General features: G+C 45.7%; 2 protein-coding genes across 9 annotated transcripts; one reads left to right on the forward strand and one right to left on the reverse strand.

Annotated features, from left to right (window-relative positions):
• The first annotated feature begins 19,780 nt into the window (after positions 1-19,780).
• On the forward strand, positions 19,781-31,326 carry GLRX (glutaredoxin). Of its 2 annotated transcripts, none has more exons than XM_083158447.1 (3): positions 19,781-20,117; positions 27,269-27,400; positions 31,212-31,326. In XM_083158447.1, exons 1-2 carry the CDS (start codon positions 19,911-19,913, stop codon positions 27,377-27,379), a joined length of 318 nt encoding a protein of 105 aa, XP_083014573.1. In that variant the 5' UTR covers positions 19,781-19,910; the 3' UTR covers positions 27,380-27,400; positions 31,212-31,326. The 2 variants fall into 2 exon arrangements, with proteins under 2 accessions (XP_083014573.1, XP_083014572.1); XM_083158446.1 differs by having other exon boundaries at positions 19,782-20,117; positions 27,269-27,389; positions 31,213-31,326.
• A 6,088-nt stretch (positions 31,327-37,414) lies between these two features.
• RHOBTB3 (Rho related BTB domain containing 3) lies at positions 37,415-119,888 on the reverse strand. Of its 7 annotated transcripts, XR_014449689.1 has the most exons (13): positions 119,673-119,887; positions 117,248-117,443; positions 105,243-105,435; positions 96,352-96,506; positions 81,245-81,347; positions 76,988-77,335; positions 75,223-75,332; positions 66,686-66,803; positions 52,725-52,898; positions 49,167-49,333; positions 41,950-45,643; positions 40,332-40,428; positions 39,153-39,170 (listed from the first exon to the last, which is right to left on the reverse strand). XR_014449689.1 is itself a non-coding variant. In XM_083151759.1 (12 exons), coding segments are annotated over exons 1-12 (1,779 nt in total). In that variant the 5' UTR covers positions 119,675-119,881; the 3' UTR covers positions 37,415-39,054. The 7 variants fall into 7 exon arrangements, 1 of the variants encoding a protein (XP_083007885.1); XM_083151759.1 differs by lacking the exon at positions 41,950-45,643 and having other exon boundaries at positions 37,415-39,170; positions 119,673-119,881; XR_014449701.1 differs by lacking the exon at positions 117,248-117,443 and having other exon boundaries at positions 39,152-39,170; positions 119,673-119,888.
• Between the last annotated feature and the right edge of the window lie 24,291 nt (positions 119,889-144,179).

Consider the following 144,179-nt stretch of genomic DNA (forward strand, 5'->3'; position numbering starts at 1 on the left):
ATTTTGGGGAATATACCCCTAATTCCTATGCCAGTATATTCAACTCTATAAAGGGAATATATCCTTAACCATATACTACGGTGTGTAATACCATCTGGGGAAGATACCCCTAAACTTCATGTCGATACTATTTTGGGGAAGATACCCCTAACGTTTGGGCCAGTACACTTGAATCCATACCAGTGTGTGTAACACCATTTTGGGGAAGACACCCCTAATTTTTTGTCAGTATACCTAACCCTACATGGGAAACATATCCCTAATTGTATACTATTTTGTGCAATAACATTTGGGGAAGATACCCCTAACTGTGTACCAGTATACTCAATACTATATGGGGAATATACCCCTAATTATATGAATAGTACACCAGTATACACACCGTAGGACTCCCATAGGGAATCTGACCCTAAAATTTGCATAGGAGCACACTACCTGGAAAATACCTCCAGCCGTATAGATTTTGGGTCAATACATGCAACATCTCCTGGGAAGATATCCCTAATGACACTGAACACATTGATTCTATGCTAGTGTATATAATACCCTTTGGGGAATATACCCCTAAAATACGCAAATATTGAGGAGTGTACAAACTAACTGGTACATTAGTACAATCTGAGAGACCTCCTGTCACGTAAAGAGTCAGTGTACTTGTGAACCAACACACATCTTTGTATATGGGAAATCTATCCCTAAATTACACTAAACTTACGTAGAGACCTCCTATGGGTTAAATATTAGGTTGATACATCTCAGAATATTTAACCCATCAGATTCAGGGGAAAAAAACCCTATAAAGCAATAATAAACAAACACTTGTGGTAATTCTTTATTTTGATACAGATTTATAAATATAAGGACCTCAGTGGGAATACACCCCAATTAATATCAAAGTACAAGCACCAACATTCGTATCTACCTACACTTTTAAAATCCTTAATCACATTTTTTCTCTCTTAATCACTGTTTGTCGATCAATGTAAAAAATCTTTTAACCTCTTATTTCGCTAACATATGGGGGTTTCCTTATCCACCATAGATCCTAATAAAGATAAAAAGGAACCTCCACTTTTTTATGATATTTGAAAAGGAATAAAACCAATTATATTTCCTACATTTGTTTAGTAAGGAGTGCATCCGTACAAACTCTTTCCCTTTCCCTTTTTTTGACTTTGTATGCCAATGTTTGGGATAGCACCCCCACTGTTGTGAACCGACATACAGTGGTAGATTGCCCGCCGAATAAAGGGCACTAAGTTTACAGTTTTTGTGTGCAGAACCCGCCCAAACCTCTATCCACCTCCAAATAGGGGGCAAGGACAGCCCCAATCTTTTGCACAGTTTTGGCACACATTTTTCACATTTATAGATTTAACTTTAACACAGATATATATTTTTTTCACCCATCACTTATTCCCCTGTAGAAATAAATTTATGTTATTATTGTCATACATATAGAAAATCTTTTTTCAATACCTAAGATTATACAGTCCACAGCCACTAATTAGCAAATAATTAGTACTGATATATATATATATATTTTCTTTATATATGTAATTTTCTACATTCTAAATCCTACATCTGCATAGCCCTAGTAGGAAGTATATGGAGTTGTAAAGCAATAAAATCAGATTAAAGGAGATATAAAAATTGTAAAGAAAAGAAATTGTACAATGAATCTGTATATAGGCGCAAAGGAAATGTTACAAATAGTTTAAATTTAATCTGAGAAGGTCAATAACAGAAGAGATTCAAGAGGATGCAAAAATTAAGGCAATTTAAAGTGTAGAGAATGGAAACCCGGCACCAGGCAACACTCCTGGCATATATAAACAGCAAAGCCACAAATAAATAGAGAGAGAAATGCAGCAAGTTAGTTATAACTATTCAACATATGAAAGGTACCGAATAGCGAGACTATTATTTCATAAATAAAGCTATACAAGCAAGAAATATAATCACCCAGGCGCAGTGGCGTAAGTTCGCCCCAGTTTCCCGGAGGCAAGATAAATATAAGTGCCCCCCCCCACACACACACACACACAGCCCCTTATATAAATACACGTATGCATGTGTGCAAGTATGTATGTTATGTTTCAAATAAAGAGAGTGTGATGTCTATGGGCCTACTATATATATATATATATATATATATATATATATATATATATATATATATGTATATTGCGATATTGAAGGCTTTCAATGAACTGATTTAAATTTGCAGGGGAGGAGAGGTGCCCCCTTGGGAGCAGGAGCCCGGCGGCAGATGACTCCATTGCCTCCCAGAGTTACGCCTCTGCCCAGGCGTGCGGGACTATTAGTATGGTAGATAAATAGCCCCGAATCACGTGACCGCAATGCTCAGCAGAAGACAGCGTCTATAGTTGCTAAGTAACAGTGACTCAAATCGTATATATTAATGCACGTAGGATATCCTTGACAGAAGCTGCTATTATGATTGGAGACGGAGACGCAGGTCATCTGACCAAGCACGTAACGGAGTGTTTCCATGGTAACCATGGAAACACTCGCTTACGTGACATACGGCAGACGCTGATAGACAGACTGCCGGTGTCTGCATAGAGTGAAGGAGGCGTGCAGGGGGATTGCCCAATAGAAACAGCAGCGCTGTTTCCCCAGCGAAAGCTACGAGGTACAAAGAGATGTTGTTTGACATGTAGCAGACACTGGTGAACAAGCACAGGCGAAACGCGCGTCCAGGCAGGAGCGGCTGACAGGCGGGGAGGCTGCCATTTGTGGCATAAGATGCAGAGCGCTGTATAGATAAGTAACCTGGATTGATATCTGACTGATATTGTTCTGAGTGGATTTATGTTTCTCTTCCCTTGTGCATTTGCACTTAAAGTCGTACATACAGGGAATTTTGATTGGATTATTTACAAGTGTGCAGCAATTAGAAGGATTATATGTTAAAAAGGAGATGTATAATATGTATTTACATAGATGAATATATTTGCATATAAATGACCCTCTCCACATTAGGGGACTCTCATTGAATCCAGTGACTGCTTAATCCCCTGCGCTGGTTTTGACCAACAGGGGTGACACGGGACACTGGAAATCAACAGCAGATCTCCACTTTTTCTTCCTTCTAAGCTGTTCTCAACATTCTGGCCTCTACTTTGATCAAGCCCCTCATTCGGTCCGTTCACTGTCCTTGAGACACACGGCTGAAAAGCAGGAACGATCAGAGACCAGAGAGAACACACTGTATCTATCTCCACTCGATATTAAAATATATATCCAGGGTGCTCAGATTTGTTGCGCGCATATATATGTATAATTGTATATCTTTGTAACATTAGCCACAACCGCCTGGTACCACAGTGATATACACTGCGGTTACCTACAGTGACAGCCCACACAACACTTGTAATACTTTCGCCATAAATGTATGGTCCCAGATGACATACATATCTTTTTCGTATAGAAATTAAGATTACAGACCTAATTAGGGTCTCTTTTTTATGAATTTTCCCTATTTATTCCCTCTTTTCTTGTCACATACCCATTAAAAATTAACATCAGCCAGGCTATCAATGTATCTCATGGGAGAATATCCCCACATTGAGATTATATCTGACCGAGGCTGATACATACACACCTTTACTTCTTATTTATTTCTAACCTCATTCTAATTTATCTTCAATTATATAATCTTTTAGAAACTGTGACATAGTTCTTTCTGCCCTGTCATACAATAATCGTTAAAGCAATACTTGCTTTCTCTCTTCTCTTCTTTTTTCCCTTTCCCTTTTCTCTTGAGACTTTACTAATAATTGTACTAGTTTTGGAGGTTCTTGCAGTGAGTTCAATATTTTAACGTATATCAATAAAAATGTATATATTTTATATCAAGTTGTGCCCCAACAAAGAGAGTCATCTTTTTCTCCTTTTGTATAACTCTGCTACACTTCACAGATATATTTTATTTATGTGATGCCCTGGGGTGGTTTTGCTGGACTGGTTTGGGGGTGCCCTGCACCCCATGCATGAACCCCATAGTGCTAGGGATCTGTTCTAAAGAGGTGACCGTAACGTTGGTGGGCAGGTACATATCTTTGGCCAAATGTATGCTAACATCCCCATAAATGAATTATAAAAGGAATACATGTTAGCAGTAATGATTGCATAGTGCACCTGCAAACCCCCTATGTCCTGCATATAGCTAAAAATCTCAGCAGGGTAGCACCTCTCATTACAGGGTGTGCAGTCTAGGGCCCCCTCTTCCCATATGTTGAGACATAAATGCAATTTTTTCCCCAAAAAGATGTTATACTTACTTTATACTAGGGAGGAGCGGGTTCAGACCTCCTATGCTGTTTGCTGGCAAACATCTCTGCTGCGCTAAAAATTATTTGCACAAGGGCCTCCAAATTGCCTCTTTTTCCTGCCATTATATTATAAATGGACTGTCTGACATACATACAGAAATTACTGTTTGACATGCCTACTTGGATGCTGTCACCATTGAAAGAATGGTGGAGGATTTTTTCAGTGAGAGCATTCAAGTAGGCATGTCCGACAGTCATATCTGTATGCATGGCAGACAGTCCATTTAGCGCAGCAGGGATGCTTGCCAGCGATCAGCATAGGAGGTTACTTCCCAAAATGTGGAAACATGATGTTCATCAAAATGAATGGAAAATTCCACAAAGAAGACCTATGCCAGCAATTACCACCACAAAGTACAGAGGGGACGAGTTAATTGTCTGCTTTAAGATGAGGATCTACACACTGATGGGCTGAGGAATCATAGGATGATGATGATGACAACGACATCTTGCCTCTGTAGAGCCAGTTTGTGCAGGGAGAGATTAATTGCCTCTTTTTTTGTTAGGACCCTAACAAACCAATCATTTCAGCCACAAGACTTAGCAGCACCCCTTGACTGAGATGACAGACAGGGCAGAACCCCAGGATTTGTACAGCAAAAAGGAGAGCATCCAGGACAGCGCCCCTGCCCCTTTAGTATTGCTCCCAGATAACTGACTGCATCTTCAGTTCACAAAGTTGTCTCACATTAGGCCTTACTGTATTTCAGTCTGTCTGTCTGTCTTTAGTTTATCACCACTGTACAGCACCCCAGGACCCCTGTAATTTATGTAAGCACAGGGCAGCATCACTGGACATATATACAGTAAGGCGACTGGACTTATATACGGCAGCAGATGGGGGGGGGGGGTTTGCTGGAAATTAGTCCTGGGCCTCAAAACTCCTGATGGCAGCCCTGTTTCACAAACACAGCCTGTTCCCTACCACATTTACACATGCACACATTCCCACTAGAGTTTGTTTGGAGCCATCTAACATGCCAGAATATTTTTGCTCAGGGAGAATGTACTCCACACAGTTAGGGCCATGGTGGGAATCAAACCCGTGACCTCAGTGCTGTGATGCAGTAATGCTGACCATTCCACTGTCTGTACTGCGTGTCTTATTAATAACCAGGATTACTCGTTACTAGACCACACCCCCAAAATGCATTGATTTGCTGGCCCACAAGGAAGGGTGCATGGCATGATTATGCAAAGTCACTGCGTTTAGCCCTGCCCCTCCACAAGACTTTGCAATTCTCCATATGATTTCCTCATCCTGCCCGCTTCCTAGTGAAGGGAGTGAGATTGCAGGAGATCTGGCCACTCTTCCATAGTTGTGGAGAACTGTAAGAAAAATCGTGAGCCTCCTGTAGGAGAGTAGGCAAGTGTGACACTAGTCTCAGAACCATCATCTGTATATTCCCTCTGCTGTGAATTTGCAGCATGAGCAATTATCGGCCTTCTCCACGCGGCCATCGAAGTGCTGTGTAAGTTCAAACCTACTCAGTGCTGCGAACAGAGGGGAAAAAGCATTCCATAGTAAGTGATTCCAATTGGTTTTCCCCCTCATGCAAGGGGACGCTTTAGTGATTCTGGGCCTGGGCTTATATCGTTGTTGAGTGCATCACAAATGATAAAGATAAGACATTTGGATGCCAACAACACCCACAAAATAAACATTACAATCATGTTTCGTAGAATGTTTGACCAAAGGGAATTTGCAACTGTTTACTTTATTTCTGAGAACAATGTACTTGTGGTCTCAGCTCATCTCTGGAGTAATGCTAACCATTAAATAAAATCAAAGAGCTTTATTGTCAGTAACAAAAATGAGTTGTTAAACGAAATTCCATGTACCACACTGAAAATACTGAAAATACTAAAAAGGAATATTGCTGATACAAGACAGGACAATGATTGCTATTCAAAATATGAATTGATGACGGAAAAAAAACTATCATTCAGTCGCTTGGTACGAGACATTAAGGAGGAAACTATGCCGTTTTAAAAAAAACTGGAGATTTCTTACCAAATCTCCAGTTTTTTTAAAGCGGCAATCATTTGCACTGCAAAACCAGTTTGATTTTTTAAATGATTGCTGCTTTAAAAAAAAAATTCTTACCAAATCTCTCACTTTCTGAATCTCCCATCCTATTAAATTTCACCCTAATTCTGTAAACCTCTTTTTTGAACTTCACATAAAGCCCCCAGTGTGAGTGACCTGGGTAACTCATAATGTTGCAGGCTTTTTTCAACACCCTATTCTCATAAAGGTCATGCACACTAAATAGCCAAACCCCTATCATTTTGCTTGCAGACCTAAAAAGATGTTCCAACCTCCCACAGGTGCAATTCCCAAACCATGCTACTTTCATTTGACCTGAAACACCCCAGCTTTACAACCTGCATCCTGTTTGTCAGGAAGTCTGAGATCCAATTGCAGATGTGCCCATTTAGACCTAAAAAGAAGGTACAATGGAATTTAAAGCAGAACTAAAATCCACAAATGAAATCCTCACGTACAAATTTCTTAACTCTAAATGGGTCAGTGCTGAGTGTAAAACAGGCTCGATAATCAAAACAGGGTCGATAATCGTTTAACAGGTTGGTACATTTTACTTGGTTTTGGGATAATAGGTGAACTTTTAAAGCACCTAGGGACCATGCAGTTTACAAGGGATAAATTAAACAGCAATGTATATTTCTTGAATAAATACCCTGCATCAGGGCCTGCCACAACATGTATATATGTTTAAGGTGTGGCTTAATTATAAAATAAAATGTTATGTTTCTTGTGCTTGAACCATTCTTTTGTTCACTGACTTGTGCATACCTCCCGACTTTTTCAATTTAAGAATAGGGACACTATTCTGACAGTTGGGGGGGACTCCCAACTGCACCCCCCACAGCGGGACACTGCCGGCCGCGGGAGGGACGCGGGAACATCCCAAAAACCGAGACATTCCCGAGTTTAGTTGGACAGTTGGGTGGTATGACTTGTATGTCTAGGGCTGGTGTCCTGCTGCTGGACCCACCTTTGTTCATGGACAGATATATGCAGCTATAAGTTAACCAATAATTCCAGAAGCTGTCCTGATCCTGTGAAAACAATAAAGCACCAAACCAATATTGCCACCGCTGTGTTTCATGGTTGGGCTGTTGTTCTTGTGTTCGTCTACAGGTGGCATTTAGCAAACTTTAATTGTACAAACTTTAATTTTTGTAAAATAGTGGCTTTCTCCATTGCTATCCTCTCATGTGCATTATACCTGCACAGTGGTTGACCTGTGCCTTCTGATATAATTAAGTGCAATATAGGCATGCACACCCTTTGTTATCACCAAAGCCATTCCCAGTTACTTACATAGTGCCAGCATGTTTTATTGAACTTTACAATTGGGAACAAACCCGTAATGAGACTGGGTAATAACAGACAGTTATATTGGAAGCAGGGTCGCCATCAGGGGGGTGCTGCGGGTACAGCTGTCCTAGGACCGGCCTCTGAGGGAGGTAAGGGCCTGTCGTTGGCCAATTAAAATGTGGCACCAGCTGGTGAGCAAATGAGAGCTCGCTTACCAGCAGCCGCTATGACTGGCAAACGGAACACGAGCTTTGAATGACTCACCAGCCGTTGCCGCATTTTAATTGACCGCTGATGTCCTGAGGTGATGAAGCCTGCACTCTGGGAGCATGGCTTCGTTCAGCGCACTGAGCGCAGGCAGCACAACGGAAAGGGGGGTGGGGGAGCAAGAGCCGGGCAGTAAGTGAAGTGTGTTGGGGTGGGGGCAGACTAGTAATCAGTCCCGGGCCCCAAAATTTCTAGTGCTGGCCTTGCTGGTTGCAGGGCCCTGCTAGAAAGTTTACAATCTATACGAGTATATGATTTTTGCTCTTTAGCTGCCAGTCCTGACTTCAGAGGTGATCAACTGGTCTCCTATCTGTCAGCAGTCACCTACCACAACCAGCCCATAGGTGCCTACATCTGGAAGGTTGTCACTGCAGGGGGCATGGCCGGACTACTGATCACTAGACTACATTCACCACAATGCAGCAATTCGCTGGCCCACAGGTAGCATGCATGGCATGATTATGCAAAGACACTGCATTTAGCCCTGGCCTTCCAAACTACATTGCAATTCTCCATATGATCTCCTCATTCTGCCCGCTTCCTAGTGAAGGGAGTGGGATGCAGGAGATCTGGCCACTCTTCCACAGTTGTGGAGGACTGCCCGAAAAATAGTGAGCCTCCTGTAGGAGAGTAGGCAAGTGTGACACTAGTCTCAGAACCATCGTCTGTATATTCCCTGTGTGTGACACCCGAGGGTTTTACATTTACATAATAAGAGTTTTTTACATAATGAGAGTTTTTTTTTCTCTATACAACTGAAAATTAGCAAATAGTCCATAAAAAAGAGAAGAAGAACAAGAAAAAGAAGAACAAGGTGGTGGGTCGGTGGTGAACAAGAAGAAAAGAAAGTGTGTTGTCTTTATAAGTGAAATTTCAGGATTCTATACCTTTCTGTATATGATTAAAGCAATTGAGTGATGTTGTCAACTTCTTATTGGTAATTTCTCCAAAACCTCTTTTTGTTTGAGACGTGATATGTCCTTAAAAATATATATATAAGGATTTTATTTAAGGATTAATTCTAAATCAATTACAATAGTGGTGTTTATCTAGTGATACATACCTATTTATTTAATACATGCGTTTTCTGTTGTGCAATTAATAAAAATTGGCAATGTGATGCCTGTGGGGAAAATGTTATATTTTATTCTCTATTATCCCTTAATATCTTTATCATATTACATCTTAATACATTTTTCAGTGAATTACATACCTCAAATATTGGAAGGTAAAATGTTCCAGTTGGCCTCCTCTCTTACAGAATTAATAATTATACCTAAATTAAAAAATATACATGATATGGCACTCCATTGTCCTGAAGACTTAAAATAAAATAACCATATAATATAAAACCAAAAATTTTATTTCATAAAAAAAAAAAAAATATTCTATTTTTTTTTATATATATATATATATATATATATATATATATATATATATATATATATATATATATATATTTTATATTACATACCTATAAGGTGGACAGAAGGTAATTCATCCGGGAAATGCTAAAAACTATATAAATTAAAATATATAGCAATTAGTTTAAAACCTATCACATTTTCCAATTTCTTATTAAATTAATTAATAGTGGACCTTACCTCCAATAGTGCTTCTGGTCTCTCCAGAGAAGACCAGCAGAATGAAGGCTACCTGGGCCTGTTCTATATTTATAGGGGATGAGGAGTGACATCACTTCCTCCTTATTTTTATTGGCTTCTCCCTATAGTATGTTTTTATCAACATTTATAGTGCTATCCTCATTGATTTTATACTTACTACTGATGTCTTACATGTGTTTATATTAATACATTAAGTAGGATTGTGAAATGAGGTTTATTATTGTTTTTTATGGAAAAAAAGGGTTCTACCCATGATCTACTGGGTTTACCCATAATGCATCCCGATGGCTTAATTATATATATTGGAAGTTTTGCGCTGTTAAATTAGGCTGTTCATATTTAAAAGTAGTGTGTTTTAAATCATTGGTGGTAGTGGAGTTGCTGGCCACCTTCTGATTGTGGCCAGCACGTTTAGATCTTAAGTTTACCGGACACGCCGTCTCTTCAGCGTGTCCGGGACTATCTGTATCCAGTTTCCGGCTTGCGTTCCACGCTAGCCGGAAGTGCGTTCCAAACGGGCGCCATTTTGGATCTCGCATCTTATCTGATGTTATCCTATATATATATATATATACTGGGAGAAAGGCCGGCACTCCTCTTTGTGGATGAAAAATACCTGCCCGGGTGCCTTCCAGGATGCGATGGGCAATCCAGAGTATAAAACAGGTACATGCGGCGGCACTCAAAGGGACTTCAAATAATAAGAGTCAGAGCACTGTGGGGTTCAAGTCCAACGTTTCGGTCGGTTAGACCTTTATCAAGAACTTAATGCATACACAAATACAAGTGTCCAAGACACCACATATATACTGCCCAAGTGATTGAAGTTGACTTACCCCCTGTCCACCTGCACGGCTCGCACGCCCGTTCTCGCGCAGGCCAGATGATGTCAGACCTAACCCGTGCATCACGTCCATGTGCAGCGGCTTCAGCCGCGGGTGTAACCCCGCCCACTGGCGGGCGAGTCCAGCAGCTGATTGCTTGGCTCGCGCCAGCCTCCCTAGTGTGCGTCTGTCCTTTGCGACGGTACTTTGGCAGCGTCTGTGCCATTGCTATGGAGACTGGAGTCCCGGGTTTGGACACAAATTTGTTCTCAAAATGGGCAAAATCATGTGCACTGCAGGTGAAGCAGAGTTAAATAGAGTTAAATGTGCAGAGAGTTAAATGTGTGTCAGTTATTTTGTTTCTGTGCAGGGTAAATACTGGCTGCATTATTTTTACACTGCAATTTAAATTTCAGTTTCAACACACCCCACCCAAATGTAACTCTCTCTGCACATGTTACATCTGCCCCTTTTGCAGTGCACATGGTTTTGCCTATTTTGAGAACAAATTTGTACTGCGATCAGATCTGAATAAGGGCCAGGGAGTAATGATGGCATAACCTGGTAAAATCTGTAACAGCAGTAATATAGGGAAGCTTCCCCAAATAAAAAGGTACTGTGAAGGTACTTGTATCAGAGCAATACCTGTTCTTTCAGCAGATTAAAATCAGTTAAAAAAAAAAAAAGTTGTATTCCTTGAAAAAAACACGATCAATGTATAATGGTCAATGGTTTTAAATTGCTAAGGAAATGAAAGCTTAGAGACTGCCTTCATTAACCCTTACTGATTTAGGCAACTACCACCCCTGCACACACACCTTCCCCCCAACAATTATATATAGAGTGAGATGAATTTTAAAATATTTGAATCTGTGCCTTCATTTTTTAGTTTATGTAAAATGTTGTGTTTATTTGCAGCTACGGGTGGGGTACCACATGAAGTGTTAATCCAGCTCTGGCCCATAGGATTTAGATATTTAACATTGTTGCAATTACCAAAATCCTTAATTCCATCTCTAATTCTGTGGACTTATTTATTTTTCTGTTTCTATATGGAGTTTTGTTTATATGAATATACTGTAGCTCAATAGAATCCTCTTTTCCAAAGGTCTTTAAAATACTGCGTGGTCTTTTTTCTGTTTTGCTTTCTGGTAGAAGTAGATTTGACAAACATATTTGGCTTAAGCCCTGTACACATCACTGACACGTATAGGACGCACCAGTGATGTGTGCTGAGTGATATGTGCTGACCAGTGGTCTCTGGGGGGGAACACTGGTGATCTGACTAGATTTTGACTGCATGCAGTCAAAATCTAGCCAGGCGTTAGCTATGTGTCAGACTGTGCATCGCCGTCGCTATGGGGTGTACACACAGTGTTATGTGTGTGCGTAATTTCTAAGCAATTGGGACTTTACCAAAAACAAAAATGTTTATTTATTTGCCTTGATGTTTTTTCCCAGAAATGTAATGGGGCCTACACACATAGCGATTTTTAGCCATTTTCTAAGCTTAGAAAACGACCCTTCATCGCTGTATGTGTAGGATCAAGTATGAGCAGAAACCATAAATCTAGTTATTGCCAGTGTTCTCTCACAGGAGAACACCGGAGCTGACAGCTCGCTCAGCACACAACGCTACACATCCATACCTCCCAACTGTCCCGTTTCCCGCGGGAATGTCACGGTTTTTGGGGACGTTCCCACGGCCCGCCTGGGGCCAGCAGTGTCCCGCGGCGACGAGGGCAGTTGGGAGTCCCCACTGCCACCCAATTGTCAGCGGGGAATAGAAACTGTGCGCATGAGCACTGCGTCTATCCTCTGCAGGCGGAGGGGCAGCAGTGTCAAAACAGGGGCGTGGCCTCGCACGAGTGATTCCATTTGAAGGCCACACCCTCAAAATTTCAGGCATGCTAATCTACCAATGAAAGTTGGGAGGTATGCACATCGCTGTGTGTGTGCGTGCTGAGCAGCACTGCTGTGCTTACTCGCTATGTGTGTAGGCCCCATAAGGGTTCTCGTCTGGAATATGGCTGTACAGAAAATATTATGCCTTTTATGAATCAAATCTGAACACATCTGACATGATTTCAATATTATTTTGCTATGCTAACATTTCCTCAAGTTTCTAATGTGTTCTCACCCGAAGTTTAGAATGCAACAAGAATGGGTGAGGTGTGATTCGTTTACAACATCTCCCATAGCGACAATTCAGATATCAACATTGTGAACATGTGAATGTTCTGAGGATGTTGACATTGTACCTGATATGAATGGCATTCTCACACATGGTTACTGTAGATCCTTTAACCACATACCAGAATAGCAAGAGAAACTAATACCCCTTTCACGCAGCAGCTCTTAACCCAGTGGCAAACGCAGGATTTTCAGAAGGGGGTTTGCCGGGTCAGTTAAAGTAGTATAGATAAACCAAATGTATATAAATAATAATAATATAATACACACACACACACACACACACACATACACACATACATACATATATACATAACAGCAGTGTAGACCCCTGGGCATAGCAATGTACTGGGGCCCCTACCGATCCTCCAGCGGTAGGGGTGGGGGAAGCTTTGATGTCCCGTGGGTGGTAGGGGGTATTATATCAACCGCTCAGCATGTAGGGCCTGGATCAGTAATTTCCACTAATTACCCCTTTACTGCACAGATAGTGGGAGATGAGGTGGGAGAAGGGGGCATTGGGCTGAATGAAGGGGCCCTGATACATAACTTCCAGGGTGGTAGAGGATGTTTAATATGCAGAGGAGGGGTGTATAGTGGAGTGGGCTTATTATTCATACTTTTCTGGTGGGAGGACAGCTTGCTTGACTGCAGATATCTCCAGTTCCCAGAAATAGATTTCTTAGATTTTAAAGGAATTAAAAACTAGAGAATCCCACCTACCAAATGGTATTGGGGACTAGGGGATCAGAGTTTAGGTGGCAGAGCAATCCGCCAACGAGTATATAAAACTACATACCAGGTGTGTGGAGCTGGAGCAGTAACCAGCTGCTGGAAGGCTGATATCTCTGGTTCTGGAAACAGTAGAGACAAACTACTAGTGTCCATCAAAGAGGGAGAGTCCCAGCTTTTGGAATATACCCTCAGAAAAACTCTACGTTAGACAGAACCTGAAATATCTGACTGGGAAGAGCAATTAACAGGCTTGGATGGGGACCACTGCTTTGTAGTCAGATATCTCCGGTTCCCAAGGGACGATTTTTAAAATTCTTGTACCCATTGAAAGAGGAGACCCTCAGCTTTCAGCCTAGGGCCCTTAGACTCCTGGGGGGGTTTCTTGGTACTCAGAAACCCCCCCTGCGTGCGCTACTGTAACCGGTATATTGCCAATTTTTTAGCCTTTTAAAACGGTTAGAGCTGCAGTGTGAAAGCGCCAGTCTGCATTTACCGGTTACAAATAACCGGTATTTGCAAACGGGTAAAAAGCAGAGTCCTACACGGTTCAGAGCCATTTTTATGCAGTGTGAATGGCTCTGAACAGTATATAGGACTCAGACAGTAGCTACAAGAGCGCAGTGCATATGTAATGAGCGCAGTGCATATGTAATGAGTCGATCATTACATATGCGCATATGTAATGGAGACTCATTAATTTGCACTGCGTTCATTACATATGCACATATGTAATGAGCGGCTCATTACATATGCACTGTGTTCTCATAGCTACTGTCTGTTCTGCTTTTACACTGCAAGTGCAAACCTGCTTGAGACCCAGTATTTATGTGCGTTGTGAAAGGGGTTTAAAACGTAATATACCATTTTAAATACCGTTTAAAAATACCCGGCCTCAAACGTTTAGGCAATATGAAAGCAGCATCAGATGTATTTCTACATGAGTGATTGTATTCAGGGAAGTGGGGGGTGATTGGGGTGCGCTACCTAGTATAGAAACTGTACCTCCCAATAAAACATTACAATTTCAAAACAGAATACACATTTCTGAAATAGTGTTCTTGTATTTGAGGATGTTCCCAATGAATAAGCTCAGTCCATCTCTGGGTAAATAGTTCTTTTATTGGTGAAAAAACCTGACGCGTTTCGTCTCTAAGACTTCATCAGGGGTAAGAACCAATAGGTGAGTGGATTTTGTGTGGCTGGTCCTATTTGAAGTTTCTGCTGATCACAGCTGATGCAAACAAAATAACACCAAGTCCTTCTTGATGGGGCTCAATTAAATGGAAATTTCTGAGTTGAGAGTCTAGTGTAGGTTCTTATCAAGAACAATATCAGGACGCTCTCTCTGCAGTATCCTCCTCGCTCTGCATTCATTTTGAATTTTCATTTAATTGAGCCCCATCAAGAAGGACTTGGTGTTATTTTATTTGCATCAGCTGTGATCAGCAGAAACTTCAAATAGGACCAGCCACACAAAATCCACTCACCCATTGGTTCTTACCCCTGATGAAGTCTTAGAGACGAAACGCGTCGGGTTTCTTCACCAATAAAAGAACTATTTACCCAGAGATGGACTGAGCTTATTCATTGGGAACATCCTCAAATACAAGAACACTATTTCAGAAATGTGTATTCTGTTTTGAAATTGTAATGTTTTATTGGGAGGTACAGTTTCTATACTAGGTAGCGCACCCCAATCACCCCCCACTTCCCTGATTACTACACCGTTCCTCACTAACAGGAGGAATTTTGGTGGTGCTGCACACACAATCCAGCGCAACTCAGAGTCAAAAACCCTTTCTTCTATGAGTGATTGTATATTAACATTATTATTGTGTTTTATTTAGGGATGGCCATCGACCATCGATGATTCAAAATTATCGATGGTTCATGGCCAATGTTGAATACTTTTGCCATCTATGGGGGAGAACCAGATGGTTTTCCTCCATTGATGGAACAGCAAAAACGATGTTTTGCGGGTTTTTTTCCATCAAAGTGCCGGGACCCGCGAATCCCCGCCCCCCGTGTTTTGATTGGGCCAAAGGCCAATCAATCAAACACAATGGATGATCATCGATATGTAAAAATATTGATGGTCATCCATTGCATAGGTAAGCACTATCGATGGCCAGTTGCAGAATTGCCATCGATGGCAAGCATCAATGGCAATGGCAACGATGGCCATCCCTAGTTTTATTTATATATTTTTTAATTTAGCCAGGACCGCAGACAAGTAGATCTGTGGGTCCCAGCAGCAGTGCAGTGCATCGATAGCCCCGCAGACCCCCGGGCCCTTCCTGCGATCAGGGCTATTGATACACCACTGAGCTAATTAGTTCACTTGAGGTGACCTGCAAAACATGCACTGTGTGGGGTCATTAGGACCAACATTGAGAACCTGTGTACTAAAGTATATTACTCCCAGCACCACAGATGTGTTAAATACACTATAGTGTTACTAGTTCACATTATGCTACTCCAAAACCCCAGTGCACATACTGTATGCCACAGTGTCCTCCATATTGGTGATGTGTGGGCAGTGGGGCGCCCTCACAACAAGCATCAATAATGTATACATCCAACAATCTCCAAATGTCTACCTCTCACTGCACATCCATCTTTCAGTAATCACCTCACAGAGCCCCCACTTCATTAATCACTTCACACCATCCTACATTTAATACACACCTGACAACACTGCTCAGTACCAGCAAATAAGTTTATTGGACGCCTCCTTGTCTAGGGCGGGTGCTGGATGACGCTCTGACAGGGGGGATCCTGAAAGTCAGTATCCCGACTGCCGGTGCTCCGACAGGGGGGGATCCCGACTCACAGGAATTATACTCCCTTGTGGGGTCCCACGACCCCCATAGAGGGAGAATGGAACCTGTGGCGCGTGTAGCGAACCACCAAGCCCGCAAGGGGCTTCTTTGCACTCGCCCCCCTGTCGGATCACCGGCAGTCGGGATTCCGACGTTGGATACTGACCATCGGGATCCCCCTGTCAGAGCGACATACCACACCCATCTAGGGCTCCTTATTACCTTTCATTGCTCCCAGCCTCCTTCCTACAATAGGCCCTCTCAGGCTCCGCCATTCCTGAGAATGTCACAAAGAGAAGTTCTGTAGGCTGTCGGGAAGTGTAGTTTAAAATGTATACACTATTCTGCAATTTACAGACCGAGCGTCACAGAGCTAGACTACAAGCCCCTGCAGCTCCTGTGGTAATAAGCAATGCGCATTAGGCAACGCGGACAGTGTAATGGTTAGCATTACTGCCTCACAGCACTGAGTTCATGGGTTCCATTCCCACCATGGCCCTAACTGTGCGGACTTTGTATATTCTCCCCGTGCTTGCGTGGGTTTCCTCCGGGTACTCCGGTTTATTCCCACATTCCAAAAATATACTGGTAGGCTAATTGGCTTCCAACAAAATTAACCCTAGAATGTCTGTGTGCGTGTGTACATGTGGTAGGGAATATAGATTGTAAGCTCCACTGGGGCAGGGACTGATGTGAATGTTCAAATATTCTCTGTAAAGCGCTGCGGAATATGTGTGCGCTATATAAGAAACTGTTAATAAATAAATAATAATGCGCATCCAAGTAGTAATAGCTATGCTGTGCTAGAATGCAGGAAGTGAAAAATTGGAAGAAGACCTTTTAGCGCACCACTGGGTGTCGCTTTAAAAAATTATTTTTATTCCATAACATCAAAAAACATTAAAAAACATTAGACAGGCAAAAAGTTAAAAGGTGAATGATAGCACAATCCTCCTTACCCAGATGGCGAGGTGGAGCCAGGGATGGTATAACAGGGTGTTTCTGTAAAACAGAGGACTCACCCTGTAGGCTCCACAGGCTTCTGGGTTAGGATCAGTCCTCCTTGGTAAGTGGCAATCCTGGGCCAACGCGTTTCGAGCCATGATAAAGAGTCTCCAGGACTCGAAACGCTTTGGCCCATTGATGTTGTTGAAAAAATTGCTTGTTAAAAAAAAGCTTAAGAGCCTCTCAGGGGCCCTGAAGTTTAAGCGTTGGGTTTATAATTCTGGCGTTCAGGATCCGGACTGTTAGCATCCAGATAGCAGAATCCCAATGATCAGAATGCTAATGGATCCTGGTTGGTACTCTAACCCCACAACCAACCCTGACCCACCCCTACCACAGCTTATACCTAACCCCCTTCCCCCACATTCTACCCTAACCCTCCCTTAGTGCTTAACCCTTTGAGTGCCAGCATGTCTGTGAGAGATGGGCAAAATGCTCACATTTGTTATATAAATTTTCATTTCTGCATCACCGCCGGTCACCGCCGTCCTTCGGCCTGGTTTTACCAGCCGAGTGAACCACTTGCCACAGTCTCCTACTGTGGCAAGTGGTTCGCCCGCCCTTGTGAAAATCACTGGGCCGGGTGATAGTCACTCAGTGTGTATGCACTGAACAATTTATCAGGCAGCGATTTTCACATCATCGTTCGGCATACACACTGGGCAGAAATGCATAGTGTGTATGCACCTTTAATGTTACTCTGAATGGTTTTACATCTTAAAGAATACTTTTCCATTCTGCTTCATATAAAGAAAGCTGCAGTTTATTCTGTTAGAAGAGATAAGAGTGAAAGCAGTGCCCTGACAAACTCATTGTACCACATTTACAACATGCTAAATGACTCTATTGCCTTGTGCATTGATTAGGTACAATATATGCACACAGGCATGATCTATCGGAGTTCATATGGTTTCACAGCAGATGGCTATAAAAGCGGAAAGTGGGCATGCACCTACTAGTGCACCAATTGGTGGAGTAGGGCAAAATCATGGCCATTAGCATTGTATATCATGTGCACCTTACTAAAAAGATCCAGGAGCCAATGCATTATTTAATAGGGATTTTATCTTAATAAATAACAAGAAATACCCCTTTTACACCCAAATCCTGGATCCGACCCAGCATTTGGAACATGGATCCAAGCAAGGTCGGATCCGGGATTTGCACTTTTTACACTGCGGTGCCTACCTGCAGTCTAAATGAAGACGGCGTTTGGACATGACATCATCTCCAAGCACCGGGACTGGAGATCACCCCGCTGGTACCACCGTTCATCGTGCTTGGGGTAAGCTGCTGGACTGCCCCCGTGTATTTGTAGTTCTAAAGGCCCCCATACATTACTCCTGATTTCCCCGGCAGCTCCCGGGAGGGGTTACACACAATTAGGCACTTGATGTGCCAAGTTTTGCATATGATAAATCGCATGCGGGAGACAATGGTGAGCCAGGCAGGGGGGAGCAGGTAGCTGCAAGAAGAAAAAAAAGCCCATACAAATGAATGGGCAGCCAGTGATTGGTTGAGAGCTCTCAGCCAATCAGCAATTGGCTGAGAGAGGTCTCAGCCAATCACTGGCTGCCCATTCATTTGTATTGTTTTATAGTGTATAGTGTATGGGGGCCTTAAAACAGCAAGAGGGCCTAATGGGTACATTTTTGGGAGATTATGTGGGGGTAAATGTACTAAAGTGTGAGTTTTTGCCCATAATGGGATCGTTTGGTCGGCAGTCATTAGGTCGACACCGTTAGGTCGACATACAGGAAGGTCGACAGGGGTCTAGGTTGACAAGCGTCTATGTCGACATAGGTTAGGTCGACTGTTAAAAGGTCGACATGGGTTTTTACCTGAATTTCGACACAGTCGATATGGACACAATTTTAAGTGTACCGCTATGCTCAGCACACTGTTTTATTCTCCCACCACGCCCTAGTGGATGGTAGGGCATGTAATACCGCCCTACCATGTTTTGGCATATGTTGGCTCAAAAAACAGTCAAAAATCCCATGTCGACCTTTTGACTGTTGACCTAACCCATGTCGACCTAATGCATGTGTCGACCTAGACCCCTGTCGATTTAACCCATGTCGACTTTCCTGTATGTTGACCTAACGGTGTCGACCTAATGACTGTCGACCATCTTATGGTCGACCATATCCCTGCTGCCCATAGTAACCAATGACAGTCTAGCGATTATCCTCTAACACATGTCTTCAACCTGTGGCCCTCCAGATGTTGTAGAACTACATGTCCCAGCATGCCCTGACAATTTTGGCATGCTCTCATAGGAAAAAATTTGGCAATGCATGTTGGAACATGTGGTTTCACAACATCTGGAGGGCCACAGGTTGAAGACCCATGCAAGGTGCTAGATAAATAAGTACAATCTGGTTGCTATGGGAAACATCTCTCACTTCTAAAAACTCACACATTAGTACATTTACCCCACAGAACGCCCATAGCCTTAAATAGTGCATACAGTGAGTGACTCAGCTGTATTACATACAGTATGATGAGGCAGCATGTGAGCTGTATCCTTCCTGCCGGGCCGGCTAGTAACATGTTTGCCTGGCTGGAAGGGACAGTGTTAAGCTGAAAGGCTATCCCATACGCCCTCAGCCCTCGCCCCTCCTCCACGACTCTCAGTTACACAACTCAGCCAGGTCTCCCCCTCATATAAGTCTGGCTTCTATTTTCCTGTGCATTAGAACAAAGGACAGATCCCTGTGCTAGCAGCAATGGCTGAGACGTTCGTGCAGAGCAAGCTGTCAGCTTCCAAAGTCACCGTATTTGAGAAGATCTCCTGCCCATACTGTGTCCGGGCAAAGCAGCTTCTGCAAAAATACAAGATTAAGCCGGGACATCTGGAGTTCATCAATATCGCCACCCTGAATATAGTGGACAGCGTTCAGGATTACCTCTTACAGATCACTGGGGAGCGGACGGTGAGTGCCAGTCACTGCTGCAATAATCCTGCAGCTGCTGCTTACTGTAAATGACTCACTGCTGGGCTGTCACACACACTGTAACAACCCAGCAGCATGGGCTAACCGGGTGATAGGTTGGCATTGACAAAAGTAAAAGGTCGACATGCCATTGTTCGGCACATGTTAATGTCCACCAGAGATTTTAATGATTTTTTTTTTTTAACTATTGTTGGACTTTTTTTCTTGTGTTATGATCAATGTTGAATACATTTTGGGACGGTAAGCCTGAAGCTGCAAGTGTATGGGCTACAGTAATTGGGGATCCATGTCAACAGCTGTCGACATTGTGAAAAAAACTGTCTACCAAATGAGCCACACCCCAGCACGGGACTTTCCTGTCAATAGCTGCTGACATCCACCAAGCAATAAGAAAGTGGTTCAGCTATAGAGCAATGGCTTACAAGCCCTTAACTTCCATTTCCTGTAAACAAATAAGGAAATACCAGAGCAACCCATGATATGCATTATTTAGTATACATCTGTGCAGTGTTCCCGCTAGGCTGTTTTAGCTGGGCGATGCGCCCTGCCCGATTTTTAAAGGGCAAAATGCGCCCTGCCTCTCTGGCAGCGCCCCGCTAAAACATCCTGCCTTCCTCCCTGCAGGTGAGACCGGGGAAGCTCGGCGCCGCTGTAGATAGCGATGCCCGGCAGTGCAAAGCCCCCTTTGAAGCGGCGCCCTGCCCGCCGAAGTTCCTAGAAGGAACACTAGATGTGTCATAGCTGCCTACCCTCGTGCATTCTGCAGGAGACTCCCTGAAATAGCAGCATCTCCCTCATTAGTCTAGTAATCTCCCTCATGTCACCTAGCCCACATTACACTGTTACATTTTTGGGGAAAAAAAGGATTGAGAGATAGATACATTTACATTGAATCATCAGCACCATTTCCCAGCACTTTAGCAAGTATATTAGTTCTTACTGACTGCTTTGGGGCTCATCTACATGTGGATATTTCATGTGTGGACATTTTAAAAGATTCCTCTCAGATGTAGCAGTACACACCCACGCTTCTAGGTGCCACGTTCTCAATCTCTCTATTCACAATATCTCCATATATGGAATTAGAGACGCCCTTTGGGTGGAGCATGACACACCCCCTCAATAGGGCGCCGTGCAAAATTCTACTACCAACTGTAATTTCCCTGAAACTAGTTTTCAAAAGTAGGCAAGTATGCCTTGCCATCTCCACTGATAAAGTTTATGCGGTAATTGTTTCCTAGCACGGCACCCATCGCATCGCATACCATAAGGCATATGATGGTATGCGATGCGATGTCAGCCGATGTTATACAATTTTAAATCGTATACCATCGCATTGTATGGCATATACAATGGTATACGATTTAAAATTGTATAAGCACCCTAATGGGTGTTTTCAATGTTAAATGGGCCCCCTATAAGATTATTAATTGTATAAGCACCGTTAGGGGTGCTTACAATGTTAAAAGCACCCCCACGCCACCCCCACTATCAACGCCAACCCGAAGCGTGGTGAGCGCAGCGAGTCCACAAGGGGCGGTGGTACGCGTCCTCCGACCGTTGCATACCCCCACCAACCACGTCGGCATGGAGCTGATTTCAGATAGTGTGGCGAGCCTCCGAGCTCGAAGTGTGGCGAGTGGACGCGGAATACATGTAAAGTAATATGCGTCCTCTCGCCACACTTCGGGCTCGGTGGCTCGCTGCGCTCGCCTAACTATATAAAATCAACTCCACGCCTACATGGATAGTGGGGGTATGAAAAGGTCGGAGGATGCGTACCGCCGCCCCTCGCGGGCTCGCCACGCTTCGGGTTGGCGTTGATAATGGGGGTGCATTTAACATTGTAAGCACCCATAAGGGTGCTTATACAATTAAAAATCATATAGGGTGCTTGCATCGCATGCGGCTATATGGCATGCAATGCGATACAATGCCATACGACTGAAAATCGGGGGCGCCGTGCTAGGGAACAAGTATTGTTTATGCACACACTTGGTCAGCACAGCTGCAGCTCCCAGTTCCCTTAGTGAGCCCTGTAGAAAGTATTGTCCCTGATCCTCTATCTATATTTTTTCTCTCTCTATGCCAGCGGCAGCCAATCTTCATACATGTCCACCCGGTCTGTCCATCCTCTTTGTACCAGCATCACTTCCCTAGTTCTTTGGCTTCCTATCCGCTGCACCAAGATTTCTACCTATACCCTGTGTATGCCAGCCTTTCTCCCCAGCTTCTGTCTGCTCTATGCCCTTTCCCATCCTCTGCACCTCCATTTCTGCCCACCCTCTGCCAGTTACTTTTCCCTTCTGCTGTGCCAGCCTCTCTGTCTACATCCGCTGTTTGCACCAGCCTGTGTTCCCTTCCTATGAGGGAGGGAGTGGGGACCTGCTGGGACCCGCTGACTCACCACAAAGGACAGCTCTTAACGCAAGAGCTGTCCTTTGCCGTAATTATCGCATATGCGATAATTATGCAGGTGATAGGGGGGGCGGAGCTGGGCTGCGGATGTTAGAACATCCCACCCTATATCTGCCCCCCCCCCCCCCACACACACACACACACTTGCTTCTGCATTTGCTCAATGACCCATTTTTGTCAGTGTGCCCCTCACATATGTACTCCTCCCCTAACTTCTTCCATCACTTATCTTTCTCTTTTGCTGATGAATTCAGTGGAGTCATGGTGGTGGCCAATCTGTGCTTGCTGGGTGATGGGTGCTGCACTAGGAGAGGGGTACTGAGTCAGAGGCACAACTAGCACTGGTGCAACCGTTGCATTGCATTGGGCCGGCCGCAATTAAAATGGTGGGATTTTCTGGTAGGGGCACCAACAAAAATCTTGCCTAGGGCATCCAAATAGTTAGGGGCGGCTCTGCTTCTTACACCCTCTGGAGACTTCTTTCTCTTCTGCCAATACCAATATTGTACCCCAGGTTGGAAACTACTGGTCTAGGAGACAGCTTTAGGAGACACTGGTTTAGGAGACCGCTTTATGTTTACACTGCAATGTAGATTTCTGTTTGAACACAGCCCACCCAAATCTAACTCTCTCTCTGCCCGTTACATGTGCCATACACCCGTGTATTACCCAGGAAAAACCCTGCAAAAAACCTGTGTGTAATTCCCAGGGCATAACACCTGGGAATTTCACAAAGACCCTTTCACACTGAGACAGGACACAGGAAATTACTGCTTGCCCTGGCAAAAACCCAGGTTTTTGCAGCAATACAGAACACTACAGAATTGTTCAGCAGCGATAAATGGATACGACATTGCCATTAGTTATTGGTAACTAAGCACCCATGATGTTCAGCATCCACAATCTGCAATATTCACAAAAAATAGATACATAAGGTAGGGTGAGGACATGGGGGATTTTGACCATTGGGATGTACCCAACCTGATAGATACAGCAATAATGTCATGGGTTCAATTCCCAACATGGCCCTAACTTTGTGGCGTTTGTATATTCTACAGATGCTTGCATGGCTTTTCACTGGGTAAAATGGTTTCCTCTCACAATAATAAAATAGAGGTAGATTAATCAGCTATTGATACAAATGAACCCTAGTGTGTAAGTGTGTGCGTGTCCATGTGGTTAGGGCAGAATAGATGGGCCAAATGGTTATCCTCTTCCACCAAATTCTGTTTCTAATACCCCTTTTACACCAAAAATCCCGAATCTGACCCGGCATTTGGAAGAAGGATTCAAGCTGGGTCAGATCCGGGATTTACTCCATTTACACTGTGGTGCCCACCCTGAGTGTAGATGGAGGCGGCGCTTGAAAATAACATCATCTCCAAGCGCCGGGACCTTGGTGATTCCCGCCGGATACAACGATCGCTGTGCTGGGGGCAGCCCAGCACCAAGGTAAGCTGCTGGGCTATCCCCAGTCCCCGTGCACTCCCACAGCCGTCGTCCAGGAGGTGAATGGATGCCACACACAGGCATCTATTCGCAGAGTATAGCAGACAGCAGCGCAGGCACTTTGGGTGGAGCATGACACACCCCCTCAACAGGGTGCTGTGCAAAATTCTACTACCAACTGTAATCTCCATGAAACTAGTTTTCAAAAGTAGGCAAGTATGATATGTGTCCCTGCCCCCCCATGCTATACACCTAGCTTTATATAACTCCATAAGCCCTGCTAGAGATTTTTTCATTGACCTTATTTACATCACTCTAATAGTCGTTTTCTGCGGACATGGGGCGGGGTGTAAGGCTCATTTTTGTAGGCAGAACTGGGACATGTCACTTCTGATTGCTTCATCATGGCCACACCCCCAAGGCACAATACAGATTTAACAGGTATTGTACAGCGAGGGATGGGGCCACTAGCACAGTTCAACCTGAATAGCGTCATCTGGTCCCGTCGGACTACCCACTTGTATTCCAGGTTGGCGGTTGAAGGGGGGGGGGGGGTTGTGGGGAACTTGCCCACCTTTCCGCAGTTAGCACTGACCGTACTTGCCTGCTGATAGTGTGGTCTGTAGCCCTCAGAATGGTGGTAGCCCTGGGAACCAATATGATGCCGCCCAGTATTGGTACATTGGGCAGCATTGCAGCTGCCAGTGAGGCAGTGAGATTCCTGCTGTGGTCCCTCCTAGATACATACAGGGGATACTTAATATTTGCAGCTAACCCCCGGAAAATGTATCTATTTCCTAACATTGTATATAGGTGCCTAGCAACTACTTCTCTTTATCGACCTGCTTCCTGGTTGACTCCTGATTTGAACATCACAGCTGCTAAAGGCCCCCATCGCTTATATATTTAACCAGATCTGTCACTCATCCCCTGTGTGTATAATGCTGGGCGGAGTTACAAGAGTGATTGACAGCGTTATACACACAAAGTCTAGCCAGATTCTGCCTTAGGATCCCGCCCCCCCCCCTAGGGAAAAGACCAGCGTTATACACTCCGCCACCCCCTTGGAATACACCGCACCCCGCCCAGTCAGGGCTACAGCACACGCCCCTATACACCACAGCCAGCCATCCTCACCAGCACGCTGCCTGCCCCTGACTGGAACAGTTGTAGGTAAGTGATGGGTCTGCCCGCCCGACCAACCCCCCCCCCCCCCCCCCATCACCCCACCGCTAGATCAGCAGGTCTGCCCGCAAATGCCTATGTGCTTCTATCGCCGCCCGCTACCCAGTGTCCGCACCCCCCTCCAGCCGGAGACCCCATTACAGGTATCGCGGGGGGCCTCCGTCACCGCGATGCCAGCCGCATATATTAGTACATATGCGCTTGCATCGGGAAGGGCGGCAATGTATTTTAATACATCCCGCCCATAGACTTTAAGCACATCATTCACCAAATAACAAACATACGTCACACTCAAATATATTTCTACTTTTAATGGGGCGTAGCCCCTTACAACGATGTGAAGAGCACCCGGAGGGCGCGATGAATCACCTAGTACACTATATGCTATTTGGACATAATTTTCACCCCATTCGGATGAATCGGGCCGTGAAATTGGCCCAAATTGCACATGTAGACATCCTGTCCAACCCGATGCGCGGTCCTTTGCACATCAGATCGGAGTTGGGAGGTCTCAGCCAATCAGTGGCTGCCCATTCATTGTATGGGCTTTTTTTTTTTTGCGCCCACTAGCACTGCCCGGCAGTGGCTTCCCCTGCCCAGCTCTCTGGTTCCCTGCTCCGCCCGGGTCTCTGGTTGCAGGCATCCCCCACCCTGGTCCTCTCGCTGGTGTCCGCTGCCCCCTGCTCTCTCCGTCTGCAGTTCCCCCAGGAGTTACATGTGATAAATCAAATTTATCACATGCAAAACTTTGACCCCCCCCTCCCAGGGAGCTGCTGGGACAATCAGGTTAGACTTGTTCTAAGTTGTAATGTATGGGGCCTTAAGTCTGTGAGCTGGCTAGCTGTATTCTCTTGCACGGGTGTGCCCTAGGTGATCAGCGTTCACTGTTGATTTAGATGGGGATGAATGGGTTTAAATGTCTGTTATATCATGTACATTGTTTCTCGTATTGTCCCAGACAAAGGGATTAATCTCACATTGTAAAGGCCCCCATACACTAGGGCGACTTGTCCTTAGGACAAGTCGCCCCCGACTTCCCCCTGAGCTTCCCCGGCTGCTCCCCGGGGGAGCTTGATTAGATTGGCACTTGATGTGCCATTTTTTACATGTGATAAATCGTCTCGATTTATCACATGTAAAAAACCCGGGGGGAAAGGGGGGGGGGGAGGGCTGCTGGTGGGAGCAGGGGGGGCTGGGGACGCTGCGGGGGACACAGGCGGCATAGAGCCGGGCAGAGGGAGCCGGGAGCTGTCAGTGCTAGAAAAAAAAGCCTATACAATGAATGGGCAGCCTGTGATTGGCTGAGCGCTCTCTCAGCCAATTGCTGACTGGCTGAGAGAGCGCTCAGCCAATCGCAGGCCGCCCATTCTTTGTATGGGCTTTTTTTTTTTATTCAGTACTGACAGCTCCCGGCTCCCCCTGCCCGGCTCTATGCCGCCTGTGTCCCCAGCCCCCCCTGCTCCCTCCACCGCCGCGCCGCCCCACTAGGTCCCAAGTCGGGTGGTCGGACGTGTAGCAGGTCCGACCACCCGATGCGCACGGGACCGCGCATCGGATCTGAGGGGACATCAAAACTAACCGATTTTGGTCCGATTTCGGCCAGATCCGACTGATCTGGCCGAAATCTGACCAAAATCGGCTAGTGTATGGGGGCCTTAACAGTGACACCGGGAGAGTAACGCCTCACCCGGCAGAGTAGCAGTTTTTTTTGTTTGTTTGATCTCACCTGCTGCTCTCTGGGCATTGGCTATCATTTTATTTGGGAGCAGCCCTGAAGGTGGCCATGCACGGTGCGTTTTTTGTGTGCTGCACATACATTTTGAACTAGATGATGTGATCTAGTCCATAACGCATACAATTATTGTACCGTGTATATGGGCACTTTTAATCTATACATAACTATAAAAGTAACTAACTGATAGGAAGACAAGACTGGAAAGTAGCAAATAACTTGTGGTGTGTCCTATGCAGTGTAATAAATATAACATGTGCAGGCAATATCCCTGTGATGCTACACTTGCATGTGACATGGACAAAGACATAATGTAATATATAAACCTTACATTTTTACTATCCAGGTACCTCGGATATTTATCGGACAGAAATGTATTGGTGGCTGTTCTGACCTTGTACCTCTGGATAACAGTGGGGAGCTGGAAAACATGCTGGTTGCAATTGGAGCCTCGTAGAAGCAAACTGGTAATTCTACTGTTAAGACTACTGTAATCCACTCTCACGGGCACTGGAAATGTTTTACAGCTGCTAATTATGACATAAGTGACTGCTGAAATGCATCTAAAAATGTAATTCTAGTTTCTTCACAAAGTGATTTTACTGTGCTTAATTCTAATAAAATAATAGAAACTTTGAGTATTAATTCTGAGGTACTTGTTTCCTAGCACGGCCACAATCTTGTCCATCGTGTACCTTAAAGTTAAGGTACACGATGGACGCGATGGACCCGATTTTCCTTTGAAATCAGGTCCATTTTGCCGGCAAAGGCAAAATCGGGACCATCGCGTCGGTCTCGTGCATTAACATGGCCCGCGATGGACGCGATTTTGCCATAGGCTTCAATGTTAAAATATTTTTAACATGGAAATCGGGAGCATCGCGTCGGTCTTGTGCCATTATAATGGCACAAGATGAGATGGACTTGATTAAGTCCATTTTACATAGCAAACAATGTGAAATGGGCCAATATGACCCATTTCACATTGTATATGGCCCCCTCATCGTTAAAAAGTTAAGCAACCCCATTGTGAGCGTCACCCCACGATTGACGCCAACCCGAAGCGTGGTGAGCGCAGCGCGCCCGCGAGGGGCGGCGGTGCGCGTCCTCCGACCTTTTCATACCCCTACTATCCACGTCGGCGTGGAGTTGAGAATATAAAGTGTGGCGAGCCACCGAGCCCGAAGCGTGGTGAGCCCCACAAGGACGCGTATACCTATGAAGTTATACGCATCCCCTCGCGGGGCTCGCTGCGCTCGCCACACTTTATATTCTCAACTCCACACCGACGTGGATAGTGGGGGTATGAGAAGGTCGGAGGACGCGTACCGCCGCCCCTCGCGGGCTCACTGCGCTCGCCACGCTTCGGGTTGGCGTCAATCGTGGGGTGCCGTTGAGGGGGTAAAATTTGGGGTCTGGGGACTACTTTACATTGAATCCAATGTAAAATAGGGTCCCAGGGGCCCTATTCACATTTGATTCAATGTTAAAATCGGGTCCATCGCGTCGGTCTCGTGCATTAACATGGCCCGCGATGGACGCGATTTTGCCATAGGCTTCAATGTTAAAATATTTTTAACATGGAAATCGGGAGCATCGCGTCGGTCTTGTGCCATTATAATGGCACAAGATGAGATGGACTTGATTAAGTCCATTTTACATAGCAAACAATGTGAAATGGGCCAATATGACCCATTTCACATTGTATATGGCCCCCTCATCGTTAAAAAGTTAAGCAACCCCATTGTGAGCGTCACCCCACGATTGACGCCAACCCGAAGCGTGGTGAGCGCAGCGCGCCCGCGAGGGGCGGCGGTGCGCGTTCTCCGACCTTTTCATACCCCTACTATCCACGTCGGCGTGGAGTTGAGAATATAAAGTGTGGCGAGCCACCGAGCCCGAAGCGTGGTGAGCCCCACAAGGACGCGTATACCTATGAAGTTATACGCATCCCCTCGCGGGGCTCGCTGCGCTCGCCACACTTTATATTCTCAACTCCACACCGACGTGGATAGTGGGGGTATGAGAAGGTCGGAGGACGCGTACCGCCGCCCCTCGCGGGCTCACTGCGCTCGCCACGCTTCGGGTTGGCGTCAATCGTGGGGTGCCGTTGAGGGGGTAAAATTTGGGGTCTGGGGACTACTTTACATTGAATCCAATGTAAAATAGGGTCCCAGGGGCCCTATTCACATTTGATTCAATGTTAAAATCGGGTCCATCGCGTCGGTCGCATCGCATGCGATTTGGTCGCATGCGATGCGACCGACGCGATTTTTCCGACACAATCACCCGATACAAATCGGTGTGACCATGCTAGGAAACAAGTACCAATTCTGACAAGCAAGATACACTTACAAGAATATTTATTAAAGCTTGGAGAGAGAGAGAAAGTGGAGAGAGATACAGTATTAACCAAACTGCTTCTAATCCCCCTTTTACACTTAAAACCCCAGCTTCAACCTGGCTCGGACCCGGCACACAGAGCACCGGTTCAAGCTTTGGCTACCCCTCTCATACATGGGTGACAGCCTGGAGTATTTCCAGGTCATCGTCCTTCACACCAGACCCGAGTCTTCCAGCATTCAGTGGGCACTAGGATATTATCTCCTCTCCAAGCGCTACTGCCCTTGGCCAATTATTTTCTTTTAGGCATTACCTGTGTCATCAAGACCCGGGTTCTGTCTAAGCCAGATCAACTACCTTGGTTGCAAGTCCCAGGAAAAACCCTGCTAGTAAGAATGGTCATGGACCTGAGACTACTTGGGTAGACCCTTGCAGACATAACCTACACTTGGGTCAATGCGAATTCATGAGTGGTTTTTAGGCTTATCTCTAAATGGGGTATAATTGGCATGTTACAGGCTGTTTGAAAAATGACAGTTTAGCTGGCCATACATCTACAGATTTATTGTCCGATCTAGCTGATTATAACAAAAACCTGGTAATGGATGGCCGTTACCATTTGTTTCGAAATGCTGGAAAATGCAAAAAAAAACTGTCATTCAGATATTATCGGGTCTTTGTTCCAACCAGGCAGATCTGTCAATAAAACCCCTTTTAAGGTGCGTACACACAGGGGCAATTTTGTGCAAAATCGCAGGAAATATGGTCGCTGAGCGACCATATTGCCCGCAATGGGAGTGTGCACCGGCGATATATCGCCGGGTGCGCGCTCCCGTTTTTGCCCCTGTGGTGATCGCTGGTCGCAGGAACATGCTCCTGCGACCAGCTGATTACCACTGCCGGGCTCCCCCCGGGCAGTAGAAACTGAGCAATATATTGCTCAGCCATATATTGCTCAGCAATATATGGCTGAGAAATATATCCCCCCCGTGTGTACACAGCATTACACTAGAAAAGCCGTGGCAGGTGACAGCGGGAGGCGGGGCTGGGGCAGCACTGGGAGATGAGAGCATCTATCTCCCCAGTGGCGCCTTTTAAATTGCAATGAACGGGATTACCAGTTGCCCCTGGAACCGGGAGCGTTCGGGTCTAACCCAGGTCGATGCGCTTTCCCGCGCAAGATCCCAGTTTATTTTTGCTAGTGGAAAAGGGATATAAATCTGTAGATGTATGGCCAGCTTTACAGTAGATAATTGTCTGGTAGTTATCTATCCACTTTATCACTGTCCAAGCCCTGGTAAATCTCCCCCTAAGGGCTATTTCACACGCTCCGGCTCCTGCCGGACGGTGAAACCCTGCACAGCCAAATGCTGTGCCGCACACAGTAGTTAATAATGGACATGATTGGGTCCATTCACACGGGACAGCCACGGCCCAGCCGCCCGGTTGCAGCCGGATCCCACCACTGGAAGGGATGGCTGCCAGGCTGTGGCAATCCCTGTAAACTGCTGTGTGCTGCACAGCTTCCTGGCCGTGTGGGGTTTTAGGCTGCGTCTACATATCACGTTTTGACAGGCCCCTTTTTAAAGGGACTTGTTTGTCAGGAAGGGAAATGCACATTTAAATCTATGGCTACATCTACACTTTGCGTTTTAGCAGTAGATGCAGTCGAACAGGAGCGGTTTAGGGTGCTTACTGAAGAGTATACAGTGTATACACAAGAAGCTGCATCCTGCTAAACAGGAACATGCTAAACCGCTATGTGTAGACACAGCCTTAAGGGGTTACTCAATTATCTGATATACATGATCATTGTTACCTAACAAAACTGAGGGTATATATATATATATATATATATATATATATATATATATATATATATATATATATATATTGTAGAATAAATCAGAATGAAAAACTAATTCACAATCTATTTTCCCTTTTCAGGGATTTATGCAATATTCCAGAGCTGATTCCGTTTATCATCTATCAGGAGGTCTCCATTCAGAATATTTCTAGGAGTTTTATACTGAGGACAATAAAACTGTCACCTTCTGTTTATTTGTAAAGTGTTTTTCTCTGCTGTGTGAATGTGACGAGTATCAATATAATTAAAGTCTCAAACAGCACAAAAATCCCCTTTAGTACTGTACAGTTTAAGCCATACATAGAGAATTATAACCGAGTAAGGCTAATCTACTTGCTTACCATAAAACTATTATAGAACAATAGTATACAATCAAACAAGTTAAACTAGTATGTATGACAGAAAGGTCGCATGACTGTTCTATGAATAGAACACATTATATAACCAGAACACAACTTACAACTTTATTCAAATAACTATAGAATCACATAACACTGCAATATCGTCCCCGTGCTGACCCTATATAAGAAAGTGCTATACAATGACAGAGAGTGGACAGGCCAAGATAGGAGAATTGCTGGTAGGGAAGGACTTTGGGTACAAGAAGCCAATAACATTAATAGTACATTAATAAAGACTCAGTTGTTTGGGTCAAATAATATGGGTAAAATTTAATAGGATGAGAGATTCAGAAAGTGAGAGATTTGGGAAGAAATCTCCAGTTTTTTTAAAGCGGCAATCGTTTACACTGCAAAATCAAACTGGGGGTTAATACGATCCAAACTCTTTAAAGGCATCCCAGTAGTGTTCAATATGCTGATTCTGGCATACTGAATGCCTTCAGAAGACTGGCACTGGAACATCTAAACCAGGGGTGGCCAAACCGGTCCTCGAGATCTACCAACGGTCCACGTTTTCCAGGTTACCTAGCTGGTGCACAGCAGTATTCATTACTAATTGTCACATTTTAAAACATGCTGCATTCATTCCTACTATAGATTCACAGGTTGCCTGGAAAACATGCACCGTTGGTAGATCTTGAGGACCGGTTTGGCCACCCCTGATCTAAACCATCAGGGTGCCGATGCTGGAATACTGACAGCCGGCATCCCAAACGGAGTATGCAGGGCTGGCTAGCATGCAGCTGGGAAAGAGGGTTACTGCTGCAAGGAAGGGTTGCAGGGGGAGGGTAAGTATACTTACCTGACCCCTATCGGAATTCCTTCCTTCGGGATGCCAGCATCGGTAAACTGACTGTGTGTATCCCCCTGGAAGGTGGAATAGAATAAAGCAAAATTCTTTTAGTCTTGCACAAGTGTTGCCCATTGTGGGCATCGAGAATCTCGATGTATGAAAATATTGGCTCCACTTTCCCATGAATCCAGGTGGAGAACGTGGAGAGGTAACGTCTGGGAGCAACAGTTGCCCCAGGATAGGCATTTAAGGCCGTGATGTAAAGGAGTTGCTCCATCCCACGTGGTGGTTCTTGCATTTTCCCTAATTTACTTTACTGGGATAGTTTTGTCTTAAGTCGCCGTCATGGCTGCAAACAGCCTATTACTTTAGGATTTTTGAAAAGAAAAATGAACTGGTCTACTGACACTGCTACTTCTTGGGCATTAATGCCACTTGTAACAACTGGACTGCTACAGTATGGAGCCAGTTTCATTCATCCTGACAGCTCTCTATATCTTACCGACGGTGCGCCATTCGCCGAGACGGAGCGAGCAGGCATCTCACACGCACACGGATCCCATCTCAGAACAACGGTGCACCGTGATGGTAAGATATGACGCACTGTTGGGATGAATAAAACTGGCTCCATCTGTACTTCTGGAAATTGGACAATATAGTGTGACATAATTCATTCAATTTATGTCTCGTATGTATTAGGACACCTAGGGCTAAATTTACTAAAGCTTCCAAAAATTAAAAAAGTGGTGATGTTGCCCATAGCAACCACTGAGATTCTGTCTATAATTTTCTAGGATGCAATTTAGAAAAGATTGACAAAATCTGATTGGTTGTTATGGACAGCATCACCTATGTTTTATATTTAGAAGCTTTAGTAAATTTACCCCCATAGAATCATCATTTTTACAGCAATTTTCTTGGAGATTCAATTGTTTTACAGAGAGATTCCCTTTAACCCTGGTAAATCACTAGATTGGCTTGATAAAATAAGCGATGGACCTTGGGGCCTAATTCAGACCTGCTCGCTAGGCTGCGGATGTACAGGTCAGAATCGCCCCTCCAAACATGTACACAATGAGATCCCTTAGCATGTGAACAAAAAGGTTTCCACTTTAGTGCACCACCAGAAGACGCAAGGACGAGGGGGGGGGGGGGGATACACGTTGGCTTGGTAAGCTGCATACATTAGCAGCTTACCGAGCGATTAGATGTCTGCCAATTCATGCCCCCTTCACCCGTGCAAGCATTTGCATTTAAATGGATGTGTACGCTCACATATCCATTTGCATGCGAGTGTACGGGTAAAAAATCATTGGACGGTCGGTGACCATCTAATGCGTGTACCACCAGTTTGCAAATAGAATAGACTGACTTGTATTTGTGAGCGCCTGGATGCAGACAGGGCGGCCGGATGACGTCCTGTGAAGCCGGCTTCAGAGCATTACGAGTTGCAGGCATCAGCAAGTTATCTGCAATGTAGCCATTCGATTTAAGACCGAAATAATACAAAAGGCAAACTAATATAAGTCTCTGCCTTTTAAAATGAATGCAGCTTTTACACTAGGGGGGTTATTCTGGTTGACTCGCAACCTTACATATGCGTGTCCACTCGGGGGAAGTAGGTCAGTGTTGTCAGCTGCCCACCCCCTGCCTGTCCGTCATGCCCTCATTACCATGAGAACGCCCATGGAACGCTGGGCGTTCCCATATGGTAATGAGGCTTTCCAGGGTCCCACGCCCTTTGCCCCCTGCCCGCTATGTACAGTGCGTGAACCTGGCGAACAGAATGTTGGCTGTGGGTGCACGCACCCTGCGTATGCGCACAGTCCGACCATCTTGCGGGTGCCTTCAACTTGCAGATTATACTGCAGATCACGTTTTTCACCTGGGGTAAATCAGCGCAAAAAAGGTTCTTCTGGTTGTCTTCAGTAATAATCTCACAATATTATGTGACAACACAACTGCGGTTTTGCACAATACTGTTCTAATGAATGATATTGATGCCAATTATATAATGCCATGTTTCTTGTGAGCCCTTATAACACTTTGTCATCTTCTATTTATAAACGGAGACAATTGTTAACACATGTGAAAGTGACATTTGACCGCGCTTTCAATACTGGGTCTGTTGTCGATTGCCAGGTTTACCAACTAGAACAACGACAGGAAGTTTTTCTGATTATTAGAATAAGCAGAAGGAATGTCTCTTGCTGACGGACACGCGCGGCCAGTGCATAGGAAACAGGAAACACAAGTATGCAGTATAGCTTGTTTTATTATAACATACATCCAATTAACATGCAATCTAAGAAGATACTTAATTAGTCAAAATAAGATGTAAGGCAATAGTTATTTACTGTAGATGTCTAAATTAGACAACTTATAGTTTGCTGTAAATCTAAATAACCCAAAAAGATCACTGCTGCCAGTCGCCATCAGATGTAATTGGGGATCATGTCTGCTAATTGTGTACTAGCAAATGTGGGTCACACATTATGGCCAGTGTCAACAAAATATGCACAGAATACAGCAGAATAGTTGGTTGCATTGCACCTGTAAAGTCAGTGTTCATACAGATGTGTCTATACACCTTGCACACGAAACAACCCTTGTAGTCACTCAGTGTCACAAACCATAATTTGTGCAAATTTTTCCTTCGGAATGGGTCTTATTCACATGGCTATGCATATAAGACGCACAAGTAGACTTTGCTGGCTAACATGATATGCAGCATGCCTATATACTGTGTGACTGTATCTGCATACAAAATATTATGCTACAGTGTTTTCCTGGAAAACTCTTACCCCTTTTACACCCTGGTTATTGCCGCTCCACTCCGGGCCAGAGCTTGATGTAAAAAAAAATAACCCATGTCCTGTTCCCCGGGTATCCGACCCGGCAACTGTTCAGGGTGGGACACGGGGCTTCCCCGGAGGCAGTGTAAATGGGTAACCCGGGTCGTATGGCCTGGCCACACATTTCCACCAATAAGGGAGCCCATACCTCCATACTGCAGCATCCTGCATTCGGTCCAGAGGGTGGGCAGGGGCCGTGTACAGCCTCTGCTGCTATCTGTGGTACTGTGCCTGTGTGCGGCATCCATTCACCTCTTGGACGGAGGCTGGGGGCAGCCCAGCAGCTTTCCTGGGTGCTGGGCTTGCCCCCAGTGTGTCGGTCAGTGACGCGTGGGTCCCAGCTGGCGAGTTTCCCAGCGCTTGGAGATGATGTCATCTCCAAGTGCCGGCTCAGAACCCGACTTCCCCAGTGTTGCCAACCTGGGTGTAAAAGGTGGTCGCATCTGGCTCCAAAAACCTGGGAGCGACCCGTCAGTTCTGGTGTAAAAGTTGTATGAGTAACATAGAGTTTTGCTTGCAGATAAAGCCACAGGTACACGCAGAATATAGCAGGCATGTCCAAACTGTGGCCCTCCAGCTGTTGTGAAACTACACATCCCAGCATGCCTTGCCATAGTTTTAGCATTCCCTAATAGCAAAACTGTGGCAAGGCATGATGGGACTTGTAGTTTCACAACAGCTGGAGGGCCGTAGTTTGGACATGCCTGGAATATAGGCATTAAAACCCATTTCACTACAAAGTGCTTGCTACTCTATGGGCAATTTCTAGGAAAAGACTAGCATTGCATATCATATGCACAGCCACAGTCATAAACATAATATAGGCATGCTGCATACCATTTTAACCACCAAGGTCTGCTTATGCATCTTAATCATAGCAATGTGAATAAGATACCTTTAAAAAAAATAAAGATGCCAGACGTCAGCAGTGTTGTACAGGAACTGACATGGAAAAGCATATTGAGGGAGGGGTCCCTCAGTCTATCAATCTCCCTCATTTCACCTCGCACACATTACGCTGTTACATCATAGTTACCTCCCTGACTGAGCAGCAATCTCCCTCTCTCCCTCATTAGTCTGGCAATCTCCCTCATTTCTCCTAGCCCACATTACACTGTTATATTTTGGGGGGGAAAGAAAATGAGAGATATATACATTTACATTGAATCATCAGCACCATTTCCCAGCACTTTACCAAGTATCTCTTACTAAGGGCGAGATGTATCAAATGGAAAATGCGGTAAAACCCCGGTTTTACCGCATTTTCCAATGTATCAAAAATGATACTGCATTGAAGGGTATTGCCACCTTTGGGTGGCGATACCCTATAGAAGCCTATGGGCTTCTTTTCGCTGCCGACGCAATCCCGCCGCCTCGCCGACCCCCCCCCCTCTGGCTTACCTTCCTGAAGGGTCATCCTGGACCCCAGAAGGTAAACCCCTCCTCCCCCTAGTGAAGCAGCCGGACATCCTTCCGGCTGCAGGGGGGAGGAGGAGGCACCGGGGAAAGCCTGCTTAGCTGTCCCCGGCGTGAGGGGAGAGCCAGGCAGCAGGGAGTTGACTGAGACCCCCCACACACCAGAGTACAGGTATCGCGGGGGGGCTCCGTCACCGCACCGCGATGCCAGCCGCATATGTTAGTACATATGCGCTGGCATCGCGGCGGGAGGGGCGCGAAGGGCGGCGATGTATTTTAATACATCTCGCCCTAACTGCTTTAGGTCTCATCTACATTTGTATATGTCATTTTAAATTACACACTCACGCTTCTAGGTGCCACATTCACAATCTCTTTTCACAATCTCTCCACATAGGGAACTAGACACGCCCTTTAAGTGGAGCATGACACGCCCCCTCAATGGGGCGCTGTGCAAAATTCTATTACCAACTATAATCTCCCTGAAACTAGTTTTCAAAAGTAGGCAAGTATGGTTTAAGAAACTTTAGTAAATCTGTAAGTATGTTTATACAAAAAGAGACCCATAACATGCATAGGGCCAGATGCACTAAGCTTCAAAAGTGATAAAATGGAGAGTGATAAGCAGCCAGCCAATCAGCTCCTACCTGCCATGTCACAGACTGTCTTTTTAAAATGTCAGGCAGGAGCTGATTGGCTGTCTGTTTATCACTCTCCATTTTATCACTTTTGTAGCTTAGTGCATCTGGCCCATATAGAGAGATCAGGTTTTGGAGTCATTTAATTCTTAAATGATACAATTCACAAAGTGGCAGTATATCTCTGAGTATCTGGTTTTATTTGATAACTGGTCTATTATCTAAAGTAAATACTATTTATAGAGGTTCATTAGGAAAAACAGGAGGAATCTCAAAATACCTTTATTACTATACATTTGTACATCATATGCTATGTGCAAAATTGTTCAGTTTTCAAGATCATTTTTCTTCATACAATCCATGTGAAGGTGCATCTCCCTTCAGCTCTGTATAAAGTGCTGTTTTACTTCAGTAAAATCCGACGTGCATTTCATTGACCTTATCTGCGTGCACATTCATTCTAGCTTTTGAAGTCAATAACGCGTTAGTTTTTTAACTAGTGTGCTGCCCTTTAATGACTGGCTTTCGTTGGCTTCTTTGGGGTCCCGTTCTGGATTCAAACTTAGTATTACGGACCCCCTGAGATACGAGGTCACGTAGATGCTGGTTGGTGCACTAATATACCAAGAACCTCCATATTGTTCAATATTAGGCAGAAGAGCTGATTATAATTATTGTGGAGTGTGCATTTTTCTTTCTTTGTAAAACTACAGGTCCCAGCATGATAACACTTCTTGTGTAATTAGGATGTGCAGGCCAAGATCACTAAGGCTGGGGCCACGAACAAGCAGCCAAGCGAGTCCCGTTAAGCAGAACCCACTTGGCAGGAAGTTGTCTGCACAAAGACTCCTATGTGTTAGCCCACACATAAGTGGTGGGGAATTTGTCACTAGGTGCGTGAGGCACTGTCACTACAGTATTTGTCAATGTCACAGAAATAGGATTTTGAGCAGCTCCTACCCCATATTAAGCAGGAACACACCTAATTAACATGGTTAGATGAGCCATACTTCAGCTTGGTCTGAGGGGTTTCAATGTGAACCTAAATATTCCCATTATGGTGTTGACCTGTACTTTTTGGGACATTTCACAAGTGTCAGAATATCTCAGAAAATATTCAAAGTTGCTCATCACATTCTGATGCATTTTCGTGAAATTCCATTCCACATTTCAAGTCAGAGGATTCAACCAATAAATTAAATGTGATAAAAATAATGTATAATATAGTAAGTTTTTATTAACTACCTTAACCCATTTATACATAACATATGTGTTGCTTAATGCAATAAGCATAATACTAATGTTCCTGATGATAATGCAATTAAAACACAACCACCCCAGTGTACGTCAGCAGGTGCTGTACTCAGCCCCCCAGTCCAGAAGTAGCAACACTGCTCACTAGGAAATAGAGCAGCAGCTCAGCTGCCAATCCTAAACACTTGCCTACCCTCCTGGACTGTCCAGAAGACTCACAAATGTATGGCAATGACTGCAGGGAACACTCCCAGATTCATCCCATTTCCCATGTGAAGTGGGCGGGGCTTCAAAGGTTACTGTGTCCCGGTCCCTACGTCATTATGTCATGATGGGCGCAATATACATCACCTGTTCCCTGCACACCTCCCTTTGGGATCTCCAGGAGGACAGGTCTCAAAAATCAGCTAGTAAGCAATCTTCAGAATATGATATTACAAACGTCATGTAAATCTGCTAATAATGTTAATTTATCAGTTTGGCAAATATAGCAAAGGAATTTTGATAACTTCGCATTATTATTAAATATGGGATCCAACATAAGTCAGTCTGTTCCATGCCCTGGTCACATGACAGTACAGCTGTATTTCGGAGAGTGGATATATCGTCTATAGTCCATAAGCTGATTCAAGTAAACATTGGAAGGCCACTTGTGACTCTCAATAAAATCCAGTTCTTCAGCTAAGATCATAAACAAATGTAGAGAGACAGAGACAATTAGTCATGTTTACACAGAAGATTCAAAGTACATATAGAAGTAGGATAAGATGGAAAACACACAACAAAATGGATGAAATTCAAACATTGCCTGCTAACAATGGGCTTTTATCAGGATAACAAATAGGTTGCAAAATATATATAAATAGGCCCTAAGAAATCTAAATGGGTGTACACACGGGCTGTAGCAGGGAATTTTGACCAAGCAATTTTTGCATAGTCAAAATCTCCCAGTCACTGTTGGAGATAAGCCGGCGGCCATCCCCAGCAGCAGCCCTTGCGTGCACCGGAAAAGACACTGCAGCATCTAGCAAGAATATTCTTGCCTGTAGTGTTTATTTGGCCGGACAAGCAATAGGTTATCATCATGCGAGGGGACGTGGCTCACTAATACTTTGTCCATATTGACAGACATTAAAAAACTGTGAAAAACTCACATCAACCATGTCATGTGTCGACCAAGACACTGTTAACCTAATAATCTACACCCAGTGTTTACATATTGTGACCCTTCAGGCTTAAGAACAAGAGTTGGGCAGTAATAAGATGCACGATGCTAAAGCAATGGTTTCTCAAGGTATCAGTGAAACAATGTTGTTTTTCAAAATTGTCAGTGTGTCCTTGGCTATTGCTGATCTGACAATAATGTGACCTCAAAAGGAGATCTCCATTAGTTCCAAACTTGTTTATTAGTTTGCCTGTTAGGCCGATCTACACTGACAATACATTTATTAACCCAATAGGAAAACAACGGGATTCTCAAACTCGGCCTTCAGGACCCCACACAGTTCACGTTTTCCAGGTCAACCTGGCAGGTGCACAGGTGCATTCATTACTCACTGACAGGTTTTAAAAGATCCACAGGTGGAGATAATTATTTCACTTCTGATTCTTTGAGGAGACCTGCAAAACATGCACTGTGTGGGGTCCTGAGGACCGAGTTTGAGAACCTGTGCTGTAGACAGCTTGGGCAGATGTGTGAAAGGCTAAATTGCAGATCATGCATATTTAAGTGAGGATAACATGTGCCTACGCCGTCATTATCCAGCTCAACTTCCTGAGAACGTATTAAATAATATGGTTGTAGAGCCTGTGATCTTTACATTGTTGCTGTAAAAAGCTTACCTGAAAGGTCTTGGAACTCTGGCTTGTGACTGAAAATCAGATAGTGAGTAGCAATAAAGTGAAGCAGCCAAGTGTAAAGACATTCAGAGTTATGAAACTGTCAAGTGGAACAGAAAAATATATTAGAATTTTTGGTACTCTTTACCTAGAACGGCGCCCGCGATTGGCATCGCGGCCGTCGGGGGTAAAAAATCGCGGGCACATAAAAAACGGGTGCGACGCGATGCCCGCGATTTTCCCATAGGGATCAATGTTAAAACTGTGATTGGACGCGATTTTACTGTTAAATGCCTCAATTCCCGCAATTTGGCCAAAGGAAACAATGTTATATGGGCCACAGAGCCCTAATAGTGCCCTTGAACTGTGAAATGGCCCCCACAATTGTTAACGCCACCCCACGATCAACGTCAACCCGAAGCGTGGAGAGTGCAGCGAGCCCGCGAGGGGCGGCGGTACGCGTCCTCTGACCTTTTCATACCCCCACTATCCACGTCGGCGTGGAGTTGAGAATAGAATAGTGTAGCGTCGCCATGGACACCTGGGAAGCCCGCGAGGGGACGCGTATAACTGTGAAGGTATCCGCGTCCCCTCACCACGCTTCGGGCTCGGTGGCTCGCTGCGCTCGCCACACTATTCTATTCTCAACTCCACGCCGACGTGGATAGTGGGGGTATGAAAAGGTCGGAGGACGCGTACCGCCGCCCCTCGCGGGCTCGCTACGCTCGCCACGCTTCGGGTTGACGTTGATCGTGGGGTGGCGTTAACAATTGTGGGGGCCATTTCAGACTTGACGGTGACTATTTGGGCTCTGTGGCCCATTTAACATTGTTTCCTATGTAAAAATCGCGGGCATTGAGGCATTGAACACTAAAATCGCGTCCAATCTCACTTTTAACATTGATCCCTATGGGAAATCGCGGGCATCGCGGGCATCGCATCGCACCCGTTTTTTAGTGCATTCGATGGTCGCGATGGGCGCCGTTCTAGGTAAAGAGTACCGAATTTTTATATATATATTATATATATATACACACACAATTCACATACTAGGAGACCACATTTGATATTTGTTTCAGATAAACATTTTAAAGAAGGCATTTAGAATAGATAAAAACAGCAAGTTTCAGTAATAAAAAACAGACTCCATGTTGCCACTCCTCCAGGGAAACCTCATTTCCTGTACCAAGATGGCTGTCAAGGCTATGGGGGTTTTTCTTTTTTTTTTCCAAAATATTTTTATTGAATCTCATAAAATAGAACATTGATACATCACATCCTAATTCGGATGATATTGGCATAGTAACATCAATAGAGATTCAAAACATTTTCTAACATTTTCTATGTTTATAACAGTTCACTATACCTACATGAGACAAAGAGTGGACTCCCGAGTTCCTAGGATGTTGGGAATTTTTAAACAAATGGTATTGGGAGAGACTCTCCATTTATCAGCCTATTTTTATCATTTAATTAGTATAGTGGAAATATCCTAAGTTATATATAATAACAAACTAACAACAACTAAATTAACTGTAAGTAGTATCAGAAAAAAAGTATATAAATGTGTATTCTGGTCCTACCCCAACATGGCAGACATCCAGAAAAAAAAAAAATGAACCTTAGTGCCTGCCCAGCAGCTGTCCCGGACCGCCGACCCATCCATGGAGAGATCCTCTTAGCGTAAAAGTCAGGAGAAGAAAAGTCAAGGAGTAAAAATAGGGAGTTATAATAAACAAGGTATAGAGTAGGGATATGTGGTAGGGAGGAGGGAGATGGAAGAACAGAAGGGAAGAGAAGGAATATATTTCTAAATTAGTGTAAAGGAGCTTTAATCATCAAACTATGGTAATTGGTGGGGTGTTCTGCAGTTGCTGAAGAGAGTACCAGGATGTATTTTGGAAACATCCCTGTATGGCTTGTTTGGTGCGGGAAGGAAGTGTATGAATGAATTTATTCCAACAGGCAAATAGTTTAGGGGTGAGGAGTTCTTTGTGAAGTGAAGTTTCCAGCCAGTCCATCGTGAACAATAAAAGAAGACGTGAAGTTGCCATGTCAACCGTTGGGGCCTCAGTATGTATCCATTGCTGTAGAATTGCCTTTTGTCCTACCGCTGAGAGGAGTACCAATAATTTTTTGTCATTTTTTGGTATATTAGGTTGGTCCGCTATGTGTCCAAATAGTGCCCAGGAATCAGTGCAGCTAAATGATATTTTAAGTGTAGTCGTGGCGTAATTATGTAGCGCGTGCCAAAAAGTTTGTATGTGGGGGCATTGCCAAAGGCAGTGATGTATATCTGCCTCCGGTGTGTGGCATTTAGAGCAGTCTGATCTGTCGGTTGTACCCATCAGGTAGCACCGCTTAGGTGAGTAGTAGGCTCTGTGGAAAATTTTGTATAACATTTCCTGGTAGGAACTGGCCGTAACAAGTTTTAAATTGATAAGGAAAGTGTCTAATATTGCCTCCGAGTCTAGAGAGGAGGACTGGGAGGCCCATTTTGTGAGTGCCTGTATATCTGTATCTGTGTCCAGCTCTGGGCGTATGCGCCCATATATGTTGGAGATTGAGTGTGTTTGAGTGCGTATCACCGAATCTAGTGGGTTCGTGATATCCCGGGGTTGGAGTTTGTTTAGGATAGATCTGAGGTAGTGAACGGCTTGAGTGTAGGAAAAGACATTGTTAGGTAAGAGCTTAAAGCGTTGCGTCGCTTCTTCAAATGTAAGTGGAGTGTGAGATGTATTAAGCAAATGTCGTAAACATGAGATGCCTTGGGATCGCCAGGCTATGAAAGGTGATCTGGCTTCTCCCTTCTGGAACTCCAAGTTACCAACCAACGGAAGGGATAGGGAGTAAAAATGTTTTAAGCCTAGGGATTTTCTCGCACGTCGCCATGCTTGAACTGTGGAGGCCAATAGGGGGTTATCGTATTGGGGGCTGGTTAGCTGTGATGGGCGTGCATGTAGGAGGAAGCCTAGTGAGAGAGGGGCACTAAGTTGTGAGTCTAAGGCCACGTCAGTGTAAATAGCTGTGTCATTGATCCAGTCCACTGCAAAGCGGAGGATGCATGCCAAGTTGTAGTACTTTATGTTAGGCAGATTAAGGCCTCCTCTCTGAGTTGTCTGCATCAATTTATACAGACTAATTCGGGGTCTTTTTGCATTCCAAATAAATTTGGTTAGCATGGAGTGGAGTGAGGTTATATCTGAATCAGATATTAGAATTGGCGTCATCTGCATCACATAGAGTAGTTTTGGGAAGCTGGCCATTTTGAATAGGTTGCATCTGCCTAATAGATTCAGTGGTAAATTTTGCCATAGATTGAGTTCTGTTTGGATTTTTTGGATGACCGGGGTAATATTATACGTATATAGTTTGTGGGGGTGGGGAGGAAGAGCTATGCCTAGGTATGTGATGTACGTTGTGGCCCATTTGAATGGAAACGGGGCAGTCCAGTCCGTTCTCACTTGGCCATATATGGCCAGTGCTTCTGATTTGGCGAAGTTTATAGAAAAGCCAGCAAACGAGGAAAAGCGTGTTATGGCTTCTATAAGATAAGGGACAGAGTGTTTGGGGTTAGACAGGAAAAGGAGAATGTCATCTGCGAATGCGACAACTTTTAGTTCTCTGTTGCCAATTGTTATTCCTGCAAGGTCTGGGGAGGAAATGATGTGTCTTATGAGTGGTTCGAGTGCTAAGTTAAAAAGGAGGGGCGATAGGGGACATCCCTGTCTAGTGCCCCGTTCAAGTAGGAAGGGCGGGGATGCTATGCCATTTACCATCACGTGGGCCGTAGGGAGGGTGTACATCGCCTGAATCAGCCCCCTGAAGGATCTCCCAAAGAGTTGTTTTGATAGTACGGTCTGCAAGTGTGACCATGAGATTTTATCAAAAGCCTTTTCGGCATCTAGATTAATAAGTATATTGGATTGGAGGTTGTGAAGTCGGGTGTGTGTTATTGCCGCTATGGCGGCGCGAACTCCCATCACCGATTGTCTGCCCTTTACAAAACCCAACTGGGCTGGCGAGATCAGGCGAGGTAGGCATTTCTGCAGGCGGTTAGCCATTAATTTGGTTAAAATTTTAAAGTCCTGGTTTAGCAGGGAAATTGGACGGTATGAGCCCATCGCAGTGGGGTCTTTACCTGGTTTCAATAATACTATTATTCTGGCTTCGTTGAATCTAAGAGGCATCTCTCCGGTTGTGATTATATGGTTGTATAGTAGTGTAAGGGTAGGTGCTATGTCTCCTTTTAATAATTTATAATATTCTGCCCCGTATCCATCTGGGCCCGGACTTTTGCCATTGGGTAGAGCTTTGATGGTGTCCAGCACCTCCTCCTCTGTGACTGGGTCGTCTAACAGGTCCCTTTCCTCTTGGGTCAGTGTGGGTAGTTCTGTTCCCGCCAGGAATGTCTCGCTAGTCTGTGTGTCTGATGGTTCCTGAGTGTATAAGGATTCGTAGAATTTAGAGAATTCACTGCTTATTTGGTTGGGGTCAGTGATAAGGATATCGGAGTTGTGTATACTCTTAACCCATGTGCGGGATTGGGGGCCTTTCATTAGATTGGACAGTAGTTTTCCAGATTTATTACCGAATCTGTGTAGCTTATTACGGTAGTAGTTATGCGAGGATTGGGCTTGTTCTGTGAGGAAAGTGTCATAGATTTGTTTTGCGGCCAGATATTCCTCTCTATGGGTCGGGGTGTCTTGTCTTTTATATGTGTTATATGCCAAGGTCAATGCAGTGCTGAGGGTATGAAGTTGGGCTGTGAATTTTTTGCGTTTGGAGTTGACGTATGACATGATGTGTCCTCTTAGTACTGTCTTTGCTGCAGTCCAGTAGATGTGATGGTTATCAGCCTGGGCTGTATTGTCAATGACAAAGTTGGACCATGCCTGTTTAAGATGTAGAAGAAAGTCTTCTGAATGAAACAGGTGTGCAGGGAATCGCCAGCTTTTTGTGAAAGTTTGGGGCCTGTTTAATTGTAAGGTTAATAATATAGGTGCATGGTCAGAAATTATTATATCATGTATGGCCGTATGTGTCACCCTGGGAAGCAAATGATCTGAGAGAAAGAGGTAATCTATCCTGGAGTGTGTTGAATGTGGGTGTGAGTAAAAAGTGAAGTCTTGTTGTAAGGGGTGAAATATACGCCAGGGGTCACTGACGCCGAGTTGGGAACATAGAGGAGATAGAAGAGTAGAAAAGGTTTGGGACCTGGCCACACTCACCCCGGATCTGTCCATGGATGGGTCCACGACCGTGTTGAGGTCTCCACCTAAAATAAGGTTAGTATAACCCCATGACAACAGCTTCTGTAATAGAATGGCAAAGAAAGATGCATCAGGGTTAGTTGGTGCATATACATTAAGCAGTGTATACTGGGTATCATCGAGAGATAGGTCTAAAAGAATAAATCGGCCCTCTGGATCTATAAATTTCCTAGTGATGGAATATCGGAGGTTCCTATTAAGTAGAATTGCCACCCCCCTAGTCTTGTTGGTGAAGGATGCCGATATGCATTCCCCCAGCCATGGGGCTTTGAGAGAGGGATGGGAGCCCTCCACCCAGTGAGTTTCTTGCAAAAAAACTATATGGGGTTTCAAACGGGTGAGGTGGGACATAATCTTTTTACGTTTAATGGGATGGTTAAGGCCCTCGACATTCCAAGAAATTATATTAAAAGTAAGAAGTGTGGATTCTTCTCCCGGTGGGTTTAAAGAGGGAATTTGGCTGGTCATATCAGCCAATTCCTGCTGGGCGGATCATATTAAAATCGAATAGTAGCTGAAAAAGGGGCCCCTCTCTGTCCCAGCGAGCAGAGGGGGGTGATCCCATGGTGAGACGGGGCTCGTTAAAAGGACGGGCAGGCACATAACATAACAACAAACAAATTTGTAATAATAATAGAAAGGTCATTATTCTAAGCCTAACAGATGCTTAGCGGTTAAATTATTACATTTTCTCAGCAGAGAAGCAGTAGGAGCACATCCTACAGCAGAGGGCTGTAACAGTAAAAGAAAATAGAAGTATACTTATCAGCGAGCCTTTATGTGGTCAGGGATGCCAGTTCTCCCAGTCAAGTCTCAGGAATTGAGAAATGAGCCCTGGCTTTAGCAGGGTCCTCGAAGAAGAGGGTCTGGCCATCCCCAAACACACGGAGGCGGGCCGGGTACAATAATGAAAATTTTATTTTAGAGTCGATAAGGTATTTGCATATCGGTGCAAAGTCTCTGCGCTTGGAGGCCACCAGATTAGAGAAATCTTGAAAGATGAGGAGGCGTTCACCCATATATGTGATACTGTCCGTTTTTCGGTAGTGTTCTAGGATTTTGACTTTATCGGCATAATTAAGGATGCGCATTATGACTGGTCTTGGTCTGCCGTTGGGGTTAGGTCTGTCTGGGCCGATCCTGTGGGCCCTTTCAATTGCTATAGGCGTTCCTTTGAGGTCTAGTGCCAGTTGTTCTGGGATCCATGAAGCGAGTAGGTCCATAAGCTCATGACCCTTGACCGACTCCGGTATGCCCACCACCCTCAAGTTGTTACGTCGATTTCTGTTCTCCAGGTCGTCCAATTTCTCAGACAAGGTAAGTATCTCCTTGGAGTGTGCAGCCAATGTGGTCTGGGCCGTCTGAAGGTCGTCTTCAAGGGAGGAGATTCTTTGTTCAGCCGTGTCTAGGCGTTGAGAGTGTTGAGTAAGTTGGGCCAAGGTGGAGTCAATGGATGTCTTAAGGCCTGCCAACTTTTCATCTAGCATTGGGCCTATAACGGCTGCAATATCGGCAGCTTTCATTTTGGAGGACCTGGGTGTATTTGTGGCTTTCCTTTTGTTTTGAGAGGTTAGACGGGTAACAGAGCGATCAGAGTCTGATGAGTAGCCACACTGGGTGTCAGAAGGTGGGATACGGGAGGAGCCTGCAGAGGACATTGAGTGAGGCACTAAGAATTTTTCCATGCACCTCTCCTAGCAGGAGTGAGTGGTAGGTGTCAACCAGTGCAGGGATGTCTGTAAGGTCTGCTGCAGGTGTGCTTGAGGCCAGAAAAGGAGAAAGGAACAAGTCACATTTCACTGAGAAAACATTATGTATAGAGAGGTGTAGCTAGTATCCGCCTTAGCATCTGAGGCTGATTGTATTATAGTCACATGTCCAAGCGGTCAGTGAGAAAAAACAGTATAGACATAAGCAGCATCATCAGCCACGTTGGACCAGTCTGGCAGATATGGTATTCAGATTATTCCATTGCGTACACGGCTCTTCTCCCAGGATGGGGAGAGAGATAAAGTTGATATGAAGCCGTATACAGTGGGGGGGTGGTGGCGGCCACACTATATTGAGGTGTTTGGCAGAACTGTGTCACACCTCTGTATCTAGAGGGCAGCTCTGGCAGAGAATCGTATATAGATAGTACAGGTCTCAGTCCAGCAGGGGGGGGCAGCAGTACAGGTGGTGTGGGTGCCCTGATTTTAAATGTCTCTAAGATTGCCGGTCAGTTGGGCATTCGTCCACCCCTCTGTGTATAGGGTCTGTGGAGTGAGACCTGAAGTCCTTTTATGGGTGTGGGGTTAGGGATTGTGGGCTTTATGGGGAGCAGGAGCCTGTGTGTAGCCTGGATAGGGCTTAGGCTGCGGAGGTTGCCTTTTCTAAGATGGCCGCCAATGGGGATTCCCAGTGCTTTCACCCCTGTCAGGCTTCCAGCACAGGGGGGTTTGAGGTGTGGGCGGGTGGTGCCTTAGGCTATATTGGCCGCTGGCAGTTATCCTGGCTGTTGTGGAGTGAGCCTTGGCGGCAGTGTCCCCCGTCGGGCAGCGTGTCTGTAATGGCGTCCGGCCGCCTACACGCGATTCCAGAGACTCTGCTGAGCGCTCCGGTGTGTCAGCGTGTGGGGCCCCCGCCTGGCTTACCGGAGCTTCGGGCGTGGGGTTGTTGTATGTCTCCGCTGACGCTGCTCCCGGCGGTGCTGCCTGCCTCTTCTCACGTCCCTTTGATTCCGACGCCTCGGACGGCGTCGCGTCCTGAAACTCGAGGTCCCCGGCTTCAGGTCTCGGTTAGGCCGCAACCTGCGGGAGCACTTAGAAGTGCTCCCCGGCTCTGCGGCTCGGCTTCTTCCGTGCCTGGGATGTTATGGAAGAGGAAGAGGTGGGATAGGGAGCGGGTGTGTGGGATTAGGAGGGTATTTTCCCTGGTTTTGGGCGCTGGGGCTGAGGAGCTGATGCTGGATGCGTCTTGTCCGTTCAGCCGCCAGGCCACGCCCCCCGGCTATGGGGGTTTTTCAATGTCTGCCACCAGGAGATTATCATGGGAACGCCCAGCGTTTTCATGGGAATGCCCACAAAACGCTGAGTGTTCCCATGGAATGCACCCCCTGCACTCCGCCCACACTGCTAGGTGCGCGCGGGACGGCGAACATGTAGTTTGCCGAGCCCCCTCACACCCTGCGTCTGCGCAAAACATTGCTCCCCCAATGAAGTACAACAATCTACTGTAGCTTTTTATATACAAAGCATTGGGCTCTAGAACCCAGTAGCTTTAATCATGTTTATGCCCAAGATTTAAAAATTGTCCTTTGAAATTTCTGGCATGTTTTCAGGCATGTAAGAATTGTGATTGCAAAGTTCTCGATACATTCCTTGGATTTTATAATAGTGTGTTGACAAGGCTTCGTGGCCCACAAACCCCTTAATTAATTAAACCCTCCCTCACCTTTGAACTCCTGTAGTAATGAGTAGTTTTGATACATATGAGTTATATAAGACTATTCCCACTCATTCTCAGCACTACTATAGTTAAGCATTAAAGAATTTAGCAGGATTGTAGAGAAGAAATAAACCATTACCTTGGCCTTCTTAAGTAGACTGACCACACTGAGACTTGTTGATGACAGTTCTCTACTTGGCATGCTCTGCAGTTGAGTGGTGATATAACGCTCACAAACACGTTTCAGTCGGGACACTTGGTACATCTCAGAGCAAATGAGAAGTGACATGGCTTGCAGAATGCTAGCTGGTTGAGTAAATATTGAAAATTAATAGTATAGCAATTTGATTTGAAATGCATTTACCAGTGGCGGATTCAGAGGGGAGGCTGCAGCCCAGTTCAAAATTCAAATAGGGGAGCCACACCAACTGCTATTCTAAACTGTGGCGCCCCTATTTGAATCTTTAACTGTGCTGCAGACACCCCCCCCTTCTGGATCCGCCACTGCTCAAAACCACAATTGTCAAAGCACTGCGAATGTGTACCAATCGGACAGGGCATATGTGAGGAGAATTAGTGACAGTAAATGTACTCTGTAATTCGGCGCTGCAGAACCTGTAATCATGGTCCTCTCTCAATCTGACTAACATGAAGCTGGTGTTTGGGGGTGTAAACCTGCAGTTTTCTCAGTGTGTATGAAAATAGGCAAGTGAGGTCAGTGTTGAACACTTCCAGCCTGTCTCAGTCGCAGATTAGTGGAAGTCTCAGACTTACTCACCATTGCACACAAAGTGAAATCCTTTCGATGGTCTGTGAATTGCGTATGGATTTGCGAGTAGATGCAGATTAGCAATCCATTCGCAGTTCTCTCGTCATTTTGCAAAGGACGGTTACTTTTTCTGTCTGGGCAGCAGCTTTCTCCTCGCAGTCCACTGCGAATTCTCACATAAACGATCAACTCTGAACCTATTTATACATATCTAAATCTGTAGCATTTATATATATAAGTTATTGGGCAGTGACGGACCCTTATTCTGGATGTCAGGATTTCAGACTCCTAGGTAATAGAAAGTTCTGTAGATTTATAGTAGGAATAAAGACCATGACGCCACCACAATATAAGCTGAAGGGGGATCATGGGTGTCAGGAAAGGATGGTTAGGAACTTAAGCAAGACGATAAAAGGGGTGCTGCACGAGAAGAGAAAAAAAGAGGATGCTGTGGAAGGCCTGATGAATTAGATGGTGGAATTACAGTGGAGTGTTTTGTGGACGTTACAGTGATATACAGTATATATAAGCTAGATTTAAAGTAGGTTCATACTGTATAAGTCTAATAACCAGTTTCCCCATATCTGTCTAATACAATGTCCAGGAAGTTTGGACAGGGAGGTGGCGAGAGACCTTAACCTCTAGGTATCACTCATACACTTAATCAAGAGTACCACTGGCATTGCACTGATGCACCAGGGCTGCACATACACTTTTTCTTACAGGGATAAGAGGGCAACTCAGCAGGTGACATCTGTACTGCCGGTACCATGATGCATTGCTACAACAACATGGTAGGTTCCATACCTCCAGTGGCGTAACTAGCTTTTGGGCGCCCCCCCCGCCGTTAAAGGGAGGGCGCCCACCCACGCACCCCGCCGCACCAACCCCCGCCGGCCCCGCCGCACCAACCCCCGCCCGCCCCGCCGCACCAACCCCCGCCTCGCTGCCCATGCAAACCCCCCCGCAGTCTTACCTACGCTCGAGTCAGTAGTACGCGCTGGTCCCGGCTCCCTTCTTCTGTTATGAGGACCACCACAAAATGTCCGCCCCCAGTGCAGACACACTAACTTGAAAAAAAAAAAGCCCATACAGATGACTAGCAAGCCATTGATTGGCTGAGACCTCTCTCAGCCAATCAGCGATTGGCTGAGAGAGGTCTCAGCCAATCAATGGCTTGCTAGTCATTCTGTATGGGCTTTTTTTTTTTTCAAGTTATCTGTGTTCCTCCCGGCTCCCGCCACTGCCCGGCAGCCAGCGTCATCCTCCCTGCCCGGCACGCTGCTCCCGCTGTCACCCTCCTCCTGCCCGGCTCCCGATGCAGCCTCCCCCTGCTCGGCTCTCTATTAGCCGGCATCCCCCGCCCGCTGATGACCCCCTCCCGCACGGCTCCCTCCTCCTGCAGCTCCCCGGGGACCGCATATGATAAATCCATGCGATTTATCATATGCAAACCTTGGCACATCAAGTGCCTAATCGTGTGTCCCCCTCCCGGGGAGCTGCAGGGTGAAATCAGGTCCGACTTGTCCTTAGGATACAAATACAGAATAATGACCCAAATCCAATCACTGTTTACTATAAACTGCAAAGTACAAACAAAAGCAGTTTGTGCATTTTGACCACCTATATCAGTGGTTCCCAACCCTGATCCTCAAGTTCCCATAACAGTGCATGTTTTGCAGGTCTCCACACAGAATCACAAGTGATATAATAAGCTCCACCTGTGGATCTTTTAAAATGTGCCTGAATAATCTGTGCACCTGCTGGGTGACCTGAAAAACGTGCACTGTTGGGGGTACTTGAGGACCAGGGTTGGGAACCACTGACCTATACGCAGAGCTATTTTTCAGCAGGCTCCAGCAGGAACTGAGGCCCTTATTCTAGTTCACTCTTTCTGACAAAATATTTCTTAGATGGACAAAACCATACCCTCCAACATGACCCATTCCATTAGGTACAAAATGCTCTGTTTCTGGACTTCCCTCTTAATTGATAATTGCAGTCACCTGTGTTGAACTACTTCAGCGATGATAACGGTGTTCCAGCAAAGGTGAAGGAAATCCTAAATTAAGGAAGTCCAGAAGCAGAGCATTTTGTACCTAATGGAATGGGTAATGTTGGAGGGTATGCAAAACCATGTGTAAAACCCCACCCAAATCTAATTATCTCTGCACAAGTAACACCTGCCTCACCTGCAGTGCACATGGTTTTGTCCATCTAAGAAATATTTTGTCAGAAAGAGTGAACTAGAATAAGGGCCTCAGTTCCTGCTGGAGCCTGCTGAAAAATAGCCCTGTCTATGCGTATGCCTCCCAAAATCGCATGTGTGCCGCATGGCCGTGGGGGAGCCCAAAAGGGGCGTGATCTTTGCAATAGGGGGATTGGCTTCTCAGGAATGACACTCCTGTGAGCCAGGCCTCTCGTCTTCATCCCCATGATTTGCTGGCATGACCCCAGCCCCTCTGTCTCCCATTCACCCCCCACCACCACCACCACGGGACACTGCTACAGACATGCTCTACTGTCACCCTTCCCATTCTCCTGCCCTGGAATCACCATTGTTATGCAGAGCAGAAAAGGAATACTGTACATCTCTCAGTTGAACCAGGACAAACAACTCCTGACTGGGAAAAAGAGGAAGAGGTCTCAAATCGCAGCTGTCCCACATAAAGCTGCTGACTTGTGAATGATCTGTTTTGGGGCAATAGATCAACTACCCAGCACCATAAAACTGGGTCACCCACTCTGAGTCACAATAATACATCTTTATGGGTATGATGATAGACAGAATGTTGCCTAATCCCTGAAGGTTTTAAAGCAGGGAGCTATATAAACAACTCTATACTACTTGGCAAGGGATAGAAGGTTTGTTTCTATTACAGTCATACCTTCCTGACACACTGGAACGGAGACAAAAATATGTCTTACCAGGGTAGAAGGAATCTTTGTAGATATACTCCAGAAAAGCAAGGAACGTGTCCCTGGATATGTCATACACCGGAATAAGTACACAATTGGCTTCCATGTAACTTCCGCTAAACATGGCAGCCATTACGTCACAGCGGGCCACCAGCACAGCACGATGCGCAGGTACTTTAGTATCTGCAGTCACAAAGAAACAAATTCCACAGTTGTGTTAGGTGATACATATCTGATACTTAACCTTACATTATACAACCATGTCTCCCATACAATACTGTAGGACTGTGAAATGATCATCAAGGACAAACATTCTATGGGTGTTTTATGTTATCTAATCTGATTATTCAACAGAAAAGTTCAGACTTTGGGCCTGACTTACAAAAGGGAAGAACAGATTCATTACAAATGTTGTAGAATCACTTTATCAAAAATGATAGTGAAAATGACAAAAGTGATTGTACAAATTGTAACGACTAAAGCTGCCACCAGGTAGAACTGCAAAATGTCCAAATACAGGGTGAAGGTCATCAGTCCTTAGAACATTAGCTTCCAGTAATGAAATAAGATCATCCCTCAAATCTCTGCAGTAAACATGATGTAAGCAATGGCAGATGTTAGTTGGAACCTACACAACAGATATCAGCCAGGGTTTTAATATTCAAGCCCCTGGGGAGAATCATATGCCTTTAGACGCAGTGGAACAATTTCCCTAATAGATCTCCTCTATGGGTGTTTTGCCCTTTCCACAAATGAGGGAAGCTTGGAATTTACCCCCCTCGGAAATCTGGAAATATCTACCGTTTAAACATTTTCTTTCCAAACAACCATACCGTGATGCTGCCCACAGAACCCCCACATCCTACGAGGCTCTATGTCAGGCTGAGTCCCCTCCCCAACATTTCCTTTCTACGGGATATAAACTTCTCATAGAAGACACGTTCTCCACACTACCTCGATTTACAGCAGACTGGGAGAGAGACCTTGGCGTTGAGTTGGACCCTGAGGACTGGGAGAAAATCTTCCAAGTCACATTGTCATGCTCTACGAGCTATTCAGTAATAGAGACTCAATACAAGGTTCTAACTAGATGGTATAGATGCCCCTCAATGTTGGCTAAGATGAACGCAGCATTAGGCACCCCGTTCCACATATGGTGGGATTGCGCAGCTCTACGCCCATTTTGGAACTCTGTGATCACATTAACTAAAGAAATAATGGGCCAAGGCGTCAGCTCTGACCCCGCATTCTGGCTCCTCAACAAGAAAGACGGCTCTATTTCTTCATACAAACAATCGCTACTGAAACATTTAAACAGCGCTGCTAAAGCCGTTATCCCAGTACACTGGAGATCTACTCCCCCCCCCCCCCCCGACCATAGCTGAATGGTTCGCAAGATTAGAGTTTTAAATGACCATGGACGATTTGACTTTATCGGGTCCCTCTAACTTTAAAGTGTTTACTGCTATGTGGACGCCATGGCTCCTTTTTAAAGACTCCCCTTCTTATTCAAGTCTTACTAAAACATAAATACAAGCTGTCAGGTTTGATTTCATCGTTCTAACATATGCCCGGGTAATAGCCCCCCCCCCCCCCTTCCCCCTTTCCCTTTTAACCCTCTATCTTTTTCTTCCCACTTTCCTTAAGCGATTTAATAGGTTTGTCTTTATTCGCTGATTTAGTTCTGTTCATTGCGAATGAAAAGTGAATTATATTAAATATGATGTTTGTCTACCAGCATATATCTACGCAGGCCTTCCATCCACATGTTCCGTTAATTCAAAATGCGTGTCAATGTTCATACATGTTTGACTCCTATATATATGTAATTCGTAGCACATTACCTTTAATAAAAACTTTAATGGGAAAAAAAAAATTCAGTGAATTAGAACCCGCGGTTCTGCTAGAAGGAGGTAGAGGTCCACTCATGAAAGTTTGTTTGACAGACACATCTTCATTTATAAGACAAAATACATACTGTGACAAGGAATCACATACACAGGATAGAATGAAGTCTTGATCTTTATTTTGTAGCAGGTTAACAGCATACCAGGTAAACAGTATAGGCAAGCATGGTTACAGCGTTGCAGCATACATGTGTCAGAGCAAAGTTAAAACTCCTCACAATTTTCCTGTAGGCCCACACCCCGGCCTATCACCTGGGCAGCTATTCCACCATCAGGAACAATGACCCTCTGCCCTGGAAACATTTTTTATTAGGAAGCCACAGGTGCCGCTTAATCAGCCCAACTTTGATCACATGAGTTTTTCTTGCTACTGCAGCTCTAAAATTTGGTTGGATCTTCAACATTACTTTCATGAGAACAGATGCTGTCCCTGTCACACCCCTCCCCCTTACTAAACCAGTGTGCCTGCAGAGACTTTAATAAGATATATAAGATAGGTATGACGCCCAGTCAGAGCTAAAGATGACAATGTTGTCTAAATCTGCAGCTGCATATTCCCTGTGGGGTTGCACCAACTTTTTCATAGCTCTCTGGAAGGTTGCTGGGGCACCATGTAAAACAAATAGCAACGCTTTATACTGATATAAGCCCTCTGGGGTAGAGAAGGCTGTTTTTGCCTTAGTAGCTGCTGTCAAAGGAATCTGCCAATATCCTTTTGTCAAATCAACAGTGGTAAGATACTGACTCTTGGCAATTTTCTACCAACTCATCAACCCGGGGCATAGGGTAAGAATCAAAGCGAGAAACTTGATTTAATTTACAGAAGTCATTGCAGACTCTTAAAGCACCCGAAGGCTTAGGTACTAAAACAGTGGGATTATTCCACTAGCTGGTTGATTCCTCTATGAACCCTAGGCGTAGCATCTCTTCCACCTCTTGCTTGCTATACAGCCTTTGTTTAATGACCACCCCAAGTTGAGTCACAACATTGGGGGTTATTCTAGTCCTTTCTGACAAAATCCTTCTTAGATGGACAAAACCATGTGCACTGCGGGTGGGGCAGATGTAACTTGTGCAGAGAGAATTAGATTTGGGTGGGGTTTTTCTTCAAAGTGAGATCTATATTGAAGTGTAAAATCATGCAGTCAGTATTTTCCCTGCACAGAAACAAAATAACTCACCCAAATCTAATTCTCTCTGCACATGTTACATCTGCCCCCCTGCAGTGCACATGGTTTTGTCCATCTAAGAAGGATTTTGTCAGAAAGAATGAACTAGAATAAACCCCATTATCTTGGATGATTTGTGTCTTTCCCAGAATGACAGAAAACACATCTAAGCTCGGTGTCACCAAATACACCACTTCCTATTTCTGTCCAGGACTAAATGTGACTTAGGGCCTTATTCTAGTTCACTCTTTCTGACAAAATCCTTCTTAGATGGACAAAACCATGTGCACTGCAGGGGGGCAGATGTTACTTGTGCAGAGAGAATTAGATTTGGGTGAGTTATTTTGTTTCTGTGCAGGGTAAATACTGGCTTCTTTATTTTTACACTGCAATATAGATCTCACTTTGAAGTAAAACCCCACCTAAATCTAATTCTCTCTGCACAAGTAACATCTTCCCCCCTGCAGTGCACATGGTTTTGTCCATCTAAGAAGGATTTTGGCAGAGAGAGTGAACTAGAATAAGGCCCTTACTCCTGGACAGAATGTACCTGGCACTCTGGAATCTTTTTTGCTACTAAAGAGGGCTGACTGGCACTTCCCTTCCAAGGTTTTAACAGGTTTATATGGTAAATTTGTACATCCTCCTTCTACCCTCCTGTCAAAGCTTGTAATTGGCCAGTCTCAGCGCCTCTATGATCTCATAAGGGCCTCATCATTGAGCATACATCTTACGTTCTGTAGTGGACACAAGCATTATAACCTTTTCTCACGGTTAAAGGACCTGTTGACTGGAGTGGTGCAATCTGCCTTAGATGGCTGTACAATTGGGACACAAACTGAATGATATTAGGGTCCTGACAAGGGGCCTTATTCTGATCGGTGCGGATATTCCCGCATGTGGACGGACCGCCGATGTTGATCGTCTGCGCATGTGCAGAGGTCACTCTGCGCATGTGCAGGCGATTTCGCTGCACGGATTCTTTATACGCCGCACAGGGGGCGTAGAGGGGCGTGAGGGGCTACTTAGCCTCATTACCCTATGCATACGCCCCGCGTTTCATGGGCGTTCCCATGCAAACGCGGGGCGTATGCATGGTAATGAGGCCGTGACGCGTGGGTACGGGGCGGGCATCTGACATCGCCGGATGTCAGCTGCCCGCCCCCATACATGATTTCACACGGACAAGTGTCCATGTGGTCTTGTGTTGCGGGACCTGGTGGAGCGTGCGGCCCTGCATTCGATGTTCGGCGACCATCGAATGCAGGGGCTGCTCCCAAGACGGAGGAGGCGTATCCCCGTCCAATTTCATGCGGATCGCCACATATCCGCGTACGGACGGCAGGTGGCGATCCGTATGGAAGGCGGGGATTCGCCTGCACGGTTGCGGCCGCATATTCTGATCGGGCCGCACCGATCAGAATAAGGCCCAAGGTTTTTGTTCCCACCCTTCTTTTAATAAAGCCTGTCCTGCATTTATATACCAACACCTGAAACATTGCAGTACTCCTGCCTGATGCACTAACAATAATGAAGCCAGAAGTGTCCCACCCGCGACTGCACGCTAAACCTGGAAGGTAGCATTGCAGTGTGCCGGAACCAGCGCTGACTGCAACAGCCTGCGGTGTGCAGACTTGCCAGCCAAGACCTGCACTGACAGCCAGCTCTCCCCAGCCACAGTCCACTATACCACCAACGAGCTCTAACACCAGACAATAACCCTCATTGCGACCCCAGCTTGATTCTTGCCGTCAGCGGTTCGCTGTACCACCAACAAACTTTAGAAGGACCCCGCCTTCATTCCCAGGTACCTGGAAAAAAATGCCACTACACCATAAACAAAAAAATATGCAACTTAGAGCACTCTAAGCACTGGGTGGATAAGTGCAGAAAACATCACCGGTAAGTTATTTGCTCCATGTGACCCCAAATCTGGAGATGTACAGTATGGCCAGCTTTACCTTTCAAGAATAACCCAACTGAGAGTATCAGACAGTTTGACTTTATATTGACTTGACACCACATTTATTGGAGCAAGTCAACTGCAATTACCTGGAAGGGACCATAGTTTCCAGATTAGGAACCTATGGGAAAAGGGTATTCCTAAAAGATCACCTTAGACCTCATGGATGTCCCCCCAGAGTAACACTGTGTTGACCCTCCTGTTGAGATAAAGATCCAGTAAAGTAACTGGATCTAATTAATATTGCCACCAGTATTATCAGTCTAGAAAATAAACATCCATTAATTTTATTCAATCTCTCTCCTCCCAATTTGTCAAATCTCACACAAGTATTGATCACTACTATACAGTTTGACCTTAAGGGTGAAATTTAATAGGATGAGAGATTCAGAAATTGAGAGATTTGGTAAGAAATCTCCAGTTTTTTTAAAGCGGCAATCATTTACACTTCCAAATCAAACTGGTTTTGCAGTGTAAATGATTGCTGCTTTAAAAAAAACGGTACTCTTTACTTAGAAGGGCGCCCACGATTTTGATCGTGGGCATCGTTAGTAAAAAATCTCGGGCATCTCGGGCATTGAATGCACTAAAAAATCGGGTGCGATCAACCGACGAGATGCTCGAGATTTCCCATAGGGAACAATGTTAAATGTCTCAATTGACCCAATTTTCCTGTTCAATGCCTCAATTGACCCGATTTTTCCATAGGAAATAATGTTAAATGGGCCACAGAGGCCAAATAGGCACCCTGAAGTGTATAATGGCCACCCGAATTGTTAACGCCACCCCACGATCAACGTCAACCCGATGCGTGGCGAGCGCAGCGAGCCCGCGAGGGGCGGCGGTACGCGTCCTACGACCTTTTCATATCCCCACTATCCACGTCGGCGTGGAGTTGAGAATAGAAAGTGTGGCGAGCGCAGCGAGCCACCGAGCCCGAAGCGTGGCGAGCGCAGCGAGCCCCGCGAGGGTACGCGGACAGCTGTGAAGCCCGCGAGGGGACGCGGATACCTGTGAAGGTATCCGCGTCCCCTCGCGGGGCTCGCTGCGCTCGCCACGCTTCGGGCTCGGTGGCTTGCTGCGCTCGCCACACTTTCTATTCTCAACTCCACGCCAACGTGGATAGTGGGGGTATGAAAAGGTCGTAGGACGCGTACCGCCGCCGCTCGCCACGCTTCGGGTTGACGTTGATCGTGGGGTGGCGTTAACAATTCGGGTGGCCATTATTCACTTCAGGGTGCCTATTTGGCCTCTGTGGCCCATTTAACATTGTTTCCTATGGAAAAATTGGGTCAATTGAGGCATTGAACAGGAAAATCGGGTCAATTGAGACATTTAACATTGTTCCCTATGGGAAATCTCAGGCATCTCGTCTGTCGCATCGCACCTGATTTTTTAGTGCATTCAATGCCCGAGATGGCCGAGATGGGCGCCCTTCTAAGTAAAGAGTACCAAAAAAACTTACCAAATCTCTCACTTTCTGAATCTCTCATCCTATTAAATTTCCCCCTAAGTGCGCTATTCACACTGAATTGTATCTAATTTCAAGGGTAAGGACAACCCTAGAATCAGCAGCACTCAAGCACCCTCTTCTAACCAGACCCACCCTTATCCACCTCTCCACCCGTCCCTACTACTCTCCCGCCATTACTGCTCATCCCTCCCTTCTCCCATCGCCCCCCTAGATGCAGTGCAGTACAAACCCTTGTTAAACAGCGGAAACTGCTTGGCAAGATTTAAGATGAGCTTTATGTACAGAGCCTGTCTTGCAAGCTCCCGATTTAAAAAAAAAAAAAAACAGTTTGTGTTCCAGATGGATGCCTCTGGGACAAGATTAGGGACAGTCCTTTCCCAGGAGGTAGATAGAAAGGAGAAGCCAATATTCTACCTTAGCTGAAAAATTACTGCCCAGAGAGCGCAAGTATTCAACTGTAGAGCAGGAGTGCTTGGCAAATAACTGGGCAGTTTAGTCCTGGGACTAGAGTTTTTATTATTCACACAGCATGCTCCCTTGCAAAGGACAAGAAAAGGGTTTTGAGCAGCGCTGGGTTTCACTGAGAAAATCACAACTGTAAAATTGAACAATTTATTGTATACACATATACATACATCCAAACCAATAGTGTTATGTAGCGCCCTATACAATTGATCAAGATATTTCCAGTCTTTCCTTTATAATACAATTACCATCAACATTTTTCAATATAAAACATTTATTAAAACATTTAAAACAAAATGCAAGTGCAAGTTTTGAGACAAATTTTCTAATACAGACGTATTCTTTAGATTTACAGATCGTGATGATTTTCAAAGGTTACCCAACGCGTTTCGTCTCTTTATGAGACTTCATCAGGGGTGAACAATTTAATATCAGATCTACAAAGTAGAATATAATTTTAAAATTTCATAGGAAAGACAAATATAAGCATATTTACAACTATAATTCAAAGCGAATTTATAGAAGGAGGGAGGAGAACAGAAGAGGACAATAAGTGCATATATACACATATCATTTAGCAAACCATGTTGATTTACATATTGGAATAAGGTGAGGAAACAAGAAAGACTCTGCATCCAAAATTGGTATTACATGTTCATATCACCACCCATTTTTAAGTGATTATATAGGGTAACTAGAGTAGGATGTTACTATACCTTAATAGGTCTTTTATCGAAACAAAAGTCTTGCTATTTTGCAGTAGTACAAGGTCCGTTTAAAGGCTCAAGTTTTTAACAAAAAATAAATATAAATATAGACATATAATAACATAAGGGTATATATATAGGTGTACGTGTAGCTTATATATAGGTGTAAGTGATTATATAGGGTAACTAGAGTAGGATGTTACTGTACCTTAATAGGTCTTTTATCGGAACAAAAGTCTTGCTATTTTGCAGTAGTACAAGGTCCGTTTAAAGGCTCAAGTTTTTAACTAAAAATATAAATATGGACATATAATAGCATAAGGGTATATATATAGGTGTACATGTAGCTCCAAAATAAATGATTGATAGTTACCTCTAATGGGTAGAGGAGTAGACTCCTGGATCTTTCTATTATATTAAAAACCTTTAAGCAATGGGCGGTTGCCCGTACTTGCAGCTCGAAGAATTATAGTTTATTCATAATTTTAGGTACCTATTGGTGTATAATTGAAAACATAGATAACTTTTAGTGACTCCCACAATATAGGTTATTATTAAACTATTAACTGTGGTCTTTAATACCTACCATTAATGTATCTTTACTGTTCTTAAATCTTAATTTGAATATAGTTTATAGGGTATGATCTTTGAAAAGTGGTCCCCTTATATAATAATCGGGAGTAGACTGAAATAAATAATCATAATAATAATTAATTATTATTAATTAGGGAAAATAATATATATTAATTTTATATAGAGTGACTAACATACCTCCAATTTCCAATAAGCTCCTCAAGGATCACAGGAGTGAGAATGTGGTCCCAAAAAAACCTACCCAATAATACAAATACTGTTTAGTATTTCCTTTTAAAGTTTTAAATAGGAAGAATTAAGTGAATAATGGTGTATTACCTTTCTGGCTCCTAGAGATGTGCGCTCTCCTGTGTCCAAACACCAAGTGAACTATTAGCTGCCCTAGCTGGGATATTTATAGGGAGTGAGTGGTGACATCACTTCCTGTTGGAGATGTTTTACTTATTAATAATTTTAAGTGTTTTTAAAGTGTTTTTTATGGCTAAAGTGCTAATTTTATAGCTCATTTATATTTTTACGTGTTAGTGGTAAGATGAAATATATTTTTTTAAATTTTTTTAGATTTTTTAGAAAAAATTATTTATGTGTAAATAAAAATAAAAAATTAATTAATTATAAAGCTTGATTTCATGTTCTTCCTAATTCGGAGTGTATTACAGGTTATCGTCTCAAAATCGGGATTAAAATCCCTTAAGGTGTACCTAAAACAACTTAATTATATGGTTTGCGTTCCACCTGTCCGACGGTGGAACGCACAGCCATTAGCGTGATCAATCTTATTTGATTTCACATCTATTTATTAGTTTAGTGGGTGATCTACCTTTTTTAAGGTAGAACACCTAGCGATATATCTGGTGGTGCCCGTGCTCTAAGTTTTATTTGGTAGGAATAGTGTACGGAGCGGTAATCCCCGTGCGTTCCATCCTACAGCGGGTGGAACGCACCGCCATTTTGAAAGTGATAATGGTATTAGGAGTACCCCGCATTAATAGCGGTGTGTACGGTAGTCATCCTTATGCGTTCCACACCCTTGCTCCCAATACAATATAATAAAATAAAATAAAATAATTAATTTGAGAATATATCCATTACCTAATATAAATAATTAGTCCCCCGTTCTAAATAGAATTAATTACCTATAGAAAGGATCAAGCTAACCTGTAACGTATAATTGTACTAAATATCCAAATTGTTACATTCTGATACAAACTGATTATAGTACTCTTTAAAAATAGAACTGCGCTTCACTCATTAGATAATAGAACGCGCTACAAAAGTTCTTTAAGTATCAGAAAAAGAACCTCTTTAAGACTCACTTCCGCATTAAAATGGCTGTGCGCTCCACCCATTATAGGGTGGAACGCATAAGGATGACTACCGTACACACCGCTATTAATGCGGGGTACTCCTAATACCATTATCACTTTCAAAATGGCGGTGCGTTCCACCCGCTGTAGGATGGAACGCACGGGGATTACCGCTCCGTACACTATTCCTACCAAATAAAACTTAGAGCACGGGCACCACCAGATATATCGCTAGGTGTTCTACCTTAAAAAAGGTAGATCACCCACTAAACTAATAAATAGATGTGAAATCAAATAAGATTGATCACGCTAATGGCTGTGCGTTCCACCGTCGGACAGGTGGAACGCAAACCATATAATTAAGTTGTTTTAGGTACACCTTAAGGGATTTTAATCCCGATTTTGAGACGATAACCTGTAATACACTCCGAATTAGGAAGAACATGAAATCAAGCTTTATAATTAATTAATTTTTTATTTTTATTTACACATAAATAATTTTTTCTAAAAAATCTAAAAAAATTTAAAAAAATATATTTCATCTTACCACTAACACGTAAAAATATAAATGAGCTATAAAATTAGCACTTTAGCCATAAAAAACACTTTAAAAACACTTAAAATTATTAATAAGTAAAACATCTCCAACAGGAAGTGATGTCACCACTCACTCCCTATAAATATCCCAGCTAGGGCAGCTAATAGTTCACTTGGTGTTTGGACACAGGAGAGCGCACATCTCTAGGAGCCAGAAAGGTAATACACCATTATTCACTTAATTCTTCCTATTTAAAACTTTAAAAGGAAATACTAAACAGTATTTGTATTATTGGGTAGGTTTTTTTGGGACCACATTCTCACTCCTGTGATCCTTGAGGAGCTTATTGGAAATTGGAGGTATGTTAGTCACTCTATATAAAATTAATATATATTATTTTCCCTAATTAATAATAATTAATTATTATTATGATTATTTATTTCAGTCTACTCCCGATTATTATATAAGGGGACCACTTTTCAAAGATCATACCCTATAAACTATATTCAAATTAAGATTTAAGAACAGTAAAGATACATTAATGGTAGGTATTAAAGACCACAGTTAATAGTTTAATAATAACCTATATTGTGGGAGTCACTAAAAGTTATCTATGTTTTCAATTATACACCAATAGGTACCTAAAATTATGAATAAACTATAATTCTTCGAGCTGCAAGTACGGGCAACCGCCCATTGCTTAAAGGTCTTTAATATAATAGAAAGATCCAGGAGTCTACTCCTCTACCCATTAGAGGTAACTATCAATCATTTATTTTGGAGCTACATATACACCTATATATATACCCTTATGCTATTATATGTCCATATTTATATTTTTAGTTAAAAACTTGAGCCTTTAAACGGACCTTGTACTACTGCAAAATAGCAAGACTTTTGTTCCGATAAAAGACCTATTAAGGTACAGTAACATCCTACTCTAGTTACCCTATATAATCACTTACACCTATATATAAGCTACACGTACACCTATATATATACCCTTATGTTATTATATGTCTATATTTATATTTATTTTTAGTTAAAAACTTGAGCCTTTAAACGGACCTTGTACTACTGCAAAATAGCAAGACTTTTGTTTCGATAAAAGACCTATTAAGGTATAGTAACATCCTACTCTAGTTACCCTATATAATCACTTAAAAATGGGTGGTGATATGAACATGTAATACCAATTTTGGATGCAGAGTCTTTCTTGTTTCCTCACCTTATTCCAATATGTAAATCAACATGGTTTGCTAAATGATATGTGTATATATGCACTTATTGTCCTCTTCTGTTCTCCTCCCTCCTTCTATAAATTCGCTTTGAATTATAGTTGTAAATATGCTTATATTTGTCTTTCCTATGAAATTTTAAAATTATATTCTACTTTGTAGATCTGATATTAAATTGTTCACCCCTGATGAAGTCTCATAAAGAGACGAAACGCGTTGGGTAACCTTTGAAAATCATCACGATCTGTAAATCTAAAGAATACGTCTGTATTAGAAAATTTGTCTCAAAACTTGCACTTGCATTTTGTTTTAAATGTTTTAATAAATGTTTTATATTGAAAAATGTTGATGGTAATTGTATTATAAAGGAAAGACTGGAAATATCTTGATCAATTGTATAGGGCGCTACATAACACTATTGGTTTGGCTATTGGTTGTGGATCTCTCTAGTAGGAGATCAAGTGTTATAAAGCGACCGACTCTGCTTAGCGCAAACTCTAGAGATATTGTGTACTACATATACATACATGATATGGAAAAATAAAACAATGTGGAATGAAAAATAAAAAATATATAATGAAAATGATTAAAAAGGGTCAAGGTTGTAAGGATACACCGCTCCTGAGGAAGGTACCAGTTTGGTGCCGAAACGCGTTGAGCCATTTCTTCATCTGAACTCCGGACCAGCATTCCATCCACACTACAGGACCCTGCCGTCTCCACCTTTTGCCAAGCGAAGTGCCATTCGCCTACTGTGGACCATTCCAGACAGACTGCTTATTGATTCACCAGGGTAAACGACTCACCAAGCTGGGTAATATTCTGAAACTCTTTTACCATCCATACCCCCTAATCCACTGCTATAATCGTTCATATTCCACATCCATGTGATGAACTATCTCCGCCACTAAACTATTGGAGATCCTAAAGGCCTTCTCGGAGACCAGATATATTGCGGAGAAATTCTCAATTTCCTAATTGGTTGCAACCTTGACCCTTTTTAATCATTTTCATTATATATTTTTTATTTTTCATTTTTTATTTATCATTCCACATTGTTTTATTTTTCCATATCATGTATGTATATGTGTATACAATAAATTGTTCAATTTTACAGTTGTGATTCTCTCAGTGAAACCCAGCGCTGCTCAAAACCCTTTTCTTGTCCATTTTTGCTTTTTCAGAGGGTTCCCACAATTCCCTCTAGAGCAGCAGCTAAAGACAGCGCTCTTAGATACGTACCCCCCCCCTTTTTTTTCTAAGAATTTTCTTGCAAAGGATGCACACACACAAAAAGGTGAATGCTCCTGTGACCTGTTGGTTTTTGGCCTTACAGTAAGTTTGAGGTGCAGCATCGTCCAGGGAAACCGCACCTCAATGCGGATGCCCTTTGCAGGAAGTTTGTAGTTCTCGATCCTCCAAGAAACCCTATGGTGAAGCTAGAGGAAGAGGGCGAGGTGGTCAACCTTTGGAAAGTGGTGGTGGGCTGTATACCTGGGCAGATGAAACCCAGAGGTGGGTGAGGCAGAGAGCTCACCTAAAAATGTGTTAGCTTCACCAGGGTGGTTGAAGCCAAGGGGGAGGAGTGTGGCAGGAATGGCATCTTTTCACATGAAAGTAATGTGGAAGATCCAGTCCAGGTTTTAGAGCAGCAACAAGAAAAACTGATGTGATCACAGTTGGGCTGATTAAGCAGCACCTGAGTCTTCCTAATAAAAGTGTTTCCAGGGCATAGGGCCATTGCCCTTGATTGGAATAGCTGCCTAAGTGATAGCCTGGGGTGTGGGCTACGGTAGGGACCACTGGATGTTTCTACTGAAGGCGGAGAAACGCGTTTTGTAGCTGTATTGTAGCTGTCTGGCCGGGTCACCTCATATCTACTGAAATACCACTAAATATACATCTATAAGAGCGGTCTTATCACTAACCATCTGTGGCTGCATACTTCTCCCTCTTCAGCATACGGAGTGCACCTCTGGTAACAGAGGGAGGATTCTCTATTTGGATACTGCGTATGGTGGATCAACATCCCAGGGAAATTATAACTATAGCCAATAGAGAGGTTCTATTTTAAAGTGCGGGACTGGTAAATATGTGCTTCCTTGTCACACTATACATAGGGACAAAGATATGGAGCAAGGCCAATTGGTCATCTCCATTGCTGCCGGCAGCCGTATACCCCATAGGTTTCACTGGGGGGATGCGATGCTGTCCGATTTACCAATATCCAGAATGTGAGGCATTTCAGATATCGGGTCCCGCGGCTACTGCCATCTCACAATCCCCCCCACACCCAGCTGAGCACATCGCAGAGACGGGCTCCTTTTGGGGGTCTCGACCCTGCATGTGCGCGGACATACATCCCGCCGATAGGATCACATATCACAATGCAATCCCGGGTGGTAAGATTACACCCATATCCGATTGTATGTATGTGATCCTTGGTAATGTCACTACATTTGCACAGTTGTTTTGCTCTCTGAATGAACGGTAAGTGGTCATCCAAGTATGTAATGACTCATCCACAGGCTACACAGCAATACATACCAGAACTAATCTAAGGTATACAATGAATCTCATAAAGGCTACACAGTATTACATATCATACCTTGCACTTGGAAGATTACATCCGCCAACAATGGAGTGTTAAAAAATAGTCCAAGAGTGTCGCATAACTGCACCGGCTTCTTAGCATGTGAATAAGGCACGTCTGCTGAATTCTGAACCTACAGAGAAGAAAGAAGTTACATTGCACAAAATAAAAGAAGGCTGTTCCCCTACAAGAGGGGAAAAAGGTAGCGCTGTGACGTGAGGTGGTGCACTGGCTGCTGCAGTTTCAGGTTAGTCACACCTGATACAGAAAACAAAGAAGAAAAAAGGGGGAGTTGCAGCGCTCAAATAAATAAATACATTTAAAGATTGGACTGATTGAACATAAAAAACTATTTATTGAATCAAAATATGACCATTTAAAAAGAAGTTTATTGTTGATAAATCAGTGGAGATGCAAAGTGCCTCACACATCGGGGTGTCTTGACTGTTCGTTCATGGAATGCCTCAGGGGACCATAGCGTAGTCCATGGGTCCTCAAACTGCGGCCCTCCAGATGTTGTGAAACTACAAATCCCAGCATGCCTTGCCACAGTTTTGCTAAAAGGGAGTGTTAAAACTGTGGCAAGGCATGCTGGGATTTGTAGTTTCACAACATCTGGAGGGCCGCAGTTTGAGGACCCATGGCGTAGTCAATGGTAAAGGAAATGTAAATTACCGTCCACATCAGCTGGAGACCGAGGTGTCCAATTCCTCCCAATGGTAGAAAGCCAGGACATGTAAAGTCGTTGTCCTGATAAAGGGAGTTTTAATCAACGTATTGCTGGTCGGACTGTGTGGCGGATAAAGGCCCCCACGGGTTTTGCCAGTAAATCACTCAGTGATGCCCCACTTCCGGGTAGATGGCCAATTACAAAGTATGTCACTTAGTACTAAGGCCCTGCAAAGGCAAATACCTTCTCAAATGGACAAAACCATGGCCCCATTCTAGTTGATTTGGTCGGATGCGTATTTTCGGACAGGAACCGAGCATTCTTAGCCCCGCCTTCCATACGGATCACTCACACCGTCCGAATGCGGTAAGACGCCGACCGAACGGACCACGAGTGGATTTTTCATGTGAACACCTCCTCCATCTGTGGGAACCTCCCCCATCCTCTGATGGTCGCCGACCATCGAATGCTGGACGGAATGGTCAGGCAGCACTGAGTGCTCCAGACCACTCGGGCATTTCTCCGTGCAAAAGCAGGGATATGGGCGGGCAGCTGGCATCCGGCTATGTCATATGTCTGCCCCCCACACGTGCGTCACGGCCAGATTACCATACATATGCCCAGTGTTTACATGGGAACGCCCATGAAACGCGGGGCATACGCATATGGTAATGAGCCCAAACAGCCCTTCACACCCCTCTCCACCCCCTGTTCAGATTGTTCCGACCGATCGTTTTCTGTACAGAATTCACACAGTATTTGTATGTGTGCGGCTTTCGCACATGCGCAGATACGCCTCTGCACATGCGCAAACACCAACCATCGGCTGTTTGTCCGCATTCGGAGCCATCCGACTCAAACAGAATAAGGCCCCATGTGCAATGCAGAGGGGGGCAGATGTAACATGTGCAGAGAGAATTAGATTTGGGTGATTTATATTGTTTCAGTGCAGGGAAAATACTGACTGCTTTATTTTTACACTGCAATATAGATCTCACTTTGAAGGAAAACCCCACCTATTTCTCTCTGCACATTTTACATCTGCCCCACCTGCAGTGCACATGGTTTTGTCCATTTGAGAAGGAATTTACCTTTGCGAGTGAACCAGAATAAGGGCCTAAATTCTTAAATTACATAATATAATGTCATAATGCGATGATGTGAAAAAATAAATTGCTGGCCGATAAATCGCTCATTGCATACACACGGACCGATGTTCCATATTAGGAGACTGTGAAAAGTGGTTCATGCGGCCTGTAGCTCTCACCACTCATCGCCCGCCTATACACAGTAGGCGATTGTGAGCTCAAAGTAGCTCAAAATGCCAAAAGTGAGTTACTTTGACCTCAAAATCACCTAGTGCGTATGCACAAATTTGTAAAGTATCATTATTTTATTAGCTCTATTGAAGAATTGACATTTATATTTGAATGGCAATTCTTGTGTAAGGCATAACCCTCTTCCTGTTGGGTTTAGATTTTACTGCGTTTTTATCTGACAGAGTCACTTATTCTAGCTCACGGTTATGTTCCTACGGGTGCCGGAGCAGTGTGGCGAGCGCAGCGAGCCCGCAAGGGGCTTTTTTGCGCTCGCCATGCTGTCTGACTCTGGGCAGTCGGTATCCCGACGTTGGGATAATGACTGTCGGGATCCCGACTGTCGGAGTCCCATACCACACCCGTTCCTACATATACTATAGTACAGAGTGGAAAATGTTTTTGAAAATTGTTTGTACCTATTCCATGGAGCTTGGTTTTGTACTATTTTGCCATATATATTTTTATATTACAATTAGGACTTGCATGTGTTCTCTTAAGGGCTAAAGTCACACAAGCACCTTGTTTGTTCATGCATTTGAAGCCTTGATGAACTGATACACTCTGTTTGCCTGTGTAGGTGTCACACTGTCCGCTGTATCTGTATTCCTGTAACACTAGCCTAAGCGGAAACTTTCCTACAGAGATAAGAACATGGGACGCCACAGATCAATAGTCTGATTTTGGGCGCTTACAGACAAGACCTCAGGGTGTTGTACAATATATCACTCTGTACATGCATTGTTTAGTATGTTTTGCATTAGAATGTGGCTCACTGACAAATTTTTCAAGTAACGCATAGGATTGTTGCTGTTCCTAAAGTCCAGTCCTTTCTGTCATTTGAGGGTACCAAGAAGCTACCCTCAAATGAAAGGTAAAATCTCTTGACCCTACTCTCTCATATTTTTGACCAATGAATAAGAAGAAGAATTGCTTGTTGACAGGGAGGGGGTTAAGCAATGCTGTACTGATCCAGAGTAGGAGGGAAAGGTGAGAGAGGGGTGCAGGCAGGTTACAGATCGCATGTATATGTAACGCTCAGTTCACTTGTTTAGCTAATATTTTGTGCCTCCACCCAAGCTTTTGTTATAATGACCCTATGGGTAATTAAAATAGGTTAGCTAGGGATAACCTCTTATTCAAATTTTAATTAGATTAATGGATAATATACCGATTAGTTATTCAATACAATTATAAAGTAAAAACGTCTTTATATTTCTTATGATAAATTAACAACACTTAGGCTATATTAGTATACATTAGTATAATAACAATTATCATATATTAAAGTGGAAATAAAAACAAATATATATATATATATATATATATATATACACCTGTACTACAGACTACTTGCATGCAGTACAAAAAACTTTAGAAAACCAATTTGTTAGATTTGAATATATATATATATATATATATATATATATATATATATATATATATATATATATATATATCCGGGTATAAATAAAAAAATATTTTTTACTAATATGTCAATCCCAGTTGTGCGCAGTTGGGGCCCATATACGATCCAGTATAGCCACTTACTGGATAAAGTCTCTGTATTCTAGTAGAGGATTATATTCCGCTATGTTCTCCTTTTACGTATTTTGACCTCCAGTTAATGAAGTGTATCTCAGGTTCGTGTCCTTTGCAACAATGACATCCAACCTATACTTGTGCTGAATCACACCCTGAGAAGTATACTGTACAACTCTTCTCTATGGTCCAATTATGAACAATTAAAGTTCTTTTCTTTAATGTAAAGTAACTGTGTTAGCTGCATGAGTTTATCTGAGCACAGTCCTGCAGAAGTACAACAGGCTATGAAGGCAAATGATACAACGTTGCAATGGCCAGCAAATCACTTGAATCTCTTGAAATGTAACATTTAGATGAAAGCATGTATCAATGTCCTCAGCTCAGTTTTGTAAGTTCAGGCCAGACTGTCAATGTATAAATGTATAAAGCTTTACTTTTATTCCTGAAACTGTTCCTCTGGAGCTTATATTGAGACTAAACTCACTTTTTAAACATGCAACGTGTCCTCGTCAGTTTACGTTTGCAATAGATATTAGAAGCTGTCTGCACTTAGGATGTTAATAGTTATAGACTCTGTATTCATAAAACAACAGAAATTATCATCACACCATATGACATAGATAGCAGCTCTAACATAGCACCACACACAGGTTATACTGGCTGCCTGGTCATTGTACTACAGCTTGGCTGCTCCCCCAATCTCTGACTTGCTATGGCTGGCTTGTGTATGCTGCAAGTAGTGTCTGTACACAAGGCTGCTGGCTTCACTGATGCCACTCACCGCTGTGTGGACTATATCCTCATCAGTCCTTCCTCACTTTATGGCCACTACAGCATCCATGCTGCCAATTATAGTTACGGCCCTGTATGGCTTTACTCTATTACTGACTCCTGCCGATGCCGAAAAGACCACCCTCATGACAGGTATTGCTCCCTTGATGCCCTGCTCTGGCTGTCACTCACTCACAGTGCCCGTCTTTGCTCTAGTTACAGCACAGCTCGTTTACCAGCAGTGCAGGTAGCTCCTAGGATCAGTGGTGTAGCTAGGTTCCACGGTGCCCAGAGCAAGGGCATTTTTTTGCGCCCCCCCCTGTATAATAAAAGGAAACCACAGGCTGCTCCCCTGTATAATAATAATAATAGGACACCACCCCCGGCTGCTGCAATAGTGAGCTGGGAGCAAAGGATGAAGCCACAGCCCACTATCCTACCCTCCACACGATGTCCAGCCTCCAGCCGCTCACCCCTTGACCCCTGGATAGGGACTTTGGTGCCAGGGATGCGGCGCCATGATGTTGATGCCCGCTGTGCTCGGCATCAGTCATCACATCTCGTATACGCCGGTTTGGGATGCCGGAGGCAGGGATGCGGCACCATAACGTTGATGACATTGTGACATCATGGCGCCGCCATGTTGTGCGCAGTTGGGGCCCATATACGATCCAGTATAGCCACTTACTGGATAAAGTCTCTGTATTCTAGTAGAGGATTATATTCCGCTATGTTCTCCTTTTACGTATTTTGACCTCCAGTTAATGAAGTGTATCTCAGGTTCGTGTCCTTTGCAACAATGACATCCAACCTATACTTGTGCTGAATCACACCCTGAGAAGTATACTGTACAACTCTTCTCTATGGTCCAATTATGAACAATTAAAGTTCTTTTCTTTAATGTAAAGTAACTGTGTTAGCTGCATGAGTTTATCTGAGCACAGTCCTGCAGAAGTACAACAGGCTATGAAGGCAAATGATACAACGTTGCAATGGCCAGCAAATCACTTGAATCTCTTGAAATGTAACATTTAGATGAAAGCATGTATCAATGTCCTCAGCTCAGTTTTGTAAGTTCAGGCCAGACTGTCAATGTATAAATGTATAAAGCTTTACTTTTATTCCTGAAACTGTTCCTCTGGAGCTTATATTGAGACTAAACTCACTTTTTAAACATGCAACGTGTCCTCGTCAGTTTACGTTTGCAATAGATATTAGAAGCTGTCTGCACTTAGGATGTTAATAGTTATAGACTCTGTATTCATAAAACAACAGAAATTATCATCACACCATATGACATAGATAGCAGCTCTAACATAGCACCACACACAGGTTATACTGGCTGCCTGGTCATTGTACTACAGCTTGGCTGCTCCCCCAATCTCTGACTTGCTATGGCTGGCTTGTGTATGCTGCAAGTAGTGTCTGTACACAAGGCTGCTGGCTTCACTGATGCCACTCACCGCTGTGTGGACTATATCCTCATCAGTCCTTCCTCACTTTATGGCCACTACAGCATCCATGCTGCCAATTATAGTTACGGCCCTGTATGGCTTTACTCTATTACTGACTCCTGCCGATGCCGAAAAGACCACCCTCATGACAGGTATTGCTCCCTTGATGCCCTGCTCTGGCTGTCACTCACTCACAGTGCCCGTCTTTGCTCTAGTTACAGCACAGCTCGTTTACCAGCAGTGCAGGTAGCTCCTAGGATCAGTGGTGTAGCTAGGTTCCACGGTGCCCAGAGCAAGGGCATTTTTTTGCGCCCCCCCCTGTATAATAAAAGGAAACCACAGGCTGCTCCCCTGTATAATAATAATAATAGGACACCACCCCCGGCTGCTGCAATAGTGAGCTGGGAGCAAAGGATGAAGCCACAGCCCACTATCCTACCCTCCACACGATGTCCAGCCTCCAGCCGCTCACCCCTTGACCCCTGGATAGGGACTTTGGTGCCAGGGATGCGGCGCCATGATGTTGATGCCCGCTGTGCTCGGCATCAGTCATCACATCTCGTATACGCCGGTTTGGGATGCCGGAGGCAGGGATGCGGCACCATAACGTTGATGACATTGTGACATCATGGCGCCGCATCCCTGCCTCCGGCGTCCCAAACCGGCGCATGCGCAGTGAAAGCATTCGCCGGGTTTTAACTTTCCCCACTGACTTGATGCCGGGCACAGCGGGGATTGGGGGAGCAGGGCGGGGGTTAAAGGAGGCAGATGTACTGCACTCACCTAGTGGGTGTGTTTTTAGGCGCTGCTTAGTGTGTCCCGACCCCCTGTTGGTCATAAGTGCAAAGAGAAGGGTGGGCTCAAGCGCTGCCTCTGTAATGGTCTGCTGTACTAGAAATAAATGCAGGATGGTTGGGTGAGCTGATTGTGGTTCTCTATATATGCAAGAATGAGTGAGAGGTGGATGAAGTAAATGCAAGGGTGTTTATTGATGAAAATTTATGAACAACTTCCAAATATAAATGTTTTTGCTCATGTGTGCCCTTGTGCTTACACCTGCTAAGAGCCCCTCAGGGAATGAGGGCATCAGGGGACCCCTTTATACCATAAGCCCAGATGGGGTTTATGTCCCTTAGCAAGTGTGTGTGTGGTAATGTCCCAGGGCTGAGTCCGTAATGTCTTGCACAAGTCTGCATATGATAGGGTTTAAGCAGGAAGCGGCGTCCCGCTAACCTGCTTCTTACCCTGTCAGCAATGAGGAGATTAAAATCACTGGCTCGGCACCTTGTTGTTTGCCCGCCTGCACTGTGCAGTCTCTCAGGGAGTTCCTCCTCCCTTCTCGTCTCATGATGCTCCGTGTGCTGTGTGCCGGGAGGCGCTGCAGCCGCAGCGTCCCATGTCCTGCTATGCACGGCCGCCCGGCTCCACCTGTAGTGTCCGGATCGCGGCTTCCGGGTATCAGCTCTCGTGAGAGCAACAATGATGCCTGGCGCCGCGCCAACAATGATGCCTGGTGCTAGCAGGGCAGGGGAGCCGGCGGCAGAGCTCCGGCACCAGGTGACATGTCGGCGCCCGGAGCTGGTGCTCCGCCGGCTCCGCCCTAGCTACGCCTCTGCCTAGGATGTCAGTACTGTCCGGGGTAATGGCGGGTTTTTTCTAACTGTCAATATGAGATGCTTTCATACTCTTCCCTAGGACTGTCATGTGACTGGCGTCATGTGACTCCCTTGTCACGAAGCATAAGGTGGCTCTGGAAGTTTCCACAAGTGTCCCTTCAGTCTCTTGCCAGCCATGTGTTAATACATGAAATACATTAAAATGTGTAAACATATGCAATTATCTAAGTATATACATCATACATTAATTATGTTCCATCAATAAAAATGACATATATACATATATATAAAAATACCTTCTCATGAACTACAGATTAACTTTTAAATCCTAGCCTGTGCCTATGGAAATATGTACTTATAGACAAATGTTTTTTCACAGATATTACTATATTTTCAGCAATGTATGCCTATCTGCTATCATCTCTTACAATTATATGCCTATTCAGAGCACTGATTTTAGTTTGTAAATAGGGCGCTACATATAGCATAACATAAGATTGGGTACCTCGGTGTGCTAGACTCCTTTCTAGATTGTAGACTCTCATGAACTGAGCCCTTATTACCTTACATCTCATGCCTGCCCTATCTTGGATACCCTGTTTATACAGAAATCTTAATTAAGTTATGATATTCTGCTACATTCAACTTCCACATACAGAATCTGTACTTGCTTTGCGATATTCATCACTGTTCCTATGCAACTCATACTTATATTTGTAAGACACATGTTGCTACTATGTGTAATTTGTACTGTATCAGTATGTAGACTGCCCTGACTCGTCTCACCCTCCCTTTACCAACAGTTATGGCCCTTTTATTCATGGCCACAACCCTTTATTCCCATGACCACACACCCCTGTACTGGTTTTTACCTGGGATCTGTTGAAGGGTATGGTAGTGGTCTATTGTAATGCCATACTGTGCACTGTAGTAGTATGTGCTGCACATACTTTTTGTACTAGCTGCACATCGTATCGGATCGCAGTGCATGCACAAGGCATGTGATCCGATACGATGTGTACTTTAAAAGTACATAACGGAGTCGCCAAACGGAGCGTGTATGGGCTCCTTGAGATTCATTTTATAGAATAAGTGATTCAATCTACAGAATAGTATAAAGCTGAAGGCTGTGCACTCACTAGAGTGTACCGCCTGAGAATGAATGACAATGAGGACTTACTTGTCCTGGCTTCTGTAGTAAACATTGTACAATGTGAAAAACATGCGCCACGTCATTATCTTCCAGCTTATCTCTTAGATGTTGCTCCAGCAGCTGCCAATGCATTGCACCTAAAGCAAAGGTTACAATAATTCTGGTACCACTACAAAATACAAAATATACAGCATACAGAACCATGGAGAGTGATAAAGTGAAGAGACATAAAGTACCAGCCAATGAGCTCCGGTCATTTTACAACTATAGCCTGTAACAAGGCAGTTAGGAGCAGATTGACTGGTACGTTCTCTTTCCATTTTTATCTCTCTCCAAGACTTAATACATGTCCCCCAGAGCATGTTAGAAAATGGTTTAGACCAAGGATAGGACACTTGTGGCACTGCAGATGCTGTCAAAATACTTACATCAGCATCTACTGCCATAGTTTTCCCATTCCCTAACACGGGGCCTGATTAAAGGTTCCAGGTGCCCTAGGCCAGTGATGGCTAACCTTGACACTATAGATTTTGTTGAACTACACATCCAAGCATGCACTGCATCAGTTTTAACATGGCCAAATAGTAAAACTGTAGCAGGGCATGCTGGGATGTGTAGTTCAACAACAGCTGGGGTGTCAAGGTTAGCTATCACTGCCCTAGGCTAATACACATGTAGCTCCCCTTGTAATGGGGCTAGCTCAGGGACTCACCATTCATACTGCCCATATGCAGGTAACAAAGGTTATACAGCTGACATGTAGGGCCAAATGTAATAGGGTGTGAGTTTCAGAAAGTAAGAGATTTTGGGAGTTTACCCATTTTTTTTAAATGTGGCAATCTTTTACACGGCAAAATCAAAACTGGTTTTCAGTGTAAATGATTGCCGCTTTAATAAAATGGGACTAATTTCCCAAAATCTTTCTGAAACTCACATCTTATTTCATTTGGCCTGTAGGATCTAATGCTTGTGGCATGTGAAGGAGGCTTTGGCTTCAAGCTGACCAGCTGGCGCTGTAGCACAACGTACATAAAGTAATGGTTCCATCCGTAAGTTACATTGGCACAGCCATCTGGCAGTCACCTTAAGAACATCACCACCCACAGTACATCGGGACGGGTGATAGCTAACAAGTGTGGAATAAATTAGGCGTTAAATGTATTCTTCGGCTGTCAGTAGAGGAGACTCTCTGTGGCCTTTTCAGGGGGCAGAGTTTACCGACAATGAGCCCACCCCCACTAAGCCCCACCTCCATTCCAGGAAATCCCACGATTCATGGCTCTCTGGTAAGGGGGTAGTACTAAATGATGCTATTTGCGTCATTTTAGCCCCACCCCCTCCCAAAACAACACAAACTGCACCATATCGCCAAGAAAATTCACGGCCCTTCCAGACATTTCAGGAGAGTTGGTTATCGATGAGGCAAATAACATCATTGATGACCACCACACAGATACAGATAAGCTTGGAGAACATTTAAATCTGGCAAATATCCACTAAGGTAAATTAACCCTAAAAGGCACTTTCTGTTCCAACTGTATACTCAGACTGCATTCAATGGAGGTCGCATGCAAGATACAGTAGGCCATCTTCTGTTCCTGAGTGAGGGAGCAATATATGCCCGGTTTCCCCACTCACTACTGACCATATTATACAGTATATAGAACATTCATTTAACCTTTCATCTGTACAATGGCAAACATCAATTTTCATTGTATGAAATAAACCTTAGAAGACTAAAGTTAGTGCACTATGTATGACACACAACAGATGACGTGTTCACATGTGGTACCTGAGTAGATGAAGTGGAGAATGTCAGATAAACATGTATGGAAGTGGGAGTCTTTAACAATGACTCTTACTGGAGAGTTCCGTGAGGTTACTGCGGGTTCCGGGCACACAAAGAACAGGGTGCGCGCTGTTCTGCGTATACTGGAGTTACAGCTCTCCCTGGTAGGCATCACACCAAACAGCAGCATAAAGGCGGAGCTCATGCTGCACAGCACCACTCTGTGTGCGCTGGAGAGCGGATGCATGTCAGCGGTACAGAAGATCACATCCACACACTGGCCCCGAACCAGCAAGTCTTGTATATCAGTAATATAACGCGAGGGCTCATCCTTCAAAACAGGCATCTTCTCTGTCAAAATATTTAATTCATCTCATAAATCATTATATTACATGGTTATATAATGCATGCATGATTTACTACAGAATAAATACTGTATATGTGCCAGTACAATAATATTACTGGTCAATACAGGAACCTAAAGACCTTCAGAGCTATGCTACAGAGATGTTGTACTGTGAGCAAATAAAGTAAGGGCACCAATAAGTTGCATATAGCCGACTAACAAATAGTCACCTGGCCTAGCACTAAAGGGACACCGCCTACTCAGAAGTGATAGATCGGTTGCTTACAGGGCAAACAGTACAGCACCAAAGTGATTCTCAGTTTTGTTATATAATAATATATGGTACTTCCTCATCTTTGCGGCCACCGCTACACCAGTTACGAAAGGATTTACATTGTTCGCTCCCCGCGCTTCGGGCTCGGTGGCTCGCCACAACTTTACTAAAGGTTATAGATGGAGGTGTGGACCCAGGGTGGTGGTGCGCAAAGATTCCGTACAGTATGTAAGTTCCATAGCATAAGCGGTGGCCGCAAAGTTGAGGAAGTACCTAATTATATATATAGATATATACTTGTTGCAGGGCCGGGTACAACCTCCAAATTCAGGTGCTTGTCGGGTGCCTTCGTCTTTACCATAATACAGACTTCTTTCCAATTAATGCGGCACTCCAGACCAATTTCAAATTGCAGAATTTAATTGAGACAATCAGCAACGTTTTAATACGTAAGTATTTTCATCAGTCTCAAAATGCAGAATTTTATTGAGATAATCAGCAACGTTTCAATACGTAAGTATTTTCATACATATACAAACATATGCACACATATATACACACACCCACACTTTAGAATATATAGTTGTTGATGAACTCCTGAATTAAAACTAAAACAAAAAAGAAAACAAATAACAAATGTATGCTGATGAAAGCTAGAGGGCGCTAGAGACAATAGAATGGTATAGCTCTCTAACTATTCCCGGATCATTAAATACATTGGAGGGTTTCTTTCTTAATTTTTTTTTTTTTCAAGTGATGTGAAACTACTAGGGGTCCATTTACCAAAGATTCAAAAAATGTAAAGAGATGATGTTGCCAATAGCAACCGATCAGAATCTGTCAATCATTTTACATAATAGAGAAACGATAGACAGAATCTAATTGGTTGCTAAGGGCAACATTTTATTTTTTTAGAAGCTTTAGTAAATTTACTTTTTTTTCGCATTAACTGCTGCAGAAGACCTTTGGTTTACTGTAAAAAACAAAACAAAAAAAAAACATGGTGGTTCCCGGTTTCCAAGCTTTCTTGACCAGGGCGCCCTAGAATATCAGCTATTCATCAAGGCACCCCTAGTCAAAATGTTTCTTATGGATAAATGAAAAACATGGTAAATTGTGCTTAACTGTTACCCTCAGGTTCACTTATGTGGTGGGGAACATAGCTGTGGTTCTAATTGTCCATACACATAACTCCCAACTGTCCCGCTAAACGCGAGAACGTCCCGATTTTTGGGTACGTTCCCGCGTCCCTCCCGTGGCCGGCAGTGTCCCGCTGCGGGGGGGGGAGTTGGGAGCCCCCCCCATCTCACAGAATAGACGCTGTGGTGCGCATGCGCACAGCGTCTATTCGCGGCCGAAAACGAGGGCGCTGCCTAATTTGCATAAGCCGCGCCCTCATTTGCATACGCCACGTCCCCTTTTCAGGGCTCTAGTGTCCCTATTCTTATCTTCAGAAAGTTGGGAGGTAGGCATACATTTTATGATTGGCAGCCACCGGCACTGGTTTTGCCGATCACTTTAAGCATACAGTATATAATTTGTTTTGGTTGACAGACCCCCAACACAAGGCACCCTTGCAAACATCCCGGGGCACCTCAGTTTGGGAAACACTGTCCTAATCACAGTTAAGGGCTAAGCACACTGGATGACTTTGAGCTGAAAGCAGCTCTGTTATGTTGTTTGATCTGAAAGCCGCCCTATGTGTACAGACCAGTTGTGAGCGCTGATGTGCTCTCCCGCATCATCGCTGGCAGCTGCTGTTCGTCTGCTGGTTTTGGCAGCAGACTGAATGGCTTTCCATATCGTCCTGCTATAGAAAGCCGTTCACCCCTGAGAAAAAACACACTGTGTGATTTTCAGGCCAGTGATTTTCCAATCATCGCTGTCCATACATGATGCGAACAAATCGCCCAGTGTGTATGGACCATTATTATGCTAGCCTCCTGCATCATTCATCTTTACCAATGATATAACCCACCCCAAGTAGTACACAGACAACTTCTTTGCTTCCCTACATCTCAGCTGTATTGTGCACTGAAGCATGGCGAGCGCAGCAAGCCATGCGAGGGGGCGTGGTACACTTATTACGGTGTACATGTCGACAGTCACAAAAATGTGAAAAACTCATGTCAACCTTATTCATGTCTACCTGAAGCTTGTGTCAACCTTGTGTCAATGTCAAACTAGGGTATAACAGTGGGAATGGAGTGGTGCGCTATCAATAGCCGCTGGCACTGGGTGTATGTCGACCATTCTTAGGTGCCCACCTAGTCACTGTCAACCATTAGTGGTCTACCTAGACATGGTCTACTATCTGTAGACGGAGTAGGTGTGACAAAGAATATGGGCGCCAACGGATTTGACAATTAACAAGGTTTAATTTGACATGCAGAACATTGGATATAAAAACATTAAAATGATATGATAAAAGATCTTCTTACCCCTAAGGGTATTTGGAGCCAGCAAGGATGGAATAAGTCAGAATGCAGTCCGCAATGTGCACCCTGCTTGTGGCTCCAAATACCTATGCACTGGGGATGAGTCCTGGGTCAAGTTTGTGGAATACCAGCCACTGCCGACGCGTTTCGAGCATCTGAGTGCTCTTCTTCCTGGACAGCGACGGTTCAGCTGTCCAATCGTGTATCACACAGCAGCCTGCCCTGCAGCACAGTGAATGGCTAGGCAAGCAGGCTGCAGAGCAAAAGGAAGCGGGATCCCGGCATCAGCGTGACAGCGTGTGGAGGGAGGAGGGAGACTCTCTCAGTGAGACAGGTGTAAGGCTCTCAACCGTCTTGTCTATAAAGCCTGTCTGTCCCATCAACAAGTGTCTCCCCCTCTCGCACTCCAACCCACGCAGCCGGCGTTTGTGGCCCCCATCCCCCCTTGTGCTCCCACACTCCCACCGATGTCTGGCTGCTCCAGCGCTCCGCCCGACATCTATGCCCTCACCCAGAGGTCAGGTCACCCCATATGTACAGGGCTTTAAACTTGGAGAGAGATAAAAGTGCCACCCAATCAGATCCTAAAGGCTATGTTACAGGTAGTGTTTATAAAAGGACAGTTGGTTAGTAGTTTGAGTCATAGGGTCGACAGCACTGAGGTAGACATGCCTTGGGTCGACATGAGCCAAGATCGACACATGGAAAGTGGACATAGGTTTATGTCGACATGTCATTAGGCCGACAAGGGCTAGGTCAGCAGTCAAAAGGTCGACATGGAGTTTGTCTTTTCTTTTTATTACCTGAATGCCGACATGGACACCGTATCGGAGCACTATGTCCCCTCGCATGGCTTGCTGTGCTCGCCATGCTTCAGGCACGGTGCCCAGCTGCATTTGCCACACTATTTTATTCTCCCACCATGCCCTGGTGAATGGTAGGAAATTCCACCTGTCAGAAAAAGTTGGCTCAAAATAAGTGAAAAAACCCATGTCGACCTTTTGCCTGTCGACCTAGCCCATGTAGACCAAATGCTTGTGTCGGTGCAACGCTATGTCGACCTAAGCCCATGTCAACCCAATGCATGTCGACCTAACGACCATATACCAGTACCTTACTTTTCTCTCTGAGCTACCAAAATATCCAGTGACCGAATAAACAGGAAATACGTTTCAAAATGGTCATATAGTACTTATAATTACCTGGTTGTCCTAGTTTGGGCGGCTTAACCTTGAGGACTTGATTCTTGTTCCTTACACTTGCAGCCGACCTCTGGTTCATTGTCTGAAGTATGAAATATTCTAACTACAGATAAAATAAGAGCATAAAAGTAATCCTTATCACCACCTTTGTCATGGTTTCAGGCCTATTGTACTTCAAAAAAATAGGAAACAGGAACTCTATTTCTGTAAATAATTTTTTTTGTGTAGCTGATTTGATATATGTGCAATCAGAGCAGAGCACCTGAATACATCAGCACATATGTCATGCCTGTCATGCTAAATAACAAGCATTCTAGTTAATCATAGAATCAAGTGTAAAAGTGACAAACAATCGTCACTTTTTCTTTACATTAAACACACAGGATACTGATAATGTAATATAGTACATTAGTCACAGAGTTCACCTCACAGTAGACCTACTAAACAGTCCTGCCAAAAAGGGTCTGTAGCAGTAGCATATTTATAATGGGTGCAATGCGCACAATGCACAAGAGTTCCCAGGAAGGCCCACACCGCACATGCTGAACACATTTTTTAAATACTTACCCTCCGGAATCCAGAGACAGAAGCAGCAGTGCTGTAGATATCACCAGAAAATGTCTGCCATGCCATTTTTTCTGCAATCTGCGAATGCGCAGTGGTGTCTGAGCGCTTTACACGAAGGACTTGAATTCATCACATCTGCTTGAACCAGCTCTTTTTCCACATCAAGGGACTTTGGGCCTTATTCTACTTCACTCTTAGAGGCAAATTCCTTCTGAAATGGACAAAACCATGTGCACTGCAGGTGGGGCAGATGTTACATGTGCAGAGAGAGTTAGATTTGGGTGGGGTTTTTCTTCAAAATGAGATCTATATTGCAGTGTAAAAATAAAGCAATCAGTATTTTCCCTGCACAGAAACAACATAACTCACCCAAATCTAATTATATCTGCAACTGTTACATCTGCCCCCCTGCAGTGCACTTGGTTTTGTCCATCTGAGAAGGAATATGCCAAAAAGAGTGAACTAGAATAAGGCCCTTTGTGTTTTGGCCCGCTTGCATACTGGATTGCACCCTGTGTCTCTAACTTTAGACCGGCTTCCACTCTTCCGCATAATTGAGAGGACTCTGCTGGCTCAAATTGGAGCTTACATCCAACTCCTCCAGCGGCATTTACTTATTTTACTGGACCAGAAGAGACAGCTGTGACGTATATATATGATCAGTGACACTATACCACCTAATGTGGGGGCCTTTTAAAAGTGTGTGATGAACTGAGCAATATAGGAACGAGCAGCTTGCATTTATCCTCTATATGTCCCATTTACTAATTTGATTTTATCAATAATGTTTATTTGTATGTTATGTTTTAACTCACTATATCATGCATAATAAATATACATAATCTTATGCCCCTTTCCCACTGCAGCTAAAAAACGGTAAATTGCCGAATTTTCAGCGCAATTTGCCGTTTTAAGGCTGCAGTGGGAAAGTGCCAGAGTTGAAATACCGTTTAAAGCTAAATGGTATTTCAACCCGTTTTTAAAGCAGAGCCCTACACGTTAAAATAACGTTTAAGAGGCAGTGGGAATACCTCCTAAACGTTATTTATCAATAATGTTTATTTGTATGTTATGTTTTAACTCACTATATCATGCATAATAAATATACATAATCTTATGCCCCTTTCCCACTGCAGCTAAAAAACGGTAAATTGCCGAATTTTAGCCTCCAGGCAGTCCCAGTGCCTGATGAGACCTAGTAGTTCTCACTTTGTGCATGTGTAATTAGTGCACGTGCATAATAAAGAGCCGCTCATTACATATGCGCATATGTAATGAGCGGCTCATTAGTATGCACATGCACTCATTACATATGCGCAAAGTGAGAACTACTAGTTCTCATCAGGCACTGGGACTGCCTGTACCCTGCATGGACCCCCGCTGCCTCCCCACTGCCCTGCATCTCCGTGCAGGTAAGTACGAGGGGAGGGGAGGTGGGGGCACAGGGCAGGTACAGGGGGTTAGGCACTCTTTACACTTGGGGGGGGGGAGGGATTAGGCACTCTTTACACTGGGGGAGGGGGTTTAGGCACTCTACATTTTACAGGGTTCACTGCAATGGGAATGGTACTTAAATGGTATTTAAAACGGTAATCTGCTGCAGTGGGAATGCTAATACCGTTTTAAATACCATTTAAGATTACCAGTACTTTAAACTGGTCTGCAGTGGGAAAGCAGCATTAAATATGAACTGTTATCAACAGCGCTACTTCTGTTTCTATTTCTTCATGCATGTCGACTTTCAGTCATGTTGTCCTTCAGTCATGTTGACCTAATGCTTGTCTATCTATCTGTCTATGATCCATATCCCAAAGGTACTTCACCAATAGTTTTTTTGCTTGCTGGTCTCTAAAATAATCTCCATGTATATGGGGAAATTAGAAAATGATCATTACAGGCAAGACTAGTTTCATTGGACTACTAGTGAAGTTTCCATCCTTAGAGAAATACACTCTGATATAAAGGTCATTATATTGTTTTGTTTAACACCTAAGGGTGTTGCATGATCTGACTCTACAGGGTAGCACTGGGTGGGTGCTACACAATCTTCTTATTGAGAATGTGATTATTTGTGTTTGAGCTAGGCACCATTTACCTTTGTGCCATCACCAGTACAAATACCCAAAAATATGCCCCATCTAAGTAAAGCGTTGCACAGCCCTATCTTAAACTCCATAGTCACTGTAGATTTTTTTTTTCTGAAAGAATGTTCCACAATTAAATCCAGTTATCCTTTTATTGAAATCTTATGAGTCCTACTGCGTAATTAGGATATGTTATATTGTAACATACAAGTACAACTAATGCAATTACCACTTCTAATTCAAGCAGAAACATAAACACATGGACTAGATGGACAAACACTACTAAACAACTCAAAAACACATGAAAATAATCTAGTGTGTTCACAGTTATGATGTTCTAGAATAGAGCACTGGGAAATATATACGGAGGGTAGACCGCTTATATATTGTGGCGTGCGGCATGGAAGGAGCAATGGTGAGAACACAGTTCCTTTAAGAAATTATTTACAGATGCTGAAATGCTTTAACGTAGGTGTTCTGGAAGTAAATGATTCAATCAGTGTTGGCATAAGTGTCCTAGTGCTATCTGATAGGTGAGTAAAGTGTGGGGACAGAGAGGGTACAGTGCTGTAGGGCAGAGTCCAGTGCTGTAGGAACAGTTCTAGTAAGTTTTATTTATATAGTGGCACGGTCTCCAACAGGACTTAAGGTGCATTATAAAGCAAATTATGAAGCGTAAGGGAAGAGGTGTAAGAAGGAGGTGCTGATTAATATGCCTTTTCCACCAAACTTTGAACCTGGTTTATTGCTAGGGTTTGGTGGGAAAAGTTTAGATAATAATTACCCTGCTCGCATCTCTTAGGAATCAGAACTTTATAGCTAATAAGTAATGCCTCGGTACAAGCTAAAAGTTAAGCTGGGTACACATATATACAACCGTCGGGCTGTTCTTCCGTTCTGGGTCGAACGGCTGTTCGGTTGTATAGGTGTGTACGCTGTCCCGATTCCTTCTGTACAATCGATAAACGGACAAAAACGGTCTTGTCTGTCCATTCTCGGTCGGTCGAAGGTTCAGTGCCGTTTAATAGTCATCCGACCGGCCGGGCCCATATCGGAACAAAAGTGCAGTGTGTACGCACGTTTCGATCAATATGTTTTACCGGTACACCGTACCACCCCGTACCGCCATACTTACAGCCCTGCCTACAGCAAAGCCTGTAAACAAGAAGCGTTCACCTCCAGGGGCCAGACATACGGCAAACTGCTATATAGACAGGGTACGCATCTAATTAGTCAGCCGGCAGGTGACTAGGGCAAACTGCTATATATACAGAATAAAATGTAGCCTTTAGTTAAATGTACTTAAAACTGCGAAATATTAAAAAAACATACAAATATTGACAAACAAAGTTAGGCAAGTACGTGTTTAAAAACAGCACGTGCGGGGCTCCCATGTCTACTTAATGGTCTCTATGTTTTTTTCATCTGCAGCGTTTAAATGATGCTCTGTCATAAATATAGATTCCCCAGGAATGGTTCTCTAATGAGTCTTAAATAAACACTGTTATCACTGCTTGTCTGGCCCCGCAGTTAAAGTAGTGTTCCCGCTAGGCTGTTTTAGCGGGGCGCTGCGCCCTGCCCGATTTTTTTTTTTTTTTTTCATAATAGATTTTTATTAGGTCAAGTAGTTAATTCTTACACGGATTTGGTACAAACAGCATAAGGCCATCTAACATATTGTTTATACATAACAAATCACAAACACATATGGCTGATGATATTTTTAGGAAATAAAGACGTTTAAACCTGCGCGGAGGTTTGACCTGAGATTACTTAAGAAATTAGGATAGGAAGAGAAAGATAGCAGAAAGACTGGGATGTAGAGGGGGCAAGAAGGTGAACAAGACACGGACAGTTTTTGCAGAGACACATTAGGGAGAGAGAGACATGGGGGGTGGGGGGTTGTACATGCAGCAGTATGTAAAAGGTAACTGATATTCAAGTATTGGCCGTTATTCTTGCGAATGCGGGGGAGATGTCAAGGTGTTTCTGTCCCATATATCTATTCTGGTAAGGGTGAGGCCCTGCGCTTCTCTAAATTCTGCCCATTTGAGCCATTTCAAGTGGATCGATGCCCTCGATGAGGAGTACTTAGCGTTCGTAGTCTCGTATAGAAAGTGGTTATGTACCTTGCTAACCACCTGGTCAACCAGGGGCACCCCCACCGACTTCCACAGACGACCAATGACTGCCTTGGCGGCTATCAGGATGTGCCGCAGAATATATAGGTCACCCCCTGAAAGTGTTTCGGAATAGTGGAGAAGGGCCAACACTGGGGCCAGTTGGACCTGAAGTCTAAGGACTTCGTTAGCCAGCGAGGACACCTCCGACCAGAAGGGGGCCAGCAAGGGGCACTGCCAAAATACATGAAGCAATGTGCCCACACCGCCACACTTCCTCCAGCAAAGGGGTGAGACATTTGGCCAAATGGCATGTAGTCTAGTCGGGGTGAAGTATGATCTATGACAGATTTTAAGAAACATTTCTGTATGTTGGATGCACTTAGACAATTTAAATCCTGAGTGGAAAATCGTGTCCCAAACCTCCTCATCGAGGGAAATATTGAGGTATGTCTCCCACTTGATCTGGGCCGGTAGCTTCCCTTTTTTTGTTACAGAGATAAGATAGTTGTACCATCGTGAGATACCCCCTTTTTGCGATTTGCTGTTTATTCTGGAGGTGAGGACTTTGGGAGCAGGCGCCATGGGTGCCGGGCCTTCCCTGTTAGCCGCTAGCCAGTGGCGGATTTGAAGGTATTTGTAGAACTCACTTTTTGGCAGGCCGAACTTCGCTTGGAGGTCGGAAAACTGCTGTAAAGAGTCCCCTTGTATTAGTTGGCCCAAGGTGGAAATCCCTGCGGTGTTCCACGGGTTCAAATTTAGGTTGGGGATGAGTTTAGAAATGGCTTCCAGAGAGATCGCCACATTAGGCAGGCTTAGCCCACCCTCCCTGGCGAGTGCCCCATGCCACACCTCCAGTGTAGCCTTTGTTGCTGAGCATATCTCTGACTTTTTCTGGATAGCCCGCTGGGGGACCCATAGTAGGTCCATCAACGGGATGTTAGAAGCTAAAGAGCGTTCCACCACCACCCACGGTTTAGAGGATCCGGAGTCGCCCCAATCCCCGATCTGGCTCAATAGACACGCGGCCTGATACACTTCCACATCCGGGTACCCACCCCCCCCTAGAGCCTTTGGCAGGGCCAAATATTTCTTAGCTACCCGGGGGCGTGATCCCTTCCAAATGTATTTCGTAAAGATGGCATTGATTTTGCACATCAAAGACCTGGGAGGTTTTCTGGGAATTGTCCGAAATAGATAGAGGAGTTTCGGGAGAAGGACCATTTTAGATGCTGCCAATCTGGCCATCCACGAAATTTCGTGCATGGACCATTCCGTTGTTAGTTTTTGGAATGCAACAATCAGCGGCAGGTAATTACACTCCATCAAGTGAGTTTCCCGAGATATTAACACTCCCAGGTATTTAATAGCCCTTCCCTGCCAAGCGTAGCGATATTGGTCTTTCAAACGAGCCAGCTCTGTCTCGGGAATGTTTAGAGGGAGGGCCTCTGTCTTGGTGGTGTTAAGCTTATAGTATGAAATTGCGGAGTACGCATCTAAGATCTCATGCAGCGCGGGCAGGGATGTGTTTAGCTTTTGGAGGCAAAGGAGGACGTCGTCCGCGAATAAACAGATTTTGTGTAGGATTCTCCCTATGACTGGTCCTTCTATTCGGCTGTCCGACCTGATCTTCTCTGCAAGTGGCTCTATAGCTAAGACGAATATTAAAGGGGATAGGGGGCACCCCTGTCTAGTGCCGTTTGTTATCTGGAAGCTACTAGAGATGGTTCCGTTCACAAACACTCTCGCAGATGGGTGTGAGTAGAGAGCAAGTATCGAATCTAACATTCTCCCTTGAATTCCAAAACGGACTAGTACCTCCCTCAGGTATCCCCAATGCAACCTGTCGAAAGCCTTTTCGGCATCTAGTGAAAGCAGTAATAGCGGGGACTGGGCACGCTCACATACATCAACTACATTTAATACTCTCCGAGTATTGTCCGGAGCCTGCCTGCCCGGAACGAAACCAACCTGGTCAATCTTTACCAAGGAGGGGAGTAATGGGGCCAGCCTGTTGGCGATTACTTTTGCATACAGTTTCAAATCAGTATTTAATAGGGCGATGGGTCTGTAGTTCTGGACCGCCGTAGTGGGCTTCCCAGGTTTGGGGATCGTGATTATCCTAGCCTCAAGCATCTCGCCGGGGAATTCCCCGGATTGAGAGGCTTTGTTGAAAACTTGCAGTAGGATCGGACCTAATTCAGACTTGAAACATTTGTAGAAATTGGATGGGTACCCATCTGGACCCGGGGCCTTGTTGTTTGGCAGGTCGTCTATTGCAGCCTCTACCTCTGACAGGGACCAGGGGGCGTTAAGGGCTTGGCAGGCCTCGGACTGTAATCCAGGGAGGTCAATTTCGTCCAAAAAGGAAGTAATGTCCGCTTCCGAGGGCTGGGGAGTATGTGGATCTTCTCTTAAATTATACAGTTTGGCATAGTATTCTGCGAAAGTGTCTGCTACTTGGAAGGGGTCGGTGACCCTAGCTCCCCTAGCATTTATCAAAAGGTCTATTCTTGTCTTGGTCCTTCTACCTCTCAGTTTCCTGGCTAGCAATCTTCCCGCCTTGTCACCAAAGAGGTAGAAGTTCTGGTTCAGTTTGGAGATATTTTTTTGTACTTCACTAAAAGCTGACGCATTAACCTTATCTCTAGTTCGCGCGAGTGCTGCAAAAATAGCCTCATCAGAGGGGTTATTCTTATGGGCTACTTCTAGTTTAACCAGCTCTGTCTCTGCCTCCAACATCTCCTTTGCCTCCGTTTTCTTCGCTCTGGCTGCGGCCTGTATTGCCGTACCTCTCACTACAGCCTTCAAGGCGCACCAATAAGTGAGTATGCTAGTGTCGGCTGGGTCGTTGGTGGTGATATATAAGGACAGGGCATCTCTAATGGAGTTCTTAGAGTCTATCTGAGTCAGGGCAGAGCTGCCCAGGCGCCATGGTCCCGGGGTTGTCTTGAAAGAGGTCAGTTCCCACCTCAACCGTAGGGGGGAGTGGTCGGACCAGGTGATGGGGAGTATGTCAATTTTGCGGATGGAGGCTAGGGTCCATTTGTCAGCTAAGGCGAGATCGATTCTCGAATATGTCCGGTGGGGGTGAGAGAAAAAGGTGTAATCCCTCACACCCGGATGTCTGGCGCGCCATGCATCATACAGGTCGTATTCTTTAATGAGCTGCATACATTTCTTAGAGTGGGCCGGGGGCTGAGCTATTCTATGTCCTGGGGTGTGTGACTTGTCCATGATTGGGTCAGGGACCATGTTGAAGTCCCCTAGCAGTAATAAAGCGCCTTTAGCGTATTTCTGTATAGTGGTGAAGAGTGATCTGATAAATGTTAACTGTCTGGTGTTGGGGGCGTAACAAGAGACTATGGTGGTTTCGACTCCCTCTAACTTACCCACTAAAATTAAGAATCTACCCTCCGGGTCAGTATGTTGAGAGGACACATTAAAGGAACAATTAGCAGACACAAGTATAGCGACACCTGCTTTTTTGTGGGGGCCATTGGCTGTGTAACACTGGGGAAATCTGTGGTTAAAAAATCTGGGTGGTGCTGTTTTAATAAAGTGGGTCTCCTGTATGGCTACGAGGTGGGCTTTCTGCTTGTGGAAGTAAGCCAGCGCTACCTTCCTTTTTTGGGGCGAATTCAGACCTTTAGCATTCAAAGATAAGACATTAATCATTTATAGGGCATCTAAAACTTGCATATATACACGTCTAACCAGATGAGTTTTAGCACAATAAGGCACAATCGCAGTATAAGCTACTCTGTACAGACAAACACGAGGGTAAGACACATGGGGTGGAGATGTGAGAAGGGGGGATAGAGAGACAACAAGAAGAAATAGACAGGCGACCCCGAGTGGGGTCGTAGTGAGGGGCCTGTCCAAGGCCACCTCAACCGAGTTGAGTATCTTGGGGGTAGTGGGTTTGGGCCCCTTCCCCCCTCGCAACAAATAAGAAATATAAACAAATATACACAAAGATAAAATGAAACAACCGGTAGTCCCTGGTCTGTATCAATTTTAACTTTAACATAGAAGTAAACTACAACAACGAGCCTAAGTCACGAGAATTCTACGCGACCCTGGAACTTGAACTAAAGGGCCTGACATGTGGGGGTCCGATCTTCCTCGGACTATAATGCCAAATAAAGTAGCAGAGTGCACCGGAGCCCGACGGAACTGACAGACCAAGCTTATGCAGGGCCTTAGGGCTCACATACAACCTTAAGTAACCATTAAATTTAAACAAACTGTATAAGGTGGACACCTCCCTCCTATATCTTCAACTCTTTTCTGCCAACTAGAGTCTATGGCCGATGAGGGTAGTTGGGGGGAGAGTGTCCAACGTAGGGGAGTGTGGTCTCAGATCTATTCTGGAGCTACCCAACCAGCGACCAGTCCTGCTGAAGTCGCCGGCTATGGGAGTCTTCCGGGGATGCGTCTTGCAGCCCCCAACTGGACATTAGTTTCAAGCCATCCTCCACCGAGGAAACTGCGATTGTGGATCCTTCCCGTTGAATTAACAGGCGGGTCGGAAAACCCCATCTGTAGATTATGTTAGCTTTGCGTAGGGCCGTTGTGACCGGATGGAAGGAGCGTCTTTTAAGAAGGGTATCTCTGGACAGGTCTCCAAATAGCTGATGGGACCCCAAGGTCGCAGCAGAGTCTGCCGAGGGTCTTGCAGCTTTGAGGAGGGCTTCCTTTATATGGAAAAAGTGCACTCTCATCAGAACGTCTCTGGGGACTCCCTCGGGGGCAGACCTCGCCTTCGGTAACCTGTGTATGCGGTCCAGCAAGAGGTCAGCGGGGGGCACCGAGGGTAACAGCTTCTTAAAGATGTTGATGACGTAGTCATGGAGGCTACTGTTGGAAATGTTCTCTGGGATACCCCGTATTTTGAGGTTATTCTTTCTTGATCTGTCTTCCATGCTGACCAGTTTCTCCCGCAGGGCCACCACTTCCTCCTCAAGTGCCGAATGGGAATCTATAAGGGTGTTGTGGGAGCCAACAATTTCCCCCATTTTAGTTTCTAGCGCGTTTGTGCGGTCTCCCAGTTCGTCGATAGAGCGCTGGCAGGTCTGTAGGGATGTTCTAATTTCTGATGACACTTCCTCTTTCATTTGGTTGAGCAGTAGCTTGAGGGTCCCAACTGTTAATGCCGCATCATCGGGCACTTCTGGCCTGCTAGCGGGCTCTTGTTGTGGAACTGGGGGGAGTGGTATGGCGTCTGGTAGAGGTATGTGGTCGGGTGGGGAGGATGACGTTGACGGGGCCTCCGTTTTGTTGCCCTGACTTTTGGGGGACGGCTTAAAAAACGGGACCTGGGAGACTGGTTTTGGTGTCTTAGGTCTTTTGGGCGGCATTTTCAGTAAACCCGTCTTGGACGTCAGACACAAAAACGGTAGGGGCAGTCGGGAAACGCTGTATTTCCTCACTTCGTAGGCTCAGGATTTGAATCTCAGGCTTGTAGGGGGATTAGGGCTACTTCTTCATCTGCTTCGTGATGCGAGGGGTAGAGTGGGGGCCTTTAGGGGCCAAACATCATATGAACATCTTGTGGGACACGCACAGGCAGGCCTCCTGTGCTTTCAGGGGAGATGGCTACGGTTCTTGGTTCAAGGTTAGCTCTAGATCTGGCTAGGCGGCCTGCAGCCTCTATCATGGATTCTGTGCCGGGCGGGGGTGTAAGGTGGGCTTCCCCTAAGGAGCCGATGCGGTATGTCTCTATGTCTTCCCCAGGGGGTGGGACGGGACCCTCCAAGCTAAATTGGGTCCTGGATGGGCTAAAGTCAGCTCTATGGGGGTCAGCCAGTACTGTCAGGCTTGCCGCTTTATGTCCGGCTTCCCTCCAATTTAGCAGCGCCGGGTGTCTGCTGCTTCGCAGGCTTCCTGTTGCTGGGGTATATGGCCCAGGACTCGGTTCAGGGGGCCTTATTTATCAGGGCTGGGCCCAGTATTGGTGTACAGTGTAGCTGCCTCTCCTATATCTGGCTGGGGGGGATTGCCACTGTGGGACCACTTCAGCCAGTTTATCTCCTGCTGAGCTGTCTATATTTGGTCCGCTCACTTAAGATGTCCGCCAGAGGTACACAACCTCCGGAGGGCTTGGGCGGCAGCTCTCCCCCCGGGGTGTCGCGCTATCTGGGTCTCCCCGCTGTGGCTGATTGACAGCTTGCGTCTGTGCTGTGCTCTGCTCCCGGCCGCCGGCGTGTCCCCGGCTTGACTCACCCGTCCTGGCTGCACGCGACGAGACGGTCACTCCTCTCGTCTGTGTTGTTTTTCCTGGCGGGGTGCCGTTGCGTGTGACTCCCGGACCTCCGCTGCTTCTTCTGCCACGCTAGGGGATCTTCTTCGCCTTCCGCCTGAGGCCGCTTCAGAAATTGAGGCCCCGGCTTCTCCTCCTGGACCAGGCCGCAACCCGCGGCAGCGCCCGGAGACACCGCCCGGCTCCGCAGCCTGTGACCCAGGTGCTGTGGCTATTAGGAAGGGGCTGGGAACCCTTTTGGTGCTTTTCTGGTGATCGGGTAAGGCTGGGATGACCCCGAAATCAGCGTGGGAACAGGAGCAGGTGGAAAGTACGTCTTCCCTGTTTCCCAGCTAGGCCACGCCCCCCCTGCCCCATTTTTAAAGGGCAAAATGCGCCCTGCCCCTCTCGCAGCGCCCCGCTAAAACAGCCTCACGGGGAAGCCCAGCGTCGCCGTAGACGGCGATGCCCGGCGCTTCCCCGGCAGCATAGTGGCTTTGGAGGGGCCGGTCCCACCCCCTTTGATGATGCCGGCGGCCCGGGCATGCCCCTTTGATGATGCCGGCGGCCCGGGCACGCCCCTTTGATGACGCCGGCGACCCGGGCACGCCCCTTTGATGACGCCGCCGACCCGGGCACGCCCCTTTGATGACACCGCCGACCCGGGCACGCCCCTTTGATGACGCCGGCGGCCCGGGCACGCCCATTTGATGACGCCGGCGGCCCGGGCACACCCCTTTGATGACACCGGCGGCCCGGGCACGCCCCCAGCTGTGGCCCGGTCCGCCCCCCGGTGCCCTGCCCGGTCTCCATCCTAGAGTGAACACTATAAAGTATACAAGCTGACTAGTCACTATATATATATATATATATATGTACAGGTGTGTACGCGCGTATCGGTCGTGTCTATGGTTGGTCGACGGTCGCAAGAAAACGGGATTGTATAGATGTGTACCCAGCTTTATACAGAGGGCTGGAACCTGCCATGAAACAGGTCAGAACAGTGTTTGAAAATCCAGGTTAGACCCAGCTTTTTGGTAGAAAAGGGGTATATGTGTAAATGACAGTGCACTTCACACTGGGGTCCATTTATCAATAAATATTTGTGGCTTAATACCAAAAACACCTGTTTTGGTGTTGGAGGGTAACTGCAAATATTTAGCATCATCTAAATGTATCACAGAGACAGACGGCGTGCTACAGATACAGATACCTCTGATACAGTAGAAAGTGCAAACAAGGGGCTGTTAAACTGCGCTACATCTAAAAACATGCAACAGGTGTACTATAACAACAGTATAATTTATGAAAATAAAATTATTTAAATACTTAAAAAGCAATCAAATAGATTTACTGAATAACAATAATTTATCTTGGCATCTGGGATGACTTATGCCACTGGACTGACTCATTAACATAGTTTGTTACAGATACACACGTGCTTGGACAATGCTGTGTGTACACTTCTTGCACAGTCTGGAACATAGCATTATGTTGTTACTGACAGCTCCATGACCTCAGCCTTCACCATGCCCTATCTGGCTGCATACCTCATAAAAGGCCAAGTTTTATAACACTTATCTTTACTTCTTCATTGTGTGCTGTTAATCTGAGTTATGACATGAAGTGGTGTAAAAGGTATTATTACAATGGAGGGATGTGACTGAATTCACCTCACTTCTGCAGCTACTACTACTAGATGAATTCATTTTTACCTGCCCACTGACTCTTAATTAAATAATTTGGAATGCAGAATCGGACTCAGCAAGCTCAGCAGTCTGCCACACAGGAGTGTGCCCTCTGAGTATTGTGTGTCCACACATCAATGTACACAATAGATAATGATGCATGAGACAATAACATTTACATCCATTGGTGAATCTCTTCCCAAAATCTTCCAAACTGCATGGAACACCTTATGACCAAATCCTTATTAAACACATTAAGGGCCTAATTCTGGTTGTTTTGCAAAAGCAAACTCCTTCTTTAATGGACACAACCATGTGCAGAGAGAGCTAGATTTGGGTGGGGTGTGTTCAAACTGAAATATAAATTGCAGTGTAAAAATAAAGGAGCAAGTATTTACTCTGCCAAGAAACAAAATAACTCACCTGAATAACTCTCTCTGCACATCTGGTTCAGGGTGAAGTCTCCCACTGCCCCAGAAAGCTAATTGAACCCCCGGATACTACTGGCCAGCCGCAATGCTATACAGCCAGCTTTGCACTGTTATGACCTGAAGGTAGAGACTAGATCCACTTTGTGGAGAGGACCTGAATGTGACCTGATGTGAGGGCAGAAGTTCTTGGATGACCTTACATAGTTTTGTAGTTTTTTCTCCAATATAGGGCAGTATTCAATGTGGAGGGTGAGCTGCGACAGCAAGCAATGCTGCCTGTTCGCTGTCACAGCTTGCAGGGTCAGTATTCATCTGACCAGGGGCGGATTGGACCAGCCCACCGGGAAATGGCCCGGTTTCCCGGTCGGCTGGTCCAGATTTTCACTTGGCTGGGCCGCCGATTGTGCTGCCAGGGCCGGTCCTATCAGTGGCGGTGCTGGCATCATTCCATATGCGTCGGCCGCCGTCGGCCATATTGATTTTGGGCTACGGTGCCCTTCTATGTGAGCAGGCTGCGACCGCTGCTGATGATGTCACCGTGGTGGACGGAAGTGGCTGCAGCTGCAGCGTGGATCCTGGTCAGTAACAACCACGCCCCCCCGGGCAGTAGCGTGTGCACTCCCCGCGCCGGATTGCGTTGCCAATCCGCCCCTGCATATGCTGTTTCCCCCTCGCTAGCTTTTTGGAGCAAGGGGGAAATGGTGTATGCAGCCACTAAAACAGCGCACGGCTAAATGCAGCGTGCTCCCTGCATTAGCCATGAGCCTTGCTGTGTGGGGAATCCTCGCCGTCTTCTGATAGCGAGGATTCCCCAGAATGTTAAATAAAGTGAGCAGCCGGCGCGAGGGTTATATGGCGAGGATCGCTTGTTTTCTGAGATCCCTGCCATTTAACCCCCTCGCCGGCCGCATTCAATACACCCCATAGTTTTGGTGCAGGTTAGTTTCTTTTATTTAGACTGCATTGTACTCTCGCATGCTTCAGGCACGGTGGATCACTTTGCACACCACAGGTTTCTATTCCGACTAGAAGGCAATGCAGACCCAGTGCATGATGAGAAAGGCCCATGGTAGAAAGGGATCTAGCCTCTACCATGACCTGAATGTACAAAATTACATGTAGCTGCTGTCGGTGGCCATCAGGGGGAAAGCATATGACGGTGGTCTCCAGTATTATAGGACTCCAGCAGCATGGACGCCGCTTCCTGCAGTGAGGACAGTAATTACATTTGCCCCCATATAGCCTGGCTCTCTGCTGCTCTTCGGGAGCTATGGCAGATGCGATCCCAGACTGGTGTCACATGCTGAGAGCCAACGTCAAGACAATCAGTCTCAATGTTCAATGCAGATGGCCATCTAAGTAAGCTCCAGCTTACTCACATGGTCCATGGGAGCAGGGGCTGAGACACACTCCTGTGTCCGGAATCTGGAAGCAGACTCACAGATAGAGAACTGTGCATGCATGTGCAGTCCTCCCACCATCAGAGATGTGCAGTCCTCCCACCATCAGAGATGTGCAGTCCTCCCACCATCAGAGATGTGCAGTCCTCCCACCATCAGAGATGTGCAGTCCTCCCACCATCAGAGATGTGCAGTCCTCCCACCATCAGAGATGTGCAGTCCTCCCACCATCAGAGATGTGCAGTCCTCCCACCATCAGAGATGTGCGCTAACCATTGTGTACGTCTATGAATCAGGCATGAACAGGAGTTTGATTGAAATGAATTCAGATTATCTATTTAAGTTATTCCTACAAATTATCAATTGGAACAGATGTCATTAAATGTGTGCGTCACCGCCATATCTAATTATTCTCATACATAGCCAATGAGCTGGACATAACATATTCCTTATATTGACTCTGACAACACAAACATGCAGTAATAATGATAACATGATCAAACAGCACATGCTTTCCAGTAAAGACACCTGAGCAACCAAAGCAAGAAATGAATGCACAGTCCGTGCCCTTACCAGTCCTCCAAAGTATTTCACCACGTAGAAGTCATCCAGAGCGTGCAGCTCTAGGTAAGTACCTCCGATGTCCTTGGCAAGTTGAACCCCTTCCAAAGCAGTGACAGAAACCTCTCTGTCTGAGGTGCACATAGGACAAGTGCAGGGTGGACCATCTAAAAATAAATGACATTCACTAACTCCATAATCGCCTAGTTGTGTCTGTCAGACCATTAATTCATAGGCAGAGCGGCTGAATCAGGCTGTACGCTGCGTTCACACTTGGCCAGCACTGAAACAATGTGTTCCTTTGTATACAGCTAGTGATAGAACATGGCTTACAATGTTTCAATAGTCTCCTGGGAACATGTTTGAAATATAAAGTTTCTAAGCGTGCTTTTTTCTCACAATATCCCCCTTTTCTTCCACTAGAACCTTCCACTCATAGGGGGTTATTCTGGTTGATTCGCAAGGCTGTGAATTCGCAGCCTTCAGAGTCCACTAAACCCCGCCTTGCGGATGGTGGACTGGCCGCCACCCGTTCGCGGGAAATGTGTTCGCACGCACTGGCTGCAAATGTCTGGAGTCTGGAGCTGAAGCCTCCATAGCGCTTTCAGCATTATAACACTGCCCCCATCAAATTAATCCCTGCCCACGCTTACATTTTTTTTATTTAGTGACACAAATGGGGGTGTTGCTTGCAGCTATGGCATCCCCATAAGGACACGCCCCTCTGTCATAGGACATGCTCCTTTTTGGGCACGGCCTACCAGGAATATGCTGTGGTAAAGGCCCATCTTTACTGGTGTGGCCAGTCTCCGAGGGGTGTTCAGCCACCACATTGGTTTCCCTAACCATTAGTGCATGGGTTAGGCACCTTCATAACTATATATTATGCAAATACTGCTAGTGCAAGCATGATAATTTACCAGGTTAATAATTGCAATGCTCTCTATAGAATACCCCATAGTCCTGTGCAGTATAAGGTAAAATATGTATCATTTAAAGTAACAAACTAGAGGAGGAAGAGGTGGGGGCCTATGTAGTGGAGCCCACTGGTGGTTTCGCCTGTTCCCCTGTGGACCAGTCCAACCCTGCTGCCCACTATAATGTGTAATGGTAGCTGTGCGCTTGGCTAGTGAAGGAGTCAGGTGCAGCGCTACTATTATACGCCTCCCCATCTCGGCTGAATACGCAGGTCAATTTGGCTATATAACCAATGACCTGCGTGTTCAACAGGTCCTGATGACGTCACTGAAAGATATCATTTACCAATATCGCTCAGTGTGTACACTCAATTCCTTGGCTGCGGCCAATATAGTTTACTATAGTGGTGCGGTTGGCAGTATATGTTGATCCAGGTACGAACGGGATCGGCTATGAACGGGCCCCCAATATGAATTTTATGAAGAAATTTACAAAGCTGCCGTATTCTCCCAATTCATATTTCCCAATGTCGTATCCATTTGTATTTGGCTGCCGAATTACCGGCCGCCAGATACATATAATGCGGCAGCATCGCACGGATGAGTCAGATCAGTCTGAGGTTTTTTAAAGGGGCAATGATTTACAAGGCATGGTTTTACCTTGTAAATGATTGCTACTTAGAGTTTGGCTGCATCCTGCGCAGTCGCTGAACTCGAAGGCCATTACATTTGTCCAATGGTCTGACAGCTAATTGTATAATGTACTGTATGGCCAGATTAACATGAAGGACATGATGAATTGTTTTGTGTAGGTAAACAAAGTAAAATAATTAGGGACAAAAGGTTCCTGGGACAAATGGTTAATCCTGCGATAGTACCTGGAGCTTAGTTAGGGAACGTTGGCCACTATGTCACAGCCATTTATGAATTAGAGCACAGGCAGTCACAGCCCACCACCTACTTACTGAGTACACAGCACGTGCCAGTGGACGCAGGAATGTATACTACACAGTTTCTTTTTAAGTCAACAGTTTTTGTGATTTACAGCTGGGCTCAGAAAAGTGCAAATGAGACAGGTTGTTTGCTAAACATTAACCTGGCATACACTTTGGCCCATAGACTTTCAGATATTTCTGTAGCCTTTTATAGTAGAACAGATGATAAATTGTGCAAAACTGTGTATAAAACATTTATTACTAGATGCAATGTGTTTCCTGGCTTTTATAAAGGTCTTCTCTCTGCACTAGTCCCCATCTATCTCACTCCCCTGCTCTGTCGCTCAATGGACACTGGGCCAATGGACAAAACCATGTGCACTGCAGGTGGGGCAGATGTAACATGCGCAGAGAGTGAGAATTGGGCGAGTTATTTTGTTTCTGTGCAGGGAAAATTTGGGCTGCTTTATTTTTACACTGCAATTTAGATATCAGTTTGAAGTAATAACCTCACCCAAATGTAACTCTCTCTGCACATGTTACATCTGCCCCCCTGCAGTGCACATGGTTTTGTTAATTAGAGAGAGTTTGCTTTGCCAGTGAACTGGAATCAGGACCACTTTCTCACTACATCTCTCTCCCATTCCCTTTTCCCTCTCCCCCTCCAAAACACATTCTCCCGACCCTGTATCCCCTTCCCTGTTTCTCTCCATCACCACCCAAACTTTAGCTCCTGTGTGACTCTAAATACAGGATGTACTAATGGGAAAATGCAGTAAAACCCCCGTTTTCTGGGGTTTACCGTATTTTCTAATGTGCTAAGATCCGTCTGCCCCGAGGAAGGGTATCGCCATCCATCGCACGCCGCAGATGCAGACCCCCCTCCCCATCCTCCGTGCTGCTGCTCCTCCTCCCCAAGCAGCATGTCACAGTCAGGGATGTCCTTCCGGCTGCAGGGGGAGGAGGAGACGCCGATGATCGCCGCAGAGCCCAGGAGGTGACGGAGGGGCCTCAGTCACTGCACCGCGATGCTAGTCGCATATGTTAGTGCATATGCACTAGCATCGTGGCAGCAGCGTGGCGAGGGATGGTGATGTATGTTAATACATCTCGCCCTGGTGTAAGCAGTCCGAGTTCATACCATGGGGTAGATGTATCACATCTTATAAAGTCAAACCAGACTGCTTATGACTACCATTTATTAATGAGAACATGCAACGAACTGGGCCCCTTTATAAAAGGAGAGGGCAGGACCATGCCAGGACCACCCACTTTCATTGGCAGAAGGGCTAGGCTTGGTGCAATTTCCATAGAAACAAACCAAACACTGAAGTTTATTTATAATCCTGCTCCACCAAAATATGAACCCCAAGAAATCAGACCCCACCAGTGGATGGGCAAACACGCATATTGTGCCGGATTCAGAGATGGACAACATTGCCGCAGCTAATAGTTTTCCAACTCAATACACCCACCAGATCCGGCGCTGATCTCCCACTGTGCATATTAAGGCATATCATCAGAGACTGCACTAGGCCTATGGAGGCACAGAGGACCTTATTCTGGTTAACATGCAGCACTGCGTGTCTTTTTAAGCCCACTGCTCGCATTGCCGCTCACCCCTTCACACGCCAATTTTGCAGCCTAGGAGGCGAGGACCACATAATTCGATGGTCGCCGTTCATCGAATGATGTGGAGCGTACAAATAAAACATTCTCAGGTGTCTTAGCTTTGTGTGTGTCCTGTACGAAGTCAGGGTGGGCACCTGACATCCCGTGATGTCAGCTGCCCGCGCCCAGGACCTGCGTCATCGGCCCACTACCATGAGAACACCAAGCGTTTTCATGGGAATGCCCATGAAAAGCTGGACGTTACCAAGGGCGCATCCCTCGGCCCACCACCCCACGCCCCCCCACCCACACTGTTGTGTGCAAGCACCCAGCGAACACTCTATTTTCTGTGGCCACCCGCAAAACAAAAACATTCGTCCGAATTCGCATGGGAGCGCATCAACTAGAACCAGGTCCTTAATCTCCATCTGAACATGGCTGCCAGTGACGGTTCAACTAGCGGTAGAACTTGTGGGTGGTGAGCCCAGGTGCAAATATATCATTTACTCCCCCTCCTCCAACAGAACCCAAGTTCATAATATGCAACATGGCAGTGGGTGACAAGGAGAGGCACAATGGGGGACATTTACCAAAATGGATTCGTAGAAAAAAGGTGTATTCGTAGGGAGAAATACACCTTTTTTTTACGAATTTGTATTTTCGGGATTTACAATCCCAAAAATACAACAATTCGTAGTCCTAAAGATGGAACATTCGTATTTGTATTTACAAATACGAATGTCTACACCATCGCTAGAATACGACAGAAATCACCATTCAAAAGAATGGTGGTTTCTGATTTACTAAGCAGCCGTACTGACAATACGGCTGCTTAGTGGTGTAAAACACCCACGCAAATACGACAGGAAAATAGAACACCATTTTCATGTCGTATTTGCGTTTTAGCCTGCACGGATCAGTCAGATCCGTGCAGGCTTCGGTGTAAAAAAAATAGAAAAATTAAATAAATAAAAAAAAAACGGTGTGGGGTCCCCCCCACAGCCGAAACCAGCACCAGGCTGACGGAGCCTGGAGCCGGTAATTAAAAATCAGGGAACCCGACAAATAGGGGTTCCCCGATTTTTAACAACCAGCCCCAGGCTCCTGCTCTGGGGCTGGTTCCCAAAATACGGGGGACAAAATGACTAGGGGCCCCCCGTATTTTAAGAACCAGCCCCAGGCAAAACCAGCCAGCAGGGTAATGCCACAGCCGGGGGGAGACTTTTTATACAAGTCCCCCCGGCCAAAGCATTAACCCTACCGACCAGTCAGCCTGGCCAGGGGCCCTGGGGGAGTGGGGACCCCCCCAATAAAGGGGTCCCCCCCCTCCAGGACTTACCTGACCAGGCTGAAGCCTGGTGCTGTCCTCGATGCCCCTGGGCGGTGGGCATCGAGCTGATAAATGGTGTAAAAAAATAGAACAAAACTATTGTTTTTGACTGTGGCACTACAAGTGCCAGCAAGCCTCCCCAGCAAGCTGGGACTTGGAGACCTCTCCTGATTGGCCGCTAGGCGGCTAGGCGCCTCCTGATTGGCCAGAATTCATTCTGAGCCCAGACGGCGAAGAGAGAGGATCTCTCCGGCTCTGAAAGCCGGGGAGCGTCGCGGAAAGATGCCGGCAGCTGCTGACGACTTCCAGGATGTCGACAGATGAAGACAGAAGACCATCCATGGTGGACCTGGTGAGTAGGATTTCCTTCCACAGGTCCAACATGGATTATCCTCGGGCAGGACGCCGACCCCGGAGCCGCCGACACAGGAGCCGCCAACACGGAGCCGCCGACCCCGGAGCCGCCGACACCAGAGCCAGCGACCTACCTACAGGATCAAGATAGGTAAGTATCAGTATGTTTGTGATGTGTGTATTAAACTTTTATTTTAAATGGGTGTCAGTGTGTTTTATTTCACTATTTTTTTTACTGTGGCACTACAAGTGCCAGCGGGCCCTTTAATGCCCAGCAGGCTGGGACTTGTGGTTCTCCAAGTCCCAGCTTGCTGGGGAGGCTTGCTGGCACTTGTAGTGCCACAGTCAAAAACAATAGTTTTGTTCTTTTTTTTACACCTCTATCAGCTCGATGCCCACCGCCCAGGGGCATCGAGGACAGCACCAGGCTTCAGCCTGGTCAGGTAAGTCCTGGAGGGGGGGGACCCCTTTATTGGGGGGGTCCCCACTCCCCCAGGGCCCCTGGCCAGGCTGACTGGTCGGTAGGGTTAATGCTTTGGCCGGGGGGACTTGCATAAAAAGTCTCCCCCCGGCTGTGGCATTACCCTGCTGGCTGGTTTTGCCTGGGGCTGGTTCTTAAAATACGGGGGACCCCTAGTCATTTTGTCCCCCGTATTTTGGGAACCAGCCCCAGAGCAGGAGCCTGGGGCTGGTTGTTAAAAATCAGGGAACCCCTATTTGTCGGGTTCCCTGATTTTTAATTACCGGCTCCAGGCTCTGTCAGCCTGGTGCTGGTTTCGGCTGTGGGGGGGACCCCACGCCGGTTTTTTATTTATTTATTTAATTTTTTTTTACACCATGCAGCCTGCACGGATCTGACTGATCCGTGCAGACTGCTACAAATAATTCGTATTAGCGGCCGTATATACGGCTGCTAATACGAATTCCTACGACATCGGAGGGTTACAAAGCAGCCGTATATGACTGCTTTGTAAATCCCCCTCCGGAACACGACTTTGCATACGACTGAAACAGTCGTATGCAGTCGTAGGGAAAATACTAATACGAAAAACTAGGTTTTTCATATTAGTAAATTTCCCCCAATGTGACAGAGAAAAACACGGGGGGACAGGAAGAGCCCCGGAGCAACTGCATTTTTAGACACAGTCGCTGACCACAACACGCCCGCATCTGGCTAGCCACCCCCCAATTGCCATTCAAAAATGCCCATTACAGACTGCAGAAATAAGTGCATAGTGATTTCCCCGGGTGATTTCTATAACAAGATCGTTACATGTGCCTACTGTATAAATAGGTTATAAAGAGAACACATTTACCTATCTGAGCTCTTTGCATCTTATTTATTTTAAATAAGCTACTATAACCTCTAATATTGTAAGCCAACAAACAATTCTGTCTGAATGCCATTAAATACAGGTGTGCTGTGAGGGTTGGAATTTGCTCTGTGACCTCGCTGATTAGCCGTAGCCTCTATCTCTGGGAAATAACTGGGGTTAATTGATGTTGCAAAGATTCTGAAAGCTCCCATTGCATGTATCTAGGCTTATCTTAGATATATAGGAGGAAAGTCTTCTGCACTGGAAATGCTATTGAATGTAATACCCCTTTTACACCAAAACGCCGGGTCGCACCCGGCTTTTTTAGACCCAGGTTCAAGCCGGGTGCGACATTTACACCGGGCGGACAGCCCGACCCGCACCCGCCCCCCCCCCCCCCCCCCGGAGCTTGGAGATGACAGCGCGATGTCATCTCCAAGCGCCAATCACCGCCGCGTGCCGCCGCCGGACCGGAACGCTGCTGGGGGCAGCCCAGCACTAAGGTAAGCTGCTAGGCTGCCCCCAGTCCCCGCGTACACTCCCCCCGCCGTCGCACAGGAGGTGAATGGATGCCGCACACAGGCCCTCCCCTGCCGCCGCTGCTGCTGCTGTCTGCAGGGTATAGCAGACAGCAGCGCCGGCTGTCAGTGACTGTCAGGCTGACAACCCGTCCAACCTGCGGACGCTGCGGTCCGCAGGTTGGACGTTCCCCATTCATGTAAATGGGAGCCGGGTCATCCAACCCGGCGTTCCCATTTACACCGCCCTCTACCCAGGTCCTAGCCGTGTTCTACCCAGGTCAGGACCTGGGTAGAAGTCCCGTGTAAAGGGACACGGCGTTAGGGATTTACACCGCCGAAGATCCGGGTCTGACCCGCCGCTGACCCGGATTTTTCGGCGGTGTAAAAGGGGTATTAGTTATAGTATGCTGATGGGGCCTACACACACAGGACGACTTCAGGGCATTTTCTAACCGATCTAACTTATACTGCTTTCACATCGCAAAATGCAGGGTCACACCAGGACTTTGAAACGGTTCAGTCCCGGCACGACCCTGCATTTTGGGATATTCACATCCCCTGTGCAAACCAGCATTATTGCCGGTTCACTGACGTCATCCGGGGGCGTGGCGGGGAGTCGGCACGTCATTGGGGGTGGGGGAGGAGGCAGCGCTTAGAGCTGGTGCTGCTCCAAGAGCTGCCTCCTCCATAGTGTGAACAGGAAACAGGTTGCTCGACCCCTTTTAACCGTTCGCACTGCACGGCAATGAACCGGTAAGAACTCTGCTTTTTTACCAGTTCTTATTGCCGTGTTGCTAGCTCTTTGCGGGGCCCGGTAACCCCTTTCACATCGCACTAATTACCGGGTCTAGCCGGCAAGAAACCTGCTTGGACCTGGTAATTAGCCGCGATGTGAAAGGGGTATTAATGTGACTAGATTGCTTAGAAAATGCCCCTACATCGCTCCGTGAGTATGGGCTATAGCATGTGCAGAGAGAGTTAGATTTGGGTGAGTTACATTGTTTCTGTGCAGGGTAAATACTGACTTCTTTAGTCTTGCACTGCAATTTTGATTTCAGTTTGAACACACCTCACACAAATCTAGATCTGTCTGCACATGTTACATCTGCCCCACCTGCAGTGCAGCAGGGTTTTGCCTATTTGAGAAAGATTTCGCATTTGCGATCAACTCTGAATCAGGCCACACATGCAGCCCTATAAATAAATTGTTTGTTAGCCTGAAAATGAACAGAGTAAAAAATCAGAGAAGACGGGAAAACTAGGCTGCCTACAGCATCTTAATTGTTAAAGCACTCGGTTTTCGAATGTGACACCACTCTAATAGTTGTAAAACATTCCATATTGATCCGCTCCCATTATCATTAGCTAGCAAACAGTCTAAATCAGGGGTGGACTATTACACCTTTTACACCAACTAAAAACCCAGGTCAGCTTTGGTGTAAAAGGGGCCAACCCAGGTCCAGTAACACTGGTCTCCTACCCAGGTCCTGACCAGGGTTGAACACTGGTTGGACCTGGGTCGTGGGCGGTGTAAATGGTAAAATAAACAAACCAACATTCTTCAATGCTAACTAGTCGTGTCTTTTAATTTTTATTTTAAATCCTTGAAGGAAGGTTGGATGGCAGTTTATCAGTCCTAAAATGGACATTTTTAATGTCATCCATAGGGAAAAGCAGGGCTGACCCAGGTTCAGTGTAAACGGCGCAGACCTGGGTCACAGTGCTGTGTAAATGGGGTAGGAAGCTGGGTCCAACCCTGGAAACTAGCGTGTTCAAAGACCAGGGTCTGACCAGGGATTTTGGTGTAAAAGGGGTATTAGTATTGTAGGACAGCTATCCTGTAACAGTCTAATTCTCAAGAGGTAAAAAAGCTCATTTCAATATTTCAATCTAGAATATTAGTAAATGTTCTTACTCACCATTTTGTCTAGCACCAATTGCCAAGACGATCACCGGCACAGGATGTTGACTAATTATCTGTTTTAATAATGGTGCAAAATGGTTCTTAACATTCAGGAATGAAGTTTTATTGTTGACAGCGAACTTTATGACAAAGATATCTGCTTCTACAGCCCTGTCCTGGGACCTCTGCGGATCACTCTCAAATGTGTCCTTAACAAAACAAAACAAAACATAAGGAATATTAAGATTGAAAATATAAATAACGTTTAATCCACAGTTTTCCAAACTCTACCAATACAGTCCAGCAGAGGCGGAACTTCCATTGGTGCAGCAGGTACAGTGCTCCGGGGCCCCAGCGCACTAAGGGGCCCATTGCTGCCACTGTCGCCCCCCTCCTATCACCCACTGTTTTTCCCTGTCACACTCTGCTTCCCCCTGCTACTCTCTGCCTCTCCCTGTCACCCACTGGTGTGTTGCATATTGTGACCTTGGGTTGAAGTGGAAGGTTGGAAGGTTGGAAGGTGGGAAGATGGGAGGGAGATTTAATTTTTGCACCTAGGCTCACAACCCAGAAGTTCCGCCGCTGTAGTCAAGGTTTTAATGATATCCATGCTTCAGCACAGGTGACTTAACTAGCACTTCACTCAATTTGCTTTAACCATATTGATTCAAGCAGTGATATCCTTAAAACCTGAATCTTTGTAAGAAAACACAATTACTGCCAAACAAGTATATATAAATAATTATTCCAATATGACAAACCTGAAAGTTCAGTATCAAGATATAACTAGCAGCAAGAAACTTCTAAGCATCAGCTAGAGACGTGTTTATAGGCACAATTCAGGTTGATTCGGTCAGGCGCAAATTCACATGGGGAAACGATGTTTTGCGTATGCACTTGCGCAGCAGTATTTTTGCACATGTGTATACGCTGGGAGCGTGTGAACTCAACGCAAAATCTGTTCGCCGAGTGCACAGAGGGGCCTGGGCTATTAGCATATGTGAACGCTCAGCTGTCATGGGCGTTCCCATGAAACCGCTGGGCGTACACATGCTAATGCATTCGTGACGCACATGCAGAGGGGCGGGCAGCTGACATAACTGGATGTCAGCTGCCCGCCCACTTCCCTGGAATTCTACACGCATATGGAAGGGTAGTCTGGACCACCCTTACATATGCCAGCGCCTTCACCATCATTCGATCGTCGCAGACGATCAAAAGATCGGGGACGTTCCCACTGGCATGTGAATGGATGTTTATGCAAAACATCTATTCGCATGCTGGGCGATAAAACCCGGCGTGCGAAGGGGGGTGGGTGTACCACCATTCGCAGGGCGGGTTCTGGTTGACTCACAAAGGTGCGAATTCGCACCCGAGCGAGTCAACCAGAATAAGGGCCAATATGTACATCCCTAAAAGCATACAAATAAAAGTATATACAGCAGTGACCGTCGGAAACACTGTGCTATGGGTTCCCTAACAAATATATAAGGGTCTATTCAATTAAGTGTGATTGGGGCAAAGTGCCATTGCACCTCATCTCACCCCTAACGGTGTGCAAATAAAACTTAGTGGGTCCGGCGCTTTAATAAGTGATGTATACTGTATATTCATATGTGTGAGCGGTGCAGGGCTCTGGGGCAGCATAGTCACTGCCCCATGGTCCCTGCATGTGGATTATTAGATAGCCAGTGTCTAGACAGACACTGACATGCAATAGGTCGACATGGTCAAAAGGTCAACAGGTCAAAAGGTCGACAGGTTCAAAAGGTGAACATAAAAAAGGTAGACAAATGAAAAGCTCAACAAGAGTTTTTCACGTTTGTTGATGCCAATGTCGACATGGACCCCCAATTAGTGTAACGTGTACGCTCGCCATGCTTAGGGCTCACTATTAAATTCCCTGACTCATGGGAATTTGGCAGGAGAGATTGTAGCGAGCGGATGCCATACACAGTGGAGGCATGCTGTGTGGGATACGGTCGCTAGGTGTCCATGTCGACTAACGTCGAAATACGAGACAAAAAAAAAAAGAGAGGAAAAACTCATGTCGACCTTAGTCAGGTCGACCTATTTCTTGTGTCATCCTAAACTCTGTCGACCTTCATAGTGTCCACCGTGACCCAATGACCCATACCCTCCTGTGCATGCAGCAAGTCACGCATGCTTTAGGAGGACAGGGAACTAAAAAAACGTAACTGGGGCAAGGTCACACGTGCTATGACAAAGTAACACCCTGGTGTCACGATTATTGATTTCATAATGATGGGCTGTGTGTAATGTTGTCCTTAGCACCCTTATCAGCGCTATACCTTACTACCTACTTCCATCCATTCTTAGATTTATTTTTAAAGCTGCACAGAAAAAAAGGCATGATCACAGAAGTACGTTTAGTACAGTCTACTATGTGATAGCGAGAATCCCATCATTTATTAAAGGGAAAAACTCCCCCACTTGACCTCTTTAGAGGGTATTCAATGATGCTGAAGAAGAGGATAGGGTGTATTTTTTTGTGACATCCCCTCTTCTGTGGTGGCACAATAAACATTTTCTGAGATACTTATTTTTTATACACCCTCAGAGATGATGAGCACACGGCCCTAGTCTATAGTTTTCTGTGATGATTGCAGCTTACAGACCACTTCATACGGCTTAATAATAGCTTCAAATTAAATGAAGGGCATTTCTTCCAATGTAACATTCAAATACACGGTAGTGACAGTATATAGTATTGCAGTAATACAATGCAATCTGGGTGGAATATTACTGCCCCTGATCTCATTGTAATTTGCTATCCTATCACTGGGATGCGTCTCCCCGCACACACAGGAACAGGAGCCCCCGTGATGCGCTAAGCCAGGTGCCGGGGGCGTCTGTGCGTGCACGTTTAGCGCTGGCCCCCAGGGAAGCGAGTGCACATAGTAATGAACAATTACATTGTGAACTTTTTAAGTTGAAGCAAAGGGAGCTTGGTTCCTTTTATCACAGAGTTACGTTAAGGGACTATTATAAGGACAAGCCCATCCCAAGGGGATTTTGCATTAAAAATTGTCCAACAATCGGCAGTTATAATGTGATTATTGGTGTTAAATAAATGCAGTTCCGATCTAATGTTCCTCGAGATCGAGGAGGCCACTAAGGATCTGAAAACAGTATGTGATAAGATCTCAGCAATTGAAATACTGCATTCAATTACATTAACATCTGACACTGAAGTGAATTGGATGGAAAAATTATCCAAACAAGTTGCCACCTATAAATATGACCTCATACAGTTTAAAAAACTCAAAGTCACAAAAGTAATTTCAGACTATGAGCAAAGTCACGTATACAGCTGGGTTCACAGAGGTCAAAGGGAACGTAGAGAACTCAGCCGGTACCAACAGCGTTTCACTACCGTAATACTGTATGTCAGACGCATTCATCTCAAGACCTACAACCTACTAGTGACTCTGACTTTGTGCTCAGTGACAGACCATCTACTAGAAGGGGCATCCATTAGGGTTGAGTACCTGAAATAAACTCAGAGGAGACCCAGGCGATACACCAGGTGTAGTGGGCAGAGGATCTGGACGAAAGGGAGGCAGACCTTCCAGGGCGAACAGGAGAATTTGGTGGTGAATAGAAAATTGGATGGGGATCCAACTGTGGTCTTTAAGAAGGAACTTTCAGGAGTAACATTGATCTGTCAGGGGTATTGTGTAGAGCAGTGGAAAAAATGTGATTACTAGTGAGTTATGCAATGTGTTTATATCTAAATATCCTGTCACACCGCTGCTCTACACACTCAGTGCACGAGGGTCTCTCTTTCAGCCAGTGTCCCTCTATTTAGACAGCCTCTTGCAACCATGTATTGTTGGTCACCCCAAACATATTCTAGACACTATGATGTTTTTATGAAACAGTGTGCAAGTCCAGCAGTCTCCCGGTACCGCTGTCCGCACGGCTATACCCCGCTCCCTGCCTGTCGTCCCTGATGCTCAGCTCCAGTCTCATGCGGCTTTCATACCGCCGCCATTACCATTGGCCTCAATCCTTGTGCCAAAAAAACAGACTTCCCACCTTTCCCAGACATGGGGGCAGCCATGTCTTGCCTTGTCACATGTCTGTTTCCAGATAATCCTGTGTGCTTCCTAGTCTGGCTAACTACCAAGCCAATCAGCTTCCACTGGCTGCTATAAGGATGCTGGGTAAGTAAGGCCAGTTACCAGCGCTACTGATTTGATTGTGTTACCTGTGTGGTTCTCTCTCTGTCTATAGGCTGCTTTCAGTTTCCCTGTTCCAGAGGATTCCACTCCTTCCAGGTCCTGCGTTATCTCCAGCAAGCAGCTGGCTGGCTTCATGTTCCGCTATTAATACTCACCATCGGTGTTCCACCATCTATACTCCTGCTCCTTCGTTGTTCCGCCATCATTACTCCTGCCCCATCAGTGTTCTGCCATCAATACTACTGCTCCATCGGTGTGTCCATCATCGACCTTCATCACCATTGGGGCTCCTTCATCGATACTCACCATCATTGGTACTCCTTCATCGATATTTGTCATCATCGGTGCCTCCTTCTTCAATATTCATCACCATCGGTGCGCACCAACGATATTCCTCACCATCGGTGCTCCCACATCATGACACAGCTTCCGTGGCATCTACCTGGTCCACAGCGATCAGTATTCCAATACAGAAATTGTCAAGTCTTCATTACTGTTTATTATTCTGGACTTCCTCAGTGTATTTACACTGCACCAGTTACTCCCCCGTATACACACACATATATATATATCTATATCTCTGGACTTCATCAGTGTCATTACACTGCACCAGCCTTTCCCCAACATCTAAGCTATATTATACGGTCAGACTTCATCAGTGTTCTCACACTGCAGCTATTTGTCATCTTTCTATAAACAGTAATGTCTATTCTTCATTGCCTGTGATAACCTGCTATTTGCCCAAACAATTTCTCAAGTCTTCAATATATCATAATTTTCATCTTGTGGTCTCAATAAAGACTTTCATATTTTATTCCTGTGGTCACATCTCAAGCTACTGTCTCTGGCATGCACAGTAACCTTATCAAGGCCCCTCGGTTCCAGTTCCAGCTAGCCCACCCCTATGCCTGTGGTTATCGGCAGCCAGGATTTGACCACAGGTGTGACATGGTCTTTTAATTTCTTTATTAGAGATAGTGCTGACAAAAGCACTATTTTCTGTACGATAGCAAGTACTATCTACAATTGTCTGGTTGTGCATGTGGTCAAATATGGCCCCATCAAACTGTATGCCAATGCATACATATATTTGAGAAATAAATTTTCTTTGAAAATGTCAATGTACTTTATCTGGTAAAAAATAATTTTTTTTGCCAGGTACATAGATGACATTTTTCTTATTTCTACAGGGACCCAAGAACAGTTTAAGAACTTTATTAGGAAGCACAATAGATCACCTCTAGTCCAATTAAATTCACATTCTCAATTGACCCTTGTAAAGTCCATTTTTTGGACATACAGATTGCCCCCGCTGTCGAGATGGCGCTCCATCTGACTGGAACAAGCGAGCATCCCACACGCACATGCGTCCCAGTTACTGGGTGGGCATCCCAGTTACGACGGGCAGGCTTAGGGGGGGAGCAGAGAGGTGGGAGCAAGTGGCGGGGACCGGCGGCGAGGCGGCAGGGACCAGGGGGGGGGGCTCTGTTAGAAGGGTCGCTCGTGTCCCCTTTCGGCGGCTGGCAGTTGGCGATCTGCCCGCCAGAACCCAGATGGAAGAGGCCGGCTCCATCTGTAGAATTAAGATTGAAAGGGGGTGTTATAATGACAGATCTTTATAAAAAAAACAACTGATAGAAATACTCTTCTGCATTCTGGTTGATTTTACCCCAAGGCAGGTGAGGAAAATATTAACCTGATGGTTGAACAATTTCTGGAAAGGGGTTATACCATACATTCTCTGTACATTCCCAGGTCACCCTGCTCACAGCGCAGTCATTCGATAAATTCGCAGCCCCTTGAGCGGGTCTGAATGACCCCCATAGATTACACGCTCCACTGGGGCCGGGACTGATGTGATTGTTCAATTCTCTGTAAAGCTATGCAGAATATGTGTGCACTATATAAATACCTGGTAATAAATAAAATAATATACATAATGATGAGCACATTTTCATGCAACCATCTTGGTGCTGATTCTATGGAAGGTTATCATTCATTAAAATGATCATGCTTTAATAAAGCAAGTACTTTCCATCATATAGAACATAATTAGAAGTCTCACAGTGTTATTCAGAATAAATGCTAGTTGTATAGAAGCAGTCTTGTATATAATATTATTTGACTGCTGAAAACAAGCGTTGGCGAAAAACTTTGACATTACACAATGAAACTTTTATGTGACTATGTGGTTAGAAAAATATGCAGGGTCACAGCAAGCCCTTTCATACATCCGTTGTTTCAGGACATTCCTATGAAGGACAATGGCATGTACTTATTAAGCTACATAAGATATAGATGTTACCCTCTTATTAGTGACCACTATTGAAAGTATTTATTGCAGTTATGAGTCTCAATGTTATGGCGTACTTGCCTACTTTTGATAACTAGTTTCAGGGAGATTTTAGATGGTAGCAGAATTTTGCACAGCGCCCCATTGAGGGGGCGTGTCATGCTCCTCCCAAAGGGCGTGTCTAGTTCCATATATGGAGAGATTGTGAAAATACATTGTGAACGTGGCACCTAGAAGCGTGGGTGTGTACTGCTACATCTCAGATCAATGATTTAAAATGACTTATATCCAAATGTTGATGAGCCCCAGTTAGTAAGAGCTACTATACTTAGTAAAGTGCTGGGAATTGGCAATGATGATTCAATGTAAATGTATCTGTCTCTCATTCCTTTTTTCCCCCAACAATGTAACAGTGTAATGTGGGCTAGATGAAATGAGGGATATTGCTAGACTAATGAGGGAGAGAGGGAGATTGCTGCTATTTCAGGGAGTCTCCTGCAGAATGCAGGAGGGTAGGCAGCTATGTGTTATCGTTACCAATTCATAAACAGCATCAGCAAATATATATCCATTAACTTGGACATGAATATAAATCGTTATGATATGTCATTACTGTATGTGTTAACTAACAATAACTTCAACAGATTAGATCATTTTAACTTAAATACCCCTACACACTATGCATCTTCTCTGAAGGGAGCTGCAGACGGGGGGCAGGAGTATTTAAAAAAAAAAAAAACATTCAAAAGAATGGGAGGCTGCTTATTCGCTGAGAGCTCTCTCAGCCAAATCAGCAGCCACCCATTCTTTTGTATGGTTTTTTTTGGAATACTTTTGCCCACCACCCGCCTTTCACTACCTGTCTCTTGCCACCCACTGCAGAGTGGGCAGAACGCCTTTCCTGCCTGGTGCTCCCTGCTGTGCAGAAAGGATGCGAAACATCCCGGGTGCTCAAAAGCACCTGTGATGTGCCGCTGACAGGCTCCAGGTATGACCTCTGACTCCGTTCCAATACGCACGGGACCACGCATCGGATGTCATACACATGCGATTTGGCCCGATTTACCCAATTTCTCAGCCCGATGCGCCAGAATCTGGTGAAATTGGGCCCAAATCGCAGAGTGTATGGGGCTTTTAATTTGGTGGACAGGTTTTGCTTAATTCAGATACCGCTGGATCGTTGATACTTTGCAAATGTGCTGGATCTGTATTGTGTATGTGCAGTATGGGTCCTCTGTCGTTGGATGTCTAACCTTGCAGGGAACTTGTACTCAACATTCACTTCTCTGCAATACATGTTACCATAATGCAAAGCTAGTCACATGTCTTTCTATTTCCATGCATCTAGTTATCTAATCATCATTAGTCATGTTACTCCTAGAAAATATATGTGATTGCTTCATACACACACGCACACAAACACACATTACACCTTGTGAGAACGCCTACGATGAGCAATCAGCATTATTCCAAGCACATGAGATGGATGTATTCTACCAAGTTAAATCTGATTATCAATTCATTCAGCAAACCAACATTTTATTTGGTTAATTAAGTATTTTTGCTTTATATTAGCAATTTGTATTACAATCCCCAGGTTGTAAAGCGATTAGCTTTACATTACCATTATGCTTAATCAATTTTTGAAGCATTAATCTTGGTGTAATAATTTTTCCAATGAACAGGAGACTTTCTATCGTTAAGATTACAAGGAAACACACAGTGGGTCCCAATTCAGACCTGCATATATTCAGAGCCTAATGAGCAGGTTAACACCGCTCCGCCAAATGCAAGCTCCCTCCTGCCGACCGGATCCCCTTGCTATGCTTCGAGCGGATGTGTTGCTCACCATGGATTGACTTTTCCTCTGTTCGCAGCAGGAAGGTAGCCCAGGACTTACTTTTCTGATGTACGTTGTTGTCCGTATTGGGGGCGGGCGCTGACGTTATGTGACTTCATCTACCCAACCTGAGCAGGCGAGGGAATGCCTGTGTTTCCTGTGGCCCGCCCAGCATTTCTATAGGCACGCCCACCATTTTTGCGGGCACGCCCATGAAATGCTGGGTGTCCACCCCGGAACCCCCTCTGCCTGTCAATCAGAAAGCAGGCACCCCTGCAAATGGAAATTTCGCTGAAGGCGCTTGCTGCGGGGGTCTGCACATGCGCATTAGCACCTATGTGCTGTGTAGTCGGAGACGGGTCTGAATTCGTTGCTCAAGGAGCAGGCCTGAATCATGCCCAGTGTCTGAAACTGTAGATGATAAAAGACATTCTATTGCAATATGAGGGATGCAAAGCTTGCATGCAATGTCTACCATGTGAAAGTATTTTCAAATCTGGCCCCACCCAGGAGGAGCAGAAGTATGTGGATCACATCTATAGATGAGCTCATAGAACAGCTCATTTAACAGAAAAATATCAGACAACGGCAGTTATTTGATACTGGTTTGATACTGGCTCCAGAATCCGGGCAGTCTGCTTTGCATCACAACATTCTTACAAAGGTATGGCATTGAGGGCCTGAATCAGATATGGGCGCAGGTCCGCTGCAGCATACAGATTCCCGATTATCAGGAATTTGCTGCTGTGCATGGGTCAACTTTGTACATGCGCAGGACATGCCTTGCGGTGTCGCCCGCAGTTTCCTTCTGCCACTGCTTAATGGACACGTAGCAGCTTTGAGGGTGTGGTGAGGCCATGGTTTCTGGAAGTGGAGAGCTCAGGCATTGCAGCCTCAATTCAAACACTATGACCATCGGAGCCAGCTGTGTGATCTCAAGCTTATTCAGCTGGACCACTGCAATGCTGGACGCAATATTGCATCCCAGGATGGTTGCAGTGCTGGGACTGCTGCTGTATGCAGGAGGCATCTGTTGTACTGAGACATCTCCTACACGTCCCTCCTTATAATCAGATGTCCATCTCTGAATCAGGCCCTGTAATAGGAGGCTTGTGAGACTGCTCAGCCATGGAAACTCAATCCAAGAAGCACTAGACAAACAGTTCTTGTGCAGATGTTGCTTACAGGCGCAGGATTATTTTCCGCCTTGTGTCTTTCAGCACTTGGATGTCCCATTCTGAGAGCATGTGGCCTGCCACTTCCTGCCTGAGCTACATAGTTACATAGTAGGTGAGGCTGAATAAAGACTTGCGTCCATCTAGTTCAACCTATGTTTATAGAAGCTTATCCCTTGTTGTATAGTATGTTCTGATATTTTTAAAAACAGATTATTTTACTTATTCGTACCCATGGATGTTTTTAACCAATAAATGTTTATCCAACCTTATTTTAAACATATTTTTAGTGTTTGCCGACACCACATCTTCAGGAAGAGCGTTCCAAAGTTTGACTGCTCTGACTGTAAAGAAATGTTTTCTTCTAGATGAACAAAATCTTTTTTCTTCTAATCTATACTCATGCCCTCGCATCATAGATTCCTTTCTAGTAGAAAAAAAGGGTCTTTGACAGTTCCTTATATTGGCCCCTAATATACTTGTACATGTTGAGCATATCCCCCCTTAAACGTCTTTTCTCTAGTGTAAATAGTCCCAGATTGCTTAATCTTTCCTCATAGCTTAAATTCTCCATTCCCCTAATAAGCTGTGTTGCTCTTTTGTGGATTTTTTCTAATTCTAAGATATCCTTTTTGTAGTGCGGGGTCCAGAACTGCACTCCGTATACGGGGTGCGGTCTAACCAATGATTTGTACAGTGGCCTAATTACTTTTGAGTGCCTAGTTTCCATGCCGTTGTTGGTCCTACAGGCTTACACAATAATATCACTTGGCCGGTTGCCCAGGGCATCCTTGCAGACATTTAATGAACTGACTTGCTGGGAAGGTGGCATCCTAATTAGAAGGGCTGTCCACAAACTTTAGTCACTGTAGTGCGTTTCAACATATACTTCTTGTGTAAAACCAATTGCTCTTCTATAGTTCGATTCCGTTCCGTATCCCCGCTGGTCGTTTGGTCGTTTTGAAAATCCTACCTGCTGTGGTCAGGGCTGTCTTTCCCATTGGGCTTAATGGGCAGTTGCCCAGGGGCCCAAGGATAGTAGGGGCCCACCACAATGGGGAAGACGGCACTGTCCTAAGGAAAGGTGGCGGGTGGTGGGGATCCGGACAGTGGCGGGTGGAGGGGATCCGGGCAGTGGTGGGTGGAGGGGACCCGGGCAGCGGCGGGTGGAGGGGACCCAGGCAGTGGCGTGTGCAGGGGACCCAGGCAGCGGCGTGTGCAGGTGACCCAGGCAGCGGGCGGCGGGTGCAGGGGATCCGGGCAGCGATGTGTGGAGGGGATCCGGGCAGCGGCGTGTGGTGGGGTCCGTCCGGGAAGTGGAGACCTTGATGTAGTGCTGTCTGCCGCCCTGCAGAAGATTTTGAAAAGACTGGCCAGATGCTGATTGGCCAGACGCTCAGCCAATCAGCGCCCAGCCAGTCTTTCCAAAATCTGCAGCGCTTCCCGCCCGGCGGCAAACAGCACTACATCAAGGTCTGAGTCGCCGTTTCCTGGACGGACCCTTCCACCCACCGCTGCCCGGATCCCCGCCACCCTCCGCTCAAATTATTTTGCCCAGGAGCCCATTATATTCTTAAGATGGCCCTGGCTGCAGTCAGGATTTGAAAATGACCCCTTCACCGGGGTACAGATCAGATTAGTATCGAATCGCGAGCAGATCGTGTGCTCCAGCAGATCGTGCGACCATCGTATGGTCGTCTCACGATCTGCTCATGATCATGATCATTCTGGTGTACACCCTACATTACAGAACATTCGCAGAGCAATTAATAACCGGATAGCTGCATATATAATGCTTCCCCCGTTGTCCTCCCACTGCTCTTTAATTACAGATTTATTAAACCAAAATTGCAATACAAGCTGTATTCTAACATATACTAAGTAGACAAAAATTATGAACACTGCCCACAAAACATCCTCACAGGTGTGTTGATGCATTAATCCCGCCTATTTTGGTGTTGGTCCGCCTACATTTGATTTGGTGCTGCCCAAGGCAGGCCACTTCTAGAAATTTTCTTAGGCCACTTTTAGCCACTGTACACTCAGGCATCAATCGTTCTCATGGTAATCGCAAAAACCCAACCACGTCCACCTGATCTGAAAAGTTTTATACCTTCAAGAACGCGTGTATGCTACTGGAGCACACCATTTCGCTTGCACGGTGGTGTCCAATCACTTTTGTCTACATAGTGTAGAACCATCTAGCTACATTCAGAAAACATTTACAAATTACCAATTTTAGAACACAAATGTTAATAAGTAAATAATACAAATTACTACGACATAAACAAAATGTATTTTATATTGGGTACAATCTTTACCTACTGAACTTTTTACAATCTTACGCTATCAGAAATGCTGATGTAGACCATAAAAAAGTGCTCCCCCATAACACAGGCTTATCAGAAATATATGTGATTCAAGAAGCATTTTCATACATACCAATAGTAACAAAGTATTAATACTGTACCTAGGTTATATATTAGCTGCAATTTCAGCACTTACCCAGTCAGGACATTCATACACCACTATTTGAACGGTACGCAAAACAATGGCCTGGTAGACCTTGAAAACTGGGTGGCTGTCCTCTATGTGTAATCCATCAGCTTTGTGTCCAAGGTAGAAAGACAACAGGCTTGGGTGCTCTTCATCCTCGCACACAGGATTGCCCTCATTCCCAAGAGATACAATCCGCACTGGCCTTAAACAAACACACTAGTTAGTAAGTTATCATCCCAAGTATTTGCGTAGCTTAAAACGCTCAATAAACTGACAAAACAAATTCTGTTCAATTAACTTGTGTCATTGTCCTGCCTAGAAATAAGCAGAGTGATGAATTCTGCAGGCGCGGGTATTCACACTGATGAATGGATATGTCCACCCAAAGGGATCCATTTACTAAAGGGTATATGGTCGTTGGGTCGACACACTAAAGGTTGGCATACATAGGGTCGACCCCAACAGGTCAACACAGCTTAGGCTGTCACCTGAAATAGGTTGACGTGCTTAAGGTTGACATGCTTGGAAGGTTGACACAACTATTAGGTCGACAGTGTCTAGGTCGACATGGGTTTTTCACTTATTTTTGAGCCAACGTGTGCCAACAGGTGGTATTTAACGCCCTACGATCCTCTGAGGCATGGAAGGAGAAAGAATAGTGTGCCGAGCGTAACGAGGCACCGCACATAAAGCATGGTGAGCACAGCAAGCCATGTGTGGGGATGCAATGCACCGATACGGTGTCCAAGTCGCACTATGTCAACCTTTAATGCTCGACCCAATGATCCGTACCCTATTAAATCTTCTAAAATTGAAAAGGGGCTTGTTGCCCATAGCAACCATTCAGATTCTGTCTATCATTTTCTGGGATACAATAGAGATATGACAGCTAGAATCTTATTGGCTGCTATGGGAAACATGCCCACTTTACACTTTCAGAAGTTTTAGTGAATGTACCCCAAAATATACTATGTAGAGTGTAGAGGGGTTAGCTATGCTCTGACTGTCCAGTATGCATGTTCAGCTCTTTGCTGTTGGACCATGTTAATAATCATCCCTAGGAATGTCCCAAGTGCGTCTCCTTTCTGCACTGTAAACGCCTCAGCCTGCCACACATCAGGATAACCTGCGTACGGCCTGATTGTATGTAAGTGTTGAGGCGGTAAAACCAGGGATGATTTCTTTTTTCTGTACTCTCTCCCTTTTCGAAAAATTCTATTCTCAATAGAAAAAAAAAAACACATAAGATCTGCTCACGTCAACGAGAGCCGACTGATCAGACATGCAGCTCGTCTGATCTGAGCGCCGACCTCTCGACCTGCAGGACCGCGCATCGTAACGACATTACGCACGATGTGCACACCATCCATCGAGAGTGTGCATTTGGGTCCAATATCGTTCAGGTGAATGGGGGCCTTATTCCCAACTACCTAAATAGCCGCTCTCATACAGTAAGTACAGGGCCGGATTAAGGTCTGTGGGGGCCCTGGACAACAAACTTGTGGGGGCCCCTATCAATAAAAGTGATATAATGGCAATTCTAAAAATAAAGTATAACTTATCCTTTTATCTATTAATCCATTACTTATGTTATAAATATTCCCCCTGGGAACACAGGCATGGCGTTGCCTGGTCGGCGCGGACGGCTAACATAACGTGATGTCAGCACCCGCCCTGTATTCGGGGGGGGGGGGGGGGGGGATTCAAAACTTATCTGTTTGCTCATCTGCAAATATAAGTGGCCTAGTGAACAGGTCTGAATCAGGCCCTTTATGCAAATTCCTGTCCTCCCAGCACATTACACTGAGTGGGGGTAATTGCTAGTCTTCAGCTCATACATATTTAGGAGACCAATACCACCCATGGATACATTCATTTCTGCATTGCCTACTGACATTTGAGACGTTTAGGATTTTGATAGCACTATAAAGGGGTCTTTGCTGTGCTTGGATGTCACTCACCATAAAAAGTTGCTTTTTGATTAATATTATTGAAAATGCCACATTCTGTTCTATGACTAGTGTGACTATTCTACCCTCAGACTGAACGGTTCTACCTTTTAATTATGTATTAAGTCTGAATTGAATACAATATAATTGGATCCCTCCTTTCATAGTGTTCTATACACCAGTCACAGTCAGCAATGGGGGAAATCTACATGCACTGATCACAATGCACTAGACTAGAGCTAAATGACCCCACAAGTAAAGAGACCCCAAAGTGATCATGTGGCTGCATCCTCCTCCTCACACACAGAATAGTGCTGCACACTGTCACACACACTACTACTGTACAATGTACACATGCCGGGATAAAGCAGTGCTGTGATTGTGGCGTAGTACTGCTGTTTACAGGAGCACAAGCCTTTGCAGCACAGAGGGAGAAATGCATTAGAGCGGTAGGAACCCCACAGATCTAGATATCCACCTACATTTCTGAGTCCTGCTGCAGCTCCTCACATCCCCCAGTGCTGAGTGCAGGCTGCAGTGTCAGAGTGGGTTAATATTCAGCTCACTGTGCCACAGCCCCAGCTGCCTCCGCTTCGGATGCCAGCCTGTAGTGTAGTCTCTGCCTGCTCAGCAACAGGACAGCTGTGTGTGGACTGCTGAGTGTGACATGAGCGCAGGCAGGATACAATGACAGCAGCCTGTGCTGGGGGCGGGGCTCACAGGCTGATGCAGCTCTATCAGGGGACGATGCTAGTAGTAACATAGACAATCACCATCAGCTGCTTGTATGTGGATCTTAGGGAAAGATAGCTGCATTATTTATTACCCATAGAAATATGCACATAGATTATGTTTCTGCATTTAAAATTCATGCTATTCTGCCTTTCCATAATCTTTTTTTTTTTTTAATAGTGGACTATGCCTCAGAGCACTCTTACATAAGCATGCACGTTCCACATCATTCGATGGCACTGATCTTCAAATGATGTGGGTGTTCCCCTGTATGCTGCAAATTGATGTTTATTTAAAACATCCATTCACGTGTCGTGCGCAGAATCTTACCAAGGAATCTACCACCATTCGCAAGGCGGGGTCAGGGCCGGCGCCACCACTAGGCAGCTTCAGGCATTTGCCTAGGGCGCTGGCCACTGGAGGGCGGTACTGAGCTGCAGCAGCAGAGCTCCCGCCCGAGGAGAGCAAGTAATACCAGCAGCTATTCCCGGACCCAGCAGGGAACAGGTGAGCCGTACCACTACCCCCCATCCCCCCGCCCCTGCTCGTGGATCTGGTCGGCGGGTGCCGCCCGCACCCCCGCACTGGTTAGCGGCAATGTGCGGGTGATGGCTGCCCCCTCCTTCCCTGCTGGTCAGTGTTGCTCTGCAGGTAGCGCCCGCCCAGCCTGCATGCCTGCACACCGCCCGCCTGCCTGCACGCTCCCCCCCTGGAGTCCCCGGCTATGTTGAGGTGAGGGAGGGTGGAGGGGGAGATAAGTGTCGGGGGGGAGGGCGGCAGCGGTGATTTAGAAGATTTGCCTAGGGCATAGTTGCCTACCCTCCTGCATTCTGCAGGAGACTCCCTGAAATAGCAGCAATCTCCCTCTCTCCCTCATTAGTCTAGCAATCTCCCTCATTTTACCTAGCCCACATTATACTGTTACATTTTTTGGAGAAAAAAGGAATGAGAGATAGATACATTTACAATGAATTTCCCAGCACTTTACCAAGTATAGTAGCTCTTACTAACTGCTTTGGGGCTCATCTACAGTTGGATATAAATCATTTTAAAAGATTCCTCTCAGATGTAGCAGTACACACCCACGCTTCTAGGTGCCACATTCACAATCTCTTTTAACAATATCTCCATATATGGAACTAGACACACCCTTTAAGTGGCGCATGACATACCCCCTGAATGGGGCACTGCAACATTCTGCTACAAACTATAATCTCCCTGAAACTAGTTTTCAAAAGTAGGCAAGTATGGCCTAGGGTGCTGAGATGGCCAGCACCGGCCCTGGGCGGGGTTAGGTTGATTCGCAAGGATATGAATACGCATCCAAGTGAATCTAACAGAATAACCCCTATAGTTGTTAACTAGCATTGATTGACAGTCTGCTTCCTTTAAGGGGATCAGAGCAGGGATGCGCAGACAGGGGAGGCAGTGCTTCCCCTGTAATTTTATTTAATATAATACAGGGGTGGGGAACCTCAGGCTCGGGGGCCGTATGCAGTCTGAGTGGCCCTCCCACCCGCCCGGCGGCTTTGCCGGTAGTCAAGTACAAGGGCATTCCTCTTAATCAACAGCAGCCGGAGACTGTCCGTCCTATTCAGCAGCAGCCGGAGACTGTCAGTCCTATTCAGCGGCTGCAGCAGGACAATTTATAAGGGAAATTTTTACATATGGCCCCCGAAGGATTTTTTCCCATACAAACGGCCCTTGGCACAAAAAAAGGTTCCCCACCCCTGATATAATACAAAGAATATTTATATTATTTTAGCAATTTGTAATACTTAAAATAGTTTGGGAGGAACTGATAAGCATGCCTCCCGCTAACAAGTATGTGGGGGGTGGGGCTAAGCCATGGGCTAATGGCAAAAGCGGCACTTTACAGTAATCACACCAGTCCCTGTCAATTAAGATTCTGGAATTGCCGCTCCCTTGTCATCTATCCCCGTGTTCTGGCTCCCCTCTCCCCTATCATCTGTCCCCATGTCCCATTTTATTATTTTTACTTGTGTCTGAATAAATTCTTGCTTGCTGGGGGTAGTACGGATGGTGTAATGGTTAGCTTTACTGCCTCACACAGCACTGATGGTGTAATGGTTAGCATTACTGCCTCACAGCACCACGGTTATGGGTTCGATTCCCACCGTGCCCCTAACTGTGTGGAGTTTGTATATTCCACCCGTGCTTGCGTGGGTTTCCTCCGGGTACTCCGGTTTCCTCCCACAATCTACAAATATACTGGCAGGTTATTTGGTTCCTAACAAAAATTAACCCTTGAATGAATGTGTGTGCATGTACATGTGGTAGGGAATATAGATTGTAAGGGACTGATGTGAATGTTCATATATTCTCTGTAAAGCGCTGCGGAATATGTGTGCGCTATATAAGAAAATAAATAAATAAAGAAGCACAATGCAGTCCAGCCCATATGCCCAAATCTCCTGGACCCCCGGAGTGCTGAAACAAGGACATTTGGTGCCAAGAGGTAAAAAAGAACACCTTTTCTCCCACATGGAAAAAAAACATACTCAGCACTGCAGGTTCAAAGCCAAATTTATTAAGCTTGGTGAAGAGTGGCCAGTGATAACGCAGCAGCCAATCAGCTGCTATCTCATTTTTCAAACTCAGCCTGTAATGTGACAGTTAGAAGCAGATTGGTTGGTACTTTATCACTGACCACTTTATCATCTCACCAGGCTTAATACATTTGCCTCTGAACCTGCAGAAATAAGAGAAAAAAAGACATGAGATCTATTGCTGCAAAAGAAGGGGGAACCACTAAATTAGTGGAATAATGGGCGCTGGTTGGTAACAGTTGTACAAACGATAAATATTTGACCTATAATAGTTTGAAGTCTAGTTGGTCTATATTTTAGCTTGCAGTTCTCCCGTGTGTACCAGTGTGGATACACTTAATCTGTTTATCGCCCGACTTTTTAGGGTACAGGTTCTAGACAGATATATAAAGACAATTAGAAAACGAGAAATGGAGTATCTGCGCTGTTTTTTTATTTTTTTATTAATTTGCACCATGGATGAAGTCACATACACAATTTTTGTCTGTTTATGAATATTTATTCTCATTTATTTGTATAAAAAGAATTTTATCATATAAAATACAATACAGTTTTTATAGGCGGCCACCTACAGATATAAAAGGAAGTATTATAGCGATTGCATTAATATTGTTTGTCATGCAATCGATATATACACGTAAATAATTATATAAAAAGCTTTGGTTTCACATATAAAATTAATCACATTTATATAGAAATTTTTTTTTTTTTTTTTATAAAAGTAAATTTTCAAAAATAAAAATATACAATAGTAAACTTTGTGACTTATAGCCCCAGGATGGCGAAAGCTGTATAACCAGTCCAGGTATCTAGAATTCTGGACAGGTATTATATATTTTGAAGAAAGACTGAACTGAACGGGTCACTTTTCATATAGACCTTTTTAGTCTTTGGTTATAGAGACAGTCTTTTCCAATTAAAGGTGAATATTAAGCAAGATATTTTGTGTGCACAAACTTGTAACTTTAGATGACTTAGCGATATATGCCTTTTGGAAATGGAAAGGTAAATTGCACAGCGGTGCGTCTCTCACCTGCACTGGCTGTGCGTAGATACTTGTCCCAGCAGCGGAATGTCTCGCTGCATATACCGCGTTCAGATGTCTGCACGGGCTGTATGTAGATATTTGTCCCAGCAGCGGGACGTCTCGCTGCACACACTGCGCTTCGATGTCTGCGCTGGTTGTGGAGTGTCCCTCCGGTGAGTGCGGTGATCGGGGAGGACACCGCGTAGATGTTGTTTAGCTGGCGTCTCACTCACCCGTAGTTGGAATCCGACAGCTGGCGCTGCTCTCACCTGCGCCGCTGTATCACCTGTTTCTCACCGGAGTTCTCCTGGCAGCTTGGCGGGCGTGATGACGTAGGGCTTGGTTTGTATTTTCTCCCAATAGACTTACGCTGGTAGTAGTAGATATGGGAGATTTACCAGAATCCAAGCAGATGATATTCTTCTAAATTGAAGGCTGTATGCTGGGTGAACCTCTAACGCGTTTCGCCCTATCAGAGGGCTTTTTCAAGAGGGCTTTTTCAATCTATTGCTGCAACCTGGAAACTTGTAAATGGCTTGGCTCTGCTGAAATATGTTTCTATTTAAATACAACTTTTAATCAGACTACAATAACACAAATTATATTTACTAGTTTATATTTTACATAACACATATAAAATTAAAATATAGATTCAAGAAGTGTAAACAGAAAATATGGCTTAAAATGGTGTGGTATGGCAGCCCGACAGTTGGGATTCTGATGGTCAGTATGCCAACATTGGAATCCTGACTGCCGGTACCCTGACAGGAGGGCGAGTGCTTCCAAGCGCCTTGTAGGCTCGCTGCGCTCGCCACAACTTCTATTCTCCTTCTATGGGGGTCATGGACCCCCACGAGGGAGAATAACCCCTATAAGTCAGGATCCAGACTGTCGGGCATTTAACAGTGGGAATTCCGATTTCGGTATACTGACCGTCAGAATCCCGATTGGGAGGTCATCCAGCACCCATTTCAAATTGAGGGGTAAGTTTACTAAGATGGGCGTTCTATTTCAAATGTGATGTTGCTATAGGCAACCAACCAATCAGAAGCTACTTCTTATTTATCCAGCACCTTCTAGAAGATAATAGATGGATTCTGCTTGGTTGCCCATAGCAACATCCTATCTGAAATAGAACTCCCATCTTAGTAAATTGCCCCCTGATTGTCAGCTGTGTTGGTTATTGTTATTATATGGTTTACTTCTGTTTCCTTATAAGAGATGAGCAGGTTCCGTTCCTAGAGAACCGAACCCACCTGAATTTACCTGATCCAAGGTTGGTTTAGGGGTGGTTTAATCTTTGCCACCATTTTCTGGATCCAGAACGAGGCCGAACGTCATCATCACGGATTCTCACGAGAATCTAACTCTATATAAGTCTCGGTGATCTTCGCCATCTTCATTCTGGCAGTAGATTTCAGACAGCACAGACGTGTGTAGTTTCCACTTAGGCCCACTGATCTCTAGTCATCAGCGCTGCACCGAACAATAGTATACTCTGGTAATGTGCCAGAGTCCACTGCACATGAATAGGCCTCTGGGAAAATAGTGCGGCAGACATTTTTCCTGTGATTTCCTTACTGTACATGTGCAAAATGCTGTGAAACTGTCTACTGCCACATTTTCTCTGTGATTTTGCTGTTGCAGCACCCCAGAAAAGTTAGTATTGAAGAAATGGGTGAAGGGCCTGTGGTCCCCCCCCCCCCGACCCAGGGGCTGTGTGCACTGCACACCCTCCACTTGACCCATTATAGAGGTGCCTGAGTTGAATGCAGTCACGTCTGTATCTTTGGGCAAGATTCTCTAAAGGCCCCCATACATTAGTCCGACTTGTCCTAGGGACAAGTCGGACCTGATTTCCCCTGCAGCTCCCCGGGAGGGGGAAGCACGATTAGGCACTTGATTTGCCAAGGTTTGCATATGATAAATCGCATGGATTTATCATATGCAGTCCCCGGGGAGCTGCAGGCGGAGGGAGTCCCGCGGGGGACGGCAGCGGGATGCCGGCTAATTGTGAGCCGAGCAGGGAGAGGCTACATAGGGACCTGGGTCGGAGGAAGCTGTTGCGGTGGGGTGACAGCGGGAGGCGAGCAGGGAGAACTTGATGACGCTGGCTGCCAGGCAGCGCCGCAGCGGCGGGAGCCGGGAGGAACAGATAACTTGGAAAAAAAAACGCCCATAGAGATGACTAGCAAGCCATTGATTGGCTGAGACCTCTCTCAGCCAATCGCTGATTGGCTGAGAGAGGTCTCAGCCAATCAATGGCTTGCTAGTCATCTCTATGGGCGTTTTTTTTAAGTTATCTGTTTCTCCTGGCTCCCGCCGCTGCGGCGCTGCCCGGCAGCCAGCGTCATCAAGTTCTCCCTGCTCACCTCCCGCTGTCACCCCACCACAACAGCCTCCCCCTGCTTGGCTCTCTATAGCCGACATCCCCTGCCTGCTGCTGTCCCCCGCACGACTCCGGGGCTGGGGTGCACATAAGATTTGGCAAATCTTATGTGCAGCCCGTCCGACCTCCCGACCCCGATCCGATGCGCACGGGACCGCGCATCGGATCAGAGGGGATGTCTACAAGTGCGATTTGGGCCGAGTTCACTGCCCGATTCATCCGAATCGGGTGAAATCGTTCCCATATCGCATAGTATATGGGGGCCTTTAGCTTCAGAAGTGATAAAATGGAGAGTGATAAACAGCCAGCCAATCAGCTCCTACCTGCTGTGTCACAGACTGTGTTTGAAAAATGTCAGGTAGGAGCTGATTGGCTGGCTGTTTATCACTCTCCATTTTATCACTTTTGAAGCTTAGAGAATCTGGCCCCTAATCTACTTAATGCCATGTCAGATTAGGTTTTTTTTAGTATTCTTTCTTTAATATTGCCATCCATGACTTGCTACAGAACTACAGGGTCATCGCCAAATAGGGAGTTATTTACCTTATGGCTTTAGTGAGCGTGAGTGTAAACTGTAAAGAATGAGGTATATAATTATTAAACAACAGTTGCACAATGGTATCTGAATGATAGATCAGCAGTGTCTAAGTAGACAGCCAATAGATCCACACCATATGTTCAACATGCATTAGGTCGATAGGTACAAAAGGAATTGTAGAAAGAGCGCTATATCAATAAAATTCTTATTATTAACAGAAGAAAGGTCAACAGTGCTTAAGGTCAACAGGTACAAAAGGTCCCATTTCATGAGAAGAGTGAAGCGGTTTCGCACGGAACTACTCCTATCCTAAGAGAGAATTCTGCTAGGTTCCGTGTTTTATGATCTCCCCTTATTTTGGGGACGGTGGTGCTAACGGTCTCATTATATCATAACCAAATTTATTACTACCAGAAAATAGAAGTGAGATCTATCAGTGCACTCTGGGAACTTTTAAATAGCTTTGTTCTGCTGACACAAATGATATTTATTAGCTTATATTTTATATAACACCCATATAATTAAAGTATAGATTCAAGAAGTTTTAACCTAGCAAAAAGAAAATATGATTTAATACTGATTGTCCACTGTGTCGGTTATTGTTATTATTTGGTTCACTTTTTCTCTTTATGGGGTATATCCAAATTCTCATGATTTGAATTTTATTTTCTTGTTACGATATAATAGCAGGGCTCAGGAATTCTAAGCCCATACACTCGGCAATTCACATGTGATTTGGTCAGCAATCATATAAAAGCCATGCGATGGGGACGTGGTACACTTATACAGTATGTCGACATAGACACAAAAAAAAATTGATGTCAAACATTTTTCATGTAGACATTTATTGCGTAGGTCGAGTTTATATTGACCAAATGCATTTCGACCTTTTTGATGTGTTGACCTTTGGCCTGTCAACCAATAGTGGCCCAAGGGACTGATTGAGACCCACTCGTAGCGTTGTCGAATTCGGCTCCTTCCCCGATGTTTGAGGTTGACACCTGGAATGCCGGACTTGCCACTGAGGCACGGGCCTAGGGGTGGCACATATTATGGACGGCAGGCGGTCAGGTGACTGACAGTGAGTGGCATAATTATTGATTGTTTTCTATCGGGCAGGTTTGGGGCCCGCGTTTTAGTACCCGGGAGGGAGCACAGGAGGAGGCAGCCACTGCCGGTTTTCTGGGAGGCGGAGCAGCCTTTACTGCTGCCGCTGATGTTGGAGACGCACCACAGCAGGGGTGAGGTCGGAGGAAGGGTCGAGAAGCTGCTGCTGCAGCCGCTGATAAAGCAGCACTATGGGGGGCAGGCAGAGAGGACGAGGGCCCGCTGCTACCGCTGACAGGAGCTGCACCATAAGGAGGGGAGAGAAGAGGATCCACTGCTGCCACTGCTCTGCAGACACAGGAAGAGCCGCTGACTGGAGCCGCAGCATGGGGGAAGATGTAGCCATCTGAAGCAATCTAAATACCTGCTGATGGTGAGCATCCCTCAGTCCGTTTGTCAGACTGTCCTCCCTGTCTATCTTTGCCCTCCACCCTACCCTATGTCTATGCCCTACATCCATGCCCCTTGTTTGTCCGTCTGTGTCCACAAACCATTTTTTTTATCTATGGTGCACTGCAATCATCTGTCTAAGCCCCCATCCATGCGTTTGACCCCTCCCCCCCCACCAGCTATCTATCTTTCTGTCTATGGTACCGATCTGTCTATGCCCACCACCCATCCATCTTTCTATCTACTGTGCTCTGCCCCCATCTGTCTATACCCCCCACCCATCAGTCTATGCCCACCTGTCTATGATGCAGTGGCATAACTATAGCACCGCAGCCCCTGCCACCGCGGGGGGGGGGGGCGCTGTGCATATGGGGGAGCCGGGGGCTGCGGTGCTATAGTTACACCTCCCCCCAATCCCCCGCAGGCTTACCTATTTCGCTGGTCCCGGCGGCTCCGTTCTTCTGCTGAGGACCACCACAAAATGGCCGCCCCCATATAGCACACTGTTCTCTGAAACTGTCTGGACCAGCGCGAAAGGTAAGGCTGCGGGGGATTGGGGGGGTTTGAATGGGCGACGGGGGGGCGCCCCCCCCTTAACGGCGGGGGGGGGCGCCCAAAACTTAGCTACGCCGCTGCTATGATGCTCTGCCCTTTCTGTCTATGCCCCCTGTCCGTCTGTCTATGCCCACCACTCATCCATCTTTCTATCTACAGTGCTCTGCCCCATCTGTCTATGCTCCTCGCCCATCTGTCTATGCCAGCCACCCATGTATCTTTCTATCTATGGTGTTTTGCCATATCTGTATATGCCCCCTCCCCCCTGTCTATGCCCAGCACCCATCTGTCTTTCTATCTATGTTGCTCTGCCCCATCTGTCTACGCCCCCATCCGTCCATATATCCTCCCTCTTTCTAACTATGGGGTTCTAACCCCATCTGTCTGTCTTTGCGCCCCCCCCCCCCCCCATCTGTCAGTCTGTACTCGATATGGGGCGGGCAAAAATATTGTGCCTAGGGGCGGCCTGACCCCTAAATCTGTCCCTGGTGTTTATGCGCATGTGCAAACCCCGGGAGCGAACGGTTTCAGTGAGTTTCACACGGCGACCCGTTCGCTCCAGAGGGGGCAGGCGTGGGCGGACAGGGTGTTGGAGCAGGAGAACAGCTAGTGTCATATGATGTCAGTGCACACCCCGTTTTCTGCAATCAATGGTGGAAATAAAAGTCAGTTTAGACTAACTTTTATTACCGAAGGGGAGAAAAATCATCAAATGATTTCTCTCCCCTTTGGATGCATGCGAGGGTGTGTGTTCAATTACACATCCCCACACATGCAAGAGAGGGGATTAGGCGGCGAGGGGGGGGGGGGGGGGGGGGGGCAGATGTTCAGCATGGCGGCTGGCAACAAAATAAATGAATGCATCACATTCTGATTGAGCTAAAAAAGAATTTTCAAACACTACTATTATACAGAGCCGGATTAAGAGTGGGGACCCCAGGGGGTATGTACCCACAGGCCCTCCCATCTCTGAGGGCCCCCTGAGCAGAACAATGCGGTAAAGGAACATAGGCACACCAGCAGGGGAAGATTCTGAGCATGTGCAGCCCCAGCAGCAGCAGCTCCGCTCACATGGCCTCCCGCAATCAGGGATCTCCTCCTGTCCTCTCTTGGTAAGTACTGTATGATGTATGTGTTTATGTATGTAGCCAGCCTGAGGAATCGCTCCGAGTCCCTGGCTGTTGTAATAATGTCCCCCGGTGCTGGGACAGCTTCCATGTTCCCAGCACCGGAGCTCCAGTGGCAGGCAGAGGAGATGGAGCTGTGTCCCCAGCGGGACTCATGGGGGGGGGGGTGTGACACCATGAGTTACTACACCGGGTGACACCAACCCTAGTGACGCCACTGGTTGGGTGGAATGTATTCTATATGTGTGTGGTTATTTAGTCTTTAGGGGGCCCCCTTTGTCTTAAAAACCCTGGGCCCCGGAGCCTTAGGCCCTTTATCTGGTTGACTCGTAAGGCTGCGAATTCACAGCCTTGCAAGTCCCCCAGATGCTGCCTGCCGAATGCCGGTCCAGCCACTCACACCACCCTCGCATGCCGCATCCGTTCACACTGGCGGCTCCAAATGGATATTTAACATAAACATCCATTTGCATGAATGATGTGTTGAGTGCATATTTAATGTGACTCTAAAGAAACCTTTATGAGATCAGCAAAAGGTAAAAAATTGTGAGTAGCGCTACGTATCCGATTAGCACATATTAAATAAACCATGATGGGTATTTCTTGCTTTATGCACATGTGCGTGAGGTATAAGTCACTGGTGAATATCAAAAATACCATGTAATCCATATCCACTTATATACCTAAGCGAGGTACGCAAAAAAATGTTAAATATCTTGTAAGGATACCTTGATAGAGAGAAAAAAAACATCTTTATATTAAAGTTATACTCCTATAGGAGCCATAGTCTTGGAGTATAAATGTTCATAGCTCACTTGATTTATCTGTACATAAGAACGTACTGTACTTTGGTACACCTTTTTTTTTTACACCTTTTTTTTTTTTTTTCATGCACCCTAAACATGTGAGCAATCAACAAGGAAGAACCACTTAAACACTATGGAGAACAATAAAGAACTGTATATACCTTTAAAGATAAATTGTCTGTATTTCTCAATCCACTTTCTCACCGGGCTAATTAGACAATAGTGCCATCTTTTTACACACTCTTTCCTACATACTACCAAGGTATCCACATATATAAGGAAATTTTACTTGTGTTTATAACACTTGGAATTGTATATTATACAGTGTACTGTAAATCACCTTTATCCTTAATTCTGTGACAAAAGTTTAATTATAGAACAGTTCCATTCACAATTAAAATTATGTATCTTGCTACAACCATTCCTAACCTTTCACACCCACTAATGAAAAAGGATAAAAAAGATATTTGGGACTCCAGCTGTTAAAGCGCATGTGTCATCTGTTCACCAAAGATCCTTCTGCAATGTCATTTTTTTAATAAACACTTTGAGGGGAATGTGATAGCCTCTAATTAAGGATGTCTCTATTTGTAAATTGTCATATGTAATCGAATGCAAATCCAACATTTTAGTGATCAATTTACCATAATTAGTTTCACTGTAAAACGCCCAAGTCACCCGATGTTATAGGCCAAAAAAAAATCACAGAATAAAAAAATCACAGAATAGTAGTCTTCCCATACCCTGGCTTCAGTGCAAGATTAAGCCTTCTGGGGGCCCGGGGAAACTTTAGACAGGGGGGCCCCCTTGCACTTGTTATTACTGGCCGCAAACTGCATGGGAGAATATTACACTGTCAAAACACAGAGTAAAGGCAGTATAAACTTGGACAATGGGTAACTTCAAGGGGGAGATAAATAGACATACATAGATACCACATGAAAAGCCTGTGTTCTTCCCTCTGCACCTTACTCTGTAGGACTGTAGGAGACCTCACAGTCCCAATGCTGCCTCTGATTAAAAACCCTCCCATGACTAGGCTGCTGCTGCTGTCCTCCATGGGCCTGAGAAGCATGTATTGAGCTCCACCAATCAGAGCTCAGCACAAACCTCTCAGCCTCTGCCCTCTTGTGCAAAGTGTCATGGGACTTAGTCAACTCCCAGTGATGCAACATTATTTTATTATTACTACCAGCCATATAGTGCAGGGGGAACCTCTTAGCACACATAAACGTACATGTTATTATGTATGTAATATATGTGGTAGCTGATTCCCATCCGGTGATTAGGTGGGCTTAGGGTGTCTGGAGCATTGTGGCACCCAGCAGTCAGAAAGAGGTTTCACACACTCCTAAGCCCCAGAAACCCTACATTCAGGGACTTCTTGCCATTCCAGGAGGGTAGAGAACCCTGGAGAAGTTATTGAGGTACCTTGGCTATGTTGTGCTTTATCTGACATGAATGCTAGTTAGGGATGGCCATTGGTGCGGTGCCATTCATGGCTCTATTGCAAATGGACACCAATGGCAGCATATTATTAGTCATCCCTTTTAAGTCAAGAGCTACCCCACACCCACTCCTCTGGAAAGTTTGGGAAGGGGGCCAGCCCACATTCCATCGTCCCTGCCTGGGTGTCTTTAAACTTCATTGACACAACTATTCCTAAGCTTGGAAGCACAGAGTTTGGGTAAAACTACTCTCTTGCACAAAGTGATGCAGCTGGGATGTGTGACCTAACACCAAGTGTTCTCCAGCACTCAGAAAAAAAAAGTGAAAGCAAACAAAGAGATCACCCTTCACCAGCGCTTCAAGAATTAATACAGGATATATCCTATACTTCCCTTAATCCTTTGATGGGAGTATCTCCCTCAGATATTTTTTTTCATATGTTATGGGTCCATATGTAAGAGGAAAAAATATCATAGTAGGGATGTGCACCGGTCACTTTTCGGGTTTTGTGTTTTGGGTTCTGATTACCTTCAGGTTTTGGGTTCTAATGGGTTTTGCCAAAACACCCACTAAACATTTTGTGTTTGGATTTTTGGGTTTTGGGTTCTGATTTTTTTTTAAAAAGCATAAAAACTTTTTTTTTTGCTCCTACGCTATTATTAACCTCAAGAGCATTAATCTCCACTCATTTCCAGTCTATTCTGAAGAGCTCACACCTTACAATATTGTTTTTAGGCCAAAAGGTTGCACGGAAGTAGTTGGATAACTATGATAAGCAACACAAGTGGGCGGCACAAACACTAGTCTGATACGGCACACTTAGCATCACCCCTGGACTGATATGGCACACTTAGCATCACCCCTGGACTGATATGGCACACTTAGCATCACCCCTGGACTAATACAGCACACGTGGCAGCACCCCATGAATTATACAGCAGACTTGGCTCACCCCAGGAATTATTTGGCAGACTTGGCTCACCCCTGGACTGATATGGCACACTTAGCATCACCCATGGACTGATACGGCATACTTAGCATCACCCCTGGACTAATACAGCACACTTGGTAGCACCCCATGAATTATACAGCAGATTTGGCTTACCCCAGGAATTATACGGCACAGATGGTGGCACCCCTGACCTGATACAGCACACATGATGGCACACATGGTATAATACGGCACATATGGCGGAACCTCTGGACTGACACAGCACACATGGAATTATACGGCACACATAGTGACACTCCTGCAGTAAAAAGAGTTATTCAAAAATGGCAGCACCCCTGGATTGATACAGCAGACTTAGCAGCACCCCATAAATTATAGAGCACACCTGGCTCACCCCTGGACTGATACGGCACATTTAGCATCACCCCTGGACTGTGACGGCACACTTAGCAGCACCCCATGAATTATACAGCAGACTTTGCAGCAACCCATGAATTATACGACACACTTGGCTCACCCTAGGAATTATGCGTCAAACATGCGGGCATGCCTGACCTGATACAGCACACATGGAATTATACGGCACAGATGGCGGCACCCCTGGACTCAGAGGCGGGCTGGGCCGGGGGGCAGGGTGCCACGTGCCCCCCGGGCTAGTACCTTTATGAAGCACTAGGGCCGCACTGACAGCCGAAAAGGATCTTCTGCCTGCCTCCCTCCCTGGCTGTCAGTGTAAGGATGCGGCCGCTACGGCCGCTGCTCACCTTGCGTGCAACTACTTAAGAGGGCTTCATGTGGGGGCTAGGGGCAGCAGCTTTGCTGGGCGACGGAAGTGTTCTGAAGACGGTTTTTATATACTTTTCTCCGCCCGCCCGCTCGCTGCCTCTCCGCCTGCACGCTGCCCTGGCACTGTGAATACTGTTACAGTGCACACCAGGCCGCGCCCGCGGGTTCCTCCTGTTTGCGGTACAGCAAAATTACCAGGTGCCAGTGCTGCCTGCAGCAGGACCGCCGATCAGCCCAGCGGAATTATGGAGCCGGAAGCAGCTGCAGTTAGGATTGCGGAGCGGTACTCCGTCGGCAGATGCAGCAGCTGCGGTGGCGCCATAAGCAGGCTGGCTTACAGCGGTAAGGAGTAGGAGCCGCACTATTTTGTAATGGGGGTAGCGGGTGTTTGTAAATGTGTATGGGGTCGGGAGCGATTTGTTGTATTGTTTGGGAGGGGGTATTGAATATTGTATGGAGCTGCAGGAGGTGTGTCGATTTTATATATGACTAGGTGATTCATCGCGCCCTACGGGCGCTCTTCACACCGTCGTAAGGGGCTGCGCCCCCTTAATTTGTGAACGTTTGTATATGAGAAATATGGTTAGAATTGTATGAAAGATGCCCTGTATTGCAACTTAGGTGTCCGCGAATCGCGGGAGAAGGGGTCGCGGAGGGTGCCGCGAATTGCAGGAGGGGGGGTCGCGGGGGGTGCCGCGAATTGCAGGAGGGGGGGTTGTGGGGGGGTGGATGCTGCGAATCGCGGGAGGGGAGGGATTGCGGAGAATCGCGGGAGGGGGGTCGCGGGGTGGGTTGCTGCAAATCGCGGGAGGGGGGTTACGGGGGCGGGGGTTGCGGCGAATCATGGTAGGGGGGGTCGCGGGGGGTGTGCCGTGAATCACGGGAGGGGGGGTCACGGGGTGGGGTGCCGAGAATCGCGGGGGGGTGTGTGTGTGCCGGGGGGGTGGGGGGGGTGTGACACGAATCGCCACAAGAAAAAATCAACACAGAAAGGTCAACACATGTAAATGTTGACATAAGTGTGGCACTTCATTGGTGTCCATGTCGACACATGAGAATGAATATGAAAACATTCAAAAAATGAAAAAAAAACTTCAAAAACTCATGTCAACCTTTTTCATTGTCGACCATAGCCATGTCAGTGTTTTCCATGTGCAATTTAATTCTGGAGCTGCCGCGAATCGCGGGGGGGTGCCGCGAATTGCGGGAGGGGGGGTCGCGGGGGTGGGTGCCGCGAATCGCGGGAGGGGGGGTTACGGGGCGGGGGTTGCGGCGAATCATGGGAGGGGGGGTCGCGGGGGGTGTGCCGTGAATCACGGGAGGGGGGGTCACGGGGTGGGGTGCCGAGAATCGCGGGGGAGGTGTGTGTGTGTGCGTGCCGTGAATCGCGGGAGTGGGGGTTGTGGGGGGGGGGGGTGTGATGCAAATCGCCACAAGAAAAAATCAACACAGAAAGGTCAACACATGTAGATGTTGACATAAGTGTGGCACTTCATTGGTGTCCATGTCGGCACATGAGAATGAATATGAAAATATTCAAAAAATGAAAAAAAAACTTCAAAAACTCATGTCAACCTTTTTCATTGTCGACCATAGCCATGTCAGTGTTTTCCATGTGCAATTTAATTCTGGAGCTGCCGCGAATCACGGGGGGTGCCGCGAATTGCAGGAGGGGGGGTCGCGGGGTTAGGTGCCGCGAATCGCGGGAGGGCGGGTTCACAGGGGTTCCGGTGGGGGGTTGCCGCGAATTGCGGGAGGTGGGGGGTCACGGAAGGGGTGCCGCGAATCGCGGGGGGGGTTGCGGGGGGTGTGACGCGAATCGCCACAAGAAAAAATCAACACAGAAAGGTCAACACATGTAAATGTTGACATAAGTGTGCCACTTCATTGGTGTCCATGTTGACACATGACAATGAATATGAAAACATTCAAAAAATGAAATAAATCTTCAAAAACTCATGTCAACCTTTTTCATTGTCGACCATAGCCGTGCCAGTGTTTTGCATGTGCCATTTAATCCTGGGGCTGCTGCGAATTGCGGGGGGGGTGCCGCGAATCGCGGGAGGGGGGTCGCAGGGGGGGTGCCGCCAATCGTGCAAGGGGGGGTCGCGGGGGGGTTCTTTTTGCCGCGAATCGCGGGAGGGAGGTCGCGGGGGGGGGGTGTTTTTTCCGCGAATCGGGGGGGGGGGGTCACGGGGGAGGGTTTGCCGCGATTCGCGGGAGAGGGGGTCGTGGGGTGGTGGTTATGCCGCGAATTGCGGGAGGGGTCGTGGGGGGGTTCTTTGTGCAGCGAATCGTGGGAGGGGGAGTCGCGGGGGTGTTTTTGCTGCGAATCGCGGTAGGGGGGGTCGCGGGGGAGCGGGTGTTTTTGCCGCGAATCGCGGGAGGGGGGGCGCGCGGGGGGGGAGGTTTTGCCGCAAATCGCGGGAGGGGGGCGCTCACCTGGTGGCTGTGGAGTAGCAGTGCTGGGCAACATGGGAAGGCAGTGGATGTCTGGCACTGTCTGTGGGCTCACTGGGCTGGTTCTCTGTCACATACCTCCCAACATGACCCTCTCCAGGAGGGACACAATGCTCTGTTTCTAGACTTCCCCTTAATGTATGATTGCCATCACCTGTTTTAAACAGGTTAATTTCTCAGAAAGGTGTTCAGCACAGATGAAGGCAATCACACATTAAGAGGAAAGTCCAGGAACAGAGCGTTATAGACACAGACACCCACTTTGAGTGACAGATGTAGCCAAATATATAGGAGATTGGATGTATATAAGAGAGGCAGTGTATGTCAGGGTTGCCGACCCTCCCGGAATTTCCGGGAGTCTCCCTAAAATCGGGTACCCCCTCCCGGCCCCCGGAAGGGTGGGCAACCCTCCCGGATTCAGGGGGGACCCCCGCTGACCCCCGGATTGCGGCATTAAAATGCCGCAATCCTCGGGTCTCAGAGGAGGGGGCGGAGCTAAAACGGCACAATCGCGTCATTTTAGCCCCGCCCCCTCCACGGAGATCACTGAATTCGCTGCTTTAACAACATGGGGGCGAAGCTTAGTGATGTCACTCGTAAGCCCCGCCCCCTGAGCGGCTGCTGAAACTCTCCTCTCCGGGCTTCTCCGGAGAGGAGAATCTTAAAGTCGGCAACCCTGGTGTATGTATGTAAATATGAGAGCAGCAGTGTATGTATGTATGTATGTATGTATGTATGTATGTAGGAGAGCAGCAGTGTATTTATGAATGTATGTATGTATATGTGAGAGCAGCAGTGTATGTATGTATGTATGTGAGCAGCAGTGTATGTATGTATGTATGTATGTATGTATGAGAGCAGCAGTGTATGTTTGTATATGTGAGAGCAGCAGTGCATGTATGTATATGTGAGAGCAGCAGTGTATGTATGTATGTATGTATGTATGTATGTAGGAGAGCAGCAGTGTATTTATGAATGTATGTATATATATGTGAGAGCAGAAGTGTATGTATGTATGAGAGCAGCAGTGTATGTATGTATATGTGAGAGCAGCAGTGTATGTATGTATGAGAGCAGCAGTGTATGTATGTATGAGAGCAGCAGTGTATGTATGTATGTATGTATGTATGAGAGCAGCAGTGTGTGTATGTATGTAGGAAAGCAGCAGTATATGTACTGTATGTATGAGAGCAGCAGTGTATTTATGAATGTATGTATATGTGAGAGCAGCAGTGTATGTATGTATGTATGTATGTATGTATGAGAGCAGCAGTGTATGTATATGTGAGAGCAGCAGTGTATGTATGTATGTATGAGAGCAGCAGTGTATGTATGTATATGTGAGAGCAGCAGTGTATGTATGTATGTATGTATATGTGAGAGCAGCAGTGTATGTATGTATGTATATGTGAGAGCAGCAGTGTATGTATGTATAAAAGTGGTAGTGTGAGCGGCAGGGTGTATATATGTTTGAAAGTGACGGTGTATGTATGTATTAGAATGCTGGAGTATGAATGTATGTATGTATGTATGTATGTATGAGAGTGCCAGAGTATGTATTTATGTATGTATGTATGTATGAGAGTGATGGTGTATGTATGTATGTATGTATGAATGAGAGTGCCGGTGTATGTATGTATGTACAGATAGCGCAGGGCTTGTCGTTGCTGGGGATGGCGGAGGACTCGCCACCCGCCATCCCCCGCCCCTCGCCATCTGTATGTCGGAAGGGGACGCGCGTGCACGAGGTGCACGCGCGTCCCGTTCCGACGGTGCTTTTCCCCGGGTCCCCCGCCGGCTTCCCGGGGTCCCCGCCGGTCCACACCGCCCCCCCGCAGCCCCCCGCAGCCCTGCCCGTCTCCCTGAAGCTTTAGACGGGCAGGACTGCACCCGCCGCGCCGCCTCGCCGCCCGGCTATTGAGACGCTCGTGCGTGGGAAACGCACGAGCGTCTCATTCAGTCAGAGCGCCAGATTGCTGGCGGATCGCCAGGGACACGGTCCTGGCGCTCCGCCAGCAATAATAAGCCCGGCTCCATCTGTATGTATGTATGTATGTATGAGAGTGCCGGTGTATGTATGTATGTATGTATGTGCCGGTGCATTTACTGGATTCAGTACTGAATCCCGGCGGTCGGGATCCCGGCGTTCAGAATCCCGACGCCGGAATCCCGACAACCGAAATGCCGACAAGGGGGGGACGTGGATCGCCCCCCCTTGCGGGCTCGCTGCGCTCGGCACACTAATTTATTCTCCCTCCAGGGGTGTCGTGGACACCCCAGGAGGGAGAATGTGTTGGGATTTCGGCGGTCGGGATTCCGGCGTCGGGATTCTGAACGCCGGGATCCCGACCGCCGGGATTTTAACTGCATCCCCATATACTATGTATGTATGTATGATAGTGGTGCTGTATTTATGTTTAAGCAGTACATGTATATATGTAGGTGAGAGGTAGTGTATATATAAGAGAGCAGTATATGGATGTATGTCAGACATTAACTACACCTATTGTGAGGCTTAAAGGAGAGATAAAATGTATACACACACACACACACACACACACACATCAGTGTGTTGGAGAGGTGTCTGGGACACACCAGTGGGAATTATGTGGAAGGTGATGGAGAGCAGGAACATATAGGGTGCCACAACCAAAGCATCCACGGGGCAGCCATTGTTCAGGGAGCAAATTATGGGTCCCATTCCTGCACAGGATGCTTTACAGGGATCTGCTGGGGTATCTCTTTCTTCCTGGGTCGGTGCTTCGGGGAGTCTCTCACCTTCCTCCTGCATGGAGCATTCTCTCTCACTGCTCCTGAGTCTTGACGCCAGGCTCTGGTTGTGTGGGTGACAGCATTGCTAATCCAGGTGGAGACAGGAGAGGTGGCACTTACCCTTGGGATCCCTGTACTATACTGTTCATGTCTGGGTGGTTCTCTCTCTCCTACTGTATATGTGACTGCAGAATGGGAATAAAATGGCGGTATGGCTCACTGGTTTAGATAGATAGATGCAGATTGTAGATAGGGGACAGGACAGAGTGCCATGTCGTTTGGCCCATCCCACTTGCGGAAAAATTTATTTTGCTGATGGACTGCCACTCATGGGCCTGTCCTTTGTACTTGCCCCCCAGGCTAAACTTTGCCAGCCAGCCCCTGCCTGGACTGATACGCCACACATGGCGGGAGGCATGGAATTATACGGCATACAAATTCCTGCAGTAAAAATAAAAATGTGTATTCTTTTAATTATAAAAAAGAGCAGCACACCTGGAATTATACGGCAGACTTAGCAACACCCCATGAATTATACAGCACTCTTGGCTCACCCCTGGACTACAGCGCATTTAACAGCCCTTGCAGTAAAAAAAAACACCTTATTTTTATTTTCATTTAAAAAAAGGTCTGATACGGGACACATGGGGGCACCCCTGGAATTATACGGCACACATGCGGGCACCCCATGACTGATACAGGACACATGGGGGCACCCATGGAATTATATGGCACACATGCGGGCCCCCTTGGACTGATACGGGACACATGGGGCACCCATAGAATTATACGGCACACATGCGGGCACCCCTGGACTGATACAGCACACATGTGGGCACCCCTGGACAAATACAGCACACATGTGGGCACCCCTGGATGGATACAGTACACATACGGGCACCCCTGGACTGATACAGCACAAATGTGGGCACCCCTGGACAAATACAGCACACATGTGGACACCCCTGGATGGATACAGTACACATGTGGGCACCCCTGGACTGATGCAGCACACATGCGGGCACCCTGGGCACTTGCAGCAGTAATTAATAAAAAAACATTTTTTTTGCGTCAAATTTTTTTTTTTTATTAAAATAATGCAGCCCCTCTGTAGCACTTGTAGCCTACTCTATGCATTAATCACCCCCCCCCCCCCCAGCAGGTTTCCCCCTCACACCCCTCAGCAGACAGCACGGACACATCCGTGCTGTCTGAAATCACCAGCCTGTTTGAAAATGGCGCCGACCGCCGGGAACTATATATCCCCAGGTCTAGCGAGAATCCGACGCGGGATGATGACGTTTTAGCCTCGATTTGGATTTGGAAAGATGGTGGGAACCGGCGAACTCCTTGGATCCGGCCTCGGATCAGGTAAGTTCGTGGGGGTTCGGATCTCTAGGATCTCTATATCATAGTGTAACACAGTTTAATCTTACAAACATTTCATCAAGACAAAAAAATTTTTTTTTTTAAATTTGCAGCATAGGTATTTAGCAGCATATGTATTGCACACAGCACAAAGGGCCTTATTTTAGTTCACTCTTTCTGACAAAATCCTTCTTAGATAGACAAAACCATGTGCACTGCAGGAGGGGCAGATTGTGCAGAGAGAATTAGATTTGGGTGGGGTTTTACTTCAAAGCAGAGGCAGAACTCTGGGAGGCGATGGAGTCATCTGCCGCCGTGCTCCTGCTCTCAAGGGGGCACCTCTCCACCACTGCCAGTTTAAATCCATTAATTGAAAGCCATCAAAATCACTTCTGTGGCTGAGTTAATATATATTTCATAACAGACTATATATATTTTGAATAAGGTTGTGTGTGTGTGTGTGTGTGTGGGGGGGGGGGCACCAATATTCATCTTGCCTCCGGGCAACTGGGACAAACTTACGCCACTGCTTCAAAGTGAGATCTTTATTGCAGTGTAAAAATAAAGTAGCCAGTATTTACCCTGCACAGAAACAAAATAACTCACCCAAATCTAATTAACATTTTACATTTTACATCTGCCCCCCTGCAGTGCAAATGGCTTTGTCCATCTAGGAAGGATTTTGTCAGATAGAGTGAACTAGAATAAGGCCCTAAGTCTCCACGATGATTAGACAGATAGCTGGAAGAAACTATTACCAGAGATGGTGGAACTGTATTTGTTAAAAAAAAAAACAGTTCATGTGCAACAATCCTGATATGAACTGTTTTTTTTTTTTTTTTGCTTTCACTTATATCTAAGCTTAATTACTGTGTGAAGGGGGAAAAGCATACTCAAAGAGCAGTATAACCTGAAACTCAGCTAGCTTTTAAATAACCTTAAATAACCCAGAATGAATTTCACCTTAACCACAGCTAAAAGAAAAATAAATCATATTCATTACTAACATGTAACATGTTCCCAAATTCCTATAGGTGCCTAGAGACTAAAAATGTTGAGTTTTGATGGATTACAATACATTTTGACACAAATCATACCTGGGTCACAAAAGTCTACCATGACTTGTCATTACTGGTCCTTAGTCTGGCAGAGCAGCACAAACTTAAAGAATCTTCTTTAACAGTAAGAGATTGGTCTCAGGGAATAAATGTACAGTAATGGTTTAAATTGAGTATTTCAGCTGCTTTGAAGATAGTGTCACATTTATAGTAATTTATTGCAAGGTAATAGAAGATCAAGGTTAATAGAATATATTATTTTACTTGCACTGCTTCCTGGGGTAAGGGGGTCATTTAAATACAGTTATTATAATATTACCCAAACCATTAGATCTGGAACATTACAGGTTTGCAATGGCTGCTTTAATAATTCTCTGGAGAGAGAAACTAGCATTACATACTGTAAATAGTTGGTATTAAAATTATGTTTTAAGAAGGAAATACAGGTACACAAACATGTAAAGAAGGTAGGCGCTGTGAAGGTGTGGGCGCCGGGGGGGGGGGGGGGGGGGTCTGCAGGGCTATGGTTACCTGTTGGGTCCCGGCTTCTGTTGGGTCCCGGCTCCTGCTACTAATAAAAAGTGACATTTAGAAAATGGCTGTCCCCATAGAGCACACCGTTTTTAAGGTTGCTAGAGGAGGCCGCCTCCTCCACTAGGATCCTCAAAAACTCCCAGGAAAATTACCAGGAGCAGCCATTTGCTCCCAGAGGACAAACAGCTGTTGGCACCACTCCAGAGGGCTCCCCATTCATCTGCAATTCAGCGCAGGACTCCTTCCCTATAATCACGAATGGTTTGAAAATATTATCCAACCAATTGGTATATTACAGTCCATACATCTGGATCAGGATCCCAAAGAGGAACTAACTGTGGTGCCTCAACCATCCTTTCCCAGTATCCATCAATATGAACAGTTTTTAATGTTTTTTTCATTCATTTTTTTCCCCACAATTACATTTTTAATCAACCAATTTTTATTGAATATAATGTAATAAATTTAACCTAGAAAGGTATTAATTGCATGCTGTGTGTGAGCAGTTTTTATTTCCTCTAAGCGCAACTACTTTCTTTCTTCTCTATTTTTATAATTACAGGGTAGTAACAACCCCTTCTCCATAGCTGCTGCTTATTTTGAGTAAAGAGCCAAAGGTAATGTAGGAGCTGGACTGGAGGCAAAGCCTGGGGGTAGGCTCCCCTGACAGGGTTTGTAGGGAGCTGACTAGCAGTGTAGTCATAGGAGGAGTGTTTAAGGAGAGGGTCATAGGGGGAGGGGCTTAACGGGGTGTTGGAGGGGTTTGTAAGCGGGGTTCAGGCGGGAAATAGGGGTCACTGGGAGATTTTTCTTAACAGCTAAACATCACTGGCATCTCCCATGGCTTCCCCAGGCAACGCTGATGCGGAGGTAACCGCTGCGCTGGCTGCCCTTAGGGAGGCAGCGGGCACCAGAGGGGCAGAGTGGCTGCAGCAGCAGATGTCAGGTCTGCTGGGGGGACTGGGAGCAGCAGCGCAAGAGGCTGCTCCAGCGGGCGCACGGCCTCGGAGGTCTAGGCCTCCGGAGCGCTTCAGCCCATCTGTGTCCCCCCAGGGTTCAGCGCCGTTCACGGAGCCCCGTTAGGGACCCTCCAGGCCTGGCTGCGGGCCAGGCAACGCCCGCCCGCAGGACCAGGTCTGGGAGGAATCCGACCAGCAGGCGGAACCCTCCGCGCGGGGGGGATCCCCCCCCCCGTGCAAGACGATCCAGCGGTGAGAGGTACTGGACCAGGAGCGGCGGGGCATGCGGGGCATGCTGCTGCCCAGCGCGGGGTGAGTCGTGCCAGGGGGGCAGAAGTACAGGCTGAGGAACGCAGGCCTGGTACACGGAGCGAGCGGCGCACAGCTGGCTCCGCCTCCAACGAGGTCACGCCGGCTGGTGCTGTACCTGAGGGTCGGGATGACAGGAGAAGAGAGATGTCAGCGTCAGCAGAGGATGGAGAAGTACCTGGTCCATCATCGTTGGCTGGGGCTCGTCCGGACACTGGACCTGCGGCTGCTGGGTTCACAGCCCCCAGGCAGCCTGGTGAGTCTGTCTCTATGTTTGTTAATGCTTTAGCGCGGAGTCAGGGGGGGGAGGGTCAGCCCTCCAAGGGGAGATGAGCAGGGGCTTTACTGATTTGTTGAGTGGTTTTGCAGATTGGTTAGTGGGTTTGCGACAGGGGGCCATCCCCGGCGGCGGCGTGGGCACCGCAGACTTCGGGCACGCCAGCTAACTATAGCGTGCCTGTCAGCAATAGTGTGCCGGTCAACGGTGGGGCGCCGGTGGGGAGCGGGGTGCCGGTATCTGGCGGTGAGCAAGGCAGCAGTAGTGCGGGGGCGGAAGGGGGCAGTGTGGGGACGCAGGAGGAGAGTGGGAGGCTCAGTGACACTGCAAAAGGGGAGGTGTATGTATGTTTTGAGGGGCCGTTGGGGGCCCACCTGAAGCAGGAGGTGAGGGATAAGATTTGGAAAGGGGAATACGTGGATATATTTTCACTGCTCCCGTTAGAGCGTTTTAATCTGGATAGGCCCCGGAAGGAGGAGAAGAAGGAGGATCACGAACTGGTTGCAAGCATTTGCTATTTTAGCTAGTGTGATTGGAGAGAAGGCACCTGACAATTGTTCAGGTTTGTTTTGTTACATGGATGCGATTGGGGAGGCGTACCGTGTGTATGGGGGCCTGGCTTGGCTCAGGTACGATGAGCAGTTTAGACAGAGGAAGGCTGTGCGCCCTAACATACGTTGGGACCACAAAGATATTGCTTTATGGTTAAAGGTGACGGCCCCCATGAAAAGTGGGCAGCCCTTTCGTGGGGAAGGGGGGGGGCCGAGGGAGGCCACTAATGGGACGGCCATGCAGAAAGGACTCTGCTTTGCATTCAATGACGG

Source organism: Crinia signifera, chromosome 1 (genome assembly GCF_055691185.1).
Source record: "Crinia signifera chromosome 1, ASM5569118v1, whole genome shotgun sequence".
NCBI classification, from domain to species: Eukaryota; Metazoa; Chordata; class Amphibia; order Anura; family Myobatrachidae; genus Crinia; species Crinia signifera.

Bases quoted from the DNA above. Each gene is read 5' to 3' on its own strand.
- GLRX (XM_083158447.1), top strand. From the start codon at position 19,911: ATGGCTGAGACGTTCGTGCAGAGCAAGCTGTCAGCTTCCAAAGTCACC. The intron at 20,118-27,268 runs GTGAGTGCCAGT...TTTACTATCCAG, and splicing joins AGATCACTGGGGAGCGGACG to GTACCTCGGATATTTATCGG.
- RHOBTB3 (XM_083151759.1), bottom strand. The intron at 52,899-66,685 runs GTATGATATGTA...TTGTGACTGCAG, and splicing joins TGTAATCTTCCAAGTGCAAG to ATACTAAAGTACCTGCGCAT. The intron at 40,429-49,166 runs GTAATGGTTTAT...TCCACTTGACAG, and splicing joins GTCTACTTAAGAAGGCCAAG to TTTCATAACTCTGAATGTCT.